At 52.0% G+C, this 140,885-nt stretch overlaps 3 protein-coding genes and 1 long non-coding RNA gene across 8 annotated transcripts; 3 read left to right on the top strand and 1 right to left on the bottom strand.

Moving 5' to 3' along the window:
• Positions 1-41,824: 41,824 nt before the first annotated feature.
• LOC128114137 (uncharacterized) lies at positions 41,825-47,190 on the top strand. The gene is made up of 4 exons (XR_008219726.1): positions 41,825-42,888; positions 43,161-43,886; positions 44,624-44,727; positions 45,831-47,190. It is a non-coding gene; the product is annotated as an uncharacterized LOC128114137 (long non-coding RNA).
• A 17,855-nt stretch (positions 47,191-65,045) lies between these two features.
• Positions 65,046-78,732, bottom strand: Mrpl14 (mitochondrial ribosomal protein L14). Of its 4 annotated transcripts, XM_052745436.1 has the most exons (4): positions 77,814-77,900; positions 73,753-73,875; positions 67,987-68,077; positions 65,046-65,496 (listed from the first exon to the last, which is right to left on the bottom strand). In XM_052745436.1, the coding sequence occupies exons 3-4, from the start codon at positions 68,055-68,057 to the stop codon at positions 65,130-65,132; spliced, it is 438 nt and encodes a 145-aa protein (XP_052601396.1). In that variant the 5' UTR covers positions 68,058-68,077; positions 73,753-73,875; positions 77,814-77,900; the 3' UTR covers positions 65,046-65,129. The 4 variants fall into 4 exon arrangements, with proteins under 4 accessions (XP_052601396.1, XP_052601397.1, XP_052601395.1 ...); XM_052745437.1 differs by lacking the exons at positions 73,753-73,875; positions 77,814-77,900 and adding an exon at positions 78,479-78,732; XM_052745435.1 differs by lacking the exon at positions 73,753-73,875 and having other exon boundaries at positions 67,987-68,114; positions 77,814-77,934.
• On the top strand, positions 78,028-105,141 carry Tmem63b (transmembrane protein 63B). Of its 2 annotated transcripts, XM_052745432.1 has the most exons (24): positions 78,028-78,140; positions 85,317-85,499; positions 85,722-85,801; positions 86,009-86,047; positions 86,963-87,053; positions 88,957-88,994; positions 89,877-90,019; positions 90,110-90,161; positions 90,311-90,419; positions 90,965-91,035; positions 94,400-94,480; positions 96,799-96,922; positions 98,432-98,565; positions 98,738-98,875; positions 99,030-99,183; positions 99,880-99,986; positions 100,141-100,227; positions 100,389-100,454; positions 101,561-101,723; positions 102,265-102,370; positions 103,339-103,506; positions 103,729-103,844; positions 103,997-104,077; positions 104,360-105,141. In XM_052745432.1, exons 2-24 carry the CDS (start codon positions 85,341-85,343, stop codon positions 104,549-104,551), a joined length of 2,499 nt encoding a protein of 832 aa, XP_052601392.1. In that variant the 5' UTR covers positions 78,028-78,140; positions 85,317-85,340; the 3' UTR covers positions 104,552-105,141. The 2 variants fall into 2 exon arrangements, with proteins under 2 accessions (XP_052601392.1, XP_052601393.1); XM_052745433.1 differs by lacking the exon at positions 86,009-86,047 and having other exon boundaries at positions 78,029-78,140.
• A 9,926-nt stretch (positions 105,142-115,067) lies between these two features.
• Positions 115,068-132,127, top strand: Capn11 (calpain 11). The gene is made up of 20 exons (XM_052743984.1): positions 115,068-115,304; positions 115,547-115,616; positions 119,100-119,218; positions 120,949-121,082; positions 121,267-121,435; positions 123,086-123,169; positions 123,260-123,345; positions 123,542-123,616; positions 123,786-123,949; positions 124,137-124,319; positions 129,115-129,337; positions 129,619-129,658; positions 129,747-129,812; positions 129,897-129,954; positions 130,062-130,126; positions 130,377-130,445; positions 130,778-130,856; positions 130,952-131,068; positions 131,932-131,990; positions 132,101-132,127. The coding sequence occupies exons 1-20, from the start codon at positions 115,077-115,079 to the stop codon at positions 132,125-132,127; spliced, it is 2,115 nt and encodes a 704-aa protein (XP_052599944.1). The 5' UTR covers positions 115,068-115,076.
• The last annotated feature ends 8,758 nt before the right edge of the window (positions 132,128-140,885 follow it).

The raw sequence follows: 140,885 nt of genomic DNA, 5'->3' as shown, positions 1-140,885 counted from the left end.
GAGAAAGAAGGCCGTTCCTGGCATTGAGGATCCAGGGTCAGGGAAGATTCTAGCAGAAGATAGCAACCCTGCTTAGAACAGGCTTGGCCAGCAAGACCCCTGGAGAGGCAAGGAGCCAAGTATGAAGTGGGGCTATATGGTCTCCCCCTACACACACCACGCCACCAGCCTGTCATGACCCAGTCACCTCCCAGCCAAGTCACCGGCGCTCTCAGTGCCTGTGAGCAGAGGTCAGGTGCCGACCTAGGACATGTGGGGCTGGCTAGGTGACGTCCACAGTGGGCAGGAGTGTGGCAGAGCAGGCACAGGGCTGACCGGGTGCCTCATTTGTACCTCCTCACCCTGCACACAGGCAACTTCAAGCTACCCGTGCCCTAAAATGGAACTGAAGCCACCAGGAGAAGGGACTCAAGAATGGAACTTGAGAAGTTCTTTCAAGTCTCAGGGCAGCCAGAGGTAGTGACCTGTCATCTTCTCAGTGCCGTTCATACTGACGCTGCCCAGGAGGCCCAGGATAGCTGCTGGTGATGTCTACACTAATCTCTCTCCCCACCTCATGGAGTCACCACACTGGCCCCTGGAGGTCGTGTGGATGCAAACACTCGGTGGATTTTATAACCTAGGCCGTGGAAGGTTCCTGGCCACCCTGTCACTGATGCTGTTATGGAGGGAAAGTTAAATGAACACATCAGTTTCCTCTCCCTGCAGGATACTCTTGCTCAACAACCATCAGTGGCTCCCCATTACCCACAGGAAAGGGTTGCGTTTCAGTGTTCATTCATGTTCACTCAACTTGAACCCACTTTCCAGCTTTATTTCCCTTGCACGTAAGTCTTCTGTTCCTTGCAGAGGTCACCCGGCACGGGTTTTGCCTTCTTTCCTGGGGCCTTTGAGTGTGCGGTCCCCTCCTCCCAGAGCACCTTCTCCCGTCACTATATATCGAGTCTGCCACCACCCTTCAAGACCAGACTGTGGTACCATCTCTCCTGTGAGGCCTCACTCCTCAGCAGAGTCAAAAGCAATCTTTTTCTTCCCGGGGAGAACTCTGTTGAAAACAAATACCACAACAGTTCCTGGCACTGTGCTCACGAAAAGAAAGTTGTCGTGACCACACCCGAGCTCTAAACACTTTACATCCACTGACTCATGTAATCCTCACAGCCACCCGACGGTCGCATGACCGACCGTTAGTGTCTCACTCCAGGGATGGAAGAACCAAGCCTGGTCCTCTGTGACGTGGGAGCCGGACTGACCTGGTCAACTAACCGTGGAGGCCATGTGCATGTCCCCAAGTGCCACCAAAAACGGTACCACATCTTCTTGTTCATCTCTGTCAGTCCCCAGCCCAGGCCCTGGCTTGCAGGAAGAACTTAGCGACATGGCTGGCTGTGGCGTTCACAGTCACACCAGCAGCCCCTTGGGGACAAGGCCCTGCAGCTAGCTCAGAGGGTCTCAGGAAATGTGGCCAAATGGCTCCACTTGCCTACGTGCCCACAGGTATCCTCAAACACTGGAGTGCCTTTCTAGGGTGGAGATGGGACAAGCTGCCCTTTGGCCAGCAACGCAGGACCGCCCAGAAAGCCCTGCTAACCAGATGGGCAGTTTAGGGATTACTCTGCCCCTTGTCATGGCCCGGAGTCTGAAGAAGCCAGGGCAGTGTAGACGGAGAAAATAGTCAGAAGCAGTCAACCTTTGGTGCAAGGGACTCCCAGGCCTTAGGCTTTAGATGGGGAAAGTAAGGCCCATGAGTTGGAATGACTTGCCTGAAGCCACAGCAGGGGCTGACGGAAGTGGCAGCATATCTCAGAGCCATTTTTCTGGGCCTGGGCCCAGCTGTTCCCCCCAGAAACAGCTTGATAGTGGCCCGACACAACCTGCAACCTGGAGTTCTGAACTCTGGGGCCATGCAGCACTGGAGGGAGGGGACCCACAGACAGCTTCCCCGGGGCCTCGTGGCAGCCAACAGCAGGCCAGTTGAGGACTGCTGAGAAGCTGGGAGAAGGCCAGGCACTAACTAATTGTGGAAAATAAATCAGGGCCATCTAAACCAGGCAGCTGAGGAAGGGCCGGCTGCACGTAGACATGCTTCCTTTGTGCGCTTGCTCACCAAGCTAAATTGTCCATTGGAAGGGATGAGTTATATAAGTTACATGGACACCAGAGGAGGAGCTGGAAAGAGCTAGTGAAAATCAGCCACTTGCTGAGTGCTTTGGGGACTGTAAAGGGTCTCAGAAAAGCAGGCAGCAGAGGAAGGCAGCTGACCCCATGAAGGCATCCAGGATAAAATGGTTCCCCAGTGACGGCACCCTGGGTCTGCAAAGACACGCTTCCGAAGGTTTTCAGAGCAACATTCTTCCTGCGTTCTAGTTGCTGATTCTTCGAAACATCACAGAGGGCGACATGATGCTGGTTTCTCAATTTAACTAGTGAGACAGAACCTCTTGTATCTCTGACCCAGAGACTCTCCGGACATGGCCCCTAGTCTGGGGCTCCTGGAGTGTGTCCCTCAGGCTGGAGCTCCCTGAGGAGACAGAACCTTCCTCAGTCTACATGAGCTATATTTTCCCCAGAAGTCTAGGGTCTCTCTTAAGACAGAGCTGTCTAGTTCTCAAACACCTACTAGTTTGAGGCAGCTTTCCTCCCCCTCAGATTAGGGTTCCCTGAGGCAAGCGCACGGTCCATTAAGTCAGCCCCACTTCATCCTGACCAACTTGCATTGATAGAGACACAGAGCTACTTGCCTCTATGGGAAGATATCAGACCATGCCTGGGGTTGGCACAGGAAGGGTTAAGAGCAGACTTGAGAAGCCCAGCGCTAAGGGCACCTTTCTTATTAGCCTGCCCTCCCCTTCTTACCAGCTGCCAGGGCTTGGTTTGGCCCCTGATGGGTTCCAGCTGACAGCTGGGCCTCCTCCATTCTCACCCGCAGGCAGTGGTGTCCTGTCATGACCCTACCCGGGTACCCCCACCGCCCAAGCTGAGGAGGACTGGCATCGGGCATCGGCTGGAGCAAGATACAGGGAGGAGCTGGTGGCTCTCCCTTGGGGAGAAAGCAGGACACGGGCATACAGAAGGGACTAGGGAATCTGAGGGACCAAAACTGCCTCTGGCCACTTGTCCCTGTGGCCCAGAGGCCCAGCCAGGTTGACAGGCCTGCCCTACCCACAGAGGCTAGTTTCTCCTACTGCTACCAGTTTATAGGTGGAGATTGGCCTGTGGACTCTCCCTGGACAGCACCCGTGGCACCCCCAGCCCCTCCTTGGCCGTAAGTCATTCCTAGCAACCTGGACAAGTGTAACAGTCAACCTCACCCAGTCCCCTGCAAAAACCAACAAGCTGCAGAACTGGCCAGAGCCGGTGCTGGACACAGGACCACCCAGCCTGGCCTGTGGGGGAGACAGGCTCTGGGTCCAGAGAAGTCTCTACTTTGGTTTCCCAAACACCATCTCCTTTCCTCTGGCCCCTTCTTGCCTGGCTCCCTGAGAGTCTGGTATCCTCTGGGGATCACCTTCGTCCCTCACCGGGCCTCCTGACAGCTTCCACAGGCCCCCGAGGCTCGCCCTCGGCACTGTGGCCAGCCCCTTATGTGCCTTTCCGGTTTCTTCTCTCAGTGTATATGTTGGATATGTATGTGTGCACACGTGTGCGCACGTGTGTGCAGGTGCACTGTCCCACGCATCCGTGTGTGGAGGTGAGAGGTCAGTGGTATCTTCTCCTGTCGCTACATGTTTGGAGATAGGGTCCCTCACCGAACCTGGAGGTCACTGTCTAGCAAGTGAACTGGTGAGCAAGCCTCCAGCAATCCCCCTGTCTCTGCAACCCCTTCCCCCAGTGCTAGGGTTGAAGGCGTGAGCTGCCATACCCGGGCTGTTTTTCCTCACCTCTTCTTAGACAACGAGCTAGAGAATGCCCCTGCCTCATTCCTCTCAACACTGCCCACCCCCAGCCCGATACTGGAGGTTTTTGTGACAGTTTTCAAAGACGCGCACAGCCGGAACTTAGATAAGACCACTCAGATCCTCAGAAGCAACCTGTACGGGCCCCATTTCTGCAAACTTCCACCAGCCATGCCTAAACAGGACCAGGAGAGTTCTCACCTAGGCTGTTTCCTGGTTGCCAAAGTCCCTCAGAACCGAGCACAGCACACCATGGATAGACTTGGGGTCCCAGAGACGCCGGCACCGCACAGTGGCGAGTGGTAAAGAGGGCTGAGGGCTGCTTTCTAGGCCCCTTCCACTCCTCTAAGAGCATCCTGTTCATGCCTGGCGTCTTAGGGATGCTTAGGGAGCTGTGTGTGGGGCCAGCAGCATAGACTTCTCAACATCCATCCTCCCCAACCACAGGCCTTCCTGGATGATGTGCAGGGGAAAAACAGAAACTGTAACATAAAAACCGAGGCTCATGCTGCCTGTCACAAGTGGCAGAGTGTTGACTTGAACTTCATTCTGAAGCCACTGAAGGATCTGAAGATGGCTAACTAACACCCTAAAAAAACTACCTTATGACCAGATGTGGTGGCACAAGCCTTTAGTCCCAGCACTTGGGAGACAGAGGCAGGAGGATCTCTGTGAGTTCAAGTCCTGATCTACATAGAGAGTTCCAGAACAGCCATTGCTACATAGAGAGACCTTGTCTCAAAACAAAACAAACAAACAAAAAACTGCCTTACATCTCATCTCCAGCCAGCAGATATAGGGAATAGAGGTAGGTATACATAGTAATGGATGGATGGATGGATGGATGGATGGATGGATGGATGGATGGATGGTGTGGAAACACAGCTATCAGTTGGTTTAAAATTTAGTCCTGCCTCTCTGGTCAGGTGGTCAGCCTTGTCTTGGTTCATTGACTTTTGTGGTGACAGGCAGCTCAAACTTGGGGACTCAGGTCCCTCCCGGCTTTATTCACAAGTAACTCAGGTTCAACCAATCAGATGCATTCACAACTCACAGAAGACTGTAAAGCAGTGCTTTGTGAGAAAGGTACATGTGGAGGGGATGTGAACCTGTGTGTGAGTGGGAGAGTGAGTGTGTGTGTGTGTGTGTGTGTGTGTGTGTGTGTGTGTGTGTGTAGGGGATATGAATGTGTGTGTGAGTGGCAGTATGAATGTGTGTGAGTGTAGGGGGGTGAATGAGTGTGTGAGAGCATGCATGAGTGTGTGTGTGTGTGTGTGTCTTGATTTTATTGATGTTGTATTGTTTTACTTTGGGGGTGCCAAGGGGGACAGAGGCCCAGCAAATGTGTGGTTCCCGAAAAGGTCAGTGACAGCTCAGCTTCTTCTTGGTGGTACTGTAGCGTGACTCTGGAGACCTCATGATCCCAGAAGAAGCGACAGCTTCCCTGGTGGCCCAGCTGGGCCTGGAAGCTCAGGCTTCAGTCTGCCCTAGGGCCTCGGCATCGTTCTCCAGGTACTTCAGGTTCTCATCCCCCCACCAAGCCAGCCATGTGGCGTTCTGTTCTCTGCCACACAAGGTCGGGAAAGACATCTTACCCCTAGCACTTTCTCCTGCTTGCAGAACTTCATGTCCCTTACCGGTATATCTCCCGAAAAGTTAGACCACGGAAAATCCAATGATAAAGCCCAGGCTGGCTTAGAATTGCCTCTGCTTTCTGACCATGAGCCCACCTGGTTCCTCGGCCAATGCTACTAACCAGCTGAGACCCCTTAATACAGTTTCTCATGTTCTGGTACCTTCCCCAACCATAAAATTATTTTCGTTGCTACTTCATAACTGTAGTTTTGCTACAGTTATGAATCATAATGGAAATGTCTGACATGTGGAATATTTGATATGTGACCCCTGTGAAAGGGTCATTCCACCCTCAAAGGGGTCAGGACCCACAGGTCAAGAACCACTGCTCTAGACTGAGAGGGCTCTATGATCAGCGAGTGAGATCTGCCACAGGTGTAGAAGTGGATGGTAACAACACGTATAGTTACTATGTAAGGTTAACATGAACGGAGACGCTTCCTGTTTAAGGCAGACTGGGACTTACCCAGCCTCGTATTCCCAAGACAGCTAGCAATCCAACACTAACGCCACCTTGCAGATTACTGACTCCATCCACCAGTTTCCTTCACCCATGGCATTCCTTATGAGTCCAGACTCCTAGCTCTTCTGGCCTACTCCAACTTACAGTCCCCCAGAATCTCTACTTACAGCATCCCAGAATCTCTACTAACTCTTGTGATCACCAAGGTCCTGACCTTGGGCATTACCCTGAGGGAAGAGCTGGCTCCCATGTGGACTTAGGTTCATGTGGTGGGGACTTCCTGCCTTTATTTCCTGAGCCCTTACCTTTTCCAGGAAGAAGTCTCATCCCCAGGCCCTCTAAAGGCCCTCCCCCTGTGTCCACACAATTGGCCAATCGGTGCAAGGTGGTGGCTAAGTGCCTGCTAAGTCCTTGGATCAGTGTAAGAACCAGGGATTGCTTGAGTGTGACCTCACCAACCGCTGGTTTCCCTTTTCCCATCCTCACCTCCTGCCCCTTCCCGTACTTGGACACCTTTGCTGACACTCACATCAGGTTCCCAAATCTCCAGGAAGCCTGCATGCGACGGGGTGTCCCGTATCCCTCTGAGTCACCACCCCCCAAACCCCAATCTAGCCTACTGCTACAGCTAGCTAGTGAGCAGGCAGATAATGGTGTATTCAGGGAGATCACTGGCTCCTCATGAGGGAAGCAAGCTAGCTGTTCTCTGAGCACCACCGAGGTCAGGGTGGGTGGTAAGTCATTCTCCAGAGAGGAAAACCACCCAAGCCCACCTCATGACACCCCAGTCTGGGCTCTCCACTGGCCACACTCTTTTTGCTAAAAGGAACCAGATGATGTGGTTAATTAGGGTTCCGTAGTGGGCTCTGGCCCTCATTAAGCCTAAGGGTTGACGGTGAATGATTTACCAGGTCATAAATGGCACTGGGGGCGGGGGCAGGTGCTCCAGTGTCAACCACCCAGCATGGAGGGGAGAGTGGCCAAGTACAGAGGGCTTGGGCCTTGGAGTCAAGCTGGGTTTGAAGCTCCACAAACTCCCTCTGATCGTTGGGCATCAAGCCTGAGGCAGCCTGGGCACACAGAGCCCAGTGACCACTCCTGGGGATGTGGGGGGTCCAGATGCCCACAGTTGGAGAAAGCGAAACTTAATCCCAAGGAAGAGAGAGGTGCAAGATGGAGGAGACAGCAAATGCAGAAGGCAAAGGAGCCTGGGAGGGAGGGCAGGAGCTGCTAGAGGAAGGACCTTTCCTCCTCCCACCAGAACACCAAAGCTCAGCCCAGCGAGCCAGGCCCAGAACACCCACAGAGAGACCCCCAGGGGAAAGCAGAGCATCTCTGTCGCCAGGCGTCCCCATGCCAGAGGCAATGTTAAGTACCTGGGTTCAAGCCCAGCCCTACCAATTACTAACTGTGTGACCCCAAGAGGAGGCCTCAATTCTCCGTGCCTCGGTTTCTCCGTCCATAAAGTGGGGTAACCATTGCTTCTTTTTCTTTTCTGAGACAGGCTCTCAAAGAGCCCACACTGACATTAGTAACCTTGAATTTCTGGTCCTGCTGAGCCACCTCCCAAGTACTGGGATCACAAACATGAGCCACCACGGCTGGTTTGTACAGTGCTGGGGACCGAAGCCAGGACTTCGTGCGTGCTAGGCAAGCGCTGTCCCAACTGGGCCACAGCCCCATCCACCAACACGTCCCTGGAGAACGGAATTGGTTAATGGCCTCAGTATGGTGCCTGGCACATGGTGCTATACATCTGGTTTAGGTTATTATTGTTAAAGCCAGAGTCCCGGTGTTGGTGAAACAGGGAAATCTCCGCTATTTCCTGTAACTGTCTCCTGACACAACTTCCACGTCCAACCTCAGAATCACGACCCTCACCCCATCAGGGTCCTCAAGCCATGGGAAGAACATAGGCCTCAATCCACTTTGGAAGTGAATGAGCCGGCTGCAGCCCAAGGGTGGCCATTATTATTGGCATCTGCTACGTGCCAAGCCAGATACTGGTCTGTGTGTGTGTGTGTGTGTGTGTGTGTGTGTGTGTGTGTGTGTTGGGAAGAGTCTCATACACATCCCAGGCTGACCTGAAACTCACACTGCCTCCTAGACTTTATCTGTGTTTGCCCAGTTTGATCTTCAAGGTGAATATTGATGACCCATTGCCACGGATGAGGTGGCATCATGAGGTGTTCACCTAGCGAGCAGCCAGAATTTCCCACTTCCAGATTCTGCGATCTGTTCTCAATACAGTGTGATCCTTGTCCACTGAGGTTAACATCCCTGAGGGGCCTTTTCAACATGCAGAGTCCAAGATCCTCCCCAGACAGGTTGTCATGTCTCTACATGACAACCTCAGGAATCTGTATCTGAGAAAGATGGGCTATCCCCGGTCTCCAGATTTCCTCTTGCCTGGCACACCCATCACAGACCGTCCCTGTCAGAAGGAAACCATAAATGAACTCTTCAAACTGTGCTGGTACTGCACTTAGCACTGATTAGCTGTCCCCTGGTGTCCCTAAAACCCCTCACACGCTCTCCTGGAACCTGAGACCTCAACAGGCAGGGTTAGTCAGAGAGAGCAGGAAAACATCTCTAGCATTCTGGGGATGAGGGTACCAATCCCTGGGAGTGGCAGGGCCCATAGGCCAGTGAGAGTTCCCTCTGTACCCACTGGGGTTACAAATGACACGACACCCTGAGAGCTCAGAGCTCCCATCAACTGAGGGTACAAGAGAAAACGTAAAGGATCTAGGAGTCTGTAGGACTGGCCCCTCCACCCATAGCACAAGAGAGCCTCTGTCCCCTGTGATGTCCTCCCCAAACCCCCGTGGATATGATAGGGGAACTGCCCAGGCTCCCCAGCCTGCGGGTGCATCAGCTGCTGGTCCTCAGCAAGGCGTGGAGAAGGATCAGCACACATCACATCACACTTGGCATGGCCCTCATTGGTGGGCAGCATGCCACCCTGTCAGTGAGCCTTCTCCCTGCAGAATAGTTAGTGGCAGGGGAGGGGCTGCCACGGAGATGAGCGCCTGGTAAGAGTGGCAGCCAGCCCAGGAGATATCCCCTGAGCAGCTCACCCTACTGAGACCCCTCTCGGTCTTAGCATGGCCAGAGCCAGGCTGATGAACAGGAAGGAGAGAAGGACACTGAAGCTTAGAGATGGGTCCAGCCACAGGAACTGGGGTCTCAGTTCCCAGACAGAGATCCCTAGCAGAGGGAGATCAACTCTGCTAAGAAAACTCAAGTGATCTGTGGCTCTGATGCTGCTGCTCCTGGTGACATGAAGCCAGTATTGGGGACAAGCTGTCGGTAGGAAGCTCTCAGCTCTGGACCATCCCAGATCCCTCCCCCAAACGGCCATATGATGTGACTAAAGGTAGGACAGAAAACCTACCATTAACCTGCATATCCATTCAAGTGCCAACAGTGCTGGCCTCCTCAGAGCAGAGCACAGTATTTCTTGCTACCCCAAATCTGCCCTGCCTTCCATATCTCCAGCATCCTCATGGTCCCAGAGTCGGACTAACACCATCATGATGAGCCCCATCTCAGTCCAACCCTTCCAGAATCATCCCTATTCATCCCTGGAGTCTTCCTGGACCACCCATAAGCCCCCATGCCTCAACTCCAGCATCCTAAAATTAATTTGGGGGTGGACAGAGGATCCTGATGGCATTCCCAAATCCCAGGTACCTCCCCTGTGCCAGGCCAGGGCAGGGCCTTGGCCATGCAGATGCAAGATATGGCCCAGGCAAGTAGGAAACTGGAGAATGGACCAAAAGATACCATGACTCAAATGTTTAACTTTTCTTAACAATGTGTGTGTGTGTGTGTGTGTGTGTGTGTGTGTGTGTGTGTGTGTGTGTGTGTGTGTGTGTCCAGCTAGGCAGGAGGTCAGCTTCAGTAGCAGGCACAAGCCCAGGTAAGCTAAGTCCCTGGTGAGTCTCCCAGAAGCCCCTGGGGTTCTCCTCCCCAACACATCACAGCTTGTAATTTTTTTATTTGTGTAATTACTTAATGTCAGTCTTCTCTGAGCACTTGGCACGGTCACTGAATGAGCAAAGGACTCCAGTGGAAGGACAGCATTCCTCTGTGTCCCCGGTACAGAATTTGCAGGTGCTCCATGCTCAGACCATAAAGATAAAGAAGACAATCTTGCCAGAACTGCAGATGAATCGCAGGGAAACTTCATCACAGTTAACCAAGAAGGTCTTCCTGGGGGAGGGGTGGCCTCCAACCCCAAACACTGCTTTCAGCTCATTGTCTGCGTCTGGCCAGAACTCCCGAGGGAGGGCAGAGGTTATGTCTGGGTCTCAGGAGTGTCCCCAGCACACCCCACTGTAGACTACCAGCTGTGACTCACAACTCCTGAGCCCTTCCTCTTTGGCCAGAAACCCGGGAGCAGAGACCCACATCACTAACCACAGTAATGTAAGCTGCAGTAACCACACTTACGCGCAGCGCTCCTCCACACCGGGCAAGGGCAATGACCTTACACCGTGGGTCAGCAGCAGGCAAGGACGGTCCTGCCCAGAGGCGGGGACCTCGCCCGAATGGACGTCCTCAGAGGCCTACCATCCAGATGCTTTCTCTCAACTGGTTGTTCTCTCTCTACTTTCTCACCACGCAGCCTAGCAGGGACTTGATGCCCTGTTTCCACATACATGAGCTGAAGACAAAGTGTACACACACACACACACACACACACACACACACACACACACACACACCAGGGAAACAGGGGAAGTGAGCCAAGCTGCCCCATATCTGCCCTCCCTCGCCACTAGGCCTCGGACGCTCATCTGGGGAAAAGTGGCGTCTGAGGATGTGGCTACAGTGGCCAGCTCCTGGCGCCAGCAGAAATCCCCACACCCGTCAGTGCCCTGTTCAGACATGTCGCTGACCATGGCACTGAGTAAGTGCTGAGAAGACACCTGCACCTAAGGCCACACCCCTGCTTGCCCTCTACTCCCAGACATGTCCCTCCTAGGGCACAGGCCATTCCAGTTCCTCCTGTCCAGCCCAGTAAGGGTCCAGCACATCTACCCCGACAGTGAGCATCAATGAAGAGGACGACAGGAGCTGGGTTTGCAGCCCAGCTGTGTGGTATAAGAAAAATTACCCAGTCTCCCAGGAGTTCAGCTGGCCCAACTGTAAAAGGGCCAGTTTATTAGGCACCTGTCAGTCTGCCATAAGACAAGGGCAGATGCACTTGCCCTTACATGGCTGCCATTCAACAGCTCTGATAGTAAACACTAAGTGTCAGGAAACCCAAGAGAGAAGGGAGAGGACCAGGGCTGTTAAAAGCAGGAAGATGGGAAGGGCACCATTTGGCTTCTGCCCATTGTAAGCTAAAGAATACCAGGAGCTTTGGGACAAAACTGTTTCCCATTGCTCTCTAGATTTTTAGCCAGATGCCCATAGAATCAAAACTATATCATCCAGCTTCCCTTGCAGCTAGGTTTGGCTGGATGACTGAATTCTAATCAATGGGATATAAGAAGTATGTACAACTTCCAAGAAGTTCCTATAAAGGGAGGGACAGGTCCTACTTTGGGATTTTTTTGTCCTTCATGCTGGTGGGAGCTCCAGAGGCCATCTGGGCAATATGATGACCTTGGAAATGGAAAGCCAGCAGAGCAGTAAGAGAAAAGACTGGGACCCTGCGGCACACAGTCATTGCATTACCCCAGGAACCAAACATTAAACGGTACAGTCTATCCTCTGGTGAACTCCCAGATAGAGCTCCCACCCAGGTCTGGGACCCTCATCGGGAAACCGCAGAACCTTCCTCCCTGATGTGAGGAAGTGACTCCTGCTTTGTGCATGTCACATTACTACACCAGTGGAGGGTGAGAAGCAAAGACCAACCTGTGATGTGCATGTAGAAGAAGAAATTAGGACTCCCTACCTGGAACACCATCCCCAGTCCCTGGAGACCCAAAAGACAACACTGTAAACCCATATCGCATCCTAGGACATGGGGCGGGGGAGAGAATGGGGAGACCCGCTGGGATGGCAGCAGGCAAGCAGACACTAGGAGCTCCTCTGAAAGGGCAGTGGTTGAGTCGGGAGCTGGCAGAGGCCAGGCAGGGGAGCAGAGACGCTGTGGAGGGCAAGCATAAGCTCAGGAAGGAAAGGCACTGAGCTCGTGTCTCCTGAGGGACGGAAGCCATGGCAACACTGAAGCCATGTTGGGCAGGTCAGTGAGATAGACAGAACCACTCTTCCACAAATTCCTGCTATTAAACTCTGAGTGTGGCCGCCACAGCCGTGAGCAAGGACAGGAGAGCAATGGGATGTCATGTCTCTGGTGGGAAGGAGAAACGTTCTTTCATTAATGTCCATGTCATCAGGAGATTTTAGGTTCTGGGGGAGAACTCTGCCTGCCCAGGAAAGGGGTACTTGCTGTGAGGAAAGGTGTGGACCAAGTCAGGAGAGGAAGGCACAGCCTCAGTGGTCCGGGCCTGAGGCCACCTTGGCACAGACCTGCAACCAGCAGGCTTCTGGCTGTGAAGTCACACACGGGGGTTGTCATGATGTGGAGTTTAGAAGCCACTTTGGATAAATCATCTAGCTTCCTTTTACCTTTCTCCTGTTACACACACACACACACACACACACACACACACACACGTACACAGGCACACATGTACACAGGCACACACAACAGGGGGTGAGAACTAGGCTCAGACGGCACGTGGGAAGACTAACTGTGTGTGCCAGCGTTGAGCCTGGCATCCAGGACAAACTCCGCAAATATTCTCTAATGGGGCTGCTTTTTTTTCCCCTGTCTGGGCAGAGGTCTGAAGGAGAGTGCCTCTGGGTTCACATGTAAACTCCCCTGGTTCCATGGTCCTGTGAGGTTCTGATTAAGATTCTGGGATCTGAGGACTGGGGGTGACCTGGCTGACCCACTCTGACCCAGGGAACCCTGGCCCACACCTAGATACAGCGCAGTTTAGGCCCTTGTCATTGTAGAGGGGGCTTTGCCTTGCCCAGCGTGTGGCCCCAGGTGGCTGTGCCAGCATCTCTGACCTACTCTCTGTACCCCACCTGGACGCAGGCAGCGGCATGAGCCTCTCCGGCTGACTGCTGCCTCACACCTCCAGTCCCCTGACAATGTCACATGCTGTGGGAGTTGGCTGGGCTACAGGGACCGCGGACGCCAACACAAACACCATTCCTGTGGAGGGAGAAGAGTCCGTGGGGGTTATTTTTAACCTGTTGATCAGAGGCACAGCCCTGGCCCTAGGAGGTCTGAGGCTGGAGGCTCTGAAGGAAGTAAGCTAGCTGCCGGGTACCCCTCGAGGACTTCCAAGGGCACAGGGCCACAGAGACCTTAAAGTTTACCCGACTTTGATGGACAAGGGGAGAGGAAGGCACAGCTTCGTAACATGTCTAATCTTGCCCACTGCTTCCAACTAGGGCAGAGCCCCAAGAGGATGAGCATTCACCTGAAGAGGACTCTCTTCACTTCTGTGACCTGAGAGAGGCCAGCTCCGGCTTCCTCACCTCTGTCTGCACCTGGAAGCTGACATTTCAGCAAACAAACATCCAAAGCAACGTCCTAGGGCCAGTCCTTGCCTCCACGTCCAGGTGGAGCCACGCCTTCTTGCTCTGCCCTCCCCTAGTTTGTCCTATGTCGATAAGCTAGCCCCCAATACCGTCAAGATGTGGTCCCCATGCCTAACTCACCATGCAAGGAATTTCCTAGGTGCCCAGGCAGCGCCCCCTAGAGGCCAGTGGCAGAGCCACGGCCAGCACCAACGTGGCTGGAGGCCCAGCGACGTGCGGGCCAGGACGTGCCTGCGTGGGGGGAACAAGGCCCAGTTTCTGCCAAGGGCCTGGTGCTGACTGCTGCTGAGCCTGTGATCGCCAGAGGGGGTGGTGAGTAGACAATGGACCCCATGGTCCGGCCTCCTGGCCTTGGCCCCTTGAGCTGGGCAGACAGCCGCCTCCACTGGCCCCTCACGTAGCCCACGTCCTGCCGCTGAGTGGCCCTTATCACCCAGTACGTGTCAGGAGCCCATATCCAGGCTGTGGGGAGGTAACCAGGGGCCCAGGAGGAGTAGGACCAGTGGGAAATACAGTTTCCTGTCCTCCCCAAGGTCCGGGTCCCCCTTGCTGGTCTCCTATTCTCAGGAAACCTTAGCTCATCTGGCCGGGTCCCAGCTCTCACTCTCTTCTCCCTTTGGACGGAAGGGCTGAATAGAGGAGAAGAGCGGGAGGCCCACGTTCTGTGAATACTCCAGGCCACCAGTTCACACATGCCCGTCATTTCTCATAACGAGGCTGTGTATCATAGACATGGAGAAACTGAGGCACAAAGAGATGGAAAATCTCGACAGCACAGCTGGTAAGAGCTCCTGTACCCCCACAGGTATGGTGGCTTGGGGGTCTGACAGAAATGGCTGAAAACAAGACGCCCGGTGCATCTGGAGAAGTGAAGGTCCTCACTGACCCAGTGTCTCTTCAACCAAGCAGTGGGTACCATGGCACAGTGAGGAAGTAGAGCCGTGTGTGTGTGTGTGTGTGTGTGTGTGTGTGTGTGTGTGTGTGTGTGTGTGTATGCACTCCCTGAGTATCAACCCCTCCAACTCTTCCCTAGCAGAGCCCACCACATCCTCCTGTTGATTGATGAGACTGCCCTCTGCCTCATAGTCCGGCCTCCACCCCTAAGTCCAAACACACAATCCATCCTGGCGTTCAGGCTCAGCTACAAAACACTGCTGTGCCACCCCCGCTGCGGGCAGTCCCTGGGGCACACTCAGCTCATGTTCCATCCTGTAGCCTTGCAGGGGCTTTGAGTTTTCACTGACTTCCGCCCAGGAAATCGGAGCACCCGAAGTGGGGGCCAGACGATAGGGCTGAGCCGTCTGCTCACATCGGACGGTGCACAGTCAGATGCAAGCAAGGACGGTGAGACCCGCAGCCCAGGCCAGTCTGCACCCGGGAGCTGTGTGACTTCACTGGTCCAGGGGAGATCACTTTCCCCCTCGACATTCCAGGCTTGTGAGGAGACGACATCACATCCGTGACACACCTCCCTAGAGACTGAGCTCTGCCTACAGATTAGAGTCACGGAGAGCGTGGGTGGGCGGGAGGACGTGGGAGCCAGACATGGAGGTCAGAGAAGGGAGGAGTCAAGGGGATTCCCCACCATGCTGTGGGTCATGACCGGGAGGGCACATGGGACAAGGAAGAGAGGCTGAGGGGCAGAGTCACAAGCCACGCTGAGTCTGCTGCCTTCCCCGAAGCTGCCCTGCACACTGCAGAGTGGCAAACAGGACAAGCAAAGGTCCTGTGGCAGCGGTATCTCCAAGATTCTAGTGGAAACAGTTTGAGAGACAAGATCCAACTGGTCCTCTTAAAGGGTTCTGGGATGGTAGGTAGACACAGATTGCCTTCTGGGAGTCCAGCATGACCCAGGAAACATTCCTTTCAACAAGGAGAGAAAAGAGGTCTGCCTTCAGGGAACTTCTACCCTGCCTTAGCTATGTCTAATTCAGCCTTGTTGAAAACCACAGTGCTTCTGCACTCAGGGAAGCCCCAGCTCGGGAGTCTTCCAGTCAGGAGGTGCGTGTGCATTTGTGCCATTGACGCCTTCCTGGTTTCTATTAGACCCTCCGTGATGCTAGTGGAGACAGGCCTGCCCTTGGGGAGCTCCTGCTTCTGCTTTAGGCCGCCACAAAAGTCATGCAGGAGTCCTTGTTCCTGCCTTCAGACATGTCCTCTATCTTCAGGGAGCCCAGTGTCTGGGAGTGTTTGTACCCACAAGTACCCAGACAGAGACATACACATGTGCACAAGTGTGAATGTGGACCTTATTCTAGCTTCTCAGGGCCCACTCTTTACCCTTGTCCCCTCCCTGTGCCACAGGAGGGAAGAACAGTCTTCACAGGGTGGACAGAAGATGCACAGTTGGATCCTGGGAAGGGAGTCTTTCCTAGAAGTGTTTCTGGGAATCTGGGAGATAGAAAGAGGATGGAGAGAGGCAAGAAGGCCACCTCATCTTGTCTAGGGGTGGTTGAACTCACTGTCCCAAACAGCTGGACTGCATCTAGCTTCCAGACATTCTTGTCCTGATCCATGATTCACCCAAGCCTCACATGTCAGTTGAGAGGCAGAACATGGGTATTCACTTGGGTTGCATAAGTGCTCCCACATGTATGTACATAACTCCAAGACACATGGGAGAGGGCATCAGGATCATGAGTTAGCAGGAGCCACGCTCTTCCTCCATCAGGCCTGCCTGTCACTCCTGATACAGCCATGGAGGGGTGGTCCAGTTCATCATGAGTCACCATGACTCAGTCTCCCTGCCTGGAAGCTCACTTCAGCTTCAAAGTTTCTCTGCAGGTTCAGTGAGCCAGCTGGGAGTCAGAGGGCAGACAGCAGAGGACAGGAACTGTCCAAGCCCCACCAATTCCTTTTGAGGCATGGAAACCTCCAGAAAAGGAGAAGAAAAGGCTGGGCAGGAAAAATGCCTGGGAAAGAGGAAGTGGGGAATAGATGGCATTTCTTTATCAAGTAGGAAGTCCCTGAAGTCAGAGGTATGACTGTGTGTCTCCCTCAGACTGGGGTTCCCTGAAGATAGAGCTACGACTGTCTCCTTCAGACTGGGGCTCTCGAAGGATGGGCCTGTATCTCCCTCAAGCTGAGGCTTCCTTGGGATGGGGCCATGTCTTCCCTCAGACCGAAAGACTCAGACCTGCGTCTCCCTAGGCGTGAGTCTCTCAAGAAGCAGGGGGAAATCTCCCCTTGTCCACTGTGAATTCCACTAACCCGGGAACCATACCTCTCCATCTGTCGGTCAGGATCGAATCTACTTTGGTGTCTGAAACACAAGTCGTCTATCATCTACAAGATCATTTCAGGTTTTTAGGCTCATTATGGGTGGAGACTTTACTTTCCATATGCCACCCTCCTGAGGAAGGACAGTCACTGTCCATGAGTACCAGCTCTATCCAGGTCACCACTCCACTGGGTGGTCCCTCTCACAACACAGCCCCACACTCTCATGCTAAATCACTAATGCAGACAAGACAGGGAAGATCCACAGGATATGTATGCTGGGCCTGGGGATTAGGAGGTCCAGCTGTGAGAGCAGCTATTTTATACCAATATCTCAGGCCCTGCACCCTCAACTGGAGGGGGGGGGGGTGTCTTCAAGGCCATTTGAGAATGAAGACAACCTGGGTCAGACAAGCCTGGACACTATGTCTGTGACCTGGAAAGGTCAGGCAAGGCAGGATCTTATGTCCATGAGTCCAAATCTGCGTGGGAAGTGGGTACATCAATACTTCTTCCTTATTCTCAGCATCAGTTCTTGGGGCCAGGGAAGGGAAACCCCAGCAATGTGCCACCGAGAGAGTATGGCCTACCTCAGAGACAGGCAGGCCTGGGGATCCCTCTCCATACCCAGCCCGCCCCCCAGCTCCTCTCTGGTTTCTCATCTCCTAGACCCTTTTCAAGGAGTAGAAACCAGGGCCATGTTGAGGCTGGGGCTGGGGTGGCCACACTGGAAAGAAAGGATCTATTTTTATTGGTTGTTTTGTGAGGTAGAATCCAGGGTTTTGCTCATACCAGGCAAGCACTCTATCACTGATCTTCACTGCTAGCCCTAGAAGAAAAGGATTCTGGGTCCTCCTTGTCTCACGGACAGTCCCAACTCTGGGATACCTGGTACTTCTCCAGCTACCACTGAGAACTGAACTTGCTGAGGTACACTGAGATAGCCCCACTTTTCAGACAGGGAGACTAAGGCCCGTGGCTTCTGCAGAATCTGGACAGATCCTGCCCTACAGTGACCCAGCCAGGCATGCAGTTGACACCCACACTGCCTGAGTCAGGGTGGCCCTTCTCCCGGCCGGACCATGACCTCCCTGAGATCAAGGATCAGGGCTTGTCTCCAGCTTTCCCAGAAGAGCTTGCTAAGGAGTGGATTGAACAAAAGCCAGAAGAGTGCAGAGCCTAGGGTGGGATTCTGCAGGCCTTGAACCTGAGTAGTCTAGCTCCGAGACTGTACCTCTGGGCTCCTTCTTGGCCCCCTCCACACACACACTTGGCTCCTGGCAGCTCCAGATCCCCAGTACCTCATCAGGAAGGATCTGTGGTGGTTCAGGCAGATCCACTACACTAAGGCAGAGTGAACCATGGCGGGAAGTCCTCAGCCTCAAACAGGGGCCCCTCTTCCAGCTAGCAGAGGACTCAGCAGAAGCTCACATGCTTGCCCCCGACCCCTGGGCCTCGGCCTCTTGGCTGCTTTCTGTGGCCAGGTTTCTCCTCTCTCACCCCAACCCTGCAATCATCCCTCTTTCCAATACAGTCCTCGCTCTGGCCAGATGTCCCAGCCCAGGCTCATCCCCCAAAAACACATGCCTTGCATTACAAGTCTCACCTCAACCTCTCTCTGCCTACACTCTGGAACTGTCTGGGCCACTGGGCTCTCCACCCTCTCTGTGAAGCTCTAACCCCCTCAGGAGAGCTGGAAGGGTCTCTGCAGAGGCTGCAGGGATGGGCAATAAGCCAGCTTTCCTGTAACTTGGCATGCCTCTGTCTTCCAGGAAATCCCCAAACTGTTTTTCTATCTGTGCCTACTGTCACCTTGTGCCATCCCTCAGGGCAGCGAGCCACTTAGGTGTGCTTCCCACTTCCCATCATGTGGGTGAGGACATAAACTCTCTTATCAGATGCCAAGACTTGCACGAACAGAAAAAAGTGAAAGAGTCATCAGTTGTCGAGTTCACACTCCGGGATCTAGAGGGAGGCTCGCGGGCGAGACCTGAGGCTCTGGCTGCTAGTCCTATTCCACATACCGTTGGGTTGGGGTGGCTTTTCTTCTTAACTGTTAGTGGTGTTAAGACAGACGGAACGTGAAGTCTCCCGTTTTAACCATTTGCAAGTGTGGCTCGGTGACACAAAGCACATCCCCTGTTGCACAACCCTCACCACCATCCCGCTCCAGACTTCGTCTTGCAAAACCGAATCGCTTCCCATTAAACCTACCTCCCCAGCCTCCAGCAACCTCCAGTCACTCCCTGGGTCTCTGTACTGGACAACTCTAGGGGCCTCATTCAGACAGGATTATAAAAACCATTCTTTTATGAATGGCTAACTTAATTTCTTGTAATGTCCTTGAGGTTCACCTAGATTTTGGCCTGTGTCAGAATTTCTCTTTTTTAAGGTTGAATTATACTCCGTTGGTAACCACTGATAAGTTGCCCTTTCTCCTGTAAACAGCCTCCCACCACGCTCTGGCAAGAAACCCTAACTGAACTCAGTGGGCCATACACAAAAAGCAGCCGCGGGGCTGCAGAGATGGCGCTGTGGTTAGGCGCACTTCCCGCTCTTGCAGAGGACCTGGACTCAGTCTGCAGAATACGACTGCTTTCAACTCCAGCCCCAGCCCCACTTCTTCTGGCTTCTCTGGCACCGGCAGGCATGCGGTGCAAATACACACACACCCAGACTCGCAACACTCACACACAAAGTAAGCAAATTAAATGAATAAATCTTTTTTAAAAATCATAAAATAATAAAAGGGAGACTAGATGAGAAAGGTTCCTGAGAGAGAGATGAAAGGGGGATAGAGGAAAGAGAAACGAAATGAGAGGAGTGGAAACAACTAAAATTCATTATCTAGATAAGTGTATGAGATTATCAAACAATTCATCTTTTTTAAAAAGAAAAAGGTATGCAAATGCCACGGCCCCGGATAAACATGCTGAATCACAATCTGGGAGTAGTCTGTGTTTTAACAAATTTTCCAGGTAGTTCTGACTCACTGTCCTAAATAAACGATAAATCATACAGTATTCATGGATTAGAAGGGCTAAATATTACAAAGATGCTCATTCTTTCAAATGTCCACTGGTAGATGAATGAATAACAAAATGTAACACATTAAAAAAAAGTCCCATTGCCAGGATACACCCATTTTCTTGCTCCATCTCAGCCATTTTTTTCTTTTAATCCAAGTCCTTGAATGCTTGGCAAACACTACATTGAGCTATATGTCCAGCCCCAAAGAACTTTGTTATTAAGTGTTGTTTTAGAAAATAAAAGTAATATATTCTCAGAATAAAAAAGCTTAGTAGGTAAAGGCACTTGCCACCAAGGCTGACAGTTGGAGTTCCATCCCTGGGACCAACATGGTCCAGCAAGCTGCTCTCCACACGCATGCTGCACCTACACACACACACACACACACACACACACACACACACACACACACACACACACACCCCTACACATACCCACTAAATAAAATAGAATAAAAATGCTTTTAAATGTATTATCATTATTGTATTGTTTATGTAGATGGCTATTTCACATTGTATGTCTGTATCACATGCATGCCTGGTGCTTGTGGAGGCCAGAAGAGGGCACCAGAGTTCCCTGGAACTGGAGTTGCAGCAGGTTGTGAGCTGCCATATGGGTGCTGGGAATCAAACCCAGGTCCTTCAGAAGAGCAGCCATTGCTCTTAACTTATGAGTCATCTCTCCAGGCCCATAAAAAATGTTTTAAAGAGATGGGTTAACCAGGAAGCTTGGCACGCACATTTAATCATAGCACTCACTCAGGAGGCGGAGGCAAGCAAAGCTCTGTAAGCCAGCCAATCAAGGTTACACAGTTAGACTCAAAAACCAAACAAGCAAGCTCTGCCTGTCCCTTCTTACTTCCTTCCTCTGCTCATAGAAAGCCATTTCTGGTGAATTCTAGAGACTTCAAGGCAGAATAGCCAAGAGGTTTATATCTATTTTCAATTCATGCTTCCTACCAGTACTTCTCGAACATACATTACACATAAAACATGTTACAACCCAGTATGCTAGGTCCCAGACCCAGGGTTCCTGATCCAGTAACCTAGAGTGGCCCAACATTGTACTGAATATGTGCTCCTGCCATCCCCTCCACGGAGCAGTGGCATCCTGCCATGTGTGTTTCATGACAGCATTCCACAAAGCTGGGCCTCCCTCCCCGGAGGTGCACACTCTGCAGGCAAGCTGACCATCACAGAGTTATCCAGAACCCTCCTGATGCGTCTGATATTGCTTCCGGGTTTTCAAGTTTAGAAATAGAACTATGACAAACCACTCACACATATATCCACTATGAATGCTTCTGACACTTCGAGGTTTTGGAGGGATTGTTTGTATGTTTAACACAGGGCTTCTCCAACTCAGAATCCTCCTGCCTCAGCATCCTGAGTGCTAGTATTACAGGCATGTGCCACCATGCCTGGCTTCACTCACCCCTCTGTGTAACTCCCGATCACACCTCCATTCCTTGGCACGGATCCTTTCAGCTGTCTGTGAATTATTCTCAATTTTGCCTCGTTCCCTTCAAGGCACAATTGCCTCCGTCCTTCTGAGGATGCCCACGTTCACACAGTGAGCAGCTGCTCTTTTCACCAGAGCCCATCCAATCAGCAGAAAGAGAGCCCTGCCGTCTAGTTTGGATGCAAGAGGATTGGGGCTGGGGTGAGCACTTTCTTCTGCTTGTCCATTTGTGACTCCTTTTCTGTTCACAGCTCAAGCCAGTTTCGTGTTCTTTGTCTTTGCTGACTTGGAAGAACTCACTTGTCATCTACATTGAAAAAAAATTGTTTTGCTACTTGGTTATTTGGTTTTAGGTTTACGGCCCCTGGGCTGAGGGTACAGCTCAGAACGTGGGGGGCTGGCCTAGCATGCATGAAGCTCTGGGTTTGGTCACTAGCACCTCACAGACTGCGTGTGGTGATGCACACCTGTCAGCCCCAGTATTCAGGGGGTGGAAGCAAGAGAATCAGAGGCTCAAGGTCAAACTCCACAGTGAATTCCAGGTTAGCCCGGGCTAGAGACCCTATCTCAGAGCAAAGCGTGGGGGAGGGGAGGGAGAGATGGGGTGTTCCCTTTAGAGCTAGCTGGGTGTGCTGCTGTAACTCCCTTTGTGACGCTCCTGATTTTGACCTTCTTCCAAAGAATCCTTTTTATTTTTGGGCTAATATTTTCTTCTAGTAATTCTACGATTTCCTTTCTGCATTTATATCTTTGCTCTGCCTGGGGTTGATTTCAGAAGTGGGGAACCCGCTTTAGTACTTTTCCTAAACAGCCAGCCAGTTATCTGACTTGATTGAATCATTCATCCTTTCTCCTCTGATCCAAAATATCATTCTAGCGTCTATTAAATTTGAAGCTGTCTGTGGCTGTACGTCTGGACTGACTCTGTCCTTTGATCTGTCTGCTTGTTCTTCTGTGAGTGTCCAGCTCTTTTATTATTTGAGCTTTAGATGACACCCGAGCACTAGCTGCTTCTCATACTCCTTCAGTCCCAAGTTCTATCTGCGTGTTTATTTCTCCAGATGAACTTTAATATAATTTGTCAAACTCCAAAGATCTTGTTTTTCACATCTTCTAACAGATGTGATTTTTTTCTGGTTTCTCAGCTCACAGACAAATTGAAACAAGCCGAGAAGGATGGGGTAGATGGGGGGGGGGGGTCTGCCTGAGGCCCCAAAATGAAGGCTGTACAACTGGCAGCTGACAGGGTGACAGAGTTGATAAAGCAGTCAACAGATTATTTTTTTAATTTATTTATTTTTAATGAGGTGGTGTTTTGCCTGCATGTGCGTCTGTATTAGAGTGTCAGATCCCCTAGAATTGGTTACAGACAGCTCTGAGCTGCTATGTGGGTGCTGGGAATTGAACCTGGGTACTTTGGAAGAGCAGCCAGTGCTCTTAACTTCTGAGCCATCTCTCTAGCCCAACAGATTTTTTTGTTTTGTTTTGTTTTGTTTTTCAAGACAGGGTTTCTCTGTGTAGTTTTGGTGCCTATCCTAGATCTTGCTCTGTAGACCAGGCTGGCCTCGAACTCTCAGAGATCAGCCTGGCTCTGCCTCCCGAGTGCTGGGATTAAAGGCATGCGCCACCGCCACCTGGCCAGATTGCTTTTAAAAGTAGATAGAACAATAGTGGAAATAAAAACCAGCCCCTGGGAGGCTGAGGCAAAGAATGCCAGTTGGAGGCCAGCCTGGGACCTTGTCTCCAAAGAACAAAAATAACTCCCTACCCTGGTCCCCCCAAAAAAGATGAAAACATGAAATGTGTCTTCAGCATGAAGCTTTGACTTTCACCGTTACCACCGGGAAATTCTGGACACACGACCACAGCCAGGATCACAAAGACTCACATGTTCCAAAGCCTCTGATTAAGAAAGCCGGGAAGTGCAGTAATACCCACTTCTGTTCCCAAACTCTCTTTTTAAGGTTTCAGATATTAATGTCTGGAAACTAGTATGGAATGGTTCATTCTTGCATGATGACATAAACATGCCAAGTAACTAGGCTCTACAGCTTTTCTGAAAACCCACCTCAAAATTCCACAGTCTTGCCAAGCGCTGGCATTTTGAATTCACTCTGCCTATGGAAATAAGAGTTGAGGGAAATGTTCCTAGCCAATGAAAATAGTGAGAAAAAGAGTGAGATTTACCTGTGTCTGATGGCCCCTGAAACAGAGGTTTAGAGAGGTCTAATAACTTAGGCACAGTCAAAGGGCCCTCAGCCGTCTTCACTCCCACATGCCTTCCAAACTCACCCCTACTGCCACCCTGGAGAAGGCCGGAAGCAGCCAGTATTATTATTCAAGCCGCCCCCACCCCCCCCAACCTGCCTTGCCAAGTGCCCACAGCTAGGCAAGCCCTCACAAAAGTGGCATGTGAAGGAGGGAGGGAGCAAGATGCCAACCCGGGCCATGTTGGGAAGGGACAAACTAGATTATTTACCTGTCAGGTTCAGAGATCAGGGATTAAGGAAGTGGGGAGGGTGCCCCTGGGACTCAGAGTACTGCGTGTTACAGCCTCCCTTCTCTTCCAGAACAGACTCTATGCTCACCCTAACACACCCTTGCCAGCAGTGTGGGCAGAGCCCAGCCAGATCCTGGACACCTAAGGGAGTTGGAGCTGTGCAGGTGACGTACAGGGGGAGGAAATGACCGGAGGAGGCACTCCCTTGGGAGGTCCTATCCGGAGGAAAGAGAGGTCAAAGCCCTCTGTGTTTTGCCTCCCCAGGTCCTTACAGGGGCTTCATGGGGCCTGCCTTAGGTGCAGGCAACCAGAAGTGGGAAGTCCGACGGCCTCCAAGATGAGCGCTCCTGGAGGAATAGTGGTGATCTCTTATGACAGGGACCAGCGGGTTCAGGCCTGTGTCAGCTCCCAGCCCAGAACCCGGTGTACTATAGGGCAGTGACCCCGTGGACAAGGAAGGCGAGCCAATCGATGCATCCCAGCACCCCCAAGAGGGGTCTACTATGCGCCAGGGATAGTGCAATTGAGGTGGGAGATTTAAGGGGCCTGGGTAGAGGTGGCGCTGGCTGGAAAGGAAGTCGCCTGTGCGGAGGGACCCTGGAAGAGGGGCCGGTGGCTGCCGCCGAGCATCACCAGCCCCGCAGCCGCGCGCGGACAAATCGCGCGCTCCGGAGCTTGGCGCGCGCGCGCGCTCCGGGACGCGGACGCCGCGCACGCGCGCACTCCTCCGCTCCCCCGCCCGCGCGGCCCCGGGCTCCCGCGCGCGCGCACTCGAGGCTTCCCTTGTGCGGCTCCTCCATTCGCTACGTGCAGAATGGGCCGTCGGCAGCAGCTGCAGCGCGGGGTGGGAGGGGGAGGAGGGGAGGGGGAGGCGGTGCTCGGCCTGGGGGGAGGGGCCCGCCGCGCCAGCGGGGAAGGGGCTGGGAAGAGGGGCCGGGCCCCCCGAGCGGGGCGACCAGGGGGACAGTCCGGGTGGGCTCCGTGCTTGGCCCGGGTCCCCTCCCCCGCCAACTCCTTTCTGCAAGACCATTCTGGCCATCCTCCTGCTCTCTTCCCGGGATTCCTGGAAGGGTGAGGATCCAGAGCACCCCCCCACACCCGCCAACACCCGGTGTTGTTCCCCTCCCAGAACCCAGACCCCCAGACTCAGGAAAGAACGGCCCCTGCTGTCCCCTCCCTCGCTTTCTGTCCCAACCACATTGTCAAGCTTTTGTGTGAATCGACCCAACTGTAACCCCTTCCCCACTCGGCCTACCATGAGGCAGAGTGTCTGAAAGGTGCTTCGGCCTCTCTCCCCTCCTCCCTCCTCCCCACCTGGAGGCAGAACGGACCCCAGGACGTAGGTACCAGCATTTCCACGTGGAAAAGGCCAGCATCACCCTCCCCCCAAAAGCAGAGTCACCGAAAGGTCTAGTGGCGGCGGCTGCTGCCCAGCGGTGTCAGGGCGACTGAGTCAGGCAAGAACTCAGTGGTGTTCTGGTGTCACAACTAAGTACCCTCGTAGCAGGTGTGTACCTGTCTACAAAGGGCTCCCCGGGAACGTAATGGTGAGGGACCACCAAGAGCAGAATCCTATAACCCATGAGCTCTCTCTTGCCAGGATTCCAGATGTGGCCCAGATGTCCACAGCAGGCCCTCCCACAGGGTGGGACACAGCTATTCTATGCAGCCCCTCCCAACCCTTCTTCCAAGGTCAGGGAAGGAAAGCTGCTGGCCACCTCCAGGGCACCTTTCTCATTCAAGATGCAGGGAGAGGAGACGATGGCTCCCCTCAACTTGCTCTTCCTGCCCAAAGCCACCTGGGTTCATCCTGTGGTCTAACTTACAACCCTGTTCTGACAGGTTAAGTCTAGATCCCCAGAAAGAAAGGCAAACTTCCCAGGATCCATTCATCTCTCTCTCCTCTCTCTCTCTCTCTCTCTCTCTCTCTCTCTCTCTCTCTCTCTCTCTCTCTCTCTCTCTCTCTCTCTCTCTCTCTCTCCTCTCACACACACACACACACACACACACACACACACACACACACACACAGAGAGAGAGGAGAGAAAGAGACTGGGCTCACTAGCCGAACACAAGGATTCTCGCCCGTGTCCCTAGTGGCCTCGGTCCTTGGGCAGCGCCCTCTGCTGGCCAGTGCAAAGTGCAGGGAACAACAAAGTCCTGCAGACGTACTTGGGGAAGTCTGGGGAAGGGGACACCGGGCAGAGAAAGAAGTGAAAACTTTTAAGCTCCCCTATCAGCCACCCAGGCATACATTAGGATGCATCCCTAGAAGTGAGACGGTCGTGACCAGCTTTACTTGGGCCTAGGGGGTAAGCAAGCTGGCAAACAGGGCTTCTGACACCCCAGAAATGGCACTTCCTGCCCTGAATAGCTAGGTCACTTGCCCTCTGTCCCTGAAACCCTTGTGCCTGCCAGAGGCCTTCCTCCTACCAGGGCAACATGCTGGAAGGCCATGACTGATACCCTGAACCTAGGAGCTTAAAGAGAGGGCACCCCAAGACAGAAGCCTGCCGCTGGCAGTAGCCACCTCACCCCCACTTCACAAACAGGCAAGAGATCCGGGCCCAGACCCCTGCTATGGCAGGACTCAAGGTAGAATTAGGCCCTGAGTCACAGCCTGGCATGAGCTTGCCTGACCAAGACAGGCCAGCTTGTCCAGAGGTGAGACTTGGGTCACAAGCCACCGTCCTACCTCCAATGCCAGGTATACTTCTCCTCACGTACCACACGTGGGGTCAGGGCGGGGCCTGGGATGGACTGGGCTGGGCTAGTGCTGAGGCCACTGAGGGGTGGGGCAGAAGAGAACTTAGAAGGGGTGGAGGGAACAAGGTTAGAGAGAGGAGGGACATTTGGAATCGGCTGACCCTGAGTGCCTGAGTGTCCCCAAGGACCGGCGGCTTCTGGATAATGCCCTAACAGTTGCTTCTTGGTCCTCAGACCCTTCACCCAGGTCTCACCTCCGGAGGCAGCCTCTGCTAAGGACCTTCACAGGCCCATTAGGGCCCGAGGCCCAGGCCAGACTTCCAGTCCACAGCCTGACAAAGCCAGAGGGCCAGGCTGCCTGTACCACTCCCCAGGAAGCGCATGACCCCCTGGGCTTCCTTTGTGGTATCCTCCCCGCCTCACTTAACCGATTCACTGATCCCCCACCTAAGTGGCCAGGTCCCCTTCCATGCCCAGCCCGCCTGGGAAGACTCCCAGGGGCGGGGTTGAAGCCCAGGAGGAGCCGAGAGCTAGGCGCTTTCATTGGAGGTAATTAGTTAATGTACTCAGAAAGCAGCGGGGGAGGGGAGGGAGCTTTGGGGAAAGAGGGCTCTATACTGGCAATCCGCTGAGTCTCTTTTGGGGGCCTTGGCTGACCTCTGCACGTGCACCCACTTAAGAGGCCTCTCTCTTCAGTCCCAGATCAGAGCCAGACCCAGAGCAGACTGGGGCAACTTGGTACACACAGAAAAGCAGGTGCCCTGGGGTGGAGGGAGAAATCACCTTGGAGGGTAAGGCAGGAGAGACCCAAAGGAAGCCAGGGAGATGCAGGGACTCTAAGATGGGAACCGGTCCCTCTCTGGTCACCTTGGCTTGCACCCTCCCAAGGTCACACGGGCACAGCCCTGCAAGTCAGGAGCCAGTGCTCTCCCATCCCAAAGGCTAACTTTGCTGGTCCAACTGCAAGAAGCCATTCCCATAACGGGGAAAGGGGCGCCGGAGGACAGCGCCCCAACCGGGCCCCCGGGGGCGTGTCCTCGGCCCCAACGCGACGCCGGCAGGCAGCGTGGCGGGGACTCTGGCCGACAGCCTCCCGCGCCGTCCGGAGCAGCTGACCCGCTGGCGGGCGGCCAAGTTGCGGCGGGCCGAGAGGCAGCAACGTGCGGCGCGGCATGTCGCGGGCGCGGAGACAGGGAGCTGTGGGGGCGGACCGGCGCGCCGCCTCCCCCTCCCGGCCCGGGCCCATTCATAAAACCCAAAGGCATTGCCCGGGCCTGGCAGGCTTGGACTCCTAATTGCAAACTCATTAAGGAGTTTGCATCTCATTTGCATGGAAATCATTTCCTGGGCCCTCAACAGAGAACTGTCCTCTCTATCCATCAAGCATCCTGTGCCCAGTTCGACCCATCTACAGACTGGGACAGAAGAGGGGCCTGTCTCTTGGCCAGTGCCCCCTCCCCATCCTACCCACTGGGAGTCCGAGGAAAGGGGGCGGTTGGCAAAGCACCCCGCCAGCAAGGAACCCTGCCTGCGCCCCAGGTGAGCTGGCTCTGCCCACAGTGGGTCCAAGCGAGGGAGGTGCCCGCCAAGTCATTTGCCCCCCGGCCTGGCCGTGCCCAGGGAAGGGAGGAGGCGGTAGGCATTGGTCCGAAGCAGCTGGTCGTACCTGGCAAGAGTAGAGCTGGTGGGTGAGGCTGTTCGTGCCCAGCCTCACGTACCTCCCTGCTACAGGCTGTGCCCCCACCCCCACACCCCTTACCCCCACAGAACAAGCGCTTAGTGACTCCAGACACAGACACCCAGTCACAACGCACAAAGACACCCACAACTGGGCCAGTCATCGTGGCCACCACCCTGGCAGCCACGCTTGATGGCAGACAAATCCTTCACAAGCCATTTTGTCCAGGGTTGGGGGAAAGAGTCTTGTCCCGAGGAAGTGGGTCCAAGGGGGGGGCGGGGCATATGTACCTCACATGTGACCTTCTGCCCCTTCTTTCCTGCAATCCCTTTTAGAAATCCCCAAGGGCTGGCTCTTGCAGAAGGACTTGCCCAGGCAGTAGGGACTCAGGGACCTCGTACCCAGGAAGGAAATGAGACTCGGGGATGGTAATCCTAGACTCCATCAGAGCTGGTCTCTGTCCTGGTCCTTCACGTATGTAGTCTGGAGGGTACTCCCAATGTGTGGGGAAGGGGTATGCTTACCATTGAAAGTGAATAGGACTGTCTGAAGTACATGAACTCTGATTTGGTGTAGGAGACAGTGTCCTGGTTCTGTATCACCTACTACAACAGAAAGGAGATCACATGTCCAGCATTCGGAATGTAAACGAAAAGCCAGCCCTTGTCCAGATCATCTCTGTCCCAGCTCACTCCCACCCCTCACTCCCACCCCCCCACCCCAAGACGCAATTCTGCTCACACTTCCCACCTGTGGCACCTGAGGTTTCTCAAAAGGTGGGCAAGACAGCCATCCCCAGTGGGGGCCGAACTGCCTCTGCCTCCCAGATTCTGCCACATTTAGGTTTCCAGTAGAGGGTGTATGTATGCATGGTACAGGCATGCTGGAAGGAAGTGCTAGAACACCTATGTGTTTTCTAATACTGCATCTCGTCTCTATTTTAATTTAGCATAAGTGTATTACCAAAAAAAGCAATGTAAAATTACTTAAGTTACTGGGCATGGTGGCACACACCTTTCATCCCAGCACTCAGGAGTCAGAGGCAGGCAAATCTCTCAGTTTGAGGCTAGCCTGGTCTACAGAGCAAGTTCCAGGACAACCAGGGCTACACAGAGGAAACCTGTCTCAAAAATCAAACGAAAAACTTGTTTCAAGTGTGCATGAAACTTTTTTTTTTTAATTGCTAGGACACAAACTCAAAAACGCCTTGAGACATCATTGGTCTAAACTTCAGGTGAGGTGATGTGGGGGTGGCTTGTCTAGTCCATCGTCATATATGGCCTGGAAAGGAGCGAGTGTCAGGGACAGAGTCCAGAGGAACAAAGTCCACCTGTGGAAGTGAAAGGTGAAGAAACTGAAATGACCCTGAGGTGGAGACATTACTCAAAGGAGAGCCTGGGCAGGAGAGTCTCCCACAGGCCCTGTGTCTACAGCCTGCCGGTGTATGACACCTGGCACCCCCAAACCCACTCCAAGAAGCACAACCCCCCTCTTCCATTTGCTGGGCTCATTATGGGTATTCCAAGAGCATAGCTATAAGGGATGTCACCTACCATATCTGTCACTCCCAACCTTGCAGGAAGCCTGCCTCAGCTTGGCCTCCTAGAAAATTCCAGAAATCCACCTCTTGTGGGGGAAAGAATGTGGCTCCAGAGAGGACTCAGTCCTCTTATAAGCGGGTGGCAGGTACGAGCCTTGGTTTTCTCACTTGTGATGTGGGACTAACCACCCTACCTATTGCCCAGCAGTGTCGTGGATACTGGCTGACCTCCTGTGTGTACAGGATCTGGCACACGGGGGTGAGGGGTCATCCTGTAAGAGTCTTGCCGTGCAGCAGGTGCCGCATAACAAACCTGTGTTTATCCAGGGACACTGCAAACTGTTCAACATCATAACCTGGAGTGAAACCGAGGCTCTGAGCCAGGTCATCTGGGTCCTGGGAACGTGAGTCACTGCAGACATCTTCCTGCAGCAACTGCCTGCCCGGCCCAGCAGACTACACCACTGCTCTCAACCCATCAGCTCCCTAGAGGGAGAGCTCCAACCATGAGCCTCTTGCCGCACAGCCACACTTCAAGTATGAGCTGAGGCTGACACCTAGTGGTCATTCCTATAACTGCAGGGCCCTCTGGCAAGTCAAGTCAGCCAGGAGCCTCCGCAGAGCGGCCACCCTCTCTCCCTGCCTCCAAACCCCAGCTCCTTCCCATAGGGGCATGGTCTGGAAGCTTCTGCACTACTGCCCTTGCTGTTATAGTCCCCATCCCAGACAAGAAGCAGAACTAGTTAACCTCCCCCATGCTCACTTCTTCTTACCGACTCATTGGTATCACAAAGGGGGAATGCGGGGCACAGAGAGAGTCACGTAGTATGAAATGAGTCGACCCCCAACAAACAGGGCACCAGACAAGAAGTCTCAGGAGACAGAGGAGGGCTAGAGGAAGTGACCTTCCCCAGCCTTACAAACGTCAAGTCCCAGCTCGTGGGGTGACCTGCATTACGAGTCTGCCGTTCCCTGGGCCTCTCTCTGTGCCACAGGATGATTCTCAAGCTGGCTGGCTGTGGCCACCGTGCGCAGGGCTTCTGACCAGCCCTGCTTGCCCAGTCCTGACTGATAGAGAAATGAAGGTCAACACAGGTAGGGCTGAGGCAGGGTTAGCGTTCCGAATCTTTCTCGATGATTTTCAGTACAGCTGTCCTCAGAGCACTGTTCTTCAGATGACAGTGCCCCCAGAGCATCTCCCTGTCCCTAGGCTAGGCCTCTCCAGAGAACCATTTAACCTGTTGGCCCAGACCCATAGGATAAGGGGTCTCCTCCTCTCCAGGGGCCCCAGGGGGACACCAGCCAGCCCTTTCTAGAGGTACCATGGCAGGCTTGAGCTTCCTTAGTCTCTGACCTTAGGCCTAGCCTCTGGAGCGGGGGAGGGAAGGCCACAAGGAGCTTAACCCCAACAGGATGAAGGCGCCATAATTAGGGTCAGGCGGTTGGCTCAGCCTGCGGAAATCCTTGGCTTAGTGTGGATGGGGGCCTCAGCCTGAGGGAGGGGGGCAGAGCAGAAGTGAAGGGGCAGAGGAGGCCAGGCATGCAGAGATCCAACGGCTTAGCCCCAGCCATCCCCTGAAAGAGCCCATTAGGGACACCAGCATGCAGTCCCTCCCTCTCCAAAGTTCCAAACCCATGGAAAAAGGGTGACAGACTGTCCAGCCCCCACCCCAGATGTCCTGATGCTCTCTCAGGCTGGGGTACACCAGTATCACCCCTGGCCATGCCTTTGGCCCGAGGAAAGCCATGTGAGAAAGGCTGGCCCCTGCATTCCCAGGGCAGCCCAGGGCAGCCCTGTCTGTAATCCTGGCAAGGATCGCTTTCCACTGTGGAATGTAACACCCAGGAGATGAAACAGGACAGAGCAGGGCAGGGACTTCGATGAGGGTGCTCCCCAGCTCCCCAAAGGCTCCACAACTGAAGAAAAAAGGCTCTTGCTTCCCCCATTATTATCTGTGTCTATTGCCGGGGTACAACCTGGCCTAAGGTCTCAGGCTGGCTTGGCCAGGCGTCCCCAGAACATCCCCACCTGGGACCCCCACACAGGGAGCCAGCCTGTATCATCCTCCAGCAGAGGAAGCAGGTCCAGCATGAGAAGTGGCTGAGGCCGTGTGCAGGAGAACCCCATCCAGTGCTAGAATGAGGAACTGAGTAGCGGAGGGGCTGCAGGCCTCCCACCCCTCCTCTGGGACAGGATCACAATGACCTGCACCACACAGCCGCACGTGCAGACAGACACACACACAGAGGCACGTGCAGACACTCCAGAGCATGAGTCTCTGCACGTCCCAGGAACTAAGAGAGTCCCAGCCCCTTCACTCCTTTCTGATAACGTAGACGTTTCCAGCCGGGCAGACACATCGCCTTCAGGCTGGCCATGACAGGCATGTGCCGGGCCAGCGGCCAAGGCCCCGTCCTCCAGGCTTCTGGGCCCTAGAGGATGCCCTGCTCAGGTACGGGCTGCCTCAGAGGTCAGCACACTGCAGGGTAGGGCCCGCAGCGGACCATCACTGCTGCCTCTGCGTAGCAGCAGCCACTGCTCACACCCCAGGGACTCTGGGAACGCTGCAGAAAGATGGAGGGAAACGGAAGTTCTGTAGGGACCAGCAGGACAGGGAAGGGGCTGGGTGGGCAAGCAAAGTGGAGGGTCGGTGCCGGCTTGTGGTTTGGGTTAGAGACGTTGTGGAGAAGGCCTATCCAAACGATGCTGGGGGTCCCCAAAGGGGAAGAGATCATGAGGACGCCAGCAAGCAGGAGCTGTGTGAGTTCAGATCTCTGCTCTGCTGCTTTGGAGCCGGGTGACTGGGTGAGGTGACTTGGTGGCTGGCGCTCCCCGGGCCACACCCTGACACACATCCAGTGTCAATTACAAGTGGGAAAAATGGGGAGGTCCTGGGTGGAAAGTGTTCATGCCTAGCGAGTCAAAGCTAACCACAGGGGGATGTGAGGAAAGTTTGCTCTTCTGAGAGACCACAGAGAGCCTGGAATAGGGACCCTGGAAGCCCTGGTCCTAGTCACTTCCATCCTTGTGTGGTGTGGCAGGGTGAAGACCCTCTACTACTATCCTGGCATCTTTCCAGAGGCTTCCAGAGGGCCTTGCAGATCCCTCCAGGCCAAGACCAGTGTTCGGAAGAGGCGGTGAGGTCCCAGAGAGAAGAGACTCCCTCAAGGTCACTCGGAGTGAAGAGGGGGTGGTCTGCTGAACACACCATCTCTCGTGGCATCTGCCAGGCAGTCTGTCCCGTTCAGAAACAGAGGACCGGGCAAAGCCTCCTGAAGCCTAGGAGGACAAAGGCCTAGAAGCCACAGCTCCAGACATGACGGGGGAGAACTCAGGCCCCATTTCCACCCCGGGTTCCCACTAAGTCCTTATCAAGGCCTGGGGAACTCTGGTGTTTGATACAGAAGACTCCTCCCTGGGGAATCCCACCCTGGCCAGCAAATCCTGCTATATGGCCTAGCTGAGCCCTGGTCAAAACAAATGAGCTCTACCCATAGTAAAGACCCACTTGGAGCTTTTGCAGCTAGAAACAGAGTCTTCATCAAGTTGTAGACCCCAAAGCTGACATAATGGTCCAGCCTAACATGAGTATGTAGGAGGCAGTCTGACCTTGCTAGGCAAGGGACCCCCCAAGCAAAGAGCCAGGACACCAAGCACTGTCATGCCACCCCGCCCTGTCCCTCCCCTGGGCCTGGGTCCACGTCAAGAGCAGGTTCCTGGTGCAGGCTGTACCTTGTCCCTCACACCTGGCATTTAGCAAAAGGGCAGAGACAGTGAGAAGGGCCTCTCGGAGCAGGAGCAGTCCACTCCTGCGGAGGCTGTGGGAGGGAGAGGAGTCAGATTTCAAAGGCCTGAAGACGACGGAATGATGGTGGACGCTCGAAGGGTCGAAATGAATCCAGGGGAATGTCTAGACTGGACGACTAAGGAGGCTCTGCAGAGTAACAAGAGGACAGAGATCCTGTCCCAAAAGTGAAGACGAGGGACAGACGGCGAATAAAGGAGACAAGACTCCAAAGCTAATAATAAACCCCGGGAGGAATGCCAGCCAGCGGCATCGCTCACGTGTACGATCCCAACACTTAGCTAAGGCAGGAGAATTGTCATGGGTTTGAGGCCAGCCTGGACTACATAGCAAATTCTGGGCCAGCCTAGACTACAGAGTGAGACTCAGCTAAAAGAAGAAGGGGGGGCGGGGGGGGGGGGATTGCTGACTCCTGAAAGCCACCAAACACCACTTTACCTCTGGTAAGACAACTGAGTGAAGCTCGGCTTTGGTGGCGACTGGGGACATAGGGCTGCGGGAGGCAGGGGAGGCTGGGCTACCACTCTGGCCCTGTGTCAGTCCTCCTTAGACTAAGTACCCAAGGGTCCCGTAATCCAACAATTTCATTGTGATTTTCATTGCTGGGGCATTCAGAAGCAGCTTATCCAGGTGGGGTATGGGTGAGGAAAATGGGGTACCCGTCCTGGGGTACAGGCAGCAACTTGAAGCTATAGGGTGGGGTGGATATGTAACAGTGGCATTTACCAAAGTATAAAAGATAATAATAGGGCCAGGGGGTGGTGGTGGTGGCGGCGGCGGCGGCGGCGGCGGCGGCGGTGGCGCACGCCTTTAATCCCAGCACTCCGGAGGCAGAGACAGGAGGATCTCTGTGAGTTCGAGGCCAGCCTGGTCTACAGAGCAAGATCCAAGAGAGGCACCAAAACTACACAGGGAAATTCTGTCTCAAACAAACAAAGAAACAAACGAAAAAGATAATGACAGATGTTTGGAACATAGCCAGGCCCACTTGCAGGATGCACATGAACAGAAAGGTCTCGGCTGTGTGAAGGAGCGCAGATGGGGGTGGGGAGAAGGCTCAGCAGCCTGAAGAGCTGAATTCAGATCCTTAGCACTGACAGAAAAACCAGGCCCAGGGCCTGGGGAGATGGCTCAGTTGTTAGGAACACAGAGGACCGAAGTTCAGTTCCCAGCACCCATGTCAGGTGCTCATAACTTCCTGTAACTCCAGCTCTAGAGGATGTGATACCCTCTTCTGGTCTCCATGACACCTGTACACACACACACACACACACACACACACACACACACACACACACATCTAAAAAAACTATTAAAAATCAGCAGAGCCTGTAGTCCTAGCACAGAGGAGACAGATAGAGGATCGAGGGGCTTGCTGGCCAGTCTGGCAAGTTCCAGGTTCAGTGACAGACTTGTCTTAAAAAAAAAAAAAAAAAAAGGCTGGAGAGATGGCTCAGAGGTTAAGAGCACTGACTGCTCTTCCAGAGGTCCTGAGTTCAATTCCCAGCAACCACACGGTGGCTCACAGCCATCTGTAATGGGATCCGATGCCCTCTTCTGGCAGGCAGGCAGGCAGGCAGGCATACATGCAGACAGAGCACTCATACCAAAAAGAAAAAAAAAAGGTGGAGGGTGATGGAGAAAGACATCCCATCCAGGAATGCACCCCGCCCTAGGTGTGTGTGTGTGTGTGTGTGTGTGTGTGTGTGTGTGTGTGTGTGTGTGTGTGTGTGTGTGTGTCTGTCTGTCTGTCTGTGTATATACAGAAGAAACAGAGCTAGAGGAGTGGGAGGTGCCGTCACCCGAGTCAGCTTCAATACTGCACCTGAGCTAGTCACAAGGGGCATGTCCCAAGCTGCCCACAGAAGTCACCTCTCCCTCGGCCCCTCCACAGGCTGGGCGAGAGGAGACCATCTTGGGCAAAGCCAACCCATCACACAGTGGAACTACCCATTTCAGAGCCCCTCTTATGGCCCGAAATGGAAAAGGAAGAACCTCGACCCCGAGAGCAAATGCTGGGGGAAACGGGAGGTGAGCTCCCCCCTGTCACAAGCTCCTGTAGTTAAGGTGATCTTTTTTCCCCTTTCAGATGAGGCCTTACTATAGATAAAACTCGGAAATATCTGAGGAATACTAAACTGTCTCAGAAACACTTTAAAATAATCTAGAGCCAGGGGCTGGGTGGGGAGAGCAGATTAGCCTCAGAACAGACACCCCCACCCCACCCCACCCCCCGTCTGAGGGGAGGTCCCCAACCCCTTGTCAAAGCTTCCTGCTTCTTTTCAGAAGGGCCCTTGAAGCCCTGGCCCCAGGTGCCTGACACCTAAGCCCTGTCACCCGACCCAAGAGGCTCAGGGTTGGAACAGGCTTCCAGTAGGTGTGGCCCTTGTTCCGGGCCTCACCCTGCACGTGGCCCTGGCTTCTCAAACAACAGCACCTGCCCAAAACAGGAAATGCCCCCAGCCACGCTCCTCAGAGAAGGCCTCTGCCCCAGCCTCCCACACCAGCTCCTGGCTCCTCACAGCTGCCTCCTCCACCAGGACTCTGCCTCCACCAGGACTCCAAGCACCAGGTGAGCTGAGGATCAAATAAGGCACCATTTGTTTACTGAGAGCCCATAAAAGTCACCAGGACCAGGGGACGGACCTGCCAAGGTCACACACGGCAGGAAGCCTGGAGCTGCGGTCCGCACAGGTGTAGGGCATCAGGCCAGCACCACCCCGCCTCCACAGAGCCCACAGGCTGGTGCACAGTGTCCTCATTTACTGTCCGGGGTGGTTTCACTGAGACCACCCCCCCTTCGGTCCCTCTAGGGTCCTGTTGCACAAGGCTCGAGTCAGGAAACACAAGGGGCCCTGTGTGGGACAGATGCAGCCAGGAAGGGAGGGCTGGGACAGAGGGCGACAGGAACCTTCTTTTTCTTTTTTTGTTTAACATCATTACATTTTGGAAGTTAGTTCTCTCTTCCATCATGTAGGTCCTGGGACTTGAACTTAAGTCTTTCAACCAAACGAGACTTTAGCCATTCTGTCTGCTCTGAATAGTGTCTCACCTAGTTCTCAAGTCCTGAGGCCAGTTCTTAAGTCCTGAGGCCAGTGACATCGCGTTCCCCATTCAGCAGATGGTCCCCCTAAAGCAGAGAGGATACACAACTTCCCCACAGTCGCTCAGCTTGGGGAGCACAGAGCTGTCTAGAAGTTTCCGGCAGGCTGCGTTCAGTGCACTAATCACCCCGACGTACATGCAGCCTGACGTGGTACTTTGGATCCCTAGAGTCTGACTGACAATGCAGTGGAGGGTCTCTGCCCCAAGGGGTAGTGGTGGTGCCCCCAGGACAGCCTGGGACACCCTCACCTTGTCTGCCCAGGGGAGCTCAGCGGCGGGGGCAGACAAGGTGAGGGTGGGGTTTCATTATGAAACCTTCGAGGCCGTCTTCTAACAGGGGCCTGCCCTTTTTGACATCCGGCAGCCTGCCCTCCCCTCTTTCGGGAGGCAGGGGGGTGGAGGTGCCCCCGGAGGCCGGAAGAGGGTGTTAGGTCCCCTGGAGCTGAAATTACAGGCAGTTGTGAGTCCTGACACGGAGGTTGGGAACCAAACTGGGGGGGCATCGAGCCGTCTTAACTACTGAGCCCTCTCTCCAGGCCCGCTTTTCCTCTTCAGTCATTCACGGGAATTTGCCAAGACCAACGACACAGCACCGGTGAGAGCCCCGTCTACCAGTCCCGTAGTGGCCGGGAGAGCAACCCTCTCCTCTGCTGCATGCCTCGGCTGGTGCATCTGTGTGTGGCCCTCTACCTCGAGGAGGCGTTATAAAGGAGCACTGGTGGGTGCCTCCACCTCCAGGCCGTGCAACCCTCAACAAAATATTGACCTCGAGGGGCTTTAGTTTTCTGTTAAAGGGCTGTTTCGTGGTTCAAAGAAAGTCATGTACCGCAAGTGTACATACAGCCTTGCGCCTGCGCACAGTGAGGGCAACGCAGCCTACTGGTACTAGGGCTGCTTTGGATCAGCCCAGCCGAGGCCCGATGCAGAAGGAATGGCAACTCGTCCTTCTGTCTGTCTCAGCGTTTTGCACAAAGTGCGACACACAGTGGGTGCTCTTCGTCTTGTGCCAGATCCCGAGAAGCAGACTCTGAACTGAGCATGCTTGGCTTTGTGATCTTGGGGGTGCTCCTGGGAAAATCTGGAAGGGAGAGGCCGTCAGGGTGCAGTTGCAGATCCCGTGGCGACCTTAGGGTGTAAGCTATGTCTCAGGGCTGTCCCCACTCCAAGCAAGGCAGAAGGGAAGGGACCTCAGGCGACTTCCTGCAGCCCAGCCTGGGAAGGATGCACTTCCAAGACTGCCCACTACGCGGCAGTAGCTGAGTAGTCTGAAGAGCTCTCGGGAGGAAGGCAGAGGAGGAGCGTGGATAGAAACGGAAGGGAGGTTGGGGAGGTCTACTGCCCTCCTAAATGTCAGCCCGATGTCTGAATGCAGACGCTCCCTGTGGCATCCCGCGTGCTCCTGGAAGAGGACGGTTCGCCGAGCAAAGAGGAGCTCCTCTAACTTAGGCTGCTGGACGCTCGCTGGTCAGAGCCAGGACCAGCCTCCAGCAGGCGCTGCCAGCCTCCAGCAGGACCTCACAAGAGCTAGGGCCATTAAACTTGTCTTGGGAGCCCTGCTGTGTGTCCGATGGATGTGATGCTAAATCCTTCCCAGGATCTACTCATTTAAGTCTCCCACGGTCCTGTGTAGCACCAATTTAGAGAGGAGGAAACTGAGGCATGAGTGGGGGACCTGCTTTGCATAAGGGCAAAGATGATGGAGGAGTAGTCCTCAGCAGATGCAAATTAAAACCACAGTGAGGGGGCTGGGCATGGTGACGCAAGCCTTTAATCTTAGTACTTGGGAGGCAAAGGCAAGTGGATCTTTGAGTTCAAGTCCTGTCTAGTCTACATATTGAGTTCCAGGCCAGCCAGGGCTAAAATGGTGAGACTCTTTCTCAAAAATAAATAAGTAAATTAATAAATATAAAATAAAGCTATGATGAGGGGCAAGAGAAATGGCCCAGTGGTTAAAAGTATGTACTGCTTCTTGCAAAGGACCAGAGTTCTGATTCCCAGCACTTACATCAGGTCGCTCACAACTGCCGGTCGCTCACAACTGCCGGTAACTCCAGCTCTAAAGGACTTGACTCCCTCTTCTGGCTTCCCAGGGCACCTGCACACATGTGCATTTACCCACACACAGATACATAACTAAAAATAAAACAAATCTAAACACACACACACACAGAGTGAGATACCATTTCATAATGACTAGGATCGTTATAATAAAAACTAAATTTAAGAAAATGGAGCCGGGTGTAGTGGTGCACACCTTTAATCCCAGAACTTGGGAGGCAGAGGCAGGTCTCTGTGAGTCCTAGTCCAGCCTCATCTACAAAAGAAGAAGAGGGGGGGAGAAATTAAAGGAAAGGGGTGGGAGAGGGGGGGTGGGAGAGGGGGGGAGGGAGGATCTGGACACAAAAAGCCATGTGCCTTCTGGTTCCCTTTACATGAAATCCCAGAAGAGGAAATCCACAGAGACAGAAGGGAGACTGGGGACTGCTGGGAGTGGAGCACTGGGGAGGGGGTGGAAGCTGACTGCCTCGTGAGCCCTGGAAGGGCGCAGCCGTGATGTCCACACTGGAACGGTGCGGCAGTGACATCCACAAACCACCACAAATGTACTAACTATGACTGGAAATAATTAAGCATTTTGAAAATAATTAAGCGACATGTTTTGTGTGGATTTTACAAGTGTTTTTAAAAATACATGTTTGCGTGTACGTCAGTGTTTTGCCTACATGTATGTGTGTGTACCTTGTGCCTAGTGCCGGTGGAGGCCAGAAGACGATGCTGTAAGACTCCACTTTTGGTCCTCTGCAAAAGCAACCAGCGCGCTTCGCCTCTGAGCCATCTCTTCAGGAGAGAGAGACAGAGACAGAGACAGAGAGACAGAGAGAGAGAGTTAAAGGCAGGGCTGCAGGAGCTCACACTCAGCCATCATTTGAGGGAAGCAGAATAAACCATAAACAAGTCTGCGGATGCCGTGCTGTCAAGGAAACGGAGCTCACATTGTTTTAAACGTTCTTATTTTTATGCCCTGGCATCCTGGAGAAACAAAAGCGTCGGCCTTGCCGCCAGGCAGATCTAGAGATGAAATGCAGGTTCCTCCATGGCTGTGTGACCTCCAGCAAACCTCTGTGAGTTCCTGGGCCTGTTTTCTTACCTGTCAGGTGAAGGTGCTAAGAATCCATCTACTGTGTCGGAGACGTGAACGAATTAACTGATGAGAAAGCCACATGAAAAGTCTCTCATCCCAAGAAAGGCTCGGCCAGGGTGGGCTTCCTCCCTCCTGATCCCGTCCTCACCCCTGCTCTTGATGTTTAGAACAAGTGGAGTTCACCTGTGTGAGCCTCCACACGCCGCTGTGAGCACAAGCCGCACCGACCCTGCTTCTCTGAGGACCTGCCCACGGTAGAGTTCATTATCACAGAGAAAACCAACTGACTCGTGGAGACTTCAGGGTCCAGGGAAGTGCGAGACCTCCAGACCCAGGCAGGAAATATGCAGGATGAGCAGCACCCCAGCTCTAGCATCTCGCCAGCTTCAGTGATATTTTCTTTTCTATTTGTGTGTGGTGTGCACGCGTGTGTGCGTATTCACTTGTCTGTGCATGTGTGTGCCCAAGGCTGATGTGAGAAATCTTCCTCAATCGCTTCCCCCTTATTCACTGAGGCAGGGTCTCAAAACTAAACTCAGAGCTTAAAAATCTGGCTAGCTTAACTAGCCAGGTTGCTCCTGGGACTCCCTGGTTCTGCTTTTCAGGGCTGGAACTGTGGGAGCGACCTCCACACCTACTCAGCATTGATGTGGTCCGGTCCTCGTGGTTGGGGGCAAGTTCTTAGCTCACTGAGCCATCCAGCCATCTCCTGGCACTCTCCCCAGCCTGGCACCATTTTCTTCCCTACATGTGTGTGCACACAAATATCCAGGTACACACATCCAACCCCCCAGAGCTAGACTTCACCTTGTCTTCACCTGTCTCCAGCCCAAAATGTTAGTGAAGAATGCTAGCAGGTCTTCCTAAGGATTATCTCATTATTTTATATATATATATATATATATATATATATATATATATATATATATATATATATATATATAATTAAATACATTGTTATTCAAATGGTCATAATTTTAGCCAGTAGCCTAAGTAGTAATTCCACTACTTAGGAAGCTAAAACAAGAAGATCATAAGTTCAAGGTCAGCCTGGAAACTTACCCAAAACCCTGTCTCAAAGTGAAAAGCAAAAAATGCCAGGTGTGGTGGTGCACACCTTTAGCCCTAGCACTCAGGAGGCAGAGGCAAGCAGATCTCTGTGGGTTTGACGCCAGCTTGGTCTACAGGACAGCCAGAGCTATGTAGAGACCCTGTCTCAAGATAGATAGATAGATAGATAGATAGATAGATAGATAGATAGCAAAAAGGAGGCTGGGATATGGTTTGGTGATACAGGGCCTGCCTAGTACTTGAGGCCCTGGGTTTAATCCCAAGCACCACAAATGCATGAGTAAAATACTAAGTAGTCATGTGTGGCGTGTGGAGGTCAGAGGACAACTTGCAGGAGATGGTGTTCCCCTTCTACCACGTGAGATGATGAAACTCAGTTCAGGCTTGGCAGCTGGGGCCAAGCCCAACAGTCTTCTTCAGTAGGAAACTGATTTTTCAGGTTCCCTGAGGGCTGGGGAGTTGGCTCAGCGCTGTGCAAGCACAAGAAGCCGATGTCCAATCCCGGCCCAGTGAAAAGCTGAGCAATTTCCCTCTGAGCACTCGAGGAGGCTTCACTAGATTGTGGATCCCACCCAGCCTGGCCCCGCCCAGCCCGCTGCCCCAAGAAAGAGCTATGGCGATCACTGTGCCCTCCAGACCCTTTCTGTGTCTCTAGGGTTTAACCAGATTATTCCAGATCAGGAGATGCTGAGAGTATGAACAAGGCTTCAGGGTCCACTTAAAATCCTGCCTTGCCGGGCGGTGGTGGCGCACGCCTTTAATCCCAGCACTCGGGAGGCAGAGCCAGGTGATCTCTGTGAGTTCGAGGCCAGCCTGGGCTACCAGGTGAGTTTGAGGAAAGGCGCAAAGCTACACAGAGAAACCCTGTCTCGGGGAAAGAAGAAGAAGAAGAAGAAGAAGAAGAAGAAGAAGAAGAAGAAGAAGAAGAAGAAGAAGAAGAAGAAGAAGAAAGAAGAAGAAGAAGAAGAAGAAGAAGACTCTGTTGCAAGAATCTAAGTGGTTGGGAACAAGAAAAGAAGGCTGTAACAGGTGAGGGGACAGAATTTAGACCAAAGGCATCTTACTTAAGATTACTACTGCTGTGATGAAACACCATGACCAAAAGCAAATTGGAGAGAAAGGTTTATTGGCTTACACTTTCACACCACAGTCCATCACTGAAGGAAGTCAGGGCAGGAACTTAAGCAGGTCAGGAACCTGGAGGCAGGAGCTGATGCATGGGCCATGGAGGGATGCTGCTTACTGGCTTACTCCTTCTGGCTTGCTACTTTCTTGTAGAACCCAAGACCACACCCTAAGAGTGGGGTGGACCTCACCCTTCTGCATTCCACCCACCTCCCAGCCTCACCTGGATCTGTGGACAGAGTCCATTCCTAGCCAGCCATCCTCAACCCTTTGCCCAAGTCTTTGCCAGGAACCCCAGCAGCCTACGACTTCCTGACCACAGCTCCTATAACCACTGTCCTCTCCAGCACCCACGGTCCCATCCTCTGGAGGAACAAAAGGGCGGTGACACTCACAGACTGACGGCCCCACCCCCTACCCCGTTTGTTCATTTTGTTTTTCAAGGTTTCTCTGTGTAGCCCTGGCTGTCCTGAAAGTCGCTCTGTAGACCAGGCTGGCCGTGAACTCAGAGATCTGCCTACCTCTGCCTCCCAAGAGCTGGGGATTAAAGGCATGTGCCACCACTGCCCATCTAGATAGCCTTCCCTCTCAAAGGGGGCTTTCTTTTATTTTTCTAATATTCATTTTATTTTATTTATTTCATGTTCATTGGTGTTTTGACTGCATGAATGTCTGTGTGAGGGTGTTGAATCCCTTGGAACTGGAGTTACAGACAGTTGTGAGCTGCCATATGGGTGCTGAGAACTGAACCCAGGGCCTCTGGAAGAATAGCCAGTGCTCTTAACTGCTGAGCCAATTCTCCAGCCCCAATCTTTTATTTTTCTTAGAGTGGATTTCCTATGGCCCAGGCTGGCTTCAAACTCACTGCATAGCCAAGGATGACTTTGAACCTCGGAATCTCCTGTCACTCCCTAAATGCTGAGATCCCAGGTATTCACCACTGTGCTGGGTTTATGTGGTGGTGGGGTCTAACCCAGGGCCTCATGCATGCTAGGATAGCACTCTGCCAGGTGTGCAGCATCAGAAGTGCATTACTTTGACAACATCCCTATGAGGTGCTCCTATGTTCCAAGGAGGGAAACTAAGGCATGACAGACTTGTCCACTGTCGGCCTGATAGTCTGGTATCAGGATCCATGGTATCCTCGGGGTTACATCCACACCCTGGTGCCTTCTTCCTTTTTCTCCCTTTCTCCTTTGAAGATCCAGATGTTTCGTTTCCTGCCAGAATGGAGGGCTGCGTGTGGAGATGTGGAATCTGAGCTCCAGGTTCCGTCCCCTCGGAGCCCAGCTGCCCACTGTGGGGATCAGGCCAACCTGTGGAACCCTCCGCGACTCTGAACAAGAGGCAGTGGCAGTCCTGATGGCCAGGTCACCTCAGACTGCCCTGTTCCCAGCCGACTCCCAACCCTGCTCTGGCTACTGGGAAAACAGGGGTGGGGTGGGGCAGCCCACACAGCCGCTATGGGCAGTCAAGGTGCCAAGGTTGCACTTGAGTTCCAAGACCTTGCTGGGAGCCCTCATGTCCAACAGAGGGCGCGATGTGCACAGAAATTTGTCTATCGGCTCGACCTCCCCTCCCCTCCCTCCAGGCACTCCACTGGTTCATTCTTTTCTCTTTTATCCCAGTTCCTCACCCTCACCTAACGCAATCATCATATATGTTCCTGTAAGCCAAGTGCATGCATTTTTTTTTTTAATTCTTAGTACTTTTTTGTTTGGTTGGTTGTTTTTTTGCTGTCCTGGGATTTTTTTGGTTTTTTGTTTGTTTCAAGACAGGCTGTCCTGAAACTGCAAAACCCAGATGGCCCTTTCCTCTTCTACAGAGCTTACACCAGCTTTCTGAATTTCCCCACAGCTCTTCCCACCCCTTTTCAAGTGACCTGTGCTTCCCAGTTCTGCCTGGGAGCCCCAGGGTCTAACACTGAAGTAAGTAGCACTCCCTCCTGGCCTCTGCCGACAGGGTCTCTGACTTACCCAGCCCAGCTTCCTTGCAGAAGTCCTTGGCTGGAACCAGACATAGTCTCAAGGCCCTTAACTCACCTGTCACTCAAAGAGAGCTCAGATATTTGGGGGGTAAAAGCCGAAAGAGCAACAATGGGTGTGAGAGATTAAACGCCCACCTTTGCTCTGGCCTGCCATGTCACCAGGACCCTGGAGATCGTCATTGCCATCTCTACTTCAAAGCAAATGGCTAGGGGCTCAGAGATAAGGGACTGGCCTGAGGTTGTCAAGGTCGGGTCTTGAACACAGGCTTGTGGGGGAGAAAAGCAGTCTTCCACTCCACACCATTCGCTTCAGAATCCTGCCCTCTTCCTTCTCTCAAGCCCCCGGTGAACATTGAGTTTTTAAAATTGGTTGTAAGGTCATAAATAATATAGGAATACATTCTCCTTCTTAAAAAATTAAAGTACTCAGGGGCCTGGGAGATGGCTCAGCAGTTAAGAGCACTTACTGCTCTTGCAGAGGACCCAAGTTCAATTCCCAGCACCCATATGGCAACTCAAAGCTGTCTATAGCTCCAATTCCAAGGAATCTGAGGCCTTCTTCAGGCCTCCAAGGGCACCAGACATGAACATGTTGCACAGACACGCATGTAGCATGTAGGCACTCACACATACACATTCAAATAAGAAATAACTTTTTTTAAATTAAAATACTGCCAGGTGTGGTGTCCCAGGCCTGTAATCCCAGCACTGTGGAGTCAGAGCAAAAGATCTCCTTTGAACCAGCCTAAGCTCCAAGTGAGATTCTGCCGCAAAAAACCAAGGTACCTGCTGTCAAGGCCTGAGTTCAGTTCCGGGACCCACATGGTGACAGAGGGAATCTATTCCTCCAGGCTGTCCTTTGACCTCCACCCACATGCCATGGTCTATGCATCTCGGCCCCACACTAATGAATAAGTACAGTAATTTTAAAAACAAAGCAGGGGCTGCAGGGATGGCTCAGTGGTTAAAAGCAATGGCTGCTCTTCCAGAAGACCCAGGTTCAATTCCTAGCACCCACATGGCAGCTCACAACTGTCTGTAATTCCAGTTCATGGGGATCTGATGCCTTCACACAGACATACATCCAGGCAAAACAACAGTGTGTGTGTGTGTGTGTGTGTGTGTGTGTGTGTGTGTGTGCCAATATATATATTGAGGGGTTTGGGGGAGGGGGCAGTTCAAGACAGGGTTTCTCTGTGTTCCCCTGGCTGTCCTGGAACTCACTCTGTAGACCGGGCTGGCCTCAAACTCAAAGAAATCTGACTGCCTCTGCCTCCTGAGTGCTGGGACTAAAGGTGTGTGCCACCACTGCATGGCACAAATAAATCATTTTTTTAAAACAAAAATAAAAAATGAGACAAGAGGCCAGACATGGAATTCTGCAGTCAGGAAGCAGAGGCAGGTCTACACAGCTGTTCTAGAATAGCCAGAGCTACACCGTGAGACCCTGTCTCCAAAATAAAATAAAATAAAATAAAATAAACAAACGAACCACAAGATTTAGTGGAACATGGTGGTGCACTCCCAGCACTCGGGAGGCAGAGGCAGGCAGATCTCTCTGTGTGAGCTGGAGGTCAGACTAGTCTACACAGTGAGTTCTAGGCCAGCCAGAGCTATATAGGGAGAGCTTGTTTTTAAAAATTAAAATTACATTAAAAAATAAAGACTTGGAAGTGGTAGAGAATTTGCCTAGACTGTGCAAGACCCTGTGTCCCGTCTCTAGATCCACACAAAGACATATAAAGACAGACACAGACAAAGTTGATAGGACTATCTTATCTAAGACCAGGCCCTCCTTTCCCTAAGGGATTCCTGCTACTCAAAGTTTGGGGGCCACAGTCCAGGGCTTTTTATATGCCTACATACAGCTTTCCTATAACTACAGGAATGAAGTAAGCCCTGTGCGGCTCGGCCCTGGTGGGTGGAAGACACCCACAGGCCCGTCTGGCACCTCGGAGTGGACACCATTACAGAGAGCGAATCTGTGGTGGAGAAATGGGAGAGCAGCAGAAGCTGGGCCGTTCGTGTGCCGTGGAGAGACATGGAACTGGAGAAGCCAAGCGGGGGAGGCACAGGTTGCCATGGGTGGCCTGCACTGCCACCCGGGGCCATGGTGACATCCGGACTCAGGTAGCTGCCAAGGACCATGTCTGGTCCATAGTCCCATAGCTACCGGTATCTGTGATGTCCATGGCCCATGTTGCCACCAAAGGCCACACAGATGCCCGGGGTCTGGGCTATCATCTGTGGCTGTGTTGGTGTCTGAGGGCTGTGTGGCCACTGAGATCATGCAGATCTGGGTGGCCTGCTCTGCCACTTGGGGCCATGGTGTCGTCTGAGCCCAAGCTGTTGAGGGCTATGCCTGGGTCCATGGTACTGCCAAGACTGGGGTCTGTGTTGGTGTCTGTGGCTCCTGTTGCCACTGAAGGCCCTTCAGATGCCCGGGGACTGGACCACCACCTGGGGCCATGTTGCTGCCTGAGGGCTGTGCTGATCTGAGTGGCCTGTACTGCCACCAAGGGCCATCCATGGTGACTTACAGGCCTGAGCTGCTGCTAAAGACCATGTCTGTATCCATGATCCTACCAGAGCCAGGGTCTGTGTTGATATCCATGGCCCGCATCGCCACCAAAGGCCACAGAGATGCTCAGGCCTTAGCCATGTTGGTGTCGAGGGCTATTTGACTGTTGGGGCCACGTGACCATCAGGGACCATGTGAACCAAGCATGTTGAAATCCAAGGGCCATATGCTGAGCTCTGGCCCTGCTCCTCACTAGCTGCTGCAGCTGGAGACCCAGCCCCACCCTTCACCACTGGCGTGGTTGAACTGACCCCAAAGGCATGGGCATGGGAGAGCTGGCCCTGACCAACTCAGCTATCACCCAGGCCCACATCTATGACCTGGTGGAACATAAAGGGTCTGGTCCTTTGGGACTGTAGCTGCAGGATCTCCAAGGCTCAGGGCAATAGCAGGATATCCCAGAGGGTTGGTGAGGGTCCAGTGACGATGGTGTACCAGAAGCCAGAGGCCTTGAACCAGTCCAACAACTCATTACACAATGAACATTTACAAGTAAAGCTGTTTGAACAAAAGGGTCTACTGCGTGATACACGGCAGCTCCCAATGTCACTAAGACAAATGAAGAGGGAGAGGCAGGAAAGACGGAGGAGCGAAGTAGTTTTTGTTTTGTTAATTTTTTTTTCTTTTGGGGGAATGCTACAAGGGTGAAAGGTGGATATGGAGGGACTGGGAAGAGTGGGGATGGGGTGCATGATATGAAATTCCCAAAGAATCAATAAAAAAATTATGTTAAAAAATGGAATTAAGTAAATTGGGCAATGGTGGCCCACACCTTTAATCCCTGCACTTCGGAGGCAGAGACAGGTGGATCTCTGTGAGTTTGAGGCCAGCCTGGGCTACAGAGTGAGTTCCAGGACAGCCATGACTACACAGAGAAACCCTGTCTCAAAAAGCCTAAATAAATAAGTAAATTTAAAAAATAACCTGTTTTAAATGGGGCTGCTGAAGAGGGGTCTGGGGTGCACCCTTGTAATCCCAACACTCATGTAGTGGAAGCAGGAGAATAATGGGTAGAGACTGAGACACACACACACACACACACACACACACACACACACACACACGCAGGTCCCTGTGCACTGAGATGTGTGTTACCACCATCTCCCATCGCCTGTCACGTTAACAGACATCTTTCACGGTTGTTTTCCTTGGGAGCCTCTGGAGGCCTGGAGGTCGGGGGGTTCCTAGCCCCTGATATCACACCTAAAGTTACCTTTGTGTGCTCTGCAAGTATTAACTATGCTGCGGGGCGGGGTGCCCATAACCATCCCAGGTTTCAAGCCCTTGGTGGCCTCGTTGGAGCCAAGAGACAGGCCCTGTGCTCCAGCTGGACTGTGGCACACGCTCCAGGAGACCGGGAAAGCATGACACTCCTCTCTCCAGCTCTGCAGTTCGGTCTGGAAAGGACCCGGGGGCTCTGTCTTCCGGGGAGACGCTGCTCCTCCAGGGAAACCTTTGGGTGCCTAATTAACACTGGAGCCTTGGTTTCCATGAAATGACATGGAGCCGTCCTGGAGAGCTGTCAAACTTGGTGATGATTCCAGCATGCACTGTCTGCGTTACCTTACCTCAGACAAAGGTAGGCAACTGTTTTAAGGGCAGTCTGGGCCAAAATCTGTCATGGACTAATTAGGAGCAGTGAAGCCAAGAATTGGTGACACACATCTATAACTCCAGCACTTCCAGGGAGGTGAAGCAGGAGGATTAGGAGTTCAAGGTGAGGTGGGGCTGTAGCTCAGCTGGTAGAGCACTTACGAGCACACAGGAAGCCCGGGTTTGCTCCCCAGCACTGTGTAACTCCAGAGTAGTTATGCACATCTGTAGCCCTGGCATTCAGGAGAAGAAGCAGGAATATCAAGGTCATCTTTGGCTATATAATGAGTTTTTTTTTTTAAGATTTTTATTATTTATTTATGTAGATGAATGCTCTATCTGCATGTACAACTTTATGCCAGAAGAGGGCATCAGATTCCACTAGAGATAGTTGTGAGCCACCATGTGGTTGCTGGGAGTTGAACTCAGGACCTCTGGAAGAGCAGGTGATGCTCTTAGCCACTGAGCCACCTCTCCAGCACCTATAATGAGTTCTTTAGACACTGTCTAAGGAAGAAAGGGAGAGAGAGATCAGACAAAAAAAAAAAAAAAAAGACCTAGGACCAATGACACCAGGGAAACTACTGAGCTGACTCTGGTTGTACCACACACTGTGGCTGCAGGGCCCACCCTGGGCCTGGAAAGGCTTTCAGGAACAGCTCTGACCGGAGCAGCGTGTGTGGATACCTCGTGTATGCACCAGTGGACGGTCATAGTCTGCACTGTAATTGTGTGTGTGTGTGTGTGTGTGTGTGTGTGTGTGTGTGTGTGAACACCAAAGAGGGCAGAGTGGCCAGAGAAGCAGCAATGCCCCCCAGGGAGCATTTCCAGGCTGGTAGGCACTGTTGGGTCAGTGATGCATGCCCACTCTGCCAGCCCTAGAGGAGCTCACTGGGGACAAAAATAAGACAGCTGCATTCAAGTAGGCCATGCAAGCACTGGCATTCGTGGTAAGTGCCAGACACCAAATGACATGCTTCCTGCCCTTTTGAGTTAGGCATGCAGTTCGGTGTAACCCCGTGTGTGGCACCCAGGGGCAGAAAACCCTGGCTGGAGATGTAGCTCAGGCGGCAGAGTGCTTGTTCAGCACGCATAAAACCCCGGGTTAGAGTTCCAGCACCGCAAAAACCAAACATAGTGTGAACATCACCACAAGAGAGGCAGGGACAGGGGGACCAGTTCAAGACCATCCTCCTACATAACAGTGAGTTCAAGGCCAACCCAGGCATGACTCTGTCCTGGCCATTGAACTCTGAGAGATGAAACATGACTTCTGCCCTGCAGTTCACACCCAGGATGCTCCTGGCTGCCTGTTCTGTTCCATATATGGTCACAGAGCCCAGCTAGATAGAATCTCGCTCTAGAGGATGGGAAGTCACAGGGGCCTGCCTGTACCCACTTCTCCCTCCCTTCTGGCAGCTGGTCCTCATCTCTTCCATCTCCCCTTCCACTTCTATAGCTTCAGCATCCTGAACCCCTCCCACACACATTATCTCTGTCCTAAACATGTATGGGTGTTTCATCTGCATGTATGTCTGTGGACTGCTTGCATTCCTGATGCCTGTGGCGGCCAGAAGGAGGCCATTGTATTCCCCCAGAACTGGAGTTACAAATGGTTGTGAGCCACTGTATGAGCGCTGAGAATCAAACCGGGGTCCTCTGGAAGAGCAGCCAGTGCTCTTAACCACTGAACCATCTCTCCAGCTCGGTTTGTTTTGTTTTGTTTGTTTGTTTGTTTGTTTTGAGATGGGGTCTTGCTACACAGCCCAGGCTAGTCTTGAGTTTACAGTGTAGTCCAGGCTGGCTTCAGATTTATTTCAATCCTCCTGCCTCAGCCTCCCGTGTTCTGGGATTACAGACACACTCAGCAAACACTCAGCAAAAACTGACTCCCCTGTCAGTCCTCCTGCCTCCCCAGCTCAGGGCATAGAGCACCTCCCACTTTCTCATGTTCCCCGAGTCTCCCCCACTGCTGGGTCTTCCTCCACCAATCTCCAGCATCTCCATCATCTCCATCATCTCCCTTCCTCCAGCTTCCTCCTTCCACTTCAGGATGGCCACACTGCAGAGTGCTTAAGCAGTCCAGCCCCACCAAATCTCAGCCCGGCATCTTTACAGGTTATCCCATGTCCAGAACTTCGAGTCTGATGTCCGCAGCACATGGGCAAAACCCAGTGGTGTGGACAGAACCTGCCTTGGTAAGCCCCGGGGGAAATGAAGGATGCGGAGTACATGCTTACGGGGACCACATGAAGGGACATCCACCAAACATGCCAGTGCTGCTGCGGACTGTGGCACTAGAGTCTCAAAGGCCACAGAACCACCAGGGAAGAGAGAGAACCAGTGATGCGGAGTCACGGGCGGCATCAGACAGTGTCGCGGTCCCCACCAAAGCATCCTCCTTGGCTGACAAAGTGGCTCAGCCAGTGAAAGGATTTGCCATGCAAGCCTCATGGCTTGAGTGTGACCACCAGAACCCACAGCGAGAGGGGAGAACGGAATCTCAAAAGTTGTTCTCTGACTTCTCCACTCATGCATCACGGCACATGTGTGTGTGTGCGCACACACGATGATGATGATGATGGTGATGATGATGGTGGTGATGATGAAGATGATGATGATGATGGTGATGATGAAGATGATGATGATGATGATTTTTCTGTTGTTTTGTTTTTCAAGACAGGGCTTCCCTGTGTAGCCCTGGTGATGATGATGATGATGATGATGATGATGATGATGATGCTTTTTGTTTTGTTTTTCAAGACAGGGCTTCCCTGTGTAGCCCTGGTGATGATGATGATGATGATGATGATGATGATGATGCTTTTTGTTTTGTTTTTCAAGACAGGGCTTCCCTGTGTAGCCCTGGCTGTCCTGGAACTTACTTTGTAGCCCAGGCTGGCCTTGAACTCACAGAGATCCACCTGCCTCTGCCTCCTGAGTGCTGGGATTAATGGTGTGCACCACCACCACCCAGCAATAATAAATATTTCTAAAGCATCCCTCAGTCTACGTCAGACAAGCTCTTGATTCTGCCCCTCCCAGGGTTTCCATCACTCCACCCCCACCCAGCACCTTGGCTCTCCATCAGGCAGTTTGTTCTACTTCCTCCCAGAGGGTCAGTTTCACCAAGTGGAGATTTCACCCAAAAGTAATAGGACTGTGCAGGGGTGGGGGGTGGGGGTGGGGATGGTGCATGCCTTTGATCTCAGCACTCAGGAGGCAGACGCAGGTGGATCTCTGTAAGGCCAGCCTGGTCTACAGAGTGAGTTCCAGGACAGCCAGGACTACACAGAGAAACTCTGTCTTGAAAAATCAAGCCAAAAAAAAAAAAAAAAAAAAGCACTGGGAATGAAACACAGGCTACACTGGGACTTCCCTGACTAAACATGCGGACTTCTAGCACTTCCTGTGTTTAATCTCTTACCACGGGACCCTCAGGAGGTCAGTCTCTCTCGCTCTCTCTCTCCCTCTCTCTCTCTCTCTGTCTGTGTGGTATGTGGTGTGTGTCTGTGTGTCTATGTGTGCGTGATACTTAGAAGGGGACCAGAGGTTAACATCTGGTGTCATTTTCAAGATGACATTTATCCACTGTGGGGTTTTTTTATCTTGGTTTTTTTGTTTTTCAAGACAGGATTTCTCTGTCTTGTAGCCCTGGCTGTCCTGGAACTAACTCTGTAGACCAGGCTGGCCTCATGGAGATCCACTTGCCTCCGCCTCCCAGAGTGCTGGGATTAAAGGCATGTGCCACCACAGCCTGGCTCACCTTGTTTTTGTTTTTGTTTTTTGAGACAAGGTTTCTCACTGGTACCTGGAACTCAATGACAGGGCTAGACTGTGGCCAGTGAGCCCCAGGGATCCCCTCGTCTGATTCTCCAGCTCTGTGATGACAAGCACGTGCCATCAGGCCAGGCTTTTTAACATGGGTGCTGGGGATCAAATTCAGATCCATACTTAAAAGGCAAGTACTTCACAAAGTGAGCTACCCCCAGCACCCCCTCATGAGAGCCACAGGAAGTTCATGTTTCCCCAACTCTTCTACTGACTTCTCCATACAGCCCATCTTTCCTGCCCTTTTCAGCCACGCTCCTTACACGATCTCAAACAGCTGTGGAGACCATCCCTGACCCCACCCCCTTCCCACACTACCGAAGGCTGCCCTGACACCAACACTCTGACCAGGGACAACCCTTCTCTGTCCCTCTGCAGGCTTCACTGTGTCCGATGCGGTTGCCCACTTCCTCTTTTTTTTTTTTCTTAATGATTCATTTATTTTTATTATGTGCATTTATTATTACAGGTGGTTGTGAGCCACCATGTGGTTGCTGGGAATTGAACTCAGGACCTCTGGCAGAGCAGCCAGTGCTCTTAACTGCTGAGCCATCTCTCCAGCCCCTGTTTTTGTTTTGAGATAGGGTCCAGGCTGGCCTCAAGTTTATTTCAATCCTCCTGCCTCAGCCTCCTGTGTTCTGGGATTACAGACATACCCAGCTGTCTCCATGGCCCACCTCCTACTATTCTTGAAGACCCGCCCATTCAACCTCGGGGACACAGACAGCCCTGAGTTGAAGGCTGCAGTACGGGCAGGCACATGGGGTGCTTGATTTAGAGGCCACAGCCTGAAGGGGGGGTGCTTCTCAGTGGCGGGGTCCCAGCAGGCAGCCAGCTCCGTGGTCCAGGTCACACAGCAGGCAGACCAGACCTCTCCACGGACTACTGAGCAGCAGAGGCAACCTGTCCACTCCCCCAGTCACTCACTGAGCTGGCCACACTTCCCCAGTAGGCCCGTCCTGTCCCAGCTCCACTCCTGGGCTGTCCCTCGAATTCTCCTGACGTACTGAGTGCCTCCCGACACACACTCAGGTCTCCACTAGCTTCTGCTGCCTTCAGCGTTTGGCTGCCTGGCAGACTCCACAATGACAAGTATCCTCAAACTGCTACATACCTATCCCTACCCCAATTCCCCCCTTGGCTTTTCCAGACAGGGTTTCTCTATGTAGCCCCTTGCTCTGTAGATCAGGCTGGCCTTGAACTCAGAGGCCATCTGAGTTTTACCTCTCGTGCTGGGATTAAAGGCGTGTGCCACCACCGCCCAGCCCATCTTATTTTCTTTGGGACAAGGTCTCTTGTGGTCCAGGCTGTCCTTGAATATCCTATGTGACTGAGGATGACCTTGAACTCCTGGTCTTCCTGCCTCCACCTCTGGTGTGCTGGGACCCACAGGTGTGTGCCAGCCATGAGCATAAAGCCAGACAACAACGGTCAGAGCTGCAGCCCTCATGCAGCCCACAGGCCCGCCTCCGCCAGCTCACCATCACCACTATGAACCACAAACTACAGGCAGGTCTCAGTACAGCCCACTCACTGTCACATCTGTGGCTCTGGCTGGGATTGAGGGTTATTGCCATTCAACACTGTCACTTGACTAACTCTGACTAGTCTCCCCCGCCCTGGAAGTCCTCCTTGTTCTTCCAGGTTGAAGGCTGCTGTATGTACCGATGCCTTAACACCATCACAGAATGTAATGTCCATGCGGGCAGGGAAGCCCCTCCCAGGAGCTCCTTTAGAGGCAGAGCTCTATCTCGCCCACTGGACGCACATAATGTTCGAATCAGGCAAGAGCAGAGCAGGCAACAGGCGGGCCCCTCTGGGACAAACTTGGAATATCTGTGGGAAGCTCAACAAACGGGGTGTTTTCAGAGGTGTGCGCCAGTACGGATACTGCATGGCCCTGCGGTCCAGCCCCTGGGCAACGTAGGCACTTGTCTGTAGAGTACTGTGACATGAGGAGGGCTGTGGCCAGCCCTGAAGCGGGAAAGCAGCAAATGCTGTAGCCTCCTCTCTTGTCCTCCAAGCTGCTGCTCAGCATCCCCATTACAGAGCAGCATGGACGGGGTCCTGAGGGGCTATTTAAGACACTCAGCCTGGACTTCAAGTGTCTGTTGAACAGAACTTCATTGATGAGAAATCTGAGCAGGACTCTGTAGGATGATCGGTCACCTCTCCAGTCGGGAAGGGACACAGTGCCACCTGTGAGCTTATACTGGGCGTATGCCGGGAATTAAAGGCAGAAATCCTAGGGATGGAGCAGGAGAAAGGAAGATCAAACAAGAGGTCCCTGAGTAGGGCTAAGCGCCACTCAGTACTGCAGGGACCACTGAACAGAACCACTCACCCAGCACCTAACTGGCTTCTGTGGCCTGGGGTTTACGGAGAGGAGGAAAGGGGTTTGGGGAGACAGAGCTAACCTATCGCTGGTGGGGGAGAAGGCTCACAATCTTCATTCGGTTATTTATTCAACAAACATGGAGACCCATTTCCTTGCTGGGTCCTGAGAGCCTGGTGGTGAACAGACACAGGGCACAGGCCCCATGAAGGCAGAGGGCCCATTTCCTCGGCCACAGTGGATGGCCAAGTGAGAGATGACAGGAAGCAGAGCCGGGAGGCAACCCCATGGGGAAGCGTGGCCTTCAGAGCTTAAACTAGAAGATAATCTAAGAGGCAACCGGAAGCAACTGCAAGTCTCTTGGTGGTCATCCAAAGGATACTTCCACAAAACAATTTCAATTGCTGGGGAGGGAATCTTATCAAGAAACACTTCAACCCGGGGCAGTGCAGTTGAAAGAGCAGGGGCTATGAGGTCAGATGGTCCTGATTTGGAGCCCGGCCTGCCATTACCCAGGAGTCCCTGAGCTCTGGCCAGCCTGGGGTTCTCTCCTAACGTCAGGCATACAACAATCAGAGTACCTCGAGTAATTCGAGGATTACTTGGAAGATGTAAAACGCCAAAACAGCACCCCACCTCCATCCAACAGACTGCTCTCTCCTCTCTGCTCCTGTTCAATATATGCTAAGTATGTGCTTAGTATGTATGCGTAGTATATGCTACAGATTCAGGGTGAGAGGGCGTGGCTTGTTCTAAGGAACTGGTGGTACAGTATGCTGCTCAATTCTTGTAAAAACTATTACAGCATGCAAAGATGGGGAGCCCTAGGATGGAGGAGGAACAGGTGTGTGGAGGTGTAGGAGGAGCTCCTTCTATAGAAGGGCAGAATGTGGGGTTGAAGTTGGTTCTCAGTGTGCTTGCCTGGCGTGTATGAAGCCCTGGGTTCTATCCCCAGTACCTCAGAAACCAGGCATGGGGTGCACACCTGTAATCCCAGCACTTGTGAGGTAGAGACAGGGTGATCAGAAGGTAAAGGTTATTATGAGCTACACAGCCAAGTTGAAGGCTAGCCTGATACACATGAGACCCTGTCTCAATTTGTTTTGTTTTGAGGCAGGGCCTCACTGTGTAGTCCTGGCTGTCCCAGAACTCACTTTGTGTACTAGGCTAGCTTCAAACGCAGAAATCTGACGGCCTCTGCCTCCAGAGTGCTGGGATTAGAGACACGTGCCACCAACGGCTGATAAGTATTTTTTAAAAGATGAAAACACCAACTTTAGACTGTCAATAAACTTGTTTATGGGGGCTAGAGAGATGGCTCAGTGGTTAAGAGCACTGGCTGCTCTTCCAGAGGACCCAGGTTCAATTCCCAGCCACCCTCCCAATATGGCAGCTCACAGCTGTCTGAAACTCCAGTTCCAGGGGGTCTGGCACACATGACACTGACATACATGGAGGAAAACACCAATGCACATAAAAAAAACAAAACGTGTTTACTTCACAGCCTTCTGGGTGGAGATAAGGGGGAAACAAGTTGGAGGGGGAAGGTGAGAATCCTTGTCCACACACAACATCCTACAGCCAGGCATCGTGGCACAGGACTGTCCCAGCACCAGGGTAGCTGAGGCAGGAAGATTACAGCCATTTCAAGGCCATCTTCCTCTACATATAGAGTCCCTGGCCAGCCAGAGCTATTTATGAAGACTCTGTCACCAGTGAAAATGGTGACGTATGTACATACATACATACATTTATATACATCTTCCTGGAATCGAAGAACACTGAATCCAGTTTGTTGTAGCATGACATCATTTCCCTTTGGTGTAACTCCCCTTTATTTTGGTTTCCTGTATGGCCCCTGCCTGAGGGGCACTGCTGATTAACTTCCAAGACCATATAAACAGTTTGTGTGCCTGCCCCTCCTCCTATCCACTTGACACACAGACCCTCACCCAGCCTGAGGTGATGGCTGCCCTCACCATTCTCCCTGAAGCAGGTGCCCCATGGGCCACCTTGTAATCCTCTTTCCCCTCACTGTGAACACTTGGTCATAGTGACTTCTGTGGAATTAGAAGCAGTGGAAGCCAGGAAACAGTATTTAAATTTGGAGAAGGAAGTAACCAGTTACAGTAGGGCGCAGTGGTGCACCCCTGTGATCCAGCACTTATTAGGTAGATGCTGAGGATCAGGAGTTCAAGGTCATTACTGGCTACATAACAAGTTTGCTGGCATGGGCTCCATGAAACCCTGTCTCAAAAGACCAAGGCAGGGCCAGAAAGATGACTCCTGGAGTGCAGGCCCTTGTCTCAGAGCCTGATGACTTACATTCAATCCCTGGGATATACATGGTGAATGGAGAGAACCAGCTCCTAAAACCTGTCCACATGTGTGGTGGGATGCACTGGCACACACACAGACACAATTTTTTTTTAAGACAGTGTAAATTGGTGGTGCACACGCCTTTAATCCCAGGACTCAGGATGCAGAATCAGGCAGATCTCTGTGAGTTCCACGCCAGTCTGGTCTACTAAATGAGTTCCAGACCAGCTGGGGCCACAGAGTAAGACCCTACCTCAAAAGAGAGAAATGAGTGCGGGGTGCAGCTTTCAGTTAATGTTCCTTTTTCATACCTCGTCCTGGAACAGACATCAAAGTTAAAGCCAAAATGTCACATTATCAAAGGTTCTCTCCAAGAAACACATCGATTCTCTGCATATAAATGCAGACTCCGGTTTAACCGAGTTATCAATCTAGACTTGGCACAGGAAATCGCCCCGTGAGTAGGAAGCCCAAGGCACTCTGCCAGTGAGGGCAGTCTGTGGAGGTAAGGATCTATCTGGAAATGGGCAGCCCTGCCCAGCACAGGTACTTGTTAGCGCTGCGAATGTCTGAATGTGAACCCCATGCTAGACCAATGTTTGACTCTTAGATTGAGAGTCCAAGAGCCAGTTAAGAGTGACACAAACCTCTAGTCCCAGTCTTTGGAAACTGGAAACAAGAGGATCAGAAGTTCAAGGACATCCTGGCCTGCACAGGTTGTTTGGGGCCAGCCTGCGCTGTACAAGACAATGTCTCAAAACAAACAAATAAATGAAATATATAAACAAAATTGAGAGCCCTAATCTTTTCTCTTTTTAAAAGACTGAGCACAGGCCAGGTGCAGTGGTGGTGCACACCTTAATCCCAGCACTCAGGGAGGGCAGAGACAGGCGGATCTCTGTGAGTCTGAGGCCAGCCTGATCTACAGAGTGAGATCTAGGATAGGCTCCAAAAGTACACAGAGAAACTCTGTCTCGAACCCCCCCCCCAAAAAAAAAATTGAGCACTTTGTTTGCACGTATGCATACCACACACATTCCTGGTGCTCTCGGAGTTTTAGAAGAGGGTATTGATTGGATCCCCTGGAACTGGAGTTACCAGCAGTTGTAAGCCACCACATAAGTGTTAGGAACTGAAACCAAGTCTTTTACAAGAGCAGCAAATGCTCTTAGACACTGAGCCATCTGTCCAGCCTGAGAGATATGGTGTTGGAGAATATTATTTTAAGGTGTATTAATTTGTTTATACTGTGGAACATTTGTTTTAATGTTGCAAAGATGTGTTGCATTCTTTTATGTTGCATGTGTTTAACTCTGCGAGGCTCTGTTACTTTGCCTGTCTAAAACACCTGATGGTCCAATGAAGCGCTGAATGGCCAATAGTGAGGCAGAAGAAAGGATAGGCGGGGCTGGGATACAGAGAGAATAGATAGAAGGAGAAATCTGGGAGGAAAAGAAGAACGAGCAAGAGAATAAGAAGAGGATGCCAGGGGCCAGCCACCCAGCCACCCAGCCAGTCAGCCACCCAGCCACCCAGCCACCCAGCCACAGAGTAAGAGTGAAAGTAAGATTACAGAAGTAAGAGAAAGGTAAAAGCCCAGAGACAAAAGGTAGATGGGACAACTTAAGTTAAGAAAAGCTTGCTAAAAACAAGCCAAGCTAAAGGCCGGGCATTTATAACCAAGAATAAGCCTCTGTGTGTGATTTATTTGGGAGCTGGGTGGCAGACCCTCAAAAGAGTAAAAGACCAAAAGAGTAAAAAACAACCGACAATATGGAGCCGTAATCTTAACGTGGAGCTCTTGGGGCTTTTGAATATCTGACAGAGCAGTAGTGAATAGGACAAAAACTGAGCTTGTACCCAGGGGGCTCGCCAAACTCCACAGGGGTATAGGAAGCACCATGGAGTAGGGCAAGGGGGACCGCAGGATCTTGTGGAGCCGGAGATATAAGTGGTTGTGAGCCACACAACCTGGGTGCTGGGACCTGAACTCAGGTCCTCTGGAAAAGCAAAGAGCTCTTAACTGAGGAGCCATCTCTCTAGCCCTCTTTAATGTTCTTTTACATTCATGTATCCATGTGGTGTGTGCATGTTTGTATGCAGGATTCTCCTCTTCTTCCATGTGGCTCCCGGGGATCCCGGTCAGGTTGTCAGGTTCATGGCCAGCGCCTTTACCCACCGCACCAACTCACTGGCCCCTGTTTTCTGTCTTTAAAATCGGGGCTTCAGTCATGCATGGTGCCACACACCTTTAATCTCAGCACTCAAGAGGCAGAGGCAGGCAGATCTTCGAGTTTGAGAACAACCTGGTCTACAGACAGAGTTACAGGACATCCAGGACTACACAAAGAAACCCTGTCTCGAAAGAAAAAAAGAAAGAGAATGATGGACGCTTATGCTCACATGCTCAGCTCACTTCTCTCTACAGTCTAGGTTCCCAGCCCCAGAAATGGTTTCACCTACAGTGGCCAGGCTTCTCAGTTCAACTAACCTAATCGAAATAATCTCCTACTGCAGGCCTGCCCAGCCACCCATCTCCCAGGTGAGTCTAGATCTCAACAAGATGACATGCGAGATTAATCATTTCAACCCCCTAGACAAAAGCCCTGTGGGATACGAGCAGTGCAAGGCAGGACCTGCAATTGTGTTGTTCAGAAGCCAGGGGGTCCAGATGAGGAAGGACTTAGGACTAGATGAGAGAGAAAGCCTCGAGGGGCCCTCCTGTGCTGTCCCAGGCTGTGGGGAACAATGGGCTCAGAGAGGAGGTCTCCACCCAGCACCCCAAACCCCTCGCCTCCTGCCTGTCCATCACTGCACACTCGGCCCTGCCTCACTGTGCCCCAGACAATAGTTCTTGAATACCAGGCTCTCACCTCCTCATAAGCAGCCTTGGTTTGTTTTTTAACCAGTCCAGCTTCTTAGGCTAGTCCTATTTACAGGGCTTTGTTACTTGTTTTGGGACTTTTTGTTGTCTTGAGACTTCAGCTCTGGTCTGAAATAAACTGTCCTCAAGCCATAGGTCAGATGACTTCGATAAAACCTGGGCCTTGAGAAAGGCCCCCCTCTGCATCTAAGCACTGGGTTTAAAAGGGGGGAAAATTTAAGATAGGGTCTCATGTAGCCCAAGCTGGCTTCAGACTCACAGTGTGGCAAAGAATGACCTTAAACTCCTGATCTCTTGCCTCCTCTTCCTGAGAGCCAGGATCACAGGCAAGCACCACCACACTTGGTTTACGGTGCTAGAGACCAAGCCCAGGACTTCACACACACTAGGCAAGCACTCTGCCAACTGAGCTCCATCCCAGGCCCTGAGCGTGAACTCTTAAAATGGAAAACTCCAAATCCTCGAAGACTAAGATCTCAAATGTCTCCATAGGCTCCTGTGTAGAAGCCTGGTCCCCAGCTGCCGGCACTGTTTGGGAGGGCCTAGTGTAAGGAAGTGAAGCCACATGGGAGGCGTGTGCTTGCAGAAGACCTCGGGAGCTCACCCTTTCTCTGCAGCCACTGTGAGGTTAGCGGCCTCTTCCATGCACTACCGTGCCTCGTCATAGGCCGTGAGCAGTGGAGCATCTGACCACGACCCAAGACCACGAGCCACGAGGTCTCTCCTCCCTTCAACTGCTTCTCTTAGGTATTCTGTCAGCGAAGGGATCTCGTAAAGGACTTGAGTTCAGTTCCCGGCATCCATGGCTTACAACCACCTGTAACTCCAGCTCCAGGGGATCAGATACCACTTCTGGCCTCCAATAAACAAAGTAAAAATAAATATTTTTAAAAACACAAAACATACAACCCTATGAAGAGGACAAAAATTAATTTTTATGCATAACAAAATAAATACATGCACCCACAAACTCTCTGCAAAAAAATTAAATACAAAGGATGCCTGTTGGCTGGGAGGTCTGCAGCAAAGAGTGTTTGGGATAATTGAGGAACCACAGGACTGTAATTACAGGGATCTGTCCTGGAGGAAGAGGTTCTACAAAGAACCCTAAAACCTTCACTTAAGCATCCTCCTTTCCCCACACCCCTGAACAGAGCTGGCGGCAAGCTCAGTTATTGTTTGTTACGAACGGAACACTGGTGTGATTATGGACACATGAACGCACAGCTCCCTGGCTCCGATGTGCCCACCCCTTTCTGGACATCAGCTGTGGCTAGTCAGGAAGGTGCTGGGTTAACCCCGAAAGGGCAGTACAGTCCACTTCCAGGCTGCAAATCCCCTGGAGGCCAGGTGTGGTAGCCAGTGCCAAGGCCAGCATGGGAGAGACACCCCCTTCTTCTCCTGTGCCAGGCAGCTCTGGGGAAGCACGGTGAAATCAACAGGAAGCCTGCAGCAGGACTGGGGGGACACAGGGGACAAATGGCCAGCTGAACCCTCCAGCCTGGTGAGCAAGGGTTGCTTCTATTTGGTTTGTAAATATTGGGCCTCCATCACTCACCCACTCCAGGTTTCATAATACCCAAGGGTATCCCAATTATGCAAGAGCTCTTGTGAAATTCTCAAAATCAGTTTTCCATTTTCAGCAAGCCTGTAGTGTGTCCAAGGAGACAGATGGCCTGTCATACTGTCAAGCAAATGGCAAGGGGTCATCACTACCCTGAATGTGTTAAGCAAACCCATGATCCCTTTCATCCCAGGAAGGCCAGATAACACTGGAAATGAGTCATATTTGATAAAATAGTTTAGCAAAAATGTTTCCAAGGCTGAGAACAAAATAGTGGTCCACAGCCAAACAGGTGGGGAAAAATAAAACAAAAGGCCAGTTTCTTTCTTTCCTGAAGACTGAATTACAAATTTCAGCTACGAGTACAATTTCAGCTACGCATTTGACCCCAATATAGTGCAATCTCCACCAAAAACTGTTCTCAGCCTGAGCTGGGCGTAACACCACACATCTCGGCACATGGGATGCTGAGGCAGGTGGACTACCATGAGGTCAAGCCTGGTCTACATAGGGAGCTCCAGGCCAGTCTGTACTACAGTGAGAGACATTCTAAGTTCTCTAACCAAGGACCATGAGGGAACGTGAAAAAGCCAAGAGAGGCTAAGTGGGAAGCAGAGGCCATGCAGGAGGCAGGGTTGGTGGCATTGGGGGTGTTGGGATGGACCACCTGACACTCCTGCCAGAGACAGGTGACTTCTAGAGTGTCAGGGTAAGGCAGCCTCTGCACACGCTTTGGCCAGGTCCCTATCTTCAGCCATGGGCACATCCTTCAAGGTGGCCGGGGTGAGGGCTTACAGTGCCGGGCTGGATCTGTGAAATGTAGCAATCATCCAGGCCTCCTGAGCACCAAGCCATCAAAGGATAAGCCGCATCTCCCCTCCAGCCCGAGCCTGTGCTCAGACACACAGCTAGCTGGGGACAGGCTTCCAACCGCAGACGCCTTTCCCACCACAGTCCTTCTGTAGCGACGTGGCAGAGTCACACTGTGGGTGGGCAGGACACCAGCAAAGACACTGCAGTGACGCCCACGGTGACCCTGGAAGGATGAGTGAGGCTGCAAACCCGACGGGCGGCTTCTTAGGGGCCCAGAAGGGGAATAAACAAAAGCAAGCTTACACTCCCGCGGAAACATAATCTGTGATTATAAATATTTCATGGGCAAAGAAAGTGCTGGCTGTGGGCACTGGGGGTGGGGTGGGGGGAGGCAACCAATTAGATCTCCCTTCGCAAAGTGATAGGAGAGCTGGAAGGGCGGCGAGGCCGGGCTATTCTGGGCAGTGTGCTACAAGGGCCTGCGTCACAGGCACCGGCCACTCGGCTGTGTTGAAACCACAGGCTTCCAGTGGGCAGCACAGTACACCTTGGGAGTGCACTTAAGTCCGTAAGAGACCAGAGGGGACAGCAAGGATAGAGCCACTCAGAGGACACCGGTGAGCCTCAACAGCCAGGACACAGGTGAGGGGGCGCAGTAGAGCAGCCAGCACCCTGAAAACACATGACCGGGCAGAGGGAGGAACCAACTCCGGCTAAGCAAATGGCCAGAGCAGCTGTAAGGTAGCTCAGGCCAAGCTGTCCTGTCAAGAGCAAAGGTCCAGGCAAAAGCAGGTTATGTCAGGCTGAGGACAATCACTGCTTTCCTTTGCCCCAAGACAGAGGCTTCATCCACCCCACCCCCACCAGTCCACCTTCCAAGCTGCGGAGACAGCAGGGAATTAAGAGCCCACTAAGTCCCAGCTGCCAGGCTGCAAATACACCAGCAAAACAGCAAGGTGTTGGCGGGTGCTCTGCCACAGCTGGCCCACTCCTACAGCTCCCTAAAGCAGCCCTACTGCACCAGTCCGGGCACACGGGCAGGAGGGACGGGCAGGCTCCCCAAATACCCAGGATCCCGTGAAGCAAACTTAGCCAGAGGAGCCCTGTGAGCAGGAGACACAGGAGACACCGGGGCTGGAAGACACAAGCTGAGTGTCTGCTGTTCGTATTCAGGCAGACAGTGCTCCACCTCCACCACCACCACCACCACCAAGGTCTGCCCTGAGGTATGCAGGAGAATCAAAATGGCAGCCTGCAGGATCACAGCTGGTGGAAGTCAAGATAGAGAGACCTCAGCAACAGTAAAAATAGAGTCGGGGATGTTAGGGGAAGACTCTGAACGGGAAGTCATAGATCTGGCCTGAGACCCAGCTTTCCCACACGGCCTCTGAAACTGTCCTCACCTGCAATGGGGTCAACGCTTGCAAACCCAAGGGCTGTGAGAAGCACTGGGATACTGCATCCCTGGATGTCTCACAGTGTATAACTTTAGACTATACTCAGCTACCTGCTCGGTACCTCAGAGGCACGGTTAATTACCTACCCACTACCACTTCCCTCTCAGACCCTCAGGCCTCTCCAGCAGCCCCCTAGCTCAGTGTTCCTCATGAGTGGAATCCAGAAACCCCAGATTCACCTTTGGTCATCACCGTCTCAGCCCACTGCCAAACTTAGCTATTCAAGGCATCTACTTCTGACTGTGCCCAGTTCATGGTAGCATCTTACAGGACTACTGCAGTCTGTCCTCTTCCAACTCTCCTCCCCTCCTCTTCCCTGAATACCCACCACATGCATCTTAATATATTTGGATAAGAAAAGTCTCCTTCCCACGGCCATGGGGCCCTGAGTAAATGGAGGTCCACTCCTCTCCTGACTTGCTATAGCCAGATGTGAAGTGGCCCCAAAGGCTCACATGTTAAAGGCCCTGGTACTTACCCCAGGGCCTGTGCACAGGCCCCTTTCTCCCTAGCAAATCCCTACTCCTTTAAAAGGACATGAGTGGGCGTTGGGGATTTAGCTCAGTGGTAGAGCGCTTGCCTAGCAAGCGCAAGGCCCTGGGTTCGGTCCTCAGCTCCAAAAAAAAAAAAAAAAAAAAAAAAAAAGACATGAGTGTACAGCTCATTAATTATTCACAGATATAAACACTCACCAACTGCGAAGTCTAACACATTCCCAATGCCCAGAGGCTCCCTCTTGCCCCTTCCAATCCACACCACCCCCAGCCCCTCAAGTAACCCTTACTTGGGCTTCTATCACAATGCCAATTTAGATGCAGCAGAGGCCGGCAACCCTTTCTCTAGGACAGCACCAACCTTACTGAAGGCCTAACCCTTCGTGGTAAGTCCCTGCTACACTTGGGCACTGCGTGTGTTAGAGGAATTACTGAGTTTCTGTGGACTCCCTCTGTAATAAATACTCTGAGTGCCAGGAGGACAAGAACCACACCTGCCTTCACTCACCTTTGTTCTCTTGGAACTGGCACATGCAGTCACGACACAGGAAAGAGCCAGGGATCGCTCTGAGCAATCACGGGCACTGGAAATCTTCGTATCAATGGCATCGTGTGGGCACCACTGTCATGCATACTGTGAGGACACGGAGGCTCAGACAAATAAACCAACTTGTCCAACGTTATGAGGTGGTAAGGGGTGGAGCTGTGACTCAAATCCAGGCAGTCTGAACCCAGAGCCTGTGAATCCCCATCATCGGCCCTCAGACGCCAAGAAGATACTTTCGTAAGTCGCTATAGTATCTTTTAATTTATTTATTTTTTAAATTTCATGTGCAGGAGTGTTCTGCCAGCATGCATGTCTGTGTACCACATGTACCCACCGAGGCCAGAAGCGGGGGGCATCAAATCCACCGGAACTGTAGTTCCAGAAGGTTGCGAGCCTCCATATGGGTGCTGGGAATAGAAGAGCAGCCACCTCTCCAACCCCACAGTATCTTAAACAAAACACTTTGAGAGTTGATAAGGTTCTTTTAAAAAAACTAAGAGTCCTTACTCCCCACAAGGAGATGGACAGGTGAAGAGAAGAGAAACAGGCACTGAATCACTGCATGGACGCAAGGCTGTCGGCTGTAAAAGCAAGCCCAGAGCATCCCTGGGGTCTAGGGAGGAGACCAGCGTTCAACTGCTCTGTTACCCACCTCACGACTACAGCTCAGACAGCACAGGAAGAAAACACACATTAAAACATTTATTCTGTTCCAGGACATGTCACCAGTGTGAAGGGACGCCTGCATGGCTCAGAGCCGCTCTGCTCACACAAAGTTCTGAGCTATGGCCAACACCTTGGAATACTCGCCTTCCCTCTTGCGAAGGCTGGATGGGATAGGTGTTTTAATTCGAGTCCCCACAGGGTTCCCATTGTCCTCGATGAGGACCACGTTGTTGGAGTCAAACCTTGGAGTCATCCGGGATCCAGGCATGCGATGCCCCACAATGAGTGCTCTCTTCTTCTGCCCCCTGATGGCCAGCAGAATCTGATCGCCTACCTTGCCCACCCCACTCTTGTTATAGACGTGGATGCATCGAGGCGGCCGATGGTATGGGGTGTTTCCCAGGGCACTGTTGTCCACTACACGCACCCGAGTCATCTTCTGGATGGCACCGAGGCTCCCAGAGGTGCTAGAGAGAGAGAAAAAGAATCTGTGACACGGACCTCTCTGGGCCACAGGGCACAGGTCTCAGAGAGCCGGAAGGTGCACGTTAGCCACATGCATAGACACGCATGTGCATGCTGAGCAGGGATGACCCAGGACCCAAAATAAAGTCAGGGGTTTGTGAAGCCTTAACTACTGATTTCCTTATAACTGAGAACATCTCAGACAGTGTGCTGGCATACACCTGCAATCCCAGCACTTGAGAAGCTGAGGCAGGAGGATCAAGGCTTGAGGCCAGCCTGTGTTCCTCAGTGAGACCCGCTTTCATAAACTAAGAGCTTCTACTGGGTGTCAAGATTCCTATTTTTCTCCGACAACAAACTTCATGGACTACTTCACCCGCAGCCTTTGCTTTCTGCAGGGCGAGGAGAGCTAAAGGAATCTCTACAGGCAGCCTCACCCCTGCCAATCCTGCAGAACCTGCTTCCCCAGGTGCAGCCCTACCCTGCTCTCATGGAGTCTGGAACCCGGAGACTCTGGTTGAGGGATCCCTGACACAACACGGCAGAAACTAGACACTGTCCAGGCAACAACTTTGTAATGCTAGCAAAGGGGCTTGGCTTTGCCCGTGGAGATGGGTCTTCTAGGTTGCCCAAACTCCTGACAGCAAGTGATCCTCCTGCCTTAGCCTCCAAAGGGGGAAGACGGAGCTACGGCTTGCAGCACACTACCCCCCAGACCCGTTCCTTTCCAGAAACAGAACGCTATTTCTAGCAGATCCAGTCTGGCCACTGGTCCTCACAAACTCCCTGTCTAGGTGCCTTTACCTCCTTCCTTGACAGCTCTCTCAGATCTGACAAGCACTCACCAAACCGCTCGCCGCTCTACTATTATACTCATCGTGTTCACTTTAAAAACTCCTTTTCTTTACTTTGTGTGTGCACAGGTACACACGTGTGGAGGTCCGAGGACAACTTACAGGGGCTGGTACTCGCCTTCCGCCACGTGGGTCCTAGGGATGGAACCCACGCAGGTCACCAGGCCTGTGGCAGCCACCATTCCTGCTGGGCCACCTCCCCGTTCTCAGCTCTTCTTAGAGTCAGCGGCTTCACAGCTCGTTCTGAGGCCTGCCTTGGGAACTGCTCTGCACTGGAAGCCATTCCCACTCATCTCTGAGGATGCAGTAAAGATGGGTCGCACGGGATCTCAAAGGGGAAGGCGCTGCGGCTGGGGTGGGGCCGTCTTGGCTTGGTACAGAAGCATGTGCTGACAAGAACGGTGCGATTTTGTGATTAAAGAATAATTTTGCCGTGTTTTGTGATGCAAGACTACAATCCTGCCAGAGACTGGGCACGAAGATGGCAAGTTCAAGGTCAATGTGGGCCACGGAGTTCAAGGCCAGCTTGGGGAACTTAGTGAGATCGTGTCTGAAAATCAAAGAGTAAAGCAGACGGCTGGTAGCCCACACTTGAAACCCTAGTGCTCAGGAAGCAGAAGAGGGAAGATGGCCAGCCTGGTCTACATGGACATATCCAGGCCTGCTACAGCTCTAGAGTGAAACTCCATAAATGAAGCACATGAAAATCAAAAAGTTTGGGGGCTGGAGAGATGGCTCAGTGGTTAAGAACACCGACTGCTCTTCCAGAGGTCCCGAGTTCAATTCCCAGTAACCACATGGTGACTCACAACCACTTGTAATGAGATCTGGTGCCCTCTTTTGGCCTGCAGGGACACATGCAGGCAAAATAAATAAATCTTTAAAAAAAAAAAAAAAAGTTTGGGGTGGTACACACCTTAAATCCCAGCACTTGGGAGGCAGGCGGATCTCTGTGAGTTCAAGGCCAGCCTGGTCTACAGAGCTAGTTCTAGGAGAGCCATGGCTCCACAGAGAAACCCTGTCTCCAAAAAAGAAAGAAAGAGAAGAAAAGAAAAGAAAAGTTTGGGGTCAGTAAGCCGGCTCAGCAGGCAAAGGTGCTTGCCGCCAAGCCCAACGACCTGAGTTGGATCCCTAAGAGTCACACTGCGGAGAGAAGCAACTTCTGCAAGCTGTCCTCTGACTTCCAAATGTGTACCGTGATACCTGCATGCCCAAATCTCTCTCTCTCTCTCTCTCTCTCTCTGTCTGTCTGTCTGTCTGTCTCTCTCTCTCTCTCTCTCTCTCTCTCACACACACACACACACACACACACACACACACCACACACACACACAGAGTGATTTTTTTGTTTTTTAATGTAAGGTGTTCTAAAGCCCTGGGAATGACAGACAGGATCAAGAGCTGTGACTCTAAGGAACTGGCAAGGACTGAAGACAGCTTCCATCACAGGCCAGGCTTTCCTGCACCCAAGATAGAATCTGCACGTCTGTCCTAGCCCTTCCCTGTGCTGACCAAATCCCAGCTCTGGCTGGCCCATGACACCTCCCTGAGTCTCCTCTCCCATTCTAGTCACCACAGGATCCAGTCAGGGCAGCAGGCTTACCCAGGGACACTTAAGAACAAGACGTCAAGCATTACCTGAAGCAGCGCTGGCCGAATGCTCTGCTGGCGTGGGCAAAGGGGCCCCAGAGCGCAGTGAGGACAGCCATGGGGTCCCCAGACGGCAAACCTGCAGGAGAGGGCACAGAGCCTGTTTACACGGGGACCTGTGTGGAAGAGGACACGGAAGCACAAGTTCATTAGTCACTAACTACGAATCTTAGTGTTTGGATGCTACACGATGATTAGACACAACTCCAGCTCCCAGTTCTGCTGAGTCACATTCCCACGGGGGTCAGCTGGGCTGGCCCTCAACAGTTCTACTGTAACAGACCAGCAGAAAGAATGCTGACAGCCCTATACAGGAGTCCTTCAGCACCCCCGAGCTAGCCACAACTTCCCAAGAGGCCCCCAAACTGAACACCTTGACACCTTCGTGCCCTCCGAAACCCACTTCAGCACCCTGGAGAAAGCACATTAGCAAGGCCTGCAATCTCAGTTAGTCTGGGCAGGAGGACCACATTCCACACCTGGCCAGACTACAGAGAGAGTTCTAGGTTGGCCAGGGTAATTTACCAAGATCCTGTATTAAAACTGTTAAGCCAGGTATGGTGGCTCACACCGGTAATCCCAGCACACTGAAGCTGGAGGATGAAAAGTTCAAGACCTGTGCTATGTAGTGAGCTCTGGGCCAGCCTGGGCTACATGAGACCCTGTCTCAAAGAAATTAAGAGACAAAACAAGCCAGGTGGTGGTGGTGCACACCTTTAATCCCAGTGAGAGGCAGAGGGAGGCGGATCTCTATGAGTTCGAGGTCAGCCTAGTCTACAGAGAGAGTTCCAAGACAGCCAGCTACACAGTGAGACCTTGTCTGGAAAAACAAAACCAAAAAAAGATAAAACAAAATTTGGAGCTGGAGAGATGGCTCAGCGGTTAAGAGCACTAGCCGCTCTTGCAGAGGACCTGGGTTCAGGTTCCAGCACCCACACGGTGGCTCCCAACTGTCTGTAACTCCCGCTCCAGGGGTCAGGCATCCCTCTGGCCTCTTTGGGAACCAGGTACACATGTTGTGATCTACATATATGTAGGCAAACACTGGTACACATGAAACAAAATAAATTTTTAAAAGGGTTGAGAATATAGCTCAGTGGTAGTGTGCTTACACACACCTTGCGTCCAATCCATAGTGCTGAAAGGGGGGTACAAATGTCAATGATCTAAGCAGCTTCCAAAGTCACCTGTCACGTATCACCCTTCGCCCAAATATGAACGCCAGGACACCTGTAGAGCCCAAGGTCGGCAAAGTAGAGCCAAAGCCGCCCTTGCCAAGGCACTGACCAGTCTATATTTGGGTGAGTCTCCCCCACAGCACTGTGGCATGGAAAAACTTCCACAGACAGGAGACAGAGCTACAGCACCTTGGAGTCAGGAGTCCAGTTCACAGAACTTGGTAACACAGAAGTCAACAGGTCCCGCAGGGCACGAGCATCGCTGCGTCATGACAAGGAAAACCCTGCCACCAACCGACGGGGATCCCAGCTGTAAGCAGGCCGGCTCTTCCACCCAGACACCTGGCCGCAGAGGGCACCACTGAAGAGCCCCAGAGCTGTTCTGTGCACTGGAGTATTGACACACAGCTCTGCCTAGGGAGGCTTCCACACGCCTGCCTCAGATAAGACTATTTAATAAAGGTGGGAGAGAATTCACCAGTCACTTCCACAGAAATACCTGGGCATTCCACAAATGCCCGTCACTTAGCGCCTAGCCTCAAATCCCATCACCCAGTGTTCTCCTTGGGACGTCTGTGAAGTGCTGGCCCACTCCATGAACAGAAAACGTGCAGCAGTTGGCAGCTAACCTAGGCAACCCTGAGCACTGGACACACAGAGACAACGGAAGAGACCAGCTTTACTAACGCGAAGATCCTGGGCAAGCGAGCTATGCAGAGCACCCAGCACAGGCTGGACGCCCCATGCCTATCGGCTCTCTTCCTCTTCCCATCTCATGGGATAGAGGAGGAAACTGAGGGACACGGAGCACTAGACAGAGCCCCACAACCAGTCAAGGTCAGAACCAGAACCACACCAGCCACGGCCTCAGGACGTCCCTCGGCACCCCTCAGGCTTTGAGTTGTTGGGTCCCTGTTTTCTTGATGAACCTTTGCTGTGGTGGTTACAGATAAAGTCATCTCAAACATCACTGTGCAGTGCACACCTTTACTGACCTCATTGTCTTACACACACACACACACACACACACACACACACACACACACACACACACACGAGGCCAGAGAAGTAACTTGACCGAGGCAACAGTGAGGAGTAACAAGGCTGAAATCTGAACCACACTAGTCCGCTATGGCAACCTCAAGTATTTCTCCAACTGTTCACACGCTCTACTTCCATCAAGAATACTGACATCTGCCTGGTGTGCTGGTACATGCCTCCATCCCAGCACTCAGGAGGCAGAGGCAGGGGTTGAGACCAGCCTAGTCTCATAGCAAGTTCCAGGATAGCCAGGGTGATATAGATAGACCTCCATCTCAAAAACTTAAAAACAAACAAACAAAAAAACAAAAAACGGCATTACATGTCCACTTGATTCACAGACACCTCCCTGCCTGCTGAATGACTTGAAATACCAAGTGAAGAGGATTCTCTTCAATCCAACCCAAAACTTTGGCTGTGTTCTGTGGTGCTGGGATTGCACACAGCACCTTGAGCCTGTCAAGCGCTGCATAGCTGAGTGACATCGCAGGCCCCATCTAAGTTCTGAAGACAATCTGTAGTGTAGGCAGCAAGAAGGGCTCACGCTCTAATCACAACTAAAAATGGTACAAAACCACCACAGCTCTGAAGGGCAGTCAGCCTGCACCTTCAACCCCAACCACGCTGTGCCATCTGATGCCAGCAGGCCTTCAGGCTCGCTCCCAGAGGAAAGGGACTCCTTTGACATTCAAAATGAATCGAATGCAGCCCACACAGTTGATCTTTCTAACTACTAAACAACGGGCCCAGGCCTCCACTTAGCACCTGCTTTCAGCTGGTCCTGTGACCCATGCCCCTCTCTGCCTACTAAGTCTGACCTGGTCCCAAGCCATTTTTTCCAAGTGAGCTGCAGCCCCATCTACACGGGGACACCCCTGTATCCCGTGCTGATGGAAATGGCACTGAGATAATGTTCAGTATGCTGAGGGGATCGACCCTTGCATATGCTAGGACAGTGATCTACCACTGAGCCACATCTCAGCCCGAGACTGATTCTGCCAAGCCAGAAATTGAACCTAGGGCCTCAAAAATGCTAGGCAAGCCCTCTACCACAAAGATACAGCCTCATTTAACTGCCCAGACATGCCTTGAACTTGGCATCCTTCAGTCTCAGCTTCTGAGGTTGCTGGGATCACAGGCCTATGATACCAGGCCATTAGGTCCAGTTTTGGGGTAATTCTGGATGTCCCTTCACATTCTACTCCTTGCTACTTACTACCCCAAATTCAGGAACTTAGAAGGACATCTCAGATGACCACAGGAAATGGGAAGGCAGGGACTCTGTACTCAAGCACAGGGGTCATGCCTCCAGGAAAGACTTTGACTTTCTTAAGGCCATGGTTACTCTCACTCTTACAGTGACTGTAATCTCTGACCTCAACCCCAGTTGACTTAGCAGTTTCCTGTGGCCCTAAGGCAGTCACAGACCTCACCTACATGCCTTATTCCTCAAAAGACAACTGCTTCTCCCATACTGGGAAAAGATCTCAAGTCCCAAAAAACAGTAGGAGTGCAATGAATGAATTAGTTGTTTACCACCACCACCCCATCCCCCACGCCCCTCCATGAGACACGGGAACCCCACAGGCAACCCCTCTAGGAGTTCCCTGCTGACAACGTGGTGTAGTGGTGGGGGAAGTCCACGCTTTGTCTGCAGACCCCTGGAAGCATCTCCCAGTCTAGTAGGGACAATGTCCACATCACTCAATAACTGCTCCGGAGCTACAGGAAAGCAATGGACGTCAAAGAAACTCTTGAGAAGCCTTTACATTCTCTGCTAGCATGAGTCCATCCTGCAGACCCAGGACCTGAGGCTCGGCAGACCTGGGCACACAGAATGCTGGGTCTCTTCCTTAGCCTTGTGTTTGCCCAGGCAGTCCTCAGTATTTTTTCCTTTATAACACTCACATTCAGATGGAGTCAGGTTTTTTGGAAGATTCCAGGGCCAGAGGCAGCCTTTCATGTGATTTCCTGGTCAACTCCGATCACTATCTTCCCATTTCAGAGTGTGAATCACAACCTCTCCTTCACAGGGCAGGGTGGAGATGATTTAATAGGTCTGAGAGGCATGCCCCTTTCCCATCAAGACTCAACTAACTCTCCACTGTGCTGCAGAGACACATTGGTGAGGTGTCCACTAGCCTTATCACATGCACGTCCCACTGGAATGCATGCTTCATGGAGGCAGGCCCAGTACCTGCCCTGCTTAGTACTCTAGGGTGGAGAGCCACTGACACACGACTACCGCTCAGGAATCGTCAAGTGGACAGAACTGACTTACAGTTCAATGTGGAGCCCAGTTTCCACGTTCTGTGAGCTTTTGTGTTTTGACTTTTCTCATGCACCCAGACGGCGGATGTTTAAGAGCAGTGGTTCTCAATCAGACTGCAACCCACAGACAGAACCAGGGAGGCTACATAGGAGGGGGGACCCTAGGGTGACTGTGACTTATAATAAGTTTTGGTTTTACTCCATCACTGGGCAAGCTTCAGTGAAACATTTCACTATTAGGATAAGAATTTGTACTGTATCAAGCTGATAATAGAAAAAATAAAAATTTTATGGTTGGGGGTCACCACAATTAAAAAAAAAGAAAAGCAATGGTTCTCAACCTATGGGTCTCGACCCCTGGTGGGTGAAACGACTTTTTCACAGGGGTCACCTAAGACCACTGGAAAAACACAGATATTTACCATTTATAACAGTAGCAACATTACAGTTATGCAGTAGTAACAAATAATTTTATGATTGGGGGTCAGCACCGTATTAAAGGGTTGCAGTATTAGGAACGTTGAGAACCACTGATTTAGGGGATTCATCTTGAGCTAGCTTTCTTTTCTTTTTTTAGGGGGGTAGGTAGTTTTCAAACTAAGGGCTAGAAGAGCAATTAAGTAAGGAAGCATCTGCGCTTGGTATGCTTTGTCAGAAAAGAAAGCCCCAGTATCTGTTGCCATTTATCTGTTATTATGAGTGCCATGGTGCACATGCAGAGGGCAATTATGGGGTCAGATCCCTCCTTCCACCTTTACATGGGTTCTGGGTAGCAGACTTAGTTGCTCAGACTTTCACTTAAGCATGTTGCTGCCTTGCTCAGCCATCTTTTTCCAGGTATTACTTGGTGCTGAATTATACAAAGTAACCAGCAGAGCAGCCCTCTACACAAGTATGCCGCCATATACTGAGTATCACAGACCCATACATTGTTTCCAAGCCAGGCCTGGTGGCACACACCTTCAATCCCAGCACTCTGAAGGCAGAGGCACTTGTCTGGCCTGCATTGATGTCCCGGGTTCAATTTCTAGTACCAGGGCCAGGAGGACCGAGAAACACGAGAGTCACTTTTAGTTCAAGGCCAGCTGGGAACTCCAGGCCAGCTTCCCCTACAGAGACCCTGTCTCCAAAAATAAATCAAATGTATAGCAGGAAAAAAGCAAAGGCCTGGGCACTTTGAAGAATCAGAAAAAGACCCTTCCCATCATTCTAGACCAACAAATACTTGTATTTGTTGCTTAAACACTTGTTACTGTTTCCCTACCTGCGGATTCTCATTCTCTTTCAGGAAGTTTACTTTGTGTACACAGTTTAACCTCACACAAGTCTGATATGTTGCAATTCTCAAAGTATCCACACCAGAGTGCTTTCTTTGATGATTTCATTCCTAGGCACCCAAAGGAAACAGAAAAACAAATAAGAACAGGCAAGTGTAAGAGGCTGGACCAGCTGAGGACTTGCATCATCTTGCAGGAGGATGAACCAAGTCAGAAATGGTACTACTGCTTGTCACCCCTCCCAGGTAAGAAGGCAACCAAGTCCAGACCAGAGCTCAAACTTCCTACCCATACGCCCTGTAGGACAGGAGTATGGCTCAGATACAGTCTACCCACTAAAAAACTTCACCAAAACCAAGCACAACACACACATTTATGTATGTGTGTGTGTGTGTGTGTGTGTGTGTATGTGTGGATACACACACACACACACACACACATAGGCTGGCACACGTTTTTAAAAACTCAAGAAATAAAAAGCTGCCTTTGTTGTGGTGGTGCACACCTGTGATCCCAATACCGGGGAGGCAGGGCAGGAAGATAAAGAGTTCAAGGCCAACATCAAGAGTTCAAGTCCAACATCAGCTACGTAGAGGTTCAAGGCCAGCCTGAGTTAAATTAGACTGTCTCCAAAAGAAAACAAAACAACTAAGGCCAGGCTTGGTGGTGCATGCCTGTAATCCCAGCACTTGGGAGCAGAGAGAAGTGGATCTCTGTGAGTTCAAGACCAGCCGGGTCTACATACTGAATTCCAAGCTAGCCAGGAATACATAGTAAAATCCTGTCAATAATAATAACAATAACAACAATAGTAATAACCACACCCAGCACAGCCCAGGGCAAACAGAAGCCGATTTGACTCTACCCAGGTGTGAGTTTTCACAGCACTACTACCAAGGAGCACAGCTCCCTTCAACAATATGAAGATCTATTTCTTCTACAGCTGCCACTGAACAACCCATTTATCAGCTTGGTCCACAGTTTTTAATCTTAGGCTTAACTTTCTATGAGGACTTAACTGAGCCAGTGGCAAGAAACCAGGGAGAAGAAGTCAGGGAGCCAGAGGAATGTGGGATAGCAAGGTTAGAACAAAAGAGGAAATGTTCCTGGCAGAACTCATCTCTCGGATATGTCAGTGACCTTTAAGCCACTTCTCCAGGTCTCAATGACTTGTGGACAAGTGGGGTCGTTGGGTAGAGCAGAGCTGCCTGGGTGAGGGACCACCTGGGGAATCCTTCTGGTCCAGAGTAGGTAGCTTGTTTCCTGGCTCATTCCTCCTTCACAAGGCAGCACCAATTCCTTCATCTCAAATCCTCAAAGTGCTTCTCAGGAGGAGACACAGGAAAGTATTTCCTGACTTTGCAAGGGCAGACATGATTTTTAAGTTTTTTGATGGGGGGCCTTCCACCCTGATTCCCTAATGAATAATAAGCTACTGACCTCTCCTTCTAGGTCAGCACATTTCGTGACTCAGAACAATACCATGAGCCCTGAATCACAATCCTTTCTTGAACACTGACGATCATTGTTAACATACCTGTAAAATTATATCAGATAAACCTTCAACCTCTAAAATGGAAGAATGGAGTCGGGTATGGAGGGAGTCAGGTATGGAGGTGCACCCATTTAATCCCAGCACTTTGGAGGCAGAGACAGAAGGATCATGAGTCTGAGGCCAGTCTGGGCTATGTGAGCCAAGGTCTCACATAAACAAACAAATAAATACAGGTTAAACTATAATCTGACTTCTTGAGGCCTTCCCAAGTTCCCACAGAACCAAGTAACGAACAACTTGAAAACACATTTGGGCAGATCCACCTGTGACAGTCAAACAACACAGGAGCAAACCAAGGTAATCTTCACAGGACTTTTGTTTTAATCCCAGCACTTGGGAGGCAGAGGCAGGTGGATCTCTGAGTTTAAGGCCAGCCTGGTCTACAGAGTGAGTTCCGGACAGACAGGGCTGCACAGAAAATTCCTGTATGGGGGTGAGGGAGGATTTTTGCATCATCTAAGATTCTAGCCACTGTGTTCAGACAACAGACAACTGAGAAATGGCCTGAGGAACCCAGAGGTTGGTTGGAGCCTAGGTTTCCTAGTGGCTGTACCCAGCAGGACTGCATGGGAGGTTGACTGGACCATGGGCCTGGGTACCAGGTGTTTGTAAGGGTCTAACTAGCAAGGGGGAGGCCTTTTGCTCCACCCCTTGGCATTGTTATAAATAGACCTTTGGAATACAGTTCTGGGCCCGTTTGGATAAGGATCCAGGCCCACCTGGGTCTATCCTGTGTTTTTTCTCTCCCTCTATTTCTAACTAAGTCTCTCATCCCTCATCCCTCAAGAGTCCCTGGGGTAAATAAGTGTGGGGGCTGGACTCCCACAGAGGTTCAGATTCACACTTGTATTGTTTTTTAAAATAGTCAAATTCTAGAAACATCTTCCAGTGATCCCTAGAAGTCCCCAAACCAAGTTAGCATGGCCTCCATTTCCATTTTCCAGATACCCACTGTCAGTGAATTTTGTTGTTCCAGGGATATCCAAATCAAGACGGTATGTAAAAAGTCCTCTGGGACTTTTGACACATCCAAGAACCCCTGTGGGTAAAATGGGTAACACCAAAACATTATAACTGATCCTTTTTCACCAAGAACTGTTTACTACAACACAACTTCTCAGAACCCAGACCTACAGGCTTCTGCCACTAAGCTGTCTACAGTGACAACCTCACCTCCATCTTCTTTCCCTTACCTCCAACAAAATTCTCATAGTTTGGGAAGGGTTTGGATTTTTGTATGTTGGTTTGGTTTTGTTGAGACAGGGTCTCAGGCAATCTCAAGCCGGCCTTAAACTTCCAAAGCAGCTGAGGATGGCCTTGAACACCTGCCTACGTCTAGACAGGCAAGCCCCACTGCTAGCCACTCACCAACTGCAACTTCAGAAGATTTAAACTGACTGAAAGCTCAAGCCGAGGAAATCGAGAGGCATACAAAGATCAATGCTTTTCCAAACTTCTCTATGACACAAACAGTATAAAACACCTAATACAGTGTGCCTTTGTCCCAACACACAATACCTACTCTAAGTGCAACACACACACACACACACACACACACACACACACACACACGATGGCCATGATCTACTAAACTGATTTTCAAGTCACTCATGGGAGTGTTTGAAAGACACTTCAACAGACCGAACCTTACAGCTACAAACAGGCAGCTGAATATCCAAATACAGCAGACACACTGACCAGGATAGGCAGTGTCCAGTCGTGACTCAAGGCCCTAGGTGCCAGCATTTCCCAAGCAACCCAAGGTGACTCCGTCTCAGCTCTTGTGACCGCTACATAATCTGTCCCTTAACGTCTCAGCGTGGCAAAGCTCACTTACTACGCACAGTGAAAAGCAGTATTTCCTTCTGTTCCCTTTAAGAACCCGCAATTAAACAGGTGGTGTTTGTCCTGTCTTTGTGATCGTGATTTGTGTGGTGACATACAGAAAAGAGGCGGTCCGCCTCTCCATCGTCCCAGAATTAACCCCTGCTAGGTGAGGTCTTTGGTGAACCGAGAAAGCAGGGAATCCCCTGGACCTGAGGAGCAATTCTGCCTGCCACAGGCGAAAGCAAGGACTCCCTCTTTACACTGAAGAAGCTTCCAGCAAACTCATCTCCAGACCCAGTGGGAGAAGGAGGAGCAGATAAACTGCAGGAGACACGCCAGAGCAACCGACCTAAGTTACTTGGTCCAGGCTAGACCGCAGCTCCCATTCCCCGAGGCTCCACCTCCCTGACCGGGGTAAGCAGGGGAGCGCATCGAGGGGGCGTGGGAGGCGCGGAAGCGGCGTGCACCATGCAGCCTGGGCAAATAGGAGGCTAGAGGGTCCAGCTCTGAGGCCTCGCGAAGTGGGGGGGACCCCTCTCACTTGACCCTGGGCCCAGTATGGCTTGTCCTCACCCCTCCCCGAGAGCGCCTCCCCTACGGCAGAGAAGAAAGAGGAAGGAGAAGCTCCGCGACGGGAACAAGGTGGCCCCTGAGCCCCCATCATACCGCGTTGGCTGCCAGGGAATCTCCCGCCACGAAACCTGCACGTCAAGCCCCACCCCGCACCCTGCGCCTGCGCGCTGGGGGGCGCTCCGTGAGTGCGCGCTCCGTGAGTGCGCGCGCACTTTCTACGTGTGCGGCGTGGGGGGCGGGCCCGTCGGGAGCCCCGCCCCCGGGCTCCCCTCCCTCCTCCTGCTCCCCCTCCCCCACGCGCTGCCGCGGCCGCCGCAGGAGCCCTGAGCTCAAGCCGCCCGGCGACTCCCCCTCCCCCGCCCCAGCCCCGCCCCGCCCGGAGCCGGGGCTCCCGAGTCGGAGCCGAGTCTGCGCCTGGGGGTGAGTACGCGGACCCCTCCCCAGCACCCCTTACTTGGAGCACAGGATCCCACTACCACCCCAAGGAAGGAAAAAACAAAAAACAAAAAAAAAACACCCGGACTCAGCTGCGCGTCCCCTCCTTTCCACCTCCTGCGGGACCCAGAGGTGCCCAGGCCCCGCGGGACCCAAGGGAGGCACGCTTTGTCCCCATACCCGCACCGTCCCTGGCCAGATGTGAGTCCTTCCACCCTTGTCGGGGCTCCAGATGTGCGCCGTCCTCTGCCCCCGCCCCGCTGGGATATCCCAAGGGGTGGGACCCCCTCTGTCCCGGCCCTTGAGTGCTACTCTCGTCCCACCTGCCCCATCCAGGTGCGCGGCCCCTGCGCGGCCCTCCTCGGGTCCCAGCTGCTCCCCAGCCGCCGGCGCCGCTGAAGGGAACCACCCGCCTCCGCCCCCGAGTTTTGCATTCTGGGGTCGCCAAGTCCAATGCCCTCGGTCTCTTTTTATTCTTTCTCTTGTTGCTGGGGACGAAGCTGGCCTCGAACAAGGGGTCCAGGCTTGGGCAAAGGGGAGGGCTCGAGGGTCCTGGCACCTGACGGGTGGCTGGCCCTGGCCCTGGTGGGGACTGGTGTGCCGGCTGGGAGAGGACGGCTGGCCCCGGGAGCATGTCCTCTCTTGCGCCCCACACAGAGCAGTTCATTCATGAGCCGCCCCGGCCTGCGTTGGAGGGTGCGGTGGGGAGAAGATTCAGACGCGAATCCGGAGTAGGCAAAGGCCCTGCTGAGGGGGAGGGGGCGCGCTTTGTCCCTCCCGGCTGTCTTGACCGCCTGGTGCGGACTGTCCCAAAGCTTGTCGTTGGGTTACCCAGAAAAATGAAGGAGGCCTGGGAAGTGGGGAAGAGAGGTCAGAGGGGCTGGCTGCCCTTGGGGCTGTGTGCTGCCACCAGCCTTGGTCCCCTTGTCAGAGGTCTGGCGGACCCATTGCCCAGGGGGGCTTGGGTCTCCCGCTCCCTGACCCTGTAGCCTCCTTCCCGGTCTGCAGTAGTCCGGGGTGAATGAGAATGTGCCCAGCACCTCCTGAAGAGGGTCCCACAGCCCTCTGCCTTCCAGATTCTTGAGAGCAGGGGAAGGGGAGTGGCTGCCAGGCTCAGGTGGGGGGTATGCTGGCAGCACTTTTGTCCTCCGGGGTACCAGAGGGTCTACGCCCTGGCATGCCCCAGGTAGCACATGCTGGGGCCTGCTGTTAGTTCATCCAGTGCAGCCAATGAGTGAGTGAGTAGGTGGGTGGGGATGTTTTGAGGCAGAAGATGGGTGATAAGTAGCTAAGAACCCCTTTTTGGACATCATACAAGTTCCTTCCAACCACAACAAACTGACAGAAGCCTGGGTTCGAATCCTAGCCGTGCTGTTCTTGAGCCGTGTGACCTTGACAAGTTACTTAACCATCGGAGCCTCTGTTTCTATTTAAAAGTGTGATTGGTTACCACCACCTCCTTCCGAGGTGTAGCTTTGGGATCCGATAGTGTGATGCAGGTAAAGAGCCTGGCAGGCTGCCTGACGGTTGATCAATAGTAATGGGTTCACTTCTCTGAACTTCCTGACCTACCAGTCACCTCTGGTGCCCCACCTTGCCTAATGCAGGTGGATGGGGTACATTCTGGGACTCAGTGACAGAGTCCTTAATGTAGAGGAAGCAGACTCCCCCACTGAGTAGTTCAATTCCTATCATGAAATTATATGCTTTATTTTGCTCTTAACCAGCCTACCTCCATTAAAGCAACCTCTTGGAGTCTATATCTTGTTAACAACAGCTGTTTTTGTGTTGTGTTTGAGATCCGATATCATTTAACCCAGGCCAGCCTTGAACTCCTGATCTTCCTGCGTCCCCTGCTTGACTTTCAACAGCTGGTCTCTTCTTGTGGCTGTTTGTTTTGTTTGGTTGGATTTCTCTTAAGAGCTTTGAACTCTTTTGTTTGTTTCTAATCTTATTTCGTCTTTCAAGCGGCCACAGGGCTGAGTGGTTGTCCCCATCTTCCAGGTGAAGGACCTGAGACCCGAGCTGATTAAGCACTTTTTCCAGAATAGAACCCAAGTGCATTTCATTCTAGAGCCCCTGCCTTCTACCCTTGCCTCAGAACTTGAACCCACAAACCCGAGTCAAGGATCAGGAGCTATATATAAGCAAGAGGAAAGGCAAGCCTACAGGTCTAGGGTGTGGCGTTCCAGAGCCGGAGCTAACAGCCCTCAGCCTCAAAGCCCTGCTAGTGGCCTCCCTATTTGCAGGGGCAGCAAAATGCCTGGGCCCTGGATCTATCACAGGCTGGTTGGGTGACTTCCCCAAGTTATTTGCTCTCTGTGTGCCTCAGTGGCCTGTTGGGGTTGCAAGGCGTAGCAAATAGTAACATTTCCAAAGTGCTTAGGGTAGTAATGCCTTGCACAGAATAAAAGTAAAATAAGCCAGTGTGGTAGCTTGTATCCCCAGCATTCAGGAAAGTCTTGACTTGGAATAAAACCTAAACTATATAGCTAGACTCTGGAAAGAGATGGGGAGTAGGGCGGCTTGCCTCTGGAGAGATACACTTTTACCTTTCTCTGAGTTCCACTCAGGCCAGGCAAAGCCATTAATACTATTTGTTACAGAATGGAAGAGTGAGGCCCAGATTTCATATTAAAAGTTAATCTCACTGGGTGGTGGTGGCGCAAGCCTTTAATCCCAGCACTTGGGAGGCAGAGGCAGGGGAATCTCTATCAGTTTGGGGCCAGCCTGGTCTACAGAGCGAGTTCCAGGATAGACAGACAGAGAAACTCTGTCTTGAAAAAAAAAAAAAAAAAAAAAAAAGTTAATCTCTTCTCACTGCCTGTATAAGAATCCCAAACCCTAAATTAAGTCTTTCCCAGTAACTCTACAAGGAAAAAACAAGCAAACAAAACAACAAAGTAACTTCTGCCCTGTGATACACAGTTTTTATTAGTGAAATGACAATGTTGACTTGGTCTAACATCCCTATCCTGCTACAAAGCCAGCTTCAGTATCCAACTAGAGAAATGGGCTCACAGCTGGCTGGGCACATCTGCATTGGGAGAACCTTTGACTCCTACTACTGTCTCCAGGTAGTTTTCTGTCCTCTCCTCAGCTTCCCAGCCCTAGGCTGGATTGGAAGGCAGTTGCTCTGGATGACACAGCCCAACAGCCCCACCCCTACAGTTAAGAGCTCGAAGTCACCCTGTCGACAGGCAAAGCCACTAACCCAACTCCACCCCTTCCCTACCCTGTGACCTTGCCTGGCTCCATTCCCTTCCCTGGTCCCAATTTCCTCCCTATGGATGGGTGATCTGGGTGTGCCCTGTTTGCCTTGGGTGCAGGGGAAGATCGGTGTAGTTGGGAGCAGATACTGCTCTGTGACAGTACAAAGATTGGCAACGAACAGATCCGGTAACTTCAGTTATCAAGCATCCCGGGGAACTCTCACGCACCCTAACAGAACCATATCACGTAGAAGCTTCCAGAATGGCCCATCTTCATTCAGAGTAGAGAAGATAGGAATGGGAAGATGGCACTTTTTAAAAGGGTTCGAACAGTTTAGAAACAAGGGATGGGTTGGGCACTGAGGTTCCCGGAGGTCAGAGAGGTCAGGACTGGGCATTAAGCTTGGTGGATAGAGTGTTTGCTTAGCATGAATGAAGCTGTAGGTTCGATTCCCAGCACTTGGGAAGTAGAGGCAGGAGGGTCAGGAATTTAAGGCCATCCTCAGCTTCACAGCAAGACTGAAGCCAGTCTAGAATATATGAGACCTTGTCTCAAAGGAAAAAGGGGAGCCTCCCTCCCCAAAGTACCTATACCCACCTTTAGCCTGTCCTGGTGCTTCAGCATCTGTGCATCTTATATTTACACACCCAGGCTCCCAGGCACACCCACACACACTCCTCCACTCAGAGGCCATGAGTCCCTTTATTTCTGCACAGTGTTGTGTAGTCACTTAGCTCCCTAGAAAGACAGACACATGTATGAGCATGTTAACACATCTGAACACATGTCTCAACTGCCCTTGTATTCTCTGCCTCAAGAACAAATAATTAGCATTGTATTTATGAAGCTTCCATATTATGCAGAGGATTGGGGGTGGGGTTCGAGACAGGGTTTCTCTGTGTATCTTTTGGAGCCTGTCCTGGAAATCACTTTGTAGACCAGGCTGGCCTCAAACTCAGAGATTCACCTGCCTCTGCCTCCCAAATGCTGGGATTAAAGGCGTGAGCCACCATTGCCTGGTATATGCAGAGATCTTAAATCGGAGGTCAGCCTAGGCTACATAGAGACCTTGGTAAGAGAGGGAGACAGAGTGCTGCCCCACCCCCACCCCTGGCATGGTTACATTTTTACTTCTCTGTGAGAGCCTTGCTGGTATCTCTTTGTTACAGAGTGGAAGAGTGAGGCCGAGGTCCACCTTCACCTGTCCTAGGCCTATCAGCAAAACATCTGTGTGCTCTGAGAAGGGTCTCACCCTTGGGTAGAAATTGACTTGGGTTTGAATTCAAGTCTCCATCATTTTATTTGCAGTGAGACCTAGCGGGAAAGTACTTAACTTTTCTGAGCCCTCTACTCACATCTTCAAATGACAGTGATACAACTCACAGGGTGTTTGAGGATTAAATACAGTCATGTATATTACTGTTTTGTTTTGTTTATCTTAAAAAGATTATGTGTGGGGTGCTTTGCCTGCATGCATGTCTGTGTACCATGTGGGTGCAATACCAGCAGAGGCCAGAAGAGGGTGTCATGTCATCGAGTTACAGACAGTTGTTAGGGGCCATATGGGTGCTGGGTACTGAGTCCCTGTTATCTGCAAGAGCAGCCCGTGCTCTCAAACACTGAGCCGTCTCTGGAGCCCCGTATATTGTTGTTCTTGAAACAGCGGACACTAGATAAATAGTCCTTGCTACAATGATTAAACTCGTGTGTTTTTAAAGGCAGCTTGGGCCAGAAAAGGAGCCTGTCTAACACACGCAGGGGAGTTATTCCCTGCTCCATCCTGATGCAGGCTTTGCAAAGATTCTCTTAGACCAAGAGAAGCACACAAACAGTGCTGTGTTCTCATCCTTAGAGAGCTTCTGGCTCCTACCCTGTTTGGTTGGATGTTTGAATGGGAAAGGGGAGACCCCAGGACTGCTAGGTTACCCCAGGCGGGGCTAAGGGACAGACAGTTCCTAGTAAACTGCCAGTCACCTCCTCTAGATTTGTTATTCTCTCTTTGTCTGGTTACCTTTCCTCCCTGGGGACCCACCTCCAGGCAGATCTTCCGTGTTGTCAGCAGAAGGGGCCCTCAGGGGCCCTGAGTAGGACCGGGTGGGGCTGTGCTGCTGTGGTAGTGTGGTGCTGCAGCCACACTTCTCCAGCCTGGGAACCTCCCTGGGGCCCTGCCCATCTTTGTCCCCAAGCATTTCCAGAGCCCAGGGGTCCAATTGGCTTTCCTTTCCTCCTCTCCTGCCCCTCATCCACTCAGAGCACAAAGGGCTGTGGCAGGCACCAGGCAGGCACCAGGCAAGACAGTAGTACAGTGGTTGCTGGGGGCCTTTAGAGGCCTCCGCCCACTCTTTCCCCTCTTTTGCCAATGGAAAAGCTGGCTGGAGGGCACAGCATTCCCAGCCTGCTCTGCTCCGGAGGCAGAAGCACAGCATTCTGGGAGTTGTAGTCCTCATACCCCTCTGTTCCCCCTGTACAGCTAGTGGGAGGGAGGGAAGGGAAGCTGGGGTGGAGAAGGGCAGGTGTGGCTGGCACCAGCAGGTGACACAGACTCTGAAATCTGGTGCTTTTGCCTGCCTTCCAGCCAGTGCTCTGCCCTGAGGACACAGGAGCAGCTCTGAGGCTGACCATCTGTTTTGAAGGTGGCTCTATGGAGGGGGTTAGCAGAATTAAAATCTAAGCACATTTGATCATTCTGTTTCTCTTTTCACTTTTCAATTGAACTTAGGGGTTCTGAGGAGGTCAGAATGAAGCAGTTGGCTCTGGACTCTTACTCTCTGGCACAGAGACAGGCCTCTACCCATCTTTAAAATGTTTATGTATATTGCCTTACATGTGTGACTGTGCGTATGTACCACATACATTCCTGGTGCCTGCAGAGGGCATCTTATCCCCTAGAATTAAAGTTGTGTGTGTGTGTGTGTGTGTGTGTGTGTGTGTGTGTGTGTGTGCGTATGTGTGTGTGTATATGTATGTGTGTGTGTGTGTGTGTGTGTGTGTGTGTGTGTGTGTGTGTACCACATACATTCCTGGTTCCTGCAGAGGTTAGAAGAGGACATCTTATCCCCTAGAATTAAAGTTGTGTGTGTGTGTATGTGTGTGTGTGTGTGTGTGTGTGTGTGTGTGTGTGTGTGTGTGTACCACATACATTCCTGGTTCCTGCAGAGGTCAGAAGAGGGCATCTTATCCCCTAGAACTAAAGTTATGATGTGTGTGTGTGTGTGTGTGTGTGTGTGTGTGTGTGTGTGTGTGTACCACATACATTCCTGGTTCCTGCAGAGGTCAGAAGAGGGCATCTTATCCCCTAGAACTAAAGTTATGATGTGTGTGTGTGTGTGTGTGTGTGTGTGTGTGTGTGTGTGTGTGTGTGTGTACCACATACATTCCTGGTTCCTGCAGAGGTCAGAAGAGGGCATCTTATCCCCTAGAACTAAAGTTATGATGTGTGTGTGTGTGTGTGTGTGTACCACATATATTCCTGGTGCCTGCAGAGGTCAGAATAGGGCATCTTATCCTCTAGAACTAAAGTTATGATGGTCATGTGCCTCCATGTGGATGCTGGAAACCTAACCCAGGTCCTCTGGAAGAGCAGCGAAGCTCTTAACCGTGGAAACACCTACAGTCTCCACCCCTCCTCTTTCTCCTGCCTAGGAGAGATTCTCTGTGAGTTGGGGTAGGTGGAGGTAGACATTGCGCTCACACTTCTGCCTTTGTAATGAAACCAGTCACCCCCCCCCCCCCCCATTAGGATCAGAGTGTGCTGCCGGACCCAGGATAGAGTCATAGCCAGAGGGCCATGAAATAAATCCATGTGATACACACCTCTCTTCCCGAGGCCCTTATTTCTCACGGGCAGAGTTCCCACCCACCGAGGCAGCTGGCCAACCCTCTGTACCCACCGTGCAAGGCCAGGGTGGGTAGGGATGAGCCCAGCTGACTGACTTGCCCTCTGCCCAGGAGGACCATGCGGTAGTAGCAGCCATGCTGCCCTTTTTGCTGGCCACACTGGGCACCGCGGCCCTCAACAGCAGCATCTCCAAGGACTACTGCTACAGTGCCCGGATCCGCAGCACTGTCCTACAGGGCTTGCCCTTTGGGGGCGTCCCCACCGTGCTGGCTCTGGACTTCATGTGCTTCCTTGTGAGTGTCCTCATACTGTCCCTACCCTGGACACCTGGGCCCAGGACACCCCCTGTAGATATCCTCCACCTCTGACCCATGCCCCACCTTCCCATACCTAACCAAGAAAAAGGGGGTTCCTGCTTTCCAACTCTGTCCACTGACCCAAACCAGCATCCTCCCTTTTAAGGTTCTGACCCCTGGCTGTAGACAGCTGTTTACTTGCCCCCCCTCTGCCCTCAGGCCCTGCTGTTCCTCTTCTCTATCCTCCGGAAGGTGGCCTGGGACTATGGGCGGCTGGCCTTGGTAACAGATGCAGACAGGTAAGAAAGCTTGGGATTGCCCTCCACTGTACACCAACATCATGTTCTGTGTTGCTTGGGAGCAGGGAGGAGCCAGCCTTTCCCCATCCCCTCTGTTGAGGGATGGAAAGAGACTAGTCCCTGGGCCAGCGTGGGTTGTGTCTCTGTGTCTCGCCGGTCCCCGGGGACTTTCCTTCGTCCTGTAACCTGTCTGTTCTCTGTCCCCAGGCTTCGCCGGCAGGAGAGGGAGCGAGTGGAGCAGGAATAGTATGTGGGGCACCAGCCCCCTCATCCACACTAAACCAGCTTTCCTTTTCCCTCTCCTTTTCACGCTTCTCTTCTCTCCGCACCAGTGGCTGGTTCTCTTTTTTGCAGCTTTCTCCTCTGCAGGCTCTTGTTTCAGATTAACGCAGGCGGTGTGCTTTGCAGAACAGGGGGCTCCTCAGCTTGTCTCTGCCCTTCCTGGTTTCGGTCTTCCTCTTAGGCTCCCTGCCTAAGAAAATCCCCTCTGTATGGACCCCTGCGTTCTCAGCCTTCACTGGCTGGGGCGAGGGACCGTCCTCTGGGAACTCCCCAGAAAATCCCTAGCACTATCATGCAGAGACAAGATTGGGTGTCACCAACGGTTCCCATCCCCTAACAGCTAGTTCTTCCTATTCCAGGGTTCCCTGCTCCTTCTGGAGGCCTAGGACGGGCCCTGCCCAAGGAGTCCCCATTGTGTGGCCTTAATGTCTCCTTGTGGTCTCTGTGCATAGGACTGAATTGGAGCTGTGGCAGCTGATGGCTCCGGGAAAAGGGAGGGTCGGGCCCTGCCCAAGAGACACCTTCCAGTCTTGCCACCTATTTGGGTTCTTCCGGTCCCGCTTTCCTTCACCTCCCCTTTGCTTTTGGGGTAATACTGGGTCTGTTGCCGATCTCCCACTCCCCCTGCTGGTCACCTCCGGAACTGCAGGGACCTCTAACATTCCTTGCTTCAACCTCCATTCTGGGCAGTAATGAAGACCCCCCTTAAGGCCCACTCACTGTCCATCACCCCTGAGGGAGGCAGGGTAGGGGGAGGTCACTCTTGCTTCAGCCTCTGCGCTTTCTCTACCTTCTTGAGCCCCTCGGGGTGCTGACGTCGGCCGCTCTGAGGCTCACGTCCCTCCTCTCACCTTGCTCTGCTCTGTCTCCCTACCCCAGTGTGGCGTCAGCTTTGCATGGGGACAGTCATGACCGGTATGAGCGTCTCACCTCCGTCTCCAGCTCCGTCGACTTTGACCAGAGGGACAACGTGAGTGTTCTCCCAGTTTCCTTGACTGTGCTGCCCTAAGGTCAGGGACACCAGTGTGGCCTTCTCTCAGTGAGGAAGGTGGCATGCTAGCATTCGGAGGCCAGCAGCAGGCCCAGAGCGCCCGTGACACAGGACGAGGTCCTCTGAATGGCACCCCTAACATTTATCAGCTCCGAACTTTGTCCGCCACAGTAGAATTTGATGCCCACCTAGACTGTTGATGAAAACTCCTTTTTCTCTGAGCATGGTTTTAGAAGCCATGATGAACTTGAGGGTCCGTGTAGTAAAGCTTAGACCCCCTTCATGTTACACTGCAGTTGTAGGGTAGTGGCCCTGGCCCTAGGGACCGACTGTCTTCTGGGTGTTAGTGCTGACTGAACAGTCCCCTCAGACCTGACAGGTCACAGTAGTCCCCAGACCTCCTTCGCATCAGACCAGGTACACAGCTGGTCCCTGCCTGGTCCTCCCGTTGTTTGATGGTGAAGTCCCCAGGCAGAATCTCTGGGTCGGCCCTGGCCAGTCACACTTGGGCTGGGGCTCCTGCAGCAGCCTTAGCAGAGAGGTCAGCTTCCTGAGACTCACGGGGTAAGTGGCAAGCCACTGGGATCACCCCTGCTAGCCAGAGGTGTCCAGACGGTCCCCAGACTTGAATGGAGCTCAGGTGACCAGACCTCCTGCATCTTGGCCGGAAGGCGCATTCTCCCCATCCTGCGCTAAACATGGGCCTTCTCCTGGTAGAAGGTGAGGGGGACCCTTTCTCTACCTGAAGGCGGGCCCTCAGGCCGCACAGCACGCCCCTCTGCTTTGGGGAGCCATGTTTGTTTGTTTTTTATATAGACTTTTACGGTGTGTGTGTGTGTGTGAAGTGGGGGAGGGTGGCTGTACAGCACGTGTGAGATCAAAGGACAGCTTAGGTCCTCCGCCATGTGGGATCTGGTCGGCAGCCTCGGCAGCAAATGCTTTTACCTTTGCTCAGCGAGCCTAATTTTTTTTTTTTAATTTAATCAATTCATTTGTATAAGTTTGTGGGTGTGTTTACCACTGTGGACATTGTATGTATGGAGGTAACAGGGCGACTTTTGGAAATTGGCTTTCTCCCTAGCTCTTTGTGGGTTTTTTTTTCTTGTATACATACTCGTGTGTGTGTGTGTGTGTGTGTGTGTGTGTGTGTGTGTGTGTGTGTGTGGTTTGTGCGTGTGCAGGTGTGTTTGCACATGTGTTCAGGAACATGGGGACGCTAACGTCAACCTTGACCATTGTTCCTCAGGCACTGTCAAGCTTGGTTTATCTTTTGGGGTTTTTTTGGGCATGGGGGGAGGTTACATTTATTTGTCCATCATGCGTGCGCACGTACACACACATGCACATACTAAGTTCTGTCTGGAGATCAGAACACAGCTTGGGGAGGTCAGTCTCGCCTTCCACCATTCGAGGGTCCAGAGATCAAACAAGCCGTCTTCCCGGGCCTGCCTCGCTGTCTTCTGAGACAGGCCTCTGACTGGGACCTAGGGCTCCCTGTTAGGCTAGCTCGTCTCACCAGTACACCCCAGAGATCCGTCTGTCTTTGCCTCCCCAGGGCTGGGAATGTGCACCACCACGCCCTGCTTTTTTTTCTGTCGGATCCGGGAATTGAACTGTGGTCCTTTGGTTTGCAAGGCAGACACTTTACTGACTGAGCCGTCTCCCTCATCCCTACTTAAAGACTCAATTTTTCAGTACTAGAGATAGAAACCAGGGCCTCGCCCATACTAGGCAGACTACCAGACTTCTTCCGTCCTGTGTGTCGATGAGGTTTGTCCCCAGGTGCAGGGGTGGCTGTAGGAACTGTTTCCTGGTGGAGGTTACGGGAGGGAGGTCGGGTTGGGAGGTCGGGAGCTCCAGTGTGTTCCCTCTGTTCCCCTAGGGTTTCTGTTCCTGGCTCACAGCCATCTTCAGGATAAAGTAAGTGAATGGTCTGCGCACTCTAAAGAGAAACAGAGAAAAACCTCAGAACCTGTCATCTCCCTCCAAAATCAAGGCCAGCAGCTTTGAGGGCCTTAGTGCTCCTAGGCATCGCAGTACCCCGAACCCTACTCCAAGAGGCCAGGCAATGGGGGTCCAGCCTGTGCTGACCCCCGAATGCTTATTCTGACCCATCATCTCCTCTGTGGCACTCTGCACGAGGCCAGCCATGCCCTGGTCTACCAGCGCTGGCCACAGCTTGAGAGCAGGGGCCGGAGCCCCCACCTCGGCCTCTCTGCAGCCAGCGGGTAGGGACAGCAAACAGGCTGGAAGCAGCCAGCCAGCCACAGGCAGGAGCCAGCAGCCAGCAAGGCAGAACTCAGGAGATCCAGCCAGAGTCCACAGGCAGGCAGTGAGCGCTGAGAAAGGCAGGAAGCTGGGACAGGTCAGCACCGGGCCCCTCCCCGTGCTCTGGGCCCCTCCTCTAGCGTGGCCTTTGGCCGTGGGAGCTCAGCCCTGGGACCCTTAGGGCCCTAGAAGGAGCTGCCGCTGCCCACTTCCCAGCCTCCACCCCACAACATCCCGACTTCTTGCCTCCCATTCCCGTTTTTCCCTCTTCTTGTCTTGTCTTCTCCGTTCTGACCTCGCTCCCTCTTTCTCTCACGTCTCTTTTGCTAGCCACTTCCGGGCTCTGAGCACCCCTCCTCCTTTCTTCCTCCCCTCCCAGGAAATCGGGAGGAGGAGAAGTTCCATCTCAACCCCATTGCTGCCCCACCAGCAGGGGTGGCTGGGGTGGCTGGGGTGGGGGTGGGGCAGGCAGGTTCCAGCCTTGCCTTGGCTGCTGCTCACCAGCCTCTTCCGTCTGCCTCCTGTGGTCTGCAGGGATGACGAGATCCGGGACAAGTGTGGGGGCGACGCTGTGCACTACTTGTCCTTCCAGAGACACATCATCGGGCTGCTGGTCGTCGTGGGCGTCCTCTCCGTGGGCATCGTACTGCCTGTCAACTTCTCAGGGGACCTGCTCGGTCAGTGAGGGCCAGGGGGCTGGAGTGGAAGGGGCGGAAGGGCATCCGTGCCGACCCTACCGCCATCCCCTTCTCCTTCCCGCCTTCCAGAGAACAATGCCTACAGCTTCGGGAGAACCACCATTGCCAACTTGAAATCAGGGTGAGGCTGGGGACGGGGCCCTGCGGTGGGACGGGGTCTGGGGTGGAAGCAAGAGATGGGAGGCTTCAGAGATGGATGGACACACGGAGGTAGACCCTGCTGACTGATGACCCCAGGTGACCCTCTGCCCGCCCCGCCCCGCCCCCCAGGAATAATCTCCTCTGGCTGCACACCTCCTTTGCTTTCCTGTACCTGCTGCTCACCGTCTACAGCATGCGGAGACACACCTCTAAGATGCGCTACAAGGAGGACGACCTGGTGAGGACGTGCGGCCCTGGGGCTGCAGCTGTGGAGCAGGGCCGCTGGGTGGAGCGGGGCTGCCGGCTTCCCTCCTCCGAGTGGGGTGAGGGCACCTCTCCAGGGATCCTAGGAAGGGACTGCCTGGGCCTCCCCATGCTGAGCCCGGCCCCTGGGAAATGGCCCTGGCTGGTAGTGCTTGCTGTCAGATGGTTGTATTGTCGTCTTGCTTGGTATGGATGGTAGAAATAGTCCTCCACCTTCTACAGCCATTCACCCAGCCTGGACCAAACGTTTGTTCTCCGTCAGCCACTGTGCTAGGTCCTCTGGGATCTAAGCGTCCAGCCATCTGGTGACCCCTGCATCCCCTCACGGAACAAGGCACCTCTTGGCTCTTCCGTCAGGCTTCTATTACAAACACTCCACTGAGACCTGACCAAGTCCTGAGGCCTGTTCCCACCCACCTGCCCCTCTGCTCACCCCACCCCCAACCCTTCCCCGTGTCCTCTGGCTCTCCTGGAGCCCACCTTCCTGCAGGAAGACAGGCCTGCTGTCCTCTTCCCCAGGTCAAACGGACTCTCTTCATCAACGGAATCTCTAAATATGCAGAGTCAGAAAAAATCAAGAAGCATTTTGAGTGAGTAAGCAGCCCACCCCACCTCAGGCATGCAGACCCTTGCCTGCCCGTTAGCCCCAAGGACATCTTTACACCCTTGAGTCATACTCAACGGTTGGCAGCACAGGCTGAGAGGAGCAGATTGGGGGAAGACCTCACATCCCATCCTGAGTGACAACCCCTTCAGAACTGGACAGAGCTGAGGGGTCACTCAGAGTCACCCATGGCCTTGGGTTTGATCCCCAGCCTTTCAAAAAAAAATAAAAAGTAAATGAAAGAAATAAGATGGAATCCTGAAGAGTGCAGCCCCATTTATTTCCTGCACTCCCCCACTCGTGGCTTGGACTGGGTCAAGTAGGTAGTTGGCCCAGGATCCGGAGGTGGCTGCTGCTTCAGAATTATTAGCAGCATTTACTTGGTGCATATGCAGGCATTGTGGGAAAGTTCATGGGCTGTGAGTGGCTTCTGAGGAGGTTGGCCTGTGTTCCCTCAGCTTCTTTGGCTCTTCAGTTCAGGCACCTGGACAGGCACCTTGGTGCTGAACTCATGGTGTAGATGCCAGTCGTGGTGGCCCACACCTTTAATCCCAGCACTTGGGAGGCAGAGGCAGGTGGATCTCTGTGAGTTCGAGGCCAGCCTAGTCTACAGAGTTAGTTCCAGGACAGCCAGGGCTGCACAGAGAAACCCTGTCTCAAACAAACAAACAAACAAACAAAAGAGTTAAGAGCCCAGCTGTAAGGGTCTAGAGGGACAGTCTGCGACAGGATTAGAGGTAATGTCACACTTTTATTCATTTCTTCCCAAAGATAAATGAACCGTCATCCAGCTCAAAGGTCACACCATGGAGACCAGCTGTGGCAGTTAGTCAAGGGTCTGAACTGAGATTGGTCCAAATCAATCTGTGACCCAAATTAGGAGCCAGCAAGTGTCCATGACAAGGGACAAGTCAATCTGTGACCCAGATTAGGAACCACCCAGGGGTCATGACAAGGCACGTTACTGGTTTGGGTCCAAGCTCAGGCTTCAGGCAGATTCAGGGCTTATTCTTTCTTTTCTTTTTTAAATTTTACTTGTGTGTATGGGTATTTTGACTGTATGTCTGTGTACCATGTGGGCACAGTGCCTGTGGAAACCAGAGAGAGAGACAGTTCCCCTGGGGCTAGAGTTACAGATGGTTTTGAGTAGTTGTGTGATTACTGGCAATCAACTCTGGGCCTCTGGAATCGTACCAGTGTTCTTAAGCCCCAGCCATCCCCCCAGCCCCAGGTCTATCCCTGAGATCCGGGTCTGCTGTCATTGTCCTGGGCTGGTCAGTATGTCGTCCGTCAGCAGTACTGTCTGAGCAGGATCAGAGGCCACATTCCAGAGCCTTCTGCAGGGTATAAGGCACAGAGATCCAGAGCTAGACACTGATGCATGTGGCACACATATACTGAACATCTGTGTGCAGGCATGGAAATGTTAGAAGTAAGGCCTGCCCTTCTACAGCTTACAAAATAGGGTAAGAGAAGTATTTGGGGTTCAACCTTTTATCAGCATAGGGCACTCTAGGTTGAGGTCTAGCGTGTGCTCAGGATCAAGTGACATTTTGTCCACTTGGACAATTGTCAGCTTGTATTGACATGTCCTGATGCAGACCACTAGTGAGCCATGGGCCTGCCCCGGGTAAGGGGTCAGTATGTAGCAGTAAACAAACCCAGCCATTTTCCTTTCATTAGTCCTGGGAGTCAGTGGAGAGGAGCTGCTCTAAACACCATCACGTTGCGGAGGTGCTAAGGTGCCATCCGGAGCAGGGAAGGGGGACATGTGAAAGTGACCCTCAGAGGGTGGCATTTGAGCAGAGAGAGACCTGAGCACAGCGAAGGAGTGTACCCTCCTGGTCAACTCCACTATCCTACTATGTGCTGTGGGAGGCAGAAAGCCAGACTAGATTGACATGTCCTGGCTGGGCTGCTTCAGGGTTGGTCTCTAATTTTGTTTAGGAAAGAGCCTGTGGTTAGAGTTCATGCTCACTCACAAAGGAGGGGTGAAGAGAATCTAGTCTTTATTGGACAGCTTTCAGTGGGCTGAACATAATGAAATCTGCCTTTCACCCACCTGTGCATTCAGCCTGCTTTGGTGAGCACTTCCAGTGGGGAGGCTGTTGGACAGGACTTTGTATGTGACGATGATTAGGAGATAGCTATTGTCCACACTGAGCTGAGTGGTCATCAGTGTTCACTGAGGCTCGTGGTCCAGGTCTAAGGACTGTGTGGACTAGAAGACTGTCCCAGAAGAGGTAGAGAACATCCTTTGTGTGGAATCACCGAGCCTGTCTGGTTAGCTTTAGAGGATTTGCCATGAGCCTGGCAAGGGTGAGCGCTTGCTCTCCCAAAGAGGAAGCCTACAGCAGCTTAAAGAGCCGTGAGGGGAAGAGCTGTGGCTACCTGGTGAGCTCATTTTCAAGGACCCGGAGCCAGATGTGAGTTTGTGAAGTTCATCTTGCTGTTGTGGAACTTTATCACACACACGTGTCTCGAATACTTGGTGACCCTTCATTTAATTTTAATAAGACATCAGAAGATGGAAACAGTCAAGATTAAGGACTGGATCAGTTTGCAGTCAAGTGGGAAGGACCCTGCTTGGTGGATCAGCAAGCATTTTGTGAATGCTCTCCGGAGCCACGTGCCAGTGGGTCAGGGCAGCTAGCCCTAGCATTGCATCTCAGGTTGGGGGAAGGGGTCAGCCCTGGGCCTGGGTCATGGCCAGGGTTAGAGATCAGATTCAGGATCAGTTTCTTGTTGGTCTTGGGCCAAGATTGGTTATAGTCAATCCAAAGTCAAGGCCAAGTGTTGGATCAGGACCAGGGCTTCCGGGAACAGGGCTCAGAGAACAGCCTGTGACTAGAAACAGTTTCTCTGAACCTCAAGTTCACAGCCCTGGGCAAGAATCAGACCAAAGCCCTGGTCTCCCCACTTCCACACAATGGTGTCCTCACACATCCTGGGTTAGAGAGTCTGAAGGCATACCTGCACCCAACCCCCACTCACATAACATGAGGAAGTTATTTTCAAAGTTCTGTTCTTTTTGTCTGTGTGGTTTTCAAGACAGGGTTTCTCTGTGTAACCCTGGCTGTCCTGTAACTGCCTTTGTAGACCAGGCTGGCCTCAAACTCACAGAGATCCACCTGCCTCTGCCTCCTGAGTGCTGGGATTAAAGGTGTACACCACCATCGCCAGATGATTTCTTTCTTTTTTTCTTTTTTTTTTTTTCTTCTGAAGTTCTAGAGAGCTGTAGACTGAGCTGGGGGTGAGCTGGGGATGTGTTGATGTGGGGGAGCCCTGGATGAAAGCAAGGGTAGGCAGTGAGGGGCCCTGCAGAGCATGACGGCTGGACTGTGTTTCAGGGAGGCCTACCCCAACTGCACGGTGCTGGAAGCCCGGCCCTGTTACAACGTGGCTCGTCTCATGTTCCTCGATGCCGAGAGGTACTGGGTTGGGGTCGGGGAGGATGGCACCAGGGGCCCTCTGCTCATCATGGAGGGAATCTTGGCCACCTTGTGGGATCCTGGCTCCCTTTTCAGATGTTCCCTTGTGTGCTTTGAATATGACTCAGCCTCGGGAGTCTCTGTTACTTCCAAGGCCTGGGGCTTAGAGTGTGTTGCAAGAGGGAAGGGGTCTGTGGCCCCCATGTCTGAGGACTGACCCTCTTAAGCTACAGTACAAGAATTTATGGCAGATTAGCAAAAGAATTGACCCTCCAGAAATGGACAAGGAGATCCTTGGATGGGAATATTGCTGAGCCATATTGGCTAAACAAACCCAGGAAAGGACAGCCCCTGCCCTTGGGGACCTGAATTTTGTCCACTCCCAACCCCTTTGCATCTGAGAAAATTTTACATCTCCTCAGGTTTGTAGGTATATAAATAGGAATACAAGTCAAACATTTACTGATAGTAAGTCATAAATATCTTTTAGCTGGTGATTGTTGTATGCACCTTTAATCCCAGCACTTGAGAGGCAGAGACAGGCAGATCTCTGAATTTGAGGCCAGCCTGGTCTACAGAGCTACTTCTAGGACATCCAAGGCTATACAGAGAAACCCTGTTTTGAAAAAAAAAAACAAAGAAAGAAAAAGAAAGAGTCAGGCAGTGGTGGCACACACCTTTAATCCCAGCACTTGGGAGGCAGAGACAGGCGGATCTCTGCGAGTTCCAGGCCAGCCTTATCTACAGAGATCCAGGACAGCCAGAGCTACACAGAGAAACCATGTCTTGAAAGACCAAAAAGAAAGAAAGAAACTTAAGACAATTCTTGGGGTCGGAGGGTTGGAGGGCTAGCTCAGTTGGCAAAGAACTTGCCTTACAAGACGCTCAGTCCCCAGAACATGCAAAGGTGTCATATCACAGCACACACTCGTAACCCCAGTGTTGGTGAGGCAAAGACAAGAGACCCTGCCTCCAAGGAGGGGGATGCCAGAGTGACAGTGGTGCCGAGTTACCCTCCGTGTGCATGTGTGTGCGCGCATGCGTGTGTGCGTGCGTGCGTGCGTGCACATGTGCGCGCACACACACTCATTTTAAAAAATTCCTCGGTCCTCATATAATCCTATCACTTATTATTTAATGAAAAGACTGGGCTGGGAAGATGGGTCAGTGGGGAAAGCATTTCTCATGCAAGAGTAGAACCTGTGTCGGGATCCCTACCGCTCACGTGAAAGCCAAGCCCCAGGCACATGGATAACCCTGGTCCTGGGGGGAAGAGAAAGGCGATACCTGAAACTCATCAGCCATCCAGCCTGACCAAATTCATGAGCTCCAATTCAGTGAGAGCCCTTGCCTCAAAAACTAAGGTGCAGGCCCGGTGGCATGGTGGCCTACTTGGGAGGCAGAAGCAGGTGGTTCTGAGTTCAACGCCAGCCTGGTTTACATCATGAGTCCCAGGACAGTCAGGGCTACATAATAGAAAGACCCTGTCTCCAAAAAAAAAAAAAAAACAGGAAAAAAAACCCTAAGTTGTAGAACAATTGAGGAACACCCCCAATGTCAGTGTCTTGTTCCTGTACACACATGCATACACCCGTGCACACACACAGCACAAACAAGAGAAAAGCACATTCCTAAAATGGATGTACTGGTGTGTCTACACAGTACCAAAAATATGAGGAATAGCGCAGGAAAATATTAACTCTTTGTTTTTCATAATTAAACCAGTATTCTACAGGAGCAAAAAGCTATTTATGTACAGTGAAATCACTGCAACTCATTAACACAGTCTGAGCCAGACTGTCGGGGAGCAGTCACTGGCATGGCGGCAAAGGCCACACAAACCTCAGGCTGTGTGTTCAGAACCAAGGCTGCAGTGGAGTCGCATGCTGCAGTACAGGCGAGCTCTGCCAGAAACACCTCAGACTCGGGAGGTGTTTATTTTATTTTGAATTAATCTGTGGTCGCTGAACTTTCAGAGACCTTTGACTGTGGCCTGATTTTTCATAGCCCTCAAGTTCAGTTATGTGCCCCCCACCTCACGCCCACAGTTAAAAAAGCTTTGAGTTTTGCCAGGTGATGGTGACGCACATATTTAATCCCAGCACTCAGGAGGCAGAGACAGGCAGATCTCTGGGAGTTCGAGGCCAGACTGGTCTACAGAGGGAGTTCCAGAACAGCCAGGGCTGCACAGAGAAACCCTCTCTCCAAACAAACAAAACCCTTTTGGTTTCTTGGTGACCCCAAGCTCAGTTCCCCACCCCGCCTCCCAGCCATCCCCAGACCCTATGTGGTGGGTAACTGGCCCCCGGGTCCTACAGGAAGAAGGCTGAACGGGGAAAACTGTACTTCACGAACCTGCAGAGCAAGGAAAATGTACCTACCATGATCAACCCCAAACCGTGTGGCCACCTCTGCTGCTGTGTGGTTCGAGGCTGCGAGCAGGTACCGTGTGGGCTGCCTTTAGGTGCCCAGGGTCCCTGGCAAGGCTGGGAAGGATGGCCATGGGTAGACCCGACCCACCACCCCAGGACAAACAGGTGTGGGGGACAGTAAGACCCAAAGATGAACAGACTCCCAGAGGAAGAGGGCCTGGGCCCTACCCAGATAAGCCTCCACTCCCTCTGGAGTCCATGGAAACCTGACTCTGTCTTTAAATAGTTATTTCTCCGGGGGAGGGTATACCATGGTGCATGTGTGGGTCAGAAAACAGTTTGTGAGAGTCAGTTCTCTACACCATACGGATTCTGTGGCTCAGACTCTGGTCCTCAGGCTTGGCCACAGGCTCCTTTGACTCACTGAGCCGTCTTGCCGGCCCCTGAAGACCTGTCCTCACTGTTGGGTTTACCCTGTTTGTGGTAACTTTTTTTTTTTTAAGATTTATTTATTTACCACGTATATAGTATGCCTGCACACCAGAAGAAGGCACCAGATCTCATTATAGATGGTTGTGAGCCATCATGTGGGTGCTGGGAACTGAACTCAGGACCTCTGGAAGAGCAACCAGTGCAACCATAGATTAGGCAAGCATAGCAAGGTATCGGGGATGTTGTTCAGTGCTGGCCTAGCACACACAGGCCATGGCTTTGATCCCCAGAACCACCCAAATCAGGTGTGGCACATGCCTGTGACCGCAACATCCAGGAGGTATAGGCAGCAGGGTCAGAAGTTCAGGGTCATACTCAGCTGCATAAGAGAGTTCGAGGCCAGCCTGGGAGACCGTGAGACCCTGTTTTTTAAAAATAGTCAGCGCCGGGTGGTGGTGGCGCACGCCTTTAATCCCAGCACTCGGGAGGCAGAGGCAGGTGGATCTCTGTGAGTTCGAGGCCAGCCTGGACTACCACGTGAGTCCCAGGAAAGGCGCAAAGCTACACAGAGAAACCCTGTCTCGAAAAAACCAAAAAAAAAAAAAAAAAAAAAAAAAAAAAAATAGTCAGCTGAGAAGCTAGTCAAATAGTACACACCTGTAATCCCACTGCTTGGGAGGATCTCAAGTTTAAGGCCAATCTTGACTGCGTCGCAGTTTCCAAAAAGAGAGAAAAGGACTGATGGAAGGAGGGGGGACAAACTGTATTCTTAACAAGTTCCTTCATTGCCGCGTTCCTTGGTTTCCCCCTTAAGACTGGGTTCAGAGACGGCTCAGCGGTTAAGAGCACTGGCTGCTCTTCCAGAGGACCCGGGTTCAATTCCCAGCACCCACATGGCAGCTCACAACCGTCTGTAACTCTAGTTCTAGGGGATCTGACACCCTCACACAGACAAAACACCAAAGAACATAAAATTAAAAAAAAAAAAGACTGGGTTCCTTGTGCCCACCTTGCAAGGACAGAGCGACTCCCGACATACCAGAAAGCCTCAGGGAGCACGGCCTCAGGGAGCACGGCCGCGTGATGCTGGCTGACGCCGTGGGTGCCCCCCAGCGCCGACCAGCGCCCCTGACCCTCCCGCCTGTAGGTGGAGGCCATCGAGTACTACACGAAGCTGGAGCAGAGGCTGAAAGAAGATTACAGACGGGAGAAAGAGAAGGTGAACGAGAAGCCGCTCGGCATGGCCTTCGTCACCTTCCACAACGAGACCATCACAGCCATGTGAGTTGTGGTTAGGGTCAGGGTCACATGCCCCCGGCCCCGCCTGCTGCTCCCGGCCCTCGCTCTGCACGCCCCTCCTCCCCCCCACCCCCCCCACCCCCACCCTCCCCCCCCGTCCTCACCCCTGTGGACCCCAGTCTCGGCTGCAGTAACAAGTATCCATCCCCCCCAGCATCCTAAAGGACTTCAACGTGTGTAAATGCCAGGGCTGTGCCTGCCGTGGGGAGCCGCGCGCCTCTTCCTGCAGCGAGGCCCTGCATATCTCCAACTGGACTGTGACCTATGCCCCTGACCCCCAGAACATCTACTGGTGAGCCGTAGCAGGTGGAATGGGGCTTCTTACGGACGGACGGACGGACGGACGGAGGGGCTGTTTCCAGCAGGAAGAGGAGGGGGAGGGGGTAGATGTTGTCAGAGACCAGTCAGTCCCGAGTCCTCAGGGTGACCCTCCCCCACCTTCCCAGGGAGCACCTCTCCATCCGAGGCTTCATCTGGTGGCTGCGCTGCCTCGTCATCAACGTGGTCCTCTTCATCCTGCTCTTCTTCCTCACCACCCCAGCCATCATCATCACCACCATGGACAAGTTCAACGTCACCAAGCCTGTGGAGTACCTCAATGTGAGGCCCATGCCCACCCCGCCCTCCGTCACGTGCCGTGAGCATCAGTACCAGGCAGCATCTCCCTCATCCCTGCTGTGGTTCTGGTTCCGGTTCTCCTAGCCTAGCCCCTCCAGGATGCTCCCACCATACCTGCCCTTGGGTTCCACTACACCTGCCCTTAGGAGGGGCCACCCTTAGGTTTACACCTCCTGGATAAACCCCTCAGGGGGCAGGCACATGACCTTGGGTAAGGCCCCTTTTCTCCTCTCTCTGAAAGCTGGGAGGTTTCACGACATTCAGAGCCCCTTGTCAGCGGGAAGCCGTTCAGATGACAGTAGGGTACACTCGGGGCTGCCCAGCCTCTGCCGCCCCTCCTGCCATGTACAGAGTACGCCTCCTTGAAACTCGGCACTCCAAAGCTCAGTAGATAAGATGCAGGTCCTAGTCCAGACCCAATCCCCGCTGCTCACTAGCTGGCCAAGCCATCGAGTCTCTTGTAGCCTAGGTTGGCTCGTTGGGAAAATGATGTAGTTTCATGGTCATGTGCCCAGGCACCCGGCACACAGTAGGTGTTCAGCAGATGCTCACCATCAACATTCACCCTGGAGTCGGTCCCGGGACCCTAGCCTCCACCCTTACCCCAGCCATCCAAGTGTTCTGAACTTTTAGACCCACCCACCTGTCCCTGCCTGACACCCCCTGTCCCCCCCACAGAACCCCATCATCACTCAGTTCTTCCCTACACTACTGCTGTGGTGTTTCTCAGCCCTGCTCCCCACCATCGTCTACTACTCTGCCTTCTTCGAAGCGCACTGGACACGGTGAGCTGGCTGCCCACACTCCACCAGCCCCGGGCCCTGCACCTGTACCTCGGGAAGCCCCCACCACCCCAGGGAGCCTCCTGGGACATGGTCCCAGGATGAGCTGGCCTGCCCTGACCTCGGCCTGTGCTCTGCCGCCTGCCTGCTCTCCTAGTTCCGGGGAGAACAGGACCACGATGCACAAGTGCTACACCTTCCTTATCTTCATGGTGCTGCTCCTGCCCTCGCTGGGGCTGAGCAGGTGAGTGCGGAGGAGCGAGGGGAGCCGGGTGGGAGTGCAGAATAGGGAGAGAGCTCCGGGGAGAAGCTTACCTGTCCCTGGGCTCCCCCAGAGGCTCCTGGGGACCCTCTGCCCCGGTGTTCTGTGCTCTTCCAGCTCCCGTCCTTCTCTCCTCCCTGCAGCCTAGACCTCTTCTTCCGCTGGCTCTTTGACAAGAAATTCCTGGCCGAGGCAGCCATTCGGTTTGAGTGAGTGACCAGAGCACTTGGGGGAGAGAGACAAATGACGGGTGGATGTGGCGGAGACACCGCTAGCCTTTATAGGAGGGTATCACCAAGCTTCCAGCCATAAGGGGTGGGGTTCACATCACGATCTACTAAAAGAAGGCACCCATAGGGTGTTGGGTATGTACTTGGATGGAGTGGGTACTTGATGACTCATGCTCAGGAATGCACCTGCGTGGCTGAGTGCATGCTCGAGGTAGATTTTAAGTCTTCAGAGCTCACATTTGGGGTGTTGTGTGGACACACCGGTTCTTACTCTAGGACTACCGTGGGAGTCTTGGGTTTCACCCAGGAGGTCAGGGAGGTACCTGTAGTAGGAACTTGGTCATAATCTGGGGGTGACTTGGGGACTCCTAGAATATCCCTGAGGGTCACAAGAATACTGAGGTCTCTTAGATTCACAACTCAAGAGTGGCCGGCTCTGGGGCACAAAGCTGAAGGAGCTTATGTAGAACAAGTTTTGTCTCTAAAGTGTGTCACACTCACTCAGAGTGAGACTGTTTTGTCTCCGGATGCATACGGTGGCTCTCGTAGGCTCAAACTCTAGGGACTTGCTGGAATCTTCTGTGACCATCTTGGACTTAGGGACTGTCTGGTTCTTGTCATCCCCCGCACACCATAGACATCTGAGGGAGGGTTTCTGAAGCTGATGAGTGAGTCTGAGGCTCTCTCTATTGTGGGAATGCCAGTGTTGGAAAACTTTCTGGGTTTTCTGGAGCTCAAATCCTTGGAGATGTCTGAGGGTGCCATTGAGATTTTCTGTGGAGGTCTCAGCAGTTATATACTACACATTCTGGTGGCCTTATGTGGTCTTGGATGTTTATGGGGTGGGTACACCATCTATGTAGGTCTCTGGGCTGGTTTTCAGGGTGTGCATCTGGGCTTGCTTTTGTGTTTTGGGGTTCACACTGCAGAAAAACTGGAGCACAGGTATTACGGGTCTAGGATGGGGGGTGTGCACAGAGAGGAAGCAGCTGAGGGTGAGGGCGTGGTTGCTGCCATGCTGGCAGTGGGCAGGCAGCCACCAGGTCACCCCAAGGGTGCAGCGCTGGAGCACCTGCTGCCTGCAGGTGTGTGTTCCTGCCGGACAACGGCGCTTTCTTCGTGAACTACGTCATTGCCTCAGCCTTTATCGGTAACGCCATGGACCTGCTGCGTATCCCGGGCCTGCTCATGTACATGATCCGGCTCTGCCTGGCGCGCTCCGCCGCCGAAAGACGCAACGTGAAGCGGGTATGGCCGCCCAGGGCAGCGGCGACACGCACAGCGCCCTCTGGTGGCCCAACCAGAAACAGCAGCAGTCAGGCTCGGGTGGTGGGCGCAAGGATGCTGGGACTTAAGGACTTTAGTTCCCTCGGAAGCCTCAGTTTCCCCACACATATAGCTATGGGTGGACATCGATGATGCCAGGAGGTCCCTGAGTTCTGAGAGCGTAGTGTTATGTGCTTGGAGTTGGGAGAGGTCTAGCTCCCTTGGTCTAGGGTCCCTCTGCCCTCATTCCACAAGAGGGCGCTGGATAGCTTGTCCCCTAGTCCTCAACTTTTGCCCTACCTGCCCACGCCCCGTCACTGCCCCTGCCTGGCCTCCCCCTCAGCCACAGCCCCTGCCTCCCATCTGCTTTGCTGTCCCCCGCACCACCCCACATTAGGTCCCTCACTCCCCATGGCTTTATTCCCAGCCCCAGAGTTCCTGGCCGCCGCCTACCTGCCTTGCCCCCCCCCCTGCAGCCTGTCCCCTCCACCCTGAGCCACCCTCCTGCCCATGTCCCCCCCAGCATCAGGCCTACGAGTTCCAGTTTGGCGCAGCCTACGCTTGGATGATGTGCGTCTTCACGGTGGTCATGACCTACAGTATCACCTGCCCCATCATCGTGCCCTTCGGTAGGCACCGCCGCGCCGGGACCTGGGCCCTGCTCGGGGGAACCCAGGGCCTCACCCGCTCCACTCTAGTAAGGCAGGCCACCCCGACTGGACAGGGCCCCGGCTGGGAGACCGGCCTCTCCGGCCTCCCGCCTGGTTCCTGGCTCAGTCTGGGGCCAGGCCTTGGGGAAGAGGGGGAGAACAGTTCTACTGAGGCTTGGCCCACCTGGCATGCCCAGTCCCTGGATCAACATCCACCTCAGCAATAGTTACTGGCACCAAGGCCTTCTTTTGGTTATACGCGGACATACTTCCCTCCGAGTTATTATACACACATACACACATTCCTGTTACCAACATCTACACTGATACACAGACCTCAAAATTCAAGAAAATCCCTTGGATTCCAGAGTGGGCTAGGTCCTTGTACCTTGTAGACATGTCCTAATGCAGGCAAACCATGTAACTTGGGCAGGTCCCTCTTCCTCTTTGAAGGTGTTTAGCTAGGTTTCTCATTGACCGTGATCCCACCAATAGCCTCTACCTTCCCCCATAGCATCCTAACTCCCTACCCACCCTCTGTCCCTGTTGAAGGCTCCAGATTCTCAAATTAACCTCCTAGCCTTGTCTAAAGCTCCCTCAGCTTCAGGAAGTAGAACCTGCCCTTGGTCTATAGTCAACTGTTGAGGGACGGGGAGAAAGAAGTGAGGTGGATTTCAAAGGCTTCTTGGTCATCTAGACAATGTCTCTCTGATGGCTGTCGTGGGGGATGGGGAGGTTGCCCAGGATGGAGGGACTGGAGTGTGGGAAGCTGCAGCTTCAATCTGTGGCAGGTCAGGGAGCACTGCCTTGTCCTGGAGCTGAGGGAAGGGGCGAGTCAGGAGCAGAGACCAGCCCTTCAGCCAACCCAGGAGGCCAGGACAGCCTGTGGCCGACACACAAGGTCCACGGGCTCTGGTTCCGAGGTCAGGGCCATTGGCTTTCCTCAGGACTCATGTACATGCTGCTGAAGCACCTGGTAGACAGGTACAATCTCTACTACGCCTACCTGCCGGCCAAGCTGGACAAGAAGATCCACTCAGGGGCTGTGAACCAGGTGGTGGCGGCGCCCATCCTCTGCCTCTTCTGGCTGCTCTTCTTCTCCACCATGCGCGCGGGTGAGGGCCACCACCCCATGGGGGGGGGGGTGGTGACAAGGACAGAAGGGACTTTCGAAGACAGAACTGGCCACATAAGGCCCACGTGGTAGATAGTGGCGGGTCTCGGTGAGGTCACATGGCTGGGAGTGAAGGAGTCGGAGGCTGTGGTACCGAGCCCCTTGGAAGAGGGCCCGAGTGACAGGCCGGGTGGCAGCTCCTTCCTTTGTCCCCCGACGCCAGGATTCCTAGCCCCCACGTCTATGTTCACCTTCGTTGTTCTGGTCATCACCATCGTCATCTGTCTCTGCCACGTCTGCTTCGGACACTTCAAATACCTCAGTGCCCACAACTACAAGGTGTGGGGCGGGAACGGAGGCGGTGGAGTGTGGCCGGGGGCAGAGGTTTTCTGTGGGAGTGGCATACAGGGTCAAAAGGGGCTGAGAGGGTGTAGGGGCGAGACTGGGGCGGAAGACAAGGATGTTTCCTCTCCTTCCCTGGACCCCTTCAGATTGAACACACAGAGACAGATGCCGTGAGCTCCAGAAGTAACGGACGGCCCCCCACTGCTGCCGCTGTGCCCAAATCTGCGGTGAGTGCCCTACTCCACAGCCGTGGGTGCTTTGTGGGGGCGGGGGCCTTTGCAGAGACTCAGTCCCAAATCTGCGTGGGCCATTAGTCCTCCACCAAAGTCAGCCTAAACCAGACCTCATGGCAGTGGACGCCAGCATGGGAGAGACCTGGCTTCACCCTCTCCACTCCATCCCCTAGGGCACTGTCCACTATGCTTCCCGCAGGCCCTGAGGTATCTGCCCCCACCTACCCACCCATCAGGGGCAGCTGTCCACCTTACCCCTCTTCCTTTTCCCTTCAGAAATACATCGCTCAGGTGCTGCAGGACTCAGAGGGGGATGGGGACGGGGATGGGGCTCCTGGGAGCTCAGGCGACGAGCCTCCGTCATCCTCCTCCCAAGATGAGGAGTTGCTGATGCCGCCCGATGGCCTCACGGACACAGACTTCCAGTCATGCGAGGACAGCCTCATAGAGAATGAGATTCACCAGTAAGGGGAGGGAGGGGCCCTGGAGGCCACGCCCTGCCCCTCCACCCACCCCCCACGGACACTAAAAAAACAAAACGCTAATAATTTATTAGAACTAAACCCCCTCCTCCTCCCCTGTCTCCTGCTTTCATTAAGGTATTTAAACCTGGGGATTTCACTGCTCTCCCCCACCATGGAGGGAGGGAGGGAGCCCCCCAACCTCGGTGAGGACAGCCCCGAGCAGGCCCCGGGGCAAAGAGGGGTGTGGAGGGAGTCCCCCCCAGATCAGCCTCACCACCCAGTAGTGTGCCCAGGAAAGGGTTAATGAGAGCCAAGGTGGGTACCTGGTGCCATGGCTGGAGGCCTGAGGAGAATGAGCACATCTGTAGCTGCCCCCAGTTCTTTCCTCTCTTCACTGCCCCTGGATCTGGGCCTCCAGGGACATGAACTGCCGCCCTCTGGGATGCAGGAGAAGGGAGGTGCAGAGTGGGAGCAAGAGTCAGGCCTGAGCCAGGGGGTGACCTGGAGGGGCATGGCTGACACTGGAAAAGGGGGTTTTGCACTGGGTTTGTTTTTTGTTTTTGTTTTCCTTTAAAATAAAAACAAAAGCTCCAAGCTTGTGTCTGATTGGGCGCAGCCCTGGAACCTCATCCTCTGTCCTCCCATGAGGTCCCATCTGCAGTCCTGGAATGGGCCCCCGCTTTATTAAAGAGGGGCTCTCCATCAGGAAGAGCCTCGGGGCTCAGGTCACCTCACACTAGCCCTGTGCTCTGAGCACCCCAAGAATTACTAAGAGACAAAGGTCTTGAGAGAAAAATTGCAAAAGCTCATTGCTCCAAGTGGGCCCAGGAAGAGGGCAGGGCCCTCTCCAGCACCTCAGGGTGGCCTGCCTGAACCCCACATGTCCCCAGGACTCCCTATCCTCTAGCCATCTTTTCTCAAGACCCCAAACTCACCTTCTCTAAGAGCTTTCTTTAGGCCACTCAGCAAGGACACAGCCATATATACCCACAATGCATTGTGTGCAGCAAGAGCCAGAGAGCCCCTGTCCCTGGCTGGTTCTGTCACCAGGTGGCTGTGTGTCTCTGAGAAAGCCTACACCCATCTCTGGCCTTGTTTCCTCAGTCAAATCAAGATGTATGACCAGATAACCTCTAAAGCCAACCTCAGATGCCATTGTCCAGCCTCTGCCTGCCACTGGCTGGAGTTTTCTATCCTGTTTGTTTGCTTGCTTGTTGGTTTTTACAGAGACAAACCCTGTCTCTGTGTAGCCTGGGCTGTAGACTGGGCTGGCCTTGAACTCAGATCTCCGTGTCTCTGCTCCCGAGTGCTGGGGTGAAAGGTGTGTGCCACTCCGGCCTGGCGAATTTTCCATCCTTCAACAGAACAGGAGAAAGTGAGTTGAGGATTGCCCAGAGAGGAGAGGTCAGGAGAGAAGAAACAGCAGGCACCAGAGAGCCTGCAGAGGCTGCGGGAGGGAAGCAGGGCACAAAGACCCTGATGAAAACAGCAGGAACGGGAGCTAGGCCCCTCCCCAACAGTGGTGATGCCACCCAGACCACAGATCCCCACACAGCCAGCCCAGCGCTCACGGCAACTGACTGTAGGTGCAGAACCGGGCCAGTTACCGTGACGAAAGGACTGGCCGTGGTCCTGTCTCAACCTTCACATAAAACTCAGATCTGCAGCCTTCATGAAGTAAAAACTCCCAGGTGGAGTCCCTCCGAGTGCTGAAACAGGAACAGTTGCCAGGCCAAGGCCTGCAGGCAGGGTGCCGGCCACTAGACAGAAACTGAGGAGACTCTGAAGCAAGCACCGTGGTTACAGGAAGGCTCCAGCACTCCTAAGCATAGTCTGTATGGGTGAGCAGGCCATCTTCCACATCTTCCCTGGAAAATCCTATTGTCTGCCCACTGTGTCCTGGACAGACCTTGGCCCTGACCTCGCTAGCTGGCTCGCTCACCTGTTGGAGCATGCCTCCCTGCCCTGAGTTGGGGGATGGGAATGCGGTTCTCTTGGTTCTACTATGGGGAGTCTCCTCATGGGCCTCAAGTTCTAAGCCAACTCCAAATGCTTAGGGATGAGAAATGAGGTAAGACTCAAAACAGTTCACAACAAGGGTGCTGAGGAGAGCTCCCTCCCCAGGATGGAAGGCAGTGGAGAAGGCCCAAGCCTACCTACCCTGGCTCCTGGCATCAATCAGGAAGAATCAATAGTAGTATTTGGCAAGCAGTGCTTAACTCTGGTCTGGGTCCCTCAAAGACCCCAAGTTCCTCCATGGCCTCTTATTATTCTGCTGGCTGCAGGTATGGGGAGAGGGAGGGAAGGGCTCAGGGAAGCCTCCCCTGTCCCCTCCTCCTAACGGATAATAGGTAAGGCCTGAGGCCTTAGGCTCAAACCCTGGTTCAGCCTTTTACCTGCAGAGTGACCCTGAGCAAACAATACCACACCCCTGGACCTCACCTATAAAATGGAGTAGCAGCTCGCATGTGCTCAGTTGGTGGCGTGCTTGCCTAGCATGCACAAAGATGGATTCGATCCCCCGCAAGGCGTGAACTAGGCGTGGTGGTGAACACCTGTGACCCCAGCACTCGGGAAGCAGAGGCACTCAAGATCAGAAGGTCACGGATCCAGGAGATGGCCCAGCGGGTAGAGAGAGCACTTGCCATCCTGACCTGAGTTCAAGCCCCGGAAGCCACAGTGGAAGGGAAGAGGCTGTCAAAAGCTGTCCTCTGATATCCACACGCATGTGGAGGAGGCAGAAGCAGGGCAGGTAGCTCAAGTCCACGGTCTCAGCCCCTGGGAGGTAGAGACAAGGGGGACCCAGGGTTCAAGGCCTTAGCTATGAAGCAAGTTTGAAGCTAGCCTGGACTATGTTTTTTGTTTGTTTTGTTTTTCGAGACAGGGTTTCTCTGTGTAGCTTTGCGCCTTTCCTGGGACTCACTTGGTAGCCCAGGCTGGCCTTGAACTCACAGAGATCTGCCTGGCTCTGCCTCCCCAGTGCTGGGATTAAAGGTGTGCGCCACCACCGCCTGGCTCAGGCTACAGTATCTTACTAAAAAAAAAAAAAAGGCCGGCGGTGGTGGCCACGCCTTTAATCCCAGCACTTGGGAGGCAGAGCCAGGCGGATCTCTGTGAGTTCGAGGCCAGCTTGGTCTACAGAGTGAGATCCAGGAAAGGCGCAAAGCTACACAGAGAAACCCTGTCTTGAAAAACCAAAAAAAAAAAAAAAAAAAAAAAAAAAAGTGAGGGTAGGAAGACATGAAGGCGTGAGATCACGACTTTTTTTGTAAATGAGAAGCTTTTCAGGGTTAAACATGCAGGCTGAGGGGGTAGGAACAACCGATTCCAGAAACCTTAGACTGACGGGGAGGGACTCGCCCTAGGGTGGCCACCCCAGTTAGGTACTTGTTCCCTTGTCCCAGTAGGGACAGGCCTTGGCCCTGGCAGATCAGAAGGGCCAAGTGAGAAGGAGGGAACAAGGGCAGCCTACAGTTAGACCCCTGACTGAAGACTCCCCCTGCACTGGAGAGTTCTGGGTGGGGGAGGGGCGGTCTCTGCTCCCTCTCCCCCCCACCACCACCGAGAATCTTCAACTGTCAAGCACTGTGCTAGGTCCTACTTGCACTAGGTGTTCACCTGACAGCCTTCGGCATGCTGTACTCCCCAGGTAGGCACTCAAGGGGCCTGTCCCTTCTATATACTAGACTTTCCTACAGGAATACGAGCTGTGTTCCCTGAGACCTCAGACAGGGTTCAGCCGGACCTCTCTCAGGCTGGATGCTCTGAGGGTAAAAGCTGGGCTTCCTCCTCATGGGTAGAGCGATGTCTCATACCCCTCAGTCATGGCTGTCTGCAAAAGGGTTTGTGTAAGGGGCCCCCATCAGCCATTAGAGACACGGTAAGCCTTAGGGAACAGAGAAAATCTCCCAAGCCTAGAAAAGTGGCCTCCTTAGTCCAGAGACCTGAGGTCCTAAGACACAGCAGAAGCAAGCCGCTCAGATGAAGTCTGAGCTCTCCCCTCAGATCCAGGGCGGACTGGGAAGGAGAGGCTGAGAAGCTGCTCCTTTGGGTAATCCAGCTCAGCTCTGGCCCTCCTTCCCTCGGCCTGTGAGAGGGGAGGGAGCTGAATTAGTATGAGGACAAAGGCCCCTAGACTCTGCTTCCCAGCTTCTGTGACAGGCTAGTGACCTGCCTCCTGGATGTTTAGGCTTGAAGGAGACCCTAAACCCTAGAGTTTTCTGAAGCAGCATCTCAGTTTCCTCCAAGCTCTGGAGAGCAAACTATCCATAAAACCATCGGTTCCCTGATTATAATGTAATAGTTTCAAAAATCCCTGGGAGCAGGGCCTGAGAGGCGCTCCGTGGTTAAGAGCCCATACTGCCCTTGCAGAAGACCCAAGTTTGGTTCCCAGTTCTCGTGTGGGGTGACTAACAACCACCTGTAACTCTGGCTCACAGACGATCCAACACTTCTACCCTCTGTAGGCATTTGCATTTACGTACACATACACATAATTAAATATTTTCTTAATCACTGACAGTAGCGATTGGAATGTAACTAAGGTAGTAGAACGCTCTAATGCATGAAACCCTGAGTCCCATCCCCTTAAAACCATAAAACTGGATGTGAAGACACAGATCTGTCATCTGAGCACGCAGGAGGTACAAGTGGGGGGATCTGGAGTTTAAGGTCTCCTCAGCTACATGGGGAGTCTGAAGCCAGCCTGGGTCTATATGAGACCCTGTCTAAAAACAAAAAATAATATTCATATTCAGTGTTCTTACCACAACAAAAAGTGTGTGAGGTGTGTGAGATAGTGTATCATATGTTAGTTAGCTCAACCGAGGCATTCCAAATAAACAGATTTAGGGGGTTGGGAGGCATTATTCTTGTTTTTTTTTTGTTTCAGAGACTGAGTTTTACTATGTGGCTTAGGTCTCAAAAACAGGATCCTTGCCAGTAAGCTGTTTTAGTAGGTAGAGGTGCTTGCCGCAAAGTCTGATGACCTGAGTTCAATCCCCAAGACCCACAAGGTGGATGGAGAGAGCCTACAGCTTGTTCTCTGACCTCCAGATATTATGCTCTGGTACATGTATGCACACGTTAAAAAATAAATAAGTAAATAGATATAATAAGCAGGATCCTCCTGCCTCAACCTCCCAACTGCCAGGTTACAGTAATGTGCTATCACATTCTTCCTAGATTTCATTTTTCAAAAATCTACAGGTCCCTAGTCTGATATGGGTTGCACCTACCTTGACTTTCAGTCTGATGGAGGAGGCAGTTTCCTATTTTTCAAGACAGGGTTTCTTTGTGCATCCCTGGCTGTCCTGGAACTTGGTCTGTAGAGCAGGCTGGCCTCGACTCAGAGATCCGCCTGCCTGTGCCTCCCGAGTGCTGGGATTCAAGGTGTGCGCCTCCACTGCCCAGCGTGGTCATGTCTAAGACCTCCCATAGTCATCTGCCTGAGCTTCTGCCTGCCTCATCTGTCTATCCCACCTTGCCCCCCTCCCACCAACCCATGTGTTGCATGAACTTTTCAAGTTCATGACGTCACCGAACACCTACTCGCCCCAGATAAGACCCCAACAAGAGGCCAGAGTCTAACTTGCGCTTGTTTACGGTGCACTGGTGAGAAGTTACTCACAGGAGCATCTCTGGAAAATCTCACCCTAGCATGGATGACAACTTCCCGGTCGCTACACAGACCAGCCTCCCTTTAACTCACCTTTCCGCGTCTACACACTCTGGTACTTCCCAAGACCACATGCCGTTGGCACAGAATTTCAATCAGCTGGCTAGGATGTGCAAGAGGGAGTGGCTGGGACCTCCGTGAGGATCCAGCGACCCTGGGAGACCCTTTCCTCCATGAGGGAATGTCTACAGGCGCCACCTTGAGAGCCCACTGCCAGCGGTCACAGCTACTCTGATGAGGATGACAATGGTTGCTGTACTTGGGCACAGGGCCCCACAACACCATGGGAAAGGACTGGGGCAGCTGCCTTCTCTAGAGATGCTTGCCATAGCAAAGGTAGTGGGAGCGAGGTAGAGCGTATGACTCTCTGCTGTCCACACTAGGTAACAAGCTCAGACACTGGGGACTTTCATGGGGATGCTAACCATTGCTGTCAGTATGATAAGAAACGACTCGGGGTGGGGGGGGCTGGAGAGATGGCTCAGAGGTTAAGAGCACTGGCTGCTCTTCCAGAGGACCTGAGTTCAATTCCCAGCAACCACACAGTGGCTCACAATCATCTACAATGTGATTTGGTGCCCTCTTCTGGCCTGCAGGCTGAACACTCACTGTATACATAATAAATAAATAAATCTTAAAAAAAAAAAAAGGAAAGAAAGAAAAAGAAAGGACTCTGAGCTGGGCAATGATCCTGGACGGAGCTCCCAGGGAAATAGAGAGGCAAAGCTGCACCTTCACTGGGCTGGTCTGCCCCTGGTGATGTCCGGTCCTCTCGGATGCCAGCCCCTTCTGTGACCCTCCGAGACCTCCAGCAGAGGCTGAGCCCCGCTCAGTCCCAGCGCAGCCATGGCAGAGGCCTCCCAGGGTGGCCCGAGTGGGAGACACCAAGGAGCTCACTTCCCCTGTGTAGATGACCTGAGTCTGCCCCAGTTCCACAGCCTCTGCAGAGCCGCTGACCTCTCAGACTGAGTGACCCTTTGTCCACATGGAGGCAATGCTGTCCCAAGCTTTGTAAGGCAGTCCGCTCATGTAGGCTCCATCCACTACACGCCAATAGCAACCACCTCAGTTGTGGCGGCAACCAAAAGCATCACTAGACATGGCCAAGAGACCTTAGGCTAGGTGAGGCAGTCTCCCTTGCTGAGAACTTCTGTCCCTCCCTCCCTCCCTCCCTCCCTCCCTCCCTCCCTCCCTCCCTCCCTCCTTTCCTCCCTTCCTCTCTCTCTCTCTCTCTCTCTCTCTCTCTCTCTCTCTCTCTCTCTCTCTCTCTTTCTTTCTTTCTTCTTTTCTTCCTTTCTTCCTTTTTTCCAGACATAGTCTCACTATGCAGCCCTGGCCTGGAATTTGCTATTGTAGATCAGACTTGAACTCACAAAGATTCACCTGCCTCTGCCTCCCAAGCCCTATATTTTTTTCCATATGTAGAAATTTGAGTCATATTCTTATATATCATTTGGCAGAAAGGTAAAGTAAAGGTGGATCAAATGCCTTGAACAACAACAACAAAATAACAAAAAGACCCGAAACACCAAAACTTGGAGGAAGAAAATCAAAACACAATACAGGCACAGAAGGGAACTTCTGACGGGACTCTAACTGCTCCGGATGTAAGAGGAAGGACTGGCATACAGGACTGAATCAAATTCAAGATGTTCTGCCCTGAAAAATAAGCAATCGACAGAGTGAAGGGAGTGCCTGAAGAATGGGAGAAAGATCTCCACCAAATACTTATCCATCTGGTTAGATTTTTGTCACCTTGACACAAGCCAGAGGCATCTGAGAACAGGGAACCTCAATTAAGAAAATGCCCCCAACATATTGGCTTGTGGGGCATTTTCTTGGTTAGTGGTTGATATGGGGAGGCCCAGCCCAGGGTGGGTGGTGCCAACCCTGGGCAGGCAGTTACAGGCTCTATAAGAAAGCGGAGTGAAAAGCTCATAGGACCGAGTCAGCAAGTAGTGGTCCTCTGTGGCCTCAGCGTCAGCTGCTGCCTCCAGGTTCCTGCCCTGCTTTGCCAAGAGAAATAAAGAGTGTGTTCACTTGCTGGAGTCACCAACCTGCCCTGCACCTTGATTTAAGCTAGGAAGAGTCACAATCCTGATTTGTGAAGCACAGAACTACAGGAGTTCATGCTGTTTCAGCCACCAAATACCTGGCAGGCAAGTCACAGCAGCAACAGGAACCGGATACAAGCATTAATCGTTATCAAATGCAACACGGAAATGATTTCCTGAAATGGGTCTCATGGCCTTCAAACTTATTTATACTAACTTTAACAGTTTCAAGTAAAATGTCTGCTTCCTTAGAAATCATATTTGACACATTCTTTTTTTAAAAAATATTTTCACATGTTTTACCAGAGTAGGTACACCAAAAAATACAAGAGTATTCAGAACATCTAGCATTACTTGCAAAACAGTGAAACTGAAATATTTTTCAATGTTAACAAAACAAAATGACTTACAGAAATGCATGTTTGAAAAGTAAGCATGACCCAGAAGACTACATTTACTATTCTAATTTTACAGAGTTCAATTACTTAATGATTCACATGTAACAGAAAACCATTTTTTTTATTTATTTTTCTATTATCAGCTTGATACAGTATAAATTCTTATCATAATAGTGAAATGTTTCATTGAGCCAAGCCCTATATTTTTGTTGTTATTTTGTTATTAATTATGCACGGATGCTTTGCATGCATGTACATCTGTGCATCATGTGAGTTCCTGGTACCCTCAGAAGCCAGAAAAGAGAATCAGATCCCTGGAACTCAAGTTGCAGATGGTTGTGTGAGCTGTCATGCGGGGTGCTGGGAATTGAACCTGAATTCTCTGGAAGAGCAGCCCCTGATTTTTTATTTTAAATTATGTGTCTATGTGTGGGTATGTGCACATGGGTTGCAGGTAGCCAGGAAGGGCAGAAGTGGGCTTCAGGACCTCCGAAACTGAAGTTGTGGGGGTGATTTATAAGCTCCCGTGTGGGTCCTCGAAAGGACAGCAAGCACTCTGAACTGCCGAGCCATCGCTCCAGTCCCCGTGTCTCATTTTCTGAGACACCACTGCCAAATGATGCTCTCCAAAGGGGCCCCATCGTTCCCGGTCTCCCTGGCCGTGCTCAAGGGGTCCCAGTCTTCACTTGTTCACTATACCTTGTCATCACCCCTCCCATCTGTGAGTAGGAGGGGGCAAAGTCGCTTGGTGTTCTTGACCTTCTGAAAAATATCCAGGCCATTTCTGTTTGTTTTCTGGGGCAAGGTGTCATTTAACCAAGGCTCTCTGCAAGCATGATGCTTGCACTGTGCTTGGTCCTGGAGAGACGACTCCACAGTCAGGAGCATTTGTTGCACAATAGTGGGGACCAGAGTTTGGATCCCAGCATCCCCGTGAGAAGCCAGTCACTTGGCAAATGTCTGTAACTCTAGCTCCAGGGTTCTGACACCTTCCGCTCCCCCAACACACGCAGCTTACTCACGCAAACACAGACAGGTGCACATATAAATAAAATAAATCCTTTAGATTTATGGGGCTGGAGAGATGGCTCAGCAATTAAGGGCACTGGCTGCTGCTCTTCCAGAGGTCCTGAGTTCAGTTCCCAGCACCCACATTAGGTAGCTCACAACCATCACCTACTCCAGTCCCAGGGGATCTGATGTCCTCTCCCGGCCTTGGTGGACACTGCATACACCTGCCCAGACATATATGCAGATATGACACCCATACACATTTTTTAATTAAATAAGGCTGGGCATGGTGGTACACACCTTTAATTCCAGAACTTGAGAGGCAGAGGCAAGAAGATTTCTGTGAGTCTGAGGTTAGCTTGGTCTACACAGTGAGTTCCAAACTAGCCAGCACTATATAGTAAGACCCCATAGATAGATAGATAGATAGATAGATAGATAGATAGATAGAATAAATGAGTACTTAAAATAAATGGGGCCAGGTGGTGGGGGCATATGTCTTTAATCCCAGCATTCGAGAGGCAGAGACAGGTGGATCTCTGTGAGTTCGAGGCAAGCGAATCTACAGAGTGAGTTCTAGGACAGCCAGGGCTACATACAGAAATCCTGTCTCTGGGTGGGGGAGGGTAGGAGGCGACTCAGTGGCACCAGCTGCTCTTGCACAAGATCTGGGTTTGAATCCCAGCACCCACATGGTGGCTCACAGCCATCTGTAACACCAATTCCAGGGCATCTGATCCCCCTTCTAACCTCTGTGAGCTCCTGCAAGCATGTGGTGTACAGACATACACTCAGGCACACACACAAATATGCATAAAAGTAAGTAAGTATTGTCTTAGTCAGGGGGTTCTGTTGCTGCAACAAAACACCATGACCGAAAAGCAAGTTGAGGAGGAAAAGGGTTTGTTCAGCTTACACTCCCACATTGCTGTTCATCACTGAAGGAAGTCAGGACAGGAGTTCAAACAGGGCAGGATCCTGGAGGCAGGAGCTGATGCAGAGGCCATGGAGGGGTGCTGCTTACTGGCTTGTTTCCCCTGGCTTGCTCAGCCTGCTTTCTTATAGAACCCAGGACCACCAGCCCAGGGATGGCACCACCCCCTGTGGGCTGGGACCTCCCCCATGGGTCACAAATTGAAAAAATGCCTTACAACTCCGTCCTCTCTGATGGCTCTACCTTGTGTCAAGTTGACACACAAAACCAGCCAGTACAGTATGAAAAACTAAAAACCTCTGTGGCTGAAGAGGATCGGCTCCTGACCCCCCTGCTTCCACCTCCCCAACACCTGCTGCTGCCACCCGCCCAGCTTCAGTAACGTTTTAAATCGGGCTACTTAGGTTTTTTTTTTTTTTCTTTATCGAACAGAGCCCATTTATTCTGAGAACGGAATGGTGGCCTCCATAAACAGCAACAGGCTCAAGGCCAGGGGCGTGGGCCAACACCAAAACGCCCGCAACTACAAGAACCAGAACTTTGAGGATATTCGAGCAGCATGTCTAAGGAAGGGGGAACTGTTTGAGGACCCCTTCTTCCCTGCTGAACCCAAGTCTTTAGGCTTCAAGGACCTGGGCCCCAGCTCCAAACAGGTTCAGAACATCTACTGGCAGCGACCCAAGGTGGGCACTGGGAATGGGGAGGGCCCGGTGCCCTCCGAGCTGGGGGTGGTTCCGAACATACTTCCGTCAAACCTCCTAGTTTAATCCTGGGCTGGCACCCAAGCCTGGCTATCGTAGCCAAGCCGTGGTCAAATGGCTCGGGGTTCCCCCTACTGCTCACCTAGAACTCAGAGGAGCGAGGGAGGGCGGATGGGGCCCTTCACCTCTTGACAGACACTGACGCTCTTACTCCTTCACCATAGGATATCACGCATAACCCCCAGTTCATTACGGATGACTTCTCTCCTACAGACATCTGCCAAGGGGTCCTCGGTGAGTGGGGAACCATGAGCTGGCCTCCATGGGGAGAATGGGGAGGAAAGGATTGGGATGGGGGGCTACGGCATGGCTCTCAAACCTGGAAGCCTGGGACTCCCTAGACTCCACCTACCTCTGTTTCCCTGTTCCCTCCCCTTCCAAGAGATGACAGTCCGTAGGAGGGTCACGTGTGTCCTCTATGTCCCTTCGGTATCTGCTGCAGTCTGGTTTGGGAATAAATTGGGGTGGTATAGCAGATATTTGTTGCTTAGCAATAGGAGGCGGGTGGAGAGATGGCCCACAGTTAAGGGCACTTGCATACAAAATACTGAAAGACCAGAGTGCAGACTCCAACACCCAAGTACCAAGTCCATCATCCAAAATACCTTAAGCTCCAGCTCCAAGGAATCCAGCGCCCCCTGCTGGCCTCCATGTGCACAGGAATGCCCCTGCCCCCGCCCCCAGGCCACTGCATGTGCACTCTCAGACAGACACACAGACAAAAATAAATTTTTTTTTTTTTTAAGTTTCAAACCAGGCATGACGGTACCTACCTACAATTTCAGCACTAGGGAAAAAGGGGCAAAAAGGTCAGGAGTTCAAGGCCAACCTGGGGCCACATGAGCCGGTCTCAACCAACCAGTAAGCAATTCTGACCTCACAGGCTCTGTTGGGGAACCTCAGAAGCAGAGGTGTGGGGCTGGCTCAGAGTACCCTCATGAGACCACTGCTGAGGTCTGCTGCACTGTGGGACTTGGTCCTCTAAAGACTCGCCTGGGTCCAGGGCTGCACTGTTGAGATACTGCTGCACGTGGATGAGGTCTCAGTGTCTAGCTGGCTGTTGACAGGAGACTACACCTCTTCCCAGAAGCTCATCTACAGGGCTGCTTGAGTGTCCACACAGCATGGTAGCTGGCTCCCACTGAGTAGCCCAAGAGAAAACAAACAGAAAGCCCCAGGGGGCTTTTTGTTTATTTATTTGCTTATTTTTATTTATTTATCGAGACAAGGTCTCACTATGTAGCCTTAGCTGGCAGAAAACTATGTAGACCAGGCTGGCCTTGAACTCATAGAGATCCATCTGCCTCTGTCTCCCAAGTGCTGGAATTAAAGGTCTATGCCACCATAGCTGGCTCATTTATTTATTTTTTTACTTAGCATGAAACCCAGGGCCTTCAGCTAGGCAAGCATTTCACCACACGACCCCCCCCCCCCCCCCCCCCCCCCCCCCGCCCATCTGATCTCAGGTTCATACACACACACACACACACACACAGAGTAATTTCCACCATGTTTTATTAGGAACAAGCCCTGAATGTGGCGAATACTCAAGAGGCAAAGGATTATGGGGCTGGGTGTAGCTCAGTTGGCAGATTATTTGGCTAGCATGCATGAATCCCTTAGTTCAATACTTAGCATCACATAAAACTGGGTATGGGTGGCGTGTACCTATAATCCCACATTCTAGAAGAGGCAAAAGGATTATTCACAAGTTCAAGGCCAGCCTGGTCTCCAAAGTGAATTCCAGGTTAGCCAAGAGCCTAGAGAACTTGCCCGCCCCCAAAAAAGAGTGATGGGCAATTTAAGGTCATCCCCAGCTATACAATGAGTTCAGGGCTAGCCTGGGCTATAGGAGACCCTGTCTTTAAACAAACAAACAAACAAAAAAAGCCTGGGAATTGGGCCCCTATCATTTGAGGAGAAAAAACTCAAGTGTTTGTCATCTGTCCCAGGTGGTAGGACTTCTTTAGTCTGGGCCATCAAATAATGGAGCAATGGAGTCACATGACCACCTGCCCCCAGGCTCCAGGTTATCTCCTCGCTCCTAGCTGGTCCCGGCTCATAATCTCTTCCCACCCCTTCAGTGCCAGGGCAGGCACCAGGATCGCTTTATTTCCTATTTGTGGCAGGGGAAAGGGCACAAATAAGTCTAGCAAGAGGGCAAGGAGCACAATGGCCCCCGTGGCTCAGTGGGCCCGAGGGATGCTGGGTACAGGAGGAGGAAATGAGGGTTGTGCCCTTGTACTGATGATGACTGCAGCTGCCCTCCAAAGCCCAGAGACCACTAGTCATCACAAAAACTCCCCAGTGCATGAAAGCTTGGCCAGACCCTGGAGGACCACACAACAACCCCCATTACCTGGCCTCTCACTGAGAGCTGACCCTGAAGGACATGGCAGTGGATGACTGAGGCATGGCACTATGCTCCCATCTTCAGCTAGCTCCAGGGCTCATAGTGGGATAGAGACAGAGCCCATCATCTCCAGTAGAATGTGGGTGATGGGACAGACATCTTTCCATTTTCAGATTTAAAACATTTTTTTAAATTATTAATGTGTGTGTGTGTGAGAGAGAGAGAGTATGAACACATGTGTGTCTGGTGCCCTCAGAGGCCAGAAAAGGGCATCCAATCCCTTGGAGCTGGAATTACAGGTGTTTGTGAGATATCTGATGTGGGGGCTGCGACCTGAACTCTGGTCCTCATGGTAGAGCAGCAAGTGCTCTTAACCCCTGAGTCTTCTCTTCAGTCCCAAGGCATCTTTTTTTTTTTTTTTGGTTGGTTGAATGGGTTTTTTTGTTTCGTTTTTGCCATTTTTCTTTTTAATTTTCATATATGTCTTTCTGTATATGGGTTTGTGCACGTGAGTGCAGTGGCTGTAGAGGCCAGAAGAGGGCGCTGTCAGATTCCCTGGAACTAGAGTGACAGGTGGTTGCAAACTATCTGATGTGGATGCCCGCCTGAACTCAAGTCCTCTGAAAAGCAGGACGTACTCTTAACTGCTGAGCCATCTCTCCAGCTCTTGATTGGTTTTTTTGAGACCACGTCTCACTTTGTAGACCAGGTTGGTGACAAATGAACATCCTTTTAGCCGTCACCACTCAAATGCTGAGATCACAGAAGTTTTCTAGAGAGACATTTTTGGGCCTTTGGCCGCTACTCCAGCACATCCACAGGGTGGAATGAGACCCACAGAGAAGGGTTACTGGATATGTTCAACAGGTGGGAACTCTTCCTGAGAGAGAGCAGGATGCTATGCAGCCTGCCCAAATTCCCCAAACCAAAGTGTGTTACCCTGATTTGTGACTCCCTTGACTGAACAAATTCATGAGCTCACTGTCTGAGCTCTGCCTCAGTTTTCCCATTTGGCTCTTTTCCCAACTTCTCAGTGAAAAAGCAGAGGGACCCGGGCGGTGGTGGCACACGCCTTTAATCTCAGTACTCAGGAGGCAGAGGCAGGCAGATCTCTGTGAGTTTGAGGCCAGCCTGGGCTACAGAGTGAGTTCCAGTCTGGGCTACAGAGTGAGTTCCAGGACAGGCCCCAAGGCTACACAGAGAAATCCTGTCCTCGAAAAACCAAACCAAACCAGACAAAACAAAGAAAAGGCAGAGGGATCTCTTCTGGGGAGATCTGTGGGGCTGCTCCTCTGACTGGGGATCTGGGGCCTCCACACATGTGGGGCTGCTCAAGGAGCAACCTCTGCCTGCCTGCCTTTAAGGGGACTGCTGGTTGCTGGCTGCTATTGGCGCCCTTACCACGTGCCCCAAACTGCTGTACCGTGTGGTGCCCAAGGGCCAGAACTTCAAGAAAAACTATGCTGGCATCTTCCATTTTCAGGTGAAGGGAAGGGGGGAGGACAAAGGGAAAAGGGAAGGAGGGAGAGAGAGAGGGGGAGGGAGGAAGGGAGGGAGGGAGAGAGACTGAGTCACCGTTCTATTGCTGTGAAAAGGCACCATAGCCATGCTAACTCTTATAAAGGAAAGCATTTAAGTAGGGGCTGGCTTACAGTTTTAGAGGTCAGTCCATTACCATCACGGCAGGGATCGTGACAGCATGCAGGCAGATATGGTACTGACTGAAGATGCGGCTGAGAGACATGTCCTGATCCAAGGCAGCAGGAAGCAAGACCTTCTGGGCCTGGCTTGGGTGTTTTGTTTTTGTTTTTGTTTTTGTTTTGTTTTTGTTTTTTTAAGTTTTTATTTATTTATTATGTATACAGCGTATATGACTGCAGGCCAGAAGAGGGCACCAGATCTCACTACAGGTGGTTGTGAGCCACCATGTGGTTGCTGGGAATTGAACTCAGGACCTCTGGAAGAGCAGTTAGTGCTCTTAACCTCCGAGCCATCTCTCCAGCCCCCTGGCTTGGGTTTTGAAACCTCCAAGGCCACCCCCAGTGACACACTTCCTCCGGCAAGGCCACACCTCCTAAACCTTGTAAAACAGTTGTGCTCCCTGGTGGCTAACATCCAAATACATGAGCCTATGGGGGCCAATCTTATTCAAACCACCAGAGAGAGAAAGACCATGCATGCACTTACTTTGTTTTTCAAATACAACACTGATTGGGGTGACTTTTCAACTAATCTTCAGAGAAATACCTGCTTATGAAAGAAATCATGTAAGCTAATTTTTTTTAAAGTTCTGATGAAAATAATTAGCAGCTTGTGTCTCCCTTCCCATTCTCACTGTGACTGTGTGTCTGTGTCCATGTCTGTGTGTGCACACGCACGTGCTCGTGCCCAGGAACACGTTACATCGGTATCATGACACTGAATATCTCCACAATATAATTTATATGACCCTTTAACTGATATAGGAACAATTCTGAGTGTCATAAAACAGGGAGAGGATTTTAAGATATGAAAGCTCAACCTTCAGCTACTTTTTTTTTTTTCAGGATAAAGCCTCAGTCTAAAGATGGGTGGTGTTTTCTTTCTTTCTTTCTTTCTTTCTTTTTTCAATGATTTATTTATTTTTATTTCATGTGCAGTAGTGTTTTATGTGTATGTACATCTATGTGAGGGTGTCGAATCCCCTGAAGCTGGAGTTACAGACAGTTATGAGCTGCCATGTGGGTGCTGGGAATTGAACCTTGGTCCTTCGGAAGAACACCAGTACTCTTAACCACTGAGCCAAATCTCCAGCCCCATGGGTAGGGTTTTCTTGACGCTGGGGCAAGACCCAGGTTTAAGGGTGGAGGTGGGGGAATAGAGAGAGATTTTAGGGCTTTTGTGGACTTTCTCTTACATATTCTAAGGAGTGACTGGGCCTTGGTCAGGGTGGCTCAGTGGATAAGTGCACTTATCCCAAGCCTGATGGATGGCCTGAGTTTGATCCCTGAAACTCACATAGTAGGAGAGAAATATCACACACACACACACACACACACACACACACACACACACACACACACACACACACACACACACACACACACACACACACATTACAAAAATCCCCGTATGAGTGACTATTGCTAGTATGTTCTTGACTTGGCCACCAGGAGGCGCTCTGAGGACAGCGTTCACCAGTGTGCAGACAAATGTCCCTTTGCTACCCCACAGCTTTGGCAGTTCGGGCAGTGGATGAACGTGGTGGTGGACGACCGACTGCCCACGAGGAATAACAAGCTGGTGTTCGTGCATGGCGCCCAGCGCCAGGAATTCTGGAGCGCCCTCCTGGAGAAGGCCTATGCCAAGTAAGTGGCCCAGACCAGGGACCAGACAGGCGGCCTTCAGGACCTCGGGCCGGGCCACTCACTGAACCAGGGGAGGAGACAGGGCACAATCAGGCACGTCTCTCTTCCCTCACCGTTCTTCCCGACGGCTCCCTCCAATGCACGTCTGCAGCCCGGAGCTCAACAGCGCCCTGTCTGCCTACAGGCTGAACGGATCCTACGAAGCGCTGGCAGGAGGCAGCACCATAGAGGGTTTCGAGGACTTCACAGGCGGCGTGGCCCAGAGCATCCGGCTCCGGAAGCCCCCTCACAACATGCTAAGGCTCCTCAGGAAAGCCCTGGAGAAGTCTTCCCTTATGGGCTGTTCCATCGAAGTAAGCCAGGCTGGGTCTTGCCCCACCCTACCCGGAGGCTCTCTCCCCAGACGTCTTCTCACTCGGTACCCGTCTCTTGAACAAGTTTTGTCTGCCTCTGGTCCAGAGTGTCTGTCCCCACCTGGCATATCCTCTGCTTTGTTGTGACTTTCTCCTCAGGGTTTTCTGTGACCTAGAGAGAAGGGAGGAGATTCCAGGAGGGCAGTGACCTTTATTCGGTCCATTTGCCGCTGGACCCTGGGACTTTGGACGACACCCAGCGCGCAATAAGCACCCGACAAATATTTATTCAAATAAATAACTGTACCCAGAATGCTCCCATATACCAGCAGTTACATGCGGGGAGGGAGTTACTGACAGGGAGGAGGAGGAGAGGAAGAAGGGCTTAGTCCCCACAAAGCCTGCACACAAATGCTTGTGGCAACTCTACTCACAATAGTGAAAAGAGCGATCTAGTTGTCCTTCTGCAGGCGAATCACAATAATTGTCTGGTTTTAAAAACTGATTGTTGGGGCTGGAGAGATGGCTCAGCGATTAGAGCACTGACTGTTCTTCCAGAGGTCCCGAGTTCAATTCCCAGCAACCACATGGTGGCTCCCAACCACCTGTAATGAGATCTGGCGCCCTCTTCTGGCATGCAGGCATACTTGCAGACAGAACACTATACATAATAAATAAATAAATCTTAAAAACAAAACAAAACAAACCTGATTGTTATTCCCCACAGAATAGAAACAACAGCAGCCCCAATAAATTGTAATCTGCTTCTATATGACCTTCTTGTGATGGCAGCATTGTCCTGGACAGATTAGTGATGTTCAGGGGAGGAGGGAAAGGAGGGAGGAGGGAAAGGAGGGAGGAGGGAAAGGAGGGAGGAGGGAAAGGAGGGAGGAGGGAAAGGAGGAATGAACCTGGCTACAGAGGCCGTGTGAGAGATGCTTGTAGTAAGAACATGCTGTTTATCTTGACTTTGGTGATGGATTTATGAAACTACATATGTAATGCACAACCAATCACAAATGACCAATAAGAAGAAGGGGCTGGGGAGGTGACTCAGTGGTTAAGAGCACTGGCTGGTCTTCCAGAGGACCCAGGTTCAGTTCCCAGCACCACATGATGGCTCACAACCACCTGTAACTCCAGTTTCAGGGGATCCAATGCCTTCTTCTGGCTTCCTAGGGCACCAGGCACACATGTAATACACAGACAAACATGCAAATAAAACACTCATACACATGAAATAGAAGATAAATATCTATTTATTTTAAAGACAATGACACTCAGTGTCTTTCTCTGGCCATCCCACATGAGCATATACACCACACACACATACAAATAGGTGACTGCTATGGTGTGTGTGTGTGTGTGTGTGTGTGTGTGTGTGTGTGTGTGTGTGCATATATATGTAAACTATAAGCAAGGTGTGGTGGCTCATGTCTATAATCCCTCCAGAGGCTGAGGCAGGAGGATCAGGAGTTTAAGAATAGTTGGATCGTCATGGTTACATAGGGAATTTGAGACCCTTAATGCCATGTTAAACATCTCCGTATGTGTATATAATGTGTGTTATGAGTCACATAAAACAATGGCTTTCTTGTGATTTCCAGACCAGATCTCAAATGCCATCCATCCCTTCCTCCTTTTCTGTAGATCACCAGCACTAGTGACTTTGAAACGATGACCCATAATATGCTGGTGAGAGGACACGCTTACTCAGTAACTGGCCTTGAGGACGTGAGTGCAGGCAAATGGTGTCCCTGGAGAGCCACGGTATGTGAGGGCCACCACCTGCCCACGTCCTGAACTTCCACGCCTCTCCCCCAGGTCTACTACAGAGACAAGGTAGAAACCCTGATTCGGGTCCAGAATCCCTGGGGCCGGATTGAGTGGAATGGAGCCTGGAGTGACAGGTAGATGTCCTGACCCAGGGGAGGGGAACAGAAGACACAGCAGGACCCACATGGAAGCCAGTGTCACCGTGGGACCAGCCCTTGTCCCCATGCTGCTCCGTTTACCAAGCACTCTGGAGGTGGCCTTCAGAACATCCCTTAGGGAGGAAGAGTGGCAGAGTGGCTGCCCTTCCCTTCCGCTGTTTTCTCTCTGCAGAGCCAGGGAGTGGGAAGAGGTGAGTGTGGACGTCCAGCTACAGCTGCTACGAAAGAAGGAAGATGGGGAGTTCTGGTCAGTGAGGCTTGGGGGGGGGGTGCGTCGGACTCCCCATACACATCCCTCATCTCCCGCACCATCCTCTCCACTGGACTGGGAATGGGGAGGTCCCTCCACAGTCAGGGGCTGCAGGTGCGCCCGCGGAGTGTGCCAACAGACAGCGCTGTCTGCTCTCCCACCCCAGGATGTCCTATGAAGACTTCATGAGCAACTTCACGCTCCTGGAGATCTGCAACCTCACCCCTGACGCGCTGTCTCCCTTGGAGTACAAGAGCTGCTGGCACACGACGTTCTATGAGGGCAGCTGGCGGAAGGGAAGCACGGCGGGCGGCTGCCGGAACAACCCCGGTGGGTGTGGGCAACCTGTGGGCACAAGGCCCCAGAGTCAGGGCGGATGAGGGCAGAGTCAGTCGGATGCCACGGCCTTCAGGAAAGGAGGCAGATGTATGGCTGGAACCTCGGTGCACCCGAGTCACGGACGGACGGACGGAAGGCCCTGCCCCAGCATAACCACCTCGACCCGCATCTCCCACAGAGACGTTCTGGAGCAACCCCCAGTTTAAGATCTGTCTCCCGGAGGAGGACGACCCAGAGGACAACTCTGAGAAAAGCGAGGTGGTCTGTACCTGCCTGGTGGCCCTGATGCAGAAGAACTGGAGACATGCGCGGCAAGAGGGAGCCCAGCTGCTCACCATAGGCTTCGTCATCTTCTCGGTGTGCCTCCAGGGTCCCCAGCCACTTGTGCTTCCCCTCTGGCCTCTCTTCTTTTTTTTTTTTTTTTTTGCCATGTAGACCAGGCTAGCCTCAAACCCAGAGATCCACCTGCCTCTGCCTCCCCAGTGCTAGGATTGAAGGCTTGCACCACCTCTTTAAGACCCTTCTTCCCCTGGACCCCTGTGAGAGTCAGCCCCCAAAGCCACACAGCCCTGCCGCTGAAGCGCTGAAGTGGTGGGGTCTTGTGCTTTTCCTGAGCCTCTGTGCAGGCTCACTCTCTCTCTCTCTCTCTCTCTCTCTCTCTCTCTGTCTGATGTTTTGTCTGCATACATGTTTGTTTACCACATGCATTCCTAACACCTGCAGAGATCAGAGAATAGAATAGTCTCAGTTCCACTGGAGCTGGAGTTACAGATGGTTGTGAGTCACCATGTGGATTCTGGGAATCAAAGCAGGCCCTGGGGCTGGAGAGATGGCTCAGAGGTTAAGAGCACTGACTGCTCTTCCAGAGGTCCTGAGTTCAATTCCCAGCAACCACATGGTGGCTCACAACCATCTGTAACGAGATCTGGTGCCCTCTTCTGGCCTGCAGTCATACATGCTGTATACGTAATAAATAAATAAATCTTTAAAAAAAAAAAAAAGCAGGCCCTCTGCAAGAGCAGCCAGTGCTCTTCACCACTGAGCTAGCTCATCAGTCCGGCCCCTGACTCTGTTCCCTCTTCATAGATTTGTTTGTTTTATTTGTCTTTGGAGACAGGGTTTCTCTGTGTAACAGCCTTGGCTGTCCTGGATCTCGCTCTGTAGACCAGGCTGGCCTCGAACTCACAGAGATCCGCCTGACTCTGCCTCCCGAGTGCTGGGATTAAAGGCATGCGCCACCACCGCCCGGCGGTTTTTTTTTTTGTTGTTGTTTTTTTCTATTAACCTACCACACCAACTACCCTTTCCTTTGTGGCAGGCATCACCCCAAAGAGCCGGTACATGACACTTATGATTGCCCTTAGCGGACAGGGAGGAGACTGAAGGCAGGCGAGATGAGGTGACCACACTAGCTCACACACTGAAGCGGCAGGGGTGGAGGCTGTGTCCTGATTCCTGAACAATGGTCTTCAGCAACTTCACACTCCCCCACCCAAATGTGGCCCCAGCCACTCCAAAACCGCTCACTGCAGAGGCCAAAAGGCGTCCCCAGTCTGTGTTTCTCAAGACCAGTCATGATTTGCAAGATCCCAGACATGCCCATCCAGTCATTCCCTTATGTATTCAACACGTATGGAATACTGTGCAGTCTCCTACTGAACATCAAGTCCCTGGCTAGTCCCCGGGCACTCAGTAGTGAACAGAGTTAGTGCTTGCTCACCAGCATGTGTGACAGCCCTGGCTCCACCCCAAGGGGAGAACAGAAAGGGGGTGGAGCCAGGGCGGCTTTTCCTCTGTGGCTAATACACTCTTCCCAAGACAGGAAGGCCAAGGTTTGGGGCCAGTAAGAAGGCTCAGCGAGGAAAGGCATTTGCCTCTAAACCTGACACCCTGACCTTAATCCTCCAGCCCCAGGGTGGAAGGAGAAAGCCTACTCCCTCAGGCTGTCACAGCAAGCACACATTCACAAAGAAAATAAAATGTAAAAAAAAAAAAAAGTCGAGGCTGGGGGCTGAGCACCTGTTGCTCTTCCAGAGGGCCCGAGTTCAGTTCCCAGCACCCACAGGGTGGTTTGCAACCTCAGGAATGTCCATACAAACACGCAGGCAACACATTCACAAACATAAAATAAATCTAAAAAAAATTTTTTTTTCCTAGATAGAGGTTCTCTGTGTAACAGCCCGGGTTGTCCTGGATCTTGCTCTGCAGACCAGGCTGGCCTCAAACTCACAGAGATCCACCTGCCTCTGCCTCCCAAGTGCTGGGACTAAAGATGTGTGCCACCACCTGGCTCTAAAAAGAATTTTAAAAGTCCAAGGTCAATGCTCACTTCAGCCGCACATGACGACGCTAAGGAGCTTAGCACGGCCCCTGCACAGGACAATGAGAAAACTCTTGAAGCTGTCCTTATTTCTCCATACTGAGGAGCAGAAAGTTGTTGTGAAAGTTCTGAAGGCACAAAGTCAGAAAGATAAAGTAATAAAATAAATATGGAGCTTTTTAAGTAATAAAAATCAAGCCTTGTTAAAAAAAAAAAAAGTCCACCGTTAAGAAAGGTCAAGGGAGACTGTGCCCAGCCTGAGTGCCCCAGCACATCTGCTAGGGTGAATGTGCTATGCGCCAATAAACTGTGTGCTGGCCTGTCTGTAATCTTAGCACTCGAGAGGCAGAGGCTGGAGGATTATCATGAGTTGCAGGCCAGCCTAATCTATACAGCGAGACCCTGTCTCAAAACAAGATAAACAAAGGTGCTCACAAGCCCTGCAGTGGGGCCACATCCCTAATCTGTTTCTGTTGGTATAACTGAATACCACTTAATTTATAAAGAGATCACTTAGCCGACTATCCTGTCAGTCCAAGAACACGGTGACGGCATCTGTTTGGCGTCTGACGGCGGCTCTCCTGCTGGGTTGTGACATACTAAAGAGCATGATGAGAAAAGCCAGTGCTCCATTTTGGTTTTTGGTTTTTGGTTTTTGTTGTTGTTGTTTTGAGACAGGGCCTCATGTAGCCTAGGCTGCCCCCTGATCCTCCTGCTTCTGCTAAGTGTTGGGATTATAAGCATGCACACCACATCTAGCCCCTCTGACCTCCCTCCACCCCTCTTCTCCCTCGTTCACCTATGCATGTATGCACGGAGTCGGTTCTTAACTTGCTACCTTCTTGGGTCACGGTCTCTCTTTGTTCCCGCTGCGACACAGGCTCCTCCAGGCTGGCAGGTCTGTGCGCAGCCAGTGTTCCTGTTGTCCCCACCTCCCATCTCACCACCTGAGTCCTGGGACTGCAAATGTGCACTAGTCTATCTGACTCCCCAACACACACACACACACACACACACACACGGTTTTCTCCTTGTAGACCAGGCTGTCCTGGAACTCCCTCTGTAGACCAGGCTGTCCTGGAACTCCCTCTGTAGACCAGGCTGACCTGGAACTCCCTCTGTAGACCAGGCTGACCTGGAACTCCCTCTGTAGACCAGGCTGACCTGGAACTCCCTCTGTAGACCAGGCTGACCTGGAACTCCCTCTGTAGACCAGGTTGGCCTAGTTCTTTAAAGTGGGTTCCAGGAGTGCTTGCTTCAGCAATTCATGTACTAAAATTGGGGGAACGTGGGTTCCAGGGATTGAACTCAGGTCACTAGCCCTGAGTGGCAAATGCTTTTGCTCACTAAGCCATTTTCCTGGTCCTTTCCTCCACTTCTTATAGAGCCACTAATGCCATCACAGGCCCAGGCCCTTACTCTCATGACCTCATCTAATCCAAAATCATCTCCAAATGCCATTGACACGTGACCTTGGTATTTATTAAGTTTCCATGTAAGTTTTAGAATGACAGACACCCAAACTTTGGCAATCACCTATTTTATTTGATCTGATTTAATTCATCTTGTGCGAACTTATTTGAAAATACTATTTTTTAAATTTCATTTGGTTGAGACAGAGTCTCTTTATGTAGCCCTAGATGGCCTGGAACTGGCTATGCAGACCTGGATGGCCTCAAACTCACAGAGATCTGCCTGCCTCCACCTCTCATATGAGGGGATCAAAGGTGTGCACCACCACACATGTAAGAACTTTAACTTTGAATTATGTGTATGTGTCTCTGTGTGGGTATGTGCACACAAATGAAGGCGCCTACAGAAGCCAGAAGAATCCAGAGTTCAAGGCCAGCTTCGGCTACATAGTTAGAGACCGGCCTGGGCTACAGGATACCCTGTCTCCAAAAATCAAAACAAAACAAAAACTAGGGATGTACCTCATGTGCAAGAAGCCCTGGGTCCTGTCCCCAGCAATGCATGAAACTGGGCACTGTGGCACACGTCTGTTATCCCAGCACTTGGGAGACGGAAGCAGGAGGACCGGAAGTTCAAAGTCATCCTCTGCTACGTGGCAGATTCAAAGCCTGGGCTACGGGGGGCGGGGCAGGGGGAGGCAAACATTCCAATGTATTTGCTCCTCAGTCTCAGTAGCCACTACGCCATTCCTGTAGGTGACGCTCTGTGAAGTGACATCGTAGCAGCACACTCTTGGGCTCACATCCCAACTCTCTTTGCCTTTTCGCAAATCATCCCTGCCTCTCCAGGACTCTATCCCCTGTCCTTAGCCCAGAGTGATAAAAATCTGCCTTTGTAAACTTTGTGCAAACTGTACTTTGAAATCCCAAACGGACAAATTCTTAATGCCAACAGCCTACACCCCCCCCACCACCATTGCTCCAGTGCCCTGACAACCCCAACCCAGGCTCACACTTGTGCTCACATGCTCATGCACACACACAGTGCACACTCACCTAGTTGAAGGCTAGAGCCCCTTCACTGCCCTGAAGATATGACCCTCTCTTTTCTTTTCAGGTCCCAAAGGAGGTACAAAAGGCTTACTCCTGGGCAGGCGTCCAGCTCACCCCTGGCTGCATGTGGGTTGAAAGGGGGGTGATCTGGAGAATAGTTCTGGGGAACCCTGAGTTAGGAGTCCAACCCCTATGACCCAACGGAGGGAGTCAGGGAAGGGTGAGACCATACTGGAGTTTTTGACTTCATGGGAGGAGTCCAGGCCACAGCAGTGGTACTCATACCCACCACCAATCCTGCCCCCAAAATGGATCACTTTGGGAGATCCATTCTCCTGGTGCTCCTGTGCTAGTCCCGTACCCACCTCCAGGGTACATACAGTTTCAGAACCTCCAGGACATCCATCTGAAGAAAGAGTTCTTCCTGAAATATCGGGACCATGGCTTTTCAGAGATCTTTACCAACTCACGAGAGGTGAACAGTCATCTTCGGCTGCCTCCAGGGGAATACATCATTATCCCCTCCACCTTTGAGCCCCATAAAGATGCTGACTTCCTGCTTCGGGTCTTTACGGAAAAACACAGTGAGACCTGGTGAGGGCCGACCTCACTTTGGCGAGGTTCCCTGCCCAAGGGGTGGAGGATGTCAGGTCCTGGCCCTCCTCCACGTCAAACCTATTTTACATGCAGGTCAACTGAGGCATGAGGATGTGAGGTCTAAACTGGTAATAGAAACAGTAAAACCAGAGCCCAGCTTTGATGGGTTATTCAGTACTGCTCCATATACAATGACAGGACCTTCCCCAGGTCACCTCATTGAGAACCTCATCTCTCTGGCCCCCAGTCACCCTAAACCTTCACTCTCTTATGCCCAGGTTGCTGGATGAAGTCAACTGGGCTGAGCATTTCCAAGAGGTAATAGAAAGCTTTGGGATTGAGGGGTTGAGGGTGTGAAGGATGTTTCTGAGACTGGCTCCCTCCCTCCCCGGCTTCTTTTCCCCAGGAGACCATCTCTGAGAAGGATTTGGACCAGGACTCCATCCATTTGTTTGAGATGGTGGCAGACAAGGTGAGAAGGCCAGGGGCAGAGGCTGAAGGGAGGTGGCCACTAGGCCAGAGGGGCAGAGGAGATGATTCCAGTCTCTCCTCCTAGGACAAGGAAGTAGATATGTATGAGCTACACAAGCTCCTCAACAAGCTGGCGAATAAATGTAAGTGGTCCACCCCACCCTCAGAGTCCATCCCTATGACGGTCACCCCATCTTGTCCCACACAGCATTTCTCCTTTACTTCTTCCTCCACCTTGCCTCCCTCACAGTCAAGAACTTCAAGACTAGAGGCTTTAGCTTAGATGTCTGTCGCCGTATGATCAACCTCATGGATGTATCCTTCTGCCCTGCGGCAATCTTAACCAATATTTCCCATCTTCGCTGCCCTCCAAGGCTGACTCAGAAGTGGCCATCTCTCCAGCCAGCCTCAGGACCCTCCTTTGTGATAGGGGTTAGATTTGGTGGGTAGCTAAAGATTCCACTTCTGGCTGTTAGTATTCAGGGACCCCAAGCCTGTGTCCAGGCCTTCTGTTCCCTTACCCTTTGGATGCCTCTTCACTCTTATCCTTGACTAGTCCCTCTAGAAAGATGGCACTGGCAAGCTGGGTCTTCTGGAGTTCCAGATTCTGTGGAAAAAGATCAAGAAATGGACGGTAAAGAGCCCGGAAGAGACAGCCAAGAAGGGTGGGAACTACCAATGAAGCCATTACAACTGAAAACACACAGAGACACACACAACACACACACACACTGGTTAGTAACCGTATAGCCTGGCATAGTCATGGTGCCTGCAGAAGGCACTGGGCAGGGTACCAACATCCCCTTGCCCTCAACCACGAGAAGACAGGAACATTAGAGATTCAAGTGGTTGGTCAGGGTGGTGGGGCCCCAGGGTCTTGGGCAGCTGTTTAAGTCAGTCATACTGCACTATTCTCTTATTTCAACCACCATGCTATACATGCGGCCCGATGACATCTGTCTCCAGGACATCTTCAAAGAGTGTGATGAAGACCGCTCCGGGACCTTGAACTCCTACGAGATGCGCTTGGCAATAGAGAAAGCAGGTGGCCAGGGAGCATGAGGCTGTCCAGAGACAGGGAGCTGGGAAGTCAAGTCTAGGGGCCTGAATTCTGCCTCCCCTGCCCCATCTGTCTCCTAGGCATTAAGATGACCAATAAGGTAACTGAGGTGGTGGTGGCTAGGTATGCGGATGATCAAATGATCGTGGACTTTGACAGCTTCATCAACTGCTTCCTGAGGCTAAAGGCCATGTTTGGTGAGTGCAGCACCTGCCCCCCTCCAGCTTAGGCCAGGCAGCCTGGCTTGCTCCCACACCCACTCACCCTGAGGTCTTTCTGGAGAACCACTCCACACAGAAAACACAGCAGACCCAAGTTCAAATCCACAACTTGCTGGGGCCGTGCCTATTGTCTGTACCCCTCCCCCCATTCCTTTCTCTAGAAGATATGATAACGAATGGTAACAGTTCTGCCCCAGGGGCAGAAAAATCAGGAGTTCAAGGTCACCCTCAGCTACAGAGTGAGCACGAGGTCAGCCAAAAGACCCTGTCTCAAAAAATAAATCAAAATAAAACTATTATCCCAAGAATGGATCGGGTGGCCCATACTTATACTACTTGAAATTTGGGAAGTTGAGACAGGAGGATCACAGGTTTGAGGCAACCTCAGCGGCTTAGTGAGACTTTGAGTTAAAACAAACAATAGGGAGAGCAAGCTGGCTAAGTATATAAAAGTGCTTGCTACCAAGACTGAAGACCTGAGTTCGATTCCCAGGGCCCACACGGTGGAAGGAAAGAACCAATGATCACAAGCCTGACCTCCACAGGTGCAAGCTGTGACATGTGGTCACCTGCATACCCCTCCCACATCCAATAAATAAATAAGTGTAAACCAATAATAAGTCAGTCCTGGCCCCATCTCCCCAGCACTCTAGTACAGAGTAAATGAGTCTGGGGCAAGCGCTCACAACCGGGCCTGGCTCTTAGCCAGTTGTGACGTTTCATTCCTGATGGGCAAGGAATAACTTCCTATCTTCCCAAGTTTCTCCTTTTCGGGGGAGTGGGTCGTTTAGACCATCATCTCGGCGCTAACCCCTCACCCCACCTTTCCCTTAAAACAGCATTCTTCCTATCCATGGACACCCAGAAAACTGGTTCTATTTGCTTGAATATGGAGCAGGTACGTGGGAAGGGGTGGGGAGGTTGGTGGGGCCACAGACGGTCCCTCCCTCTAGTCCTGTCCACTCTCCATCCTCTGCAGAATGTCTCTGTTCTCTGCTCTCCTTGCAGTGGCTGCAGATAACCATGTGGGGCTAGGGAGATTCGGAGCCTGCCCCCCCTTCTGCCGGTGGTGCTCCAGCCAGGATGGTGGGTGCTCCTTGTCACCCTCACTCTCCAGTGCCCCAGACAGTGTTTACTCTGTGCCCAGGCTCCAGGCTCACCGGAGCTCTAACCCCCAACCTCACCCCACCCACCCCTGAGCACTCCCATGCTCTGAGTGTTTTGACTGAAAATTAGGTGGACTCCTCCCCGGTTTTCCCTGGGGAAGGCAGCCTTGCAGTCAGCTTAGTGTCCCCATATGCTATCAACTCACGCCTGTCTTCTTGCTGCGAGGATTTCCATTGCTCCTCTCCCCCACCCCAACCCCCGCCACGGACATTATTCTAATAAACAGGACATGGTTTGCCACTTCCTCAACACCAAAGAGGGGATCCACTGTATGCCTGGGAAGCATCTACAGATGTGTTTGTCACAATTACTAAGGGGCACTCCACCGTCCCAGGATGCTAAACGCAGCCCAGTCCCACGCCTATGAGAAAGTTAGGAACTATTAGGTGGGTTGAGCAATGTGGGGTGAGGGGCACCACTGGACCAGCTGCCAGCCAAACCTGAGCTTGGATTGGCAAAGCCAGAGGCTACAAGGCCCTGAGCCGACTCTGGCCTCCTCTCCCTCAACCTGGAGCCCTTCCAAATACGGCACTGCCGGGCAAGAGCCAGACACCAACAAGTCACACAAGGAGGGGTCCCTGGTGTGAGACTGGAGGTCTCTCTTCCTGCCGCTGCACAGGCTACTTCAGGCCCGCTGGCCTGGGAGCAGCTGCTGTTTCTGCTGTCTCCCACTCCCCATCTCCCCACCAAAGAGTACTTGGCTTGCAGATGTGCACCACCTTATCTGGCTTTTTTGTTTTGTTTTGTTTTGTTGTTTTTTTGAGACAGGGTTTCTTTGTAGTTTTGGTCCCTGTCCTGGATCTCACTCTGTAGACCAGGCTGGCCTCGAACTCACAGAGATCCACCTGGCTCTGCCTCCCGAGTGCTGGGATTAAAGGCATGCGCCACCACCGCCCGGCTATCAGGCTTTTTAAAGTGAGTTCCTGGGATCAAACTCAGGTCATCACGGAGTGGCGAGGGCTTCCCCCAACTAAGCCATCTTCCTGGTCCTCTCTTCCTCTTTCAGAGCCAGAAATGATGCCATCATAGAACCTTCCTCTCATGACCCCAGCCTCCTAGACAGGACTACCCCACTTCCCTTAGACTAAACTTGTGTTCCACAGAACAACTGGAATTGGAATCCTCTCCGGTCCAAAGGAAACTCCGTTTCCCCAAATTTTGGTGGATAGGCAAAGCCAGCATTCCTCAGGAACTCGTGAAGCCAGTTCCCCTCTACCAAAACGAGCAGAAGGGACAAATGTTTATCTGTGGTGCCTATTAGCACACCCAAGCTCATGGTGGCCTTCGGGCTCCCTCTGTATCACAAGTACCTGTGACACATTTCAGAGTCCACACCGGCATCCTGACTCTTCTCAGGTCTTTTTACCCCCACCCTCCTCCCAAACTTCCTCCGGCTCATGGGCTTTCCTCCCAGGCTTAGCTGCGGCTCTCCTCATCTAGCCCTGGTATTTTGGCTGTGTCTCTCTCTTGTCTTCCTCTCTTTTGTCTTCCCCTCTCTTTACCCACTCTTTTGCTCTCTCTTTGGCCCATTCTCTCTCCGTCTTCCTCTCAGTCCCCTCTCTCTCTCCCATCTCCCTCCTCCGCCTCTCTCTGCTGGCCATGTTTAATCTACTGCTTTCTCACTCTGCTCTGCACTGCTCGGATGCCTCTGGCTGTTCTCTCCCTCATATCTACAATAAAAAAACGTCCCCTCAACCATACCATAGAGCGGCCATGTTGTCCATTTACAGTTTCCAGTTTCTGCCCACAGTAGGGCTGGGTACTTCCCACTGGTGTTGGCCGGGCCCACCCTGGTAGGCTGTGGGGACAAGAGGAATTCCCATCCTTTTAGAGCCCTCCTGGTTCTCCAGCCCCTCCCTTGCTCCTTTGGCAGCCTGCACAGGGCTTCCTCCATCTAGGCCACACCCGGCTGTCTCCTGAGGAACTGTTTCCTATCCTGCCATCCCCTCGCCTTCCTCTCTGTGTCCCTTCCCATGTGCTAGGTCACACTCTCAAGGGAGCCTCTGAAAGTGCTGTGCCTGCCTTCCCTTTGAGTGAGGCAGCTGCCTGTCCTCTGCAATGCTCTCTCCCTAAAGAGCTCGTCTCCCTGGGGATGGCAGGCAGCTCAGTGACGTTCTAAAACTAGCAGGTCATTTGAACTGTCAAGAGGTCCCCACCAGAGCAGGGCATGGTGGCGCACCCCTTTAATCCCAGCATTTAGGAGGCAGAGGCAGCCGGATCTCTGAGTTCGAGGCCAGCCTGGTCTACAGAGTGAGTTCCAGGACAGCCAGGAATACAAAGAAACCCTGTCTCAAAAAAAAAACCAAACCAAAAACAAACTTCCCAACTGTCTCAGAACCCAGAAGCTGCTGCCTCCACCATGAGTCCCTCTCCCTGGGGTGAAAACTGCTTTAGATCACAATGGAAGAGAAAGCAGAGAACCCCGGAAGCAGGACTCCACTAAAGTGATGGTTTTTGTTTTGTTTTGTTTTTTGTTTGCTTGTTTTTCAAGACAGGGCTTCCCTGTGTAGCCCTGGCTGTCCTGGAGCAGGCTGGCCTTAAACTCACAAAGATCCGCCTGCCTCTGCCTCCCAAGTGCTGGGATCAAAGGCGTGAGCCGCCACCGCCCAGCATTTGTTTTCGTTTTCGTTTTGTTTTGGTTTTTGTTTGTTTTTTAATTTGAAGGGGCTAGAGATGTAGCACCGCTGGGAGAGTACTTACCTAGCATGCACAAAGCCACGGGTTCTATCCCCAGCACCACACAAGCCAGGCATGGTTCTATCCCCACTACCACAAGCCCGGCACTTGGGAGGCAGAAGCAGGAAGAGCAGAATTGAAGGGCAACCTGAACATAGCTGGCTGGAGGCCAGTCTGGGCTACTTGAGACCCTGTCTCAAAATAAACAAATAAAACAACAACTTGTATTGTGTATTTTGTGTGTGTGGGGGGGTGTGTGTGCACATGTGTTGGTGTACACACAGGCGTGGGTGTGCTTGTGCAGTGGTGCACGTGTGCAGGACAGAGGCCAATTTGTGGAGGTAGTTCTTTCCTGCCACCGTGTGGGTTCTAGCCCCTGAACCGAGGTCATCAGGCAACAATACCCACTGAGCCATCTCGATGGTCCTAATTATATTTTTATTAACGCAGTAATTGTACAGTGTGCATGTTAATAATATATGTGTACAACATTAAATCAGGGTAACTGGTGTGCTACTGTTCCAGACCTCTGCCACCTCTTTGTGCTGGGAACATTTCAAGTCTTCTCTGCTGGCTGTTTTGAAATTCTATTAAATGTTGATAACCAGGACTATCACTTCCTGTTGTAACAAAACTGGATAGACTCAGAAATGTACTGCAAATAAAGGCGCTGAGATGGTTAATCATGAATGTCAGCTGGATGGGATCCAGGGTCTCCATGGAAACCGACTTTTGAGTGTCTGTGAATTCCTAGATTAGGTTAGCTGAGGTGGGAAGACACACCCTGAATGTGGGCGGCACCATCCCCATGGGTCAAGATCCTAGATGGAATCAGAAGGGTTGAGCCCCAGCATCCGCTGCTCCCTGACTGTGATTGCTCAGCTGCCTCTTGCTCTCACTGTTATGCCTTACCCCTTCACCCTCCAACCTGTCCTAAAGCTGTTTCTGTCCCATATGTGCCCCCAGCAGAGAAAACTAAGACAGGCCGCAGGGCAGCATCACATCACTGGTGCTCTCAGGGTAGCCTTGGACGTGAACTTCACATCTCTCACTGTCTCCCTTCAATTAGGAGTCACAGTGTCTACCTTAAAAGAATGTTATAACAGCTGAAGCTATGAAAATGAAGCTCTTGGGCCAGGTATGGGGCTGTACCTCTCTGAGCCTGGTACTAGGGAGGTAGAGGCAGGAGGATCAAGGCCAGCCTAGGCCACATGGTAAGTTGGAGGCCAACTTGGGCTATATGAGACCCTGTCTTTAAAAAATAAAAATCCCTTGTGTACATGACTTTTTCCTCACTTAAATATTATCTGTGTAACTGTAACAGTAGAAAAAAAACCAGGAGGGGGTGGCTGGAGAGATGAGTCTGTATTTAAGAGTCACGTTGCTCTTGCAGAAGACCCAAATGCAGTTCCCAGTATCCACTTCGGGAGGTTCCCAACCACTTGCGAACCCAGCTCCAACACCAAAGCCCTCTTCTGACCTCTGGGGGCTCTTGCTGTCACACACACACACACACACACACACACACACACAATTGAAAATAAAATCTTTTACAAAGAAGAAAACTGGGGCTTGAGAGACGGCTCAGCAGTTAGAAAGTGTACCACTCTCAAAAAGGACCTGAGTTTGACTCCCAGCACGCATCCTGGGCAGCTCACACAACCACCTGTGACTAGTTCCAGGGGATCCGTACAAAACTACACATAAGGTGGGTGTAGCTCGGGAGGCAGAGGCAGGCAGATCCCTGTGAGTTTGAGGCCAGCCTGGTCTATATAGTGAATTCCAGGAAAACCAGAGCTGCATAGTAAGACCCTGTCTCAAAAATATGAAGAAGAAAAAAAAAAAAAACCACACACAGATATATACAAAATACATAATTTTTGTTTGTTTGTTTGTTTGTTTTTGTTTTTTCAAGACAGGGTTTCTCTGTGTAGCTTTGGAGCCTGTCCTGGAACTCACTCTGTAGACCATAGACCAGGCTGTCCTCAAACTCACAGAGAGCCGCCTGGCTCTGCCTCACGAGTACTGGAATTAAAGGCAGGAGCCACCACCACCCGGCCTGCTAAAATAAATCTTTTAAATAAGGAAAACAGAAAACAACATTAGATTACAAATATAATAGATATTACACATGAAAAAATACTAAGCCCTTGGACTCAACATCATAGACCGCATGAGGTCTATAGTATACAGTTAAATAAGATGCCTATAAACGTAGAATAACCCTGACATCAGCAAGTGTTTACGTGTGAGCAACAGCTCTATACAATGTGTGTTAAAATACAGAAAACAACACACACTGTTCTTCTAGCCCCTTTGACTCTATCCCTGTGGATTTCACATGGCCCCCTCAAGCACCTCACAGCCCTGGGAGGCTGTTCCCACAGTGCCCTCCCAAGGATGGGTCCCCACAAATAGGTAGCCTACATTTCTGCTCTTCCCCCTTAGTCCTGGGCACAGACATGTCTGCTGCTCACAGACATGTAAGCTGGCTTCGACTGGGTCCCTGGTGATCTAGATTTCATCTCTTGAAAACCAACTGCCATTTTCCACAGATGCTGCCCCTCCCCCACACCCTTTCTCCAATGCAAAGCCTTTGATGTCAGAGAAACAGTTCCCCCTACCTCTCACCTCACTCAAAGGATCTCCATTGATCTTCTGGTCTCTGAGAAGGTGAGGTCTGGAATGTTCTGGAAAACCACATAATACTATGCAATAGTTAGAAGCAATGAACTAAAATGCCGTCCAATGTAGAAACATACGCAGTATAAAGAAACAAAGAGAATGGGCTCATTAAATTGAAATTTTATTTATTATATTTTTTGTAATGTGGCGAAATACATAGAAGATATTTTATTGTTTTGTAGGCCAGCGAGATGCTCAGCAGCAGGTTGAAGGTACTGCCTGCCAAACCTGACAACCTGAGTCTGAGCCCCAGAACTCTTATGATAGAAGACGACAACTGAGTTCCAAACGTTGTCCTCTGATGTCCACCCCCGACTGCCTGATCCCAAATAACCGACTCAGCGGCTGAATATGAATTATAAAAGCTCAGTCGATAGCTCAGGCTTGTTACTAGCTAACTCTTACATTTAAATTAACCCATTTCTATTCTTCTATGTATTGCCACATGGCTCGTGGCTTTACCTGTCCTCTAGCATGTCTTGCTTCCTGGACAGCTGGCCGGTGCCTCCCTTGACTCGGCCCTCCTTCTTCCCAGCATTCTGAGTTTGGCTTTCCCGACTAACTTCTAGCCTGTCAGCTTTTTATTAACCAATGAGAGTAATACATATTCAGAGTGTAGAAAAGGATTGTTCCACAGCAGTGGACACACAAAAATACACAAATAAAGAAATGCAACCTAGGGGCTGGAGAGGTGGCTCAGCAGTTAAGAGCATTGGCTGCTGCACCCACATGACAGCTCACAACTGTCTGTAACTCCAGTTCCAGGGCTTCTGACACACACACACACACACACACACACACACACACACACACACACACAGATACACATGCAGGCAAAACACCAATGCACATAAAAGAAAAAGAAAAAAAAGAACTGCAATGTAAAAATTTTTGGTTGCCATCTTATAAAAAGAAAATTGGCATCTTAGCTTTAAACCTTTATTTATTTATTATAATTTATTATAACTAAACTTATTATTATTTATCTTAAGATTTTATTTATGTATAGTGTTCTGTCTACATGCATGCCTGCAGACCAGAAGAGGGCGCCAGATCTCACTACAGATGGTTGTGAGCCACCATGTGGTTCCTGGGAATTAAACTCAGGACCTCTGGAAGAGTAAGTAGTAAGCGCTCTTAAACACCAAGCCTTCTCTCAGCCTTCTCTCCAGTCCTAAACCTTTCTTTGTGTGTGTGTGTGTGTGTGTGTGTGTGTGTGTGTGTGTGTGTGTGTGTGTGTATGACCTCTGGAAGAGCAGTAAGTGCTCTTAAACACCAAGCCATCTCTCCAGTCCTAAACCTTTCTTTGTGTGTGTGTGTGTGTGTGTACATGAGAGTCAGGAGTCAGTTCTTGTACATGAGGTCCAGGGATTGAACTCAGGTCATCAGGCTTGGCAGCAAACGCCTTTACCCCCTGAACCATCTCCTCAGCTGACCATTTCATATTTTAATACTTTTTAAGTGTTGAACCAACCAACCAACCCACAGAATCCTAAGGCTCTGACTTCCCCAACAGAGGCAAGCATGACACTCACGTGGTCATCTAGATGGGGGCAGAGAGTTCCCTGGCAACATTCTGTCTGATGTTTCCCTTCCCTTAAGTCTCTGGGCGCTGCAGCGTGGTAGGCACAGTCTCAGAATCCCCACTTCTTCTGCAGCCACATGCTGCCCTGGTCTGGGGATGCTGCAAGGGCTGCTCACAAAGACCTGGAGGAGGAAAGTTGGTGAGATGGACTCTAAAGCTGTTTCAGCTTGGGAGGCAGGAGCAGAAGGAGCCAGAGTTTGGAGCCAGCCTGGGCTATGTAAAGAGATTGGCTTCAAGAGCTTCAGTCCATCATAGAGCGGGGAGGTCCAGGCCGCACTTTTTTCTTCTTTTTTTCTTGAACACTCTGCTGTTCTCAAATCGAAGCACTGGTGGGCCTCAAACTCACAATCACCAAGTTCTTTACTTCATTTCTTTCTTTCTCCCCCCATGCACTCCCCCCCCCCGTGTGTGTGTGTGTGTGTGTGTGTGTGTGTGTGTGTGTGTGTGTGTGTGCGCGCGCGCGCGTTATAAGCAAAGGGAGGAGACTAGAAGGAACTACGGTAATAGGTTAGATTGGCGGTGTCCATATGAGCCCTTATTTAGCTTAGTACAGACACAAGTGATTGCAGAAGTATAGTTAGAGACCTGTGCATATACACAGGGTAACAGTCACACCTACTTCCTTACCCTCTGGTGGCTTAGGAGCAACAGTACACCAATAGAGACCATCTTACCTCATGACCAATAACTGATTTTTTTCTGTTGTTTTGTTTTTCCAGACAGGGTTTCTCTGTGTAGCCCTGGCTGTCCTGGAACTCACTCTGTAGACCAGGCTGGCCTCGAACTCACAGAGATCCACCTGCCTCTGCCTCCCAAGTGCTGGGATTAATGGCATGTGCTACTACCACCCGGAAAACTAGCTTGTTTTCTTTTTAGGACTTTAAAATACGTGCTTGTAGGTCCAAGAGATGGCTCAGTGGGTAAAGGAGCTGGCCACCACACCTGACATTGTAACCCCTGAAACCCAAATGGAAGGAGAGAACCGACTCTTGAAATCTGTCCTCTGACCTCCATATGAGTTCCATGCCATGGGCATGCACATAAATGCTTTTAAAAACTAAAACATTAGAACAGAGAAAATCCAAGACACAGAAGAAACCCAGACTCACTTTTGAGTCTGCCTCTCGGGGGAGCTACTTCCTGTCATGTGCTTTGTTGGTGTTTCTGCGAGCTTCTCTATTTCCTTTTATTTCTAAAGACTTTTATTTATGTGTGTGTACAGTGTGTCAGTGCCAAGTGTGTTGCAGGCATCCTCAGAGTCCAGAAGACAGTGTCGGGTCCCCTGGACTTGGAGTTACAGGCAGTGGTAAGCTACCTGATGTGGGTGCTGGGAATTGAACTCTGGTCCTCAGCTGGAGCAGGAAAGCAGGACTCGACCTTAACCTCTGCGCCATCTCTCCAGCTGCCTGCATTGGCTCATTGGCCTCCAACTCCTGGCAGTCCTCATGCCTGGGTGCTGGTATTACAGGCATGAGCAGCCATGCCCAGCCACTTAGGAGTTCTTTATTATAGGAGTTTCCAATCTCTTGACATTCTAAACAATGACGCAGCACACACAACACTGTACCCGTGTTATTTCATTCCAGTGCAAATATTTAGCTTTTCCTGTCTCTCTCCCTCTTTTTTCTTTTAAAGATTTCATCCAGCTGGAGCAGCCGTTGAGTTTACACAACAGTTCAG

This window comes from Peromyscus californicus, unplaced genomic scaffold, assembly GCF_007827085.1.
Source record: "Peromyscus californicus insignis strain IS unplaced genomic scaffold, ASM782708v3 Scaffold_19__1_contigs__length_69161282, whole genome shotgun sequence".
NCBI lineage: Eukaryota > Metazoa > Chordata > Mammalia > Rodentia > Cricetidae > Peromyscus > Peromyscus californicus.
The sequence above is the reverse complement of the archived record's forward strand: the minus strand, read 5'-3'. Positions and strand labels throughout refer to the sequence as shown.

What these genes read in the sequence shown, in the direction of transcription:
- Tmem63b (XM_052745432.1), top strand. Translation starts at nt 85,341, where the DNA reads ATGCTGCCCTTTTTGCTGGCCACACTGGGCACCGCGGCCCTCAACAGC. An exon ending in GAGCGAGTGGAGCAGGAATA is followed by an intron (nt 86,048 to 86,962) that starts GTATGTGGGGCA and finishes TCCCTACCCCAG; the next exon opens with TGTGGCGTCAGCTTTGCATG. An exon ending in TCAGTGCCCACAACTACAAG is followed by an intron (nt 103,845 to 103,996) that starts GTGTGGGGCGGG and finishes GGACCCCTTCAG; the next exon opens with ATTGAACACACAGAGACAGA.
- Capn11 (XM_052743984.1), top strand. Translation starts at nt 115,077, where the DNA reads ATGGTGGCCTCCATAAACAGCAACAGGCTCAAGGCCAGGGGCGTGGGC. An exon ending in TCTACTGGCAGCGACCCAAG is followed by an intron (nt 115,305 to 115,546) that starts GTGGGCACTGGG and finishes CCTTCACCATAG; the next exon opens with GATATCACGCATAACCCCCA. An exon ending in GGGCTGAGCATTTCCAAGAG is followed by an intron (nt 129,659 to 129,746) that starts GTAATAGAAAGC and finishes TCTTTTCCCCAG; the next exon opens with GAGACCATCTCTGAGAAGGA.
- Mrpl14 (XM_052745437.1), bottom strand. Translation starts at nt 68,057, where the DNA reads ATGGCTGTCCTCACTGCGCTCTGGGGCCCCTTTGCCCACGCCAGCAGA. An exon ending in TTCGGCCAGCGCTGCTTCAG is followed by an intron (nt 65,497 to 67,986) that starts GTAATGCTTGAC and finishes CTCTCTCTCTAG; the next exon opens with CACCTCTGGGAGCCTCGGTG.